The sequence below is a fragment of the Phoca vitulina genome, unplaced genomic scaffold, assembly GCF_004348235.1.
Source record: "Phoca vitulina isolate PV1807 unplaced genomic scaffold, GSC_HSeal_1.0 scaffold87, whole genome shotgun sequence".
NCBI classification, from domain to species: domain Eukaryota; kingdom Metazoa; phylum Chordata; class Mammalia; order Carnivora; family Phocidae; genus Phoca; species Phoca vitulina.
Genome location: NW_022589790.1, coordinates 1,628,551 through 1,770,473, shown reverse-complemented (window position 1 = coordinate 1,770,473; position 141,923 = coordinate 1,628,551). Strand labels below are relative to the sequence as shown.

At 45.2% G+C, this 141,923-nt stretch overlaps 6 protein-coding genes and 1 long non-coding RNA gene across 14 annotated transcripts; 4 read left to right on the top strand and 3 right to left on the bottom strand.

The window, feature by feature from the left end:
- Window positions 1-15,131: 15,131 nt before the first annotated feature.
- PROP1 (PROP paired-like homeobox 1) lies at window positions 15,132-17,727 on the bottom strand. The gene is made up of 3 exons (XM_032395709.1): window positions 17,619-17,727; window positions 16,213-16,445; window positions 15,132-15,470 (listed from the first exon to the last, which is right to left on the bottom strand). The coding sequence occupies exons 1-3, from the start codon at window positions 17,725-17,727 to the stop codon at window positions 15,132-15,134; spliced, it is 681 nt and encodes a 226-aa protein (XP_032251600.1).
- Window positions 17,728-28,875: 11,148 nt separating this feature from the next.
- Window positions 28,876-29,814, top strand: LOC116626445 (olfactory receptor 1361-like). Its single transcript, XM_032395768.1, has one exon. It carries the CDS (start codon window positions 28,876-28,878, stop codon window positions 29,812-29,814), a length of 939 nt encoding a protein of 312 aa, XP_032251659.1.
- A 9,078-nt stretch (window positions 29,815-38,892) lies between these two features.
- ZNF354B (zinc finger protein 354B) lies at window positions 38,893-56,903 on the top strand. Of its 2 annotated transcripts, XM_032395816.1 has the most exons (5): window positions 38,893-39,067; window positions 40,127-40,212; window positions 43,481-43,607; window positions 44,339-44,434; window positions 54,747-56,903. In XM_032395816.1, exons 2-5 carry the CDS (start codon window positions 40,180-40,182, stop codon window positions 56,324-56,326), a joined length of 1,836 nt encoding a protein of 611 aa, XP_032251707.1. In that variant the 5' UTR covers window positions 38,893-39,067; window positions 40,127-40,179; the 3' UTR covers window positions 56,327-56,903. The 2 variants fall into 2 exon arrangements, with proteins under 2 accessions (XP_032251707.1, XP_032251708.1); XM_032395817.1 differs by lacking the exon at window positions 38,893-39,067 and having other exon boundaries at window positions 39,299-40,212.
- Window positions 56,904-73,316: 16,413 nt separating this feature from the next.
- On the top strand, window positions 73,317-92,685 carry ZFP2 (ZFP2 zinc finger protein). Of its 5 annotated transcripts, none has more exons than XM_032395807.1 (4): window positions 73,317-73,400; window positions 75,617-75,713; window positions 89,413-89,454; window positions 89,957-92,685. In XM_032395807.1, the coding sequence occupies exon 4, from the start codon at window positions 90,031-90,033 to the stop codon at window positions 91,426-91,428; it is 1,398 nt and encodes a 465-aa protein (XP_032251698.1). In that variant the 5' UTR covers window positions 73,317-73,400; window positions 75,617-75,713; window positions 89,413-89,454; window positions 89,957-90,030; the 3' UTR covers window positions 91,429-92,685. The 5 variants fall into 5 exon arrangements, with proteins under 5 accessions (XP_032251698.1, XP_032251701.1, XP_032251700.1 ...); XM_032395809.1 differs by having other exon boundaries at window positions 73,343-73,572; XM_032395808.1 differs by having other exon boundaries at window positions 73,354-73,400; window positions 75,580-75,713.
- LOC116626472 lies at window positions 87,071-94,934 on the bottom strand. Its single transcript, XR_004298284.1, has 3 exons — window positions 94,792-94,934; window positions 93,447-93,792; window positions 87,071-87,559 (listed from the first exon to the last, which is right to left on the bottom strand). It is a non-coding gene; the product is annotated as an uncharacterized LOC116626472 (long non-coding RNA).
- Window positions 94,935-95,212: 278 nt separating this feature from the next.
- Window positions 95,213-125,070, top strand: ZNF454 (zinc finger protein 454). Of its 3 annotated transcripts, none has more exons than XR_004298282.1 (6): window positions 95,213-95,345; window positions 96,348-96,445; window positions 97,428-97,554; window positions 97,984-98,073; window positions 114,655-120,704; window positions 125,017-125,070. XR_004298282.1 is itself a non-coding variant. In XM_032395762.1 (5 exons), exons 2-5 carry the CDS (start codon window positions 96,413-96,415, stop codon window positions 115,968-115,970), a joined length of 1,566 nt encoding a protein of 521 aa, XP_032251653.1. In that variant the 5' UTR covers window positions 95,213-95,345; window positions 96,348-96,412; the 3' UTR covers window positions 115,971-120,799. The 3 variants fall into 3 exon arrangements, 1 of the variants encoding a protein (XP_032251653.1); XR_004298283.1 differs by lacking the exon at window positions 95,213-95,345 and adding an exon at window positions 95,362-95,538; XM_032395762.1 differs by lacking the exon at window positions 125,017-125,070 and having other exon boundaries at window positions 114,655-120,799.
- GRM6 (glutamate metabotropic receptor 6) lies at window positions 124,480-137,182 on the bottom strand. Its single transcript, XM_032395760.1, has 10 exons — window positions 136,670-137,182; window positions 134,082-134,298; window positions 133,700-133,835; window positions 132,855-133,009; window positions 131,669-131,809; window positions 131,364-131,564; window positions 129,963-130,108; window positions 129,237-129,860; window positions 126,266-126,577; window positions 124,480-125,303 (listed from the first exon to the last, which is right to left on the bottom strand). Exons 1-10 carry the CDS (start codon window positions 137,180-137,182, stop codon window positions 125,106-125,108), a joined length of 2,643 nt encoding a protein of 880 aa, XP_032251651.1. The 3' UTR covers window positions 124,480-125,105.
- Window positions 137,183-141,923: the final 4,741 nt, after the last annotated feature.

The following is a 141,923-nucleotide window of genomic DNA, read 5'->3' as shown; positions in this document are numbered from 1 at the left end:
TTTGGTTAAGGAAGTCCCCCCTCACCTCTATTTTGTTGACAATTTCTATGATTAACAGATGAGGAACTTTGTCAAATGCATTTTCTGTTTCTACTGAGATGATTATAGGGTCGCTTTTACTTGTTACTGTAATTAATTACATTGATTTTCAAATATTGAATCAGCCTTACCTTCTTGCATTGAGCTTTACTTTGTCATGATGTAGTATTCTTTTCATGTATTACTGGATTCAATTTCTAATATTTTATTGATTTTTGTACCTGTGTTCATGAGGGTTATTGGTCTGTAGTTTTCTGGTAATATCTTTTGTCTGATTATGCCGTTAGGGTGGTACTGTGTTCACCAAACGAATTGGGAAGTGATCCTCTTTTTCTACTTTCTGGAAGACACTATTTTGAATTGGCATTACTTTGTTTGGTGGAATTCAGCCTGTTTGGCCTAGAGTGTTTTATTTTTGAAGGTTTTAAACTATAAATCCATTTTAAAAAATAACATCTATTTCTTCTTGAGTGAGTTTTGATAGTTTGTGCCTTTCCATAAATTGGCCTGTCTCATCTAAGTTGTCAAAAAACATGGAGTTTTCATAGTATTCCCTTATAATCCTCTTCATGTCTGAGGGATCAATAGTCATGTCTCCTGTTTCATCACCGGTGTTGGTAATTTGTGTCTTCTCTCGTATTTTCTTGGTCAAACTGGCTAGAGGGTCATCAGTTTTATTGATCTTTTCAAAGAATCTGCTTTTGATTTCACTGCTTATTCTCTATTGCTTTTTTGTTTTCAATTTCATTAGCTACTGTTCTGATCTTTATTTCCTCTCTCTGCTTGCTTTAGTTTTCATCTGTTCCTCTAATTTCTTTCTTTTTTTTTTTTAAGATTCTATTTATTTATTTGAGAGAGAGATTGTGAACGAGAGAGCAAGAAGCAGGCTCCCCGTTGAGCAAGGACCCTGGGATCATGACCTGAGCCAAAGGCAGATGCTTAGCAGACTGAGCCACCCAGGCGCCCTGTTCCTCTAATTTCTTAAGGTAGAAATCAGGTTACTGATTTTAGAACTTACTTCTTTTCTAATAAAATCATTTAGTGCTAAACATTTCCCCCTAGGCATTGCTTTAGCTGCATTGCTCAGATTTGAACGTATTGGATTTTCATTTCCATTCAGTTCAAAATATTCTTTTAATTTCCCATAAGACCTTGTCTTTGACCCATATGTTACAAGTATGTTGTTAGATTTCCAAATGTTTGTATATTTTCCTTTCACCTTTCTCTTACTGATTTTTAGTTTAATTCCATTATAGTTTGAGAACATACATTTCTATAAATTCAACTTTTTTTTCAATTTTTTAAAGTTTATTTCCTACACCATGATGTATTTTGATCGATGTTCCATGTGCACTTGAGAAGAACCTGAATTCTACTACTGTTGGGTCGGAATGCTCTGTCAATGTCAATTAGGCCAATTTGATTGATGGTTCTGTTCAAGTCATCTATATTTTTACTAAGTTTCTGCCTACTTGTTCTTTCAGTTAGTAAGAGGAACGTTGATGTCCCAACCACAGGCGTGGATTCATCAATTTTTCTTTGCCGATCCATTTGTTTTGCTGCATGTAATTTGAAGTTTGGGTATGAAGGTTCATACACATTTAGGATTGTTATGTCTTCTTGGAGAATTAACCTCCTTTTCATTTGTAATATCCCACATTATCCCTGATAACATTGTTATTCTGAAATCCAATTTGAAATAAACATGATGACCTCAGCTTTTTTGGGGGGGTTACTGTTTCTCATGATATCTTTCCAATTTTTAAATTTTTATCCCAAAGTTTTTCAACCTCAGCACTAAGGACATTTTGGGATAAATAATTCTTTGTTGTGGGGGATTGTTCTGTCCATCATAGGATGTTTAGCAGCGTCCCTGGGCTCTCTACCCACCAGATGTCAGTAGCACCTCCTAGTTCTGAAAACCAAAAAACGCCTCCAAACATTGTCAACTGTACGCTGGTAAGCAAAGTTACCCTTCTCCCCCTTTATAACTACTGTTTTAACCTACCTATGTCTTTGTATTTAAAGCAGGTTTCTTGTAGACCCCATACAGTTGGGTCTTTTTCTTTTATCCAATCTGACAATCTGTCTTTTAACTGGTAACCTTTAGACCATTCATATTAATGGTGTTTATTGGTGTGATTGGATTAAAATCTATGTTATTGGTAGGTGGTTTTTTTTATTTGTTTTCTCTTCTTTTTTTCCTCTTCTCTTGCCTTTATGGATTTAGTTTTATTATTTCTCTTCACCTCCTCTTTTGACTTATTTATTCCTCCTTTTTTTAATATTTCACTTGTAGTGTAAGGACCTCATAAGTGTTTATTTCTGATTCCTCCCTTCCATCCCTTTGTCATTGTGTCAAACACCTCACTTTAAAATACGCTACAAATACATAATACGTTATTTTTGCTTTAAGCAGGTAGCTTTTAGAGTGATAAAAATAAGAAAAATATTTTACTTTGCCTTCATTTATTCTATTTCTAATGCTTATCATTTCTTTGTGTGGATCTAAATTTCCAACCTATATTAGTTTTTTGTTTGTTTTAAAGATTTTATTTATTTGTCAGAGAGAGTGCGCGCACACGTGAATACAAGCAGGGGGAGGGGCAGAGGGATAAGCAGGCTCCCTGGTGAGCAAGGAGCCTGATGCAGAACTCGATCCCAGGAGCTCGATCCCAGGACCCTGAGATCATGGCCTGAGCCAAAGGCAGACACTTAGTTAACTGACTGAGCCGCCCAGATGTCCCTGTTTTTGTTTTTGCCTGAATCACTTTCACATGTAGAGTAGGTCTACTGGCAATGAATTCTCTCAATTATTGCTTGTTGTAAAAATTATTTCTCCTTCACTTTTTTTTAAAAGATTTTATTTATTTATTTGACGGAGACACAGCGAGAGAGGGAACATAATCAGGGGGAGTGGGAGAGAGAGAAGTAGGCTTCCCGCGGAGCAGGGAGCCCAATGTGGGGCTCAATTCCAGGACCCTGGGATCAGGACCTGAGCTGAAGGCAGATGCTTAACGACTGAGCCACCCAGGTGCCCCTCTCCTTCACTTTTGAGGGACATTTTCATGAAGTAAAAATTCTGGATTGACAGCTTTGTTTTTCAGCACTGTAAAGATGATACTGTCATCTTCTTGCTTGTACATATTCTGATGAGAAGTTGCTGTACTTCTTATCCTCATTCATTTCTTGTTAATGTGTCATTTTCCCCTCTCTGCCTGCCTTCAAAGATTTTCTTCGTTTTCGTTTTTAGCAGTTTGAATATGATGAGTATATGTGATTTTGGTGGGGGGGGTAGTTCTATCCTTCTTGGAATTTGCTTTAGTCATAATTTATTTTGACAACTTTCTTAAGTTCAGAAATAAAAGAAATAAAACCAATAACCAAAGTAGTACTTAGTAGAAGTTTATTGTGTACACACCAAGACATTTTGCAAACTGGGAGCCCTCAAACTAAAATATGGAATGTGGCTCAGGGATATGTGGTTATAAAGCAGCTTAGATAGTGAGAAAGCAGTGACTGTTTATTCTTTACAGTGATTGGTTATAATAGAATTTTCTTAAGTGATAGGGAATTGGCCAGTGGTTGGTTTTGCTTATGATTTCCAGAGGCATTAGCAAGAAATGACCCGGGGCCAAGTTAGTCTTGAAAAATAGGCTAAATTAAGCTTTGCTTGTGTGCCTAAACTGGTTTTGTTGGCTCAGGAAAATTTTCCAGGTTGGTCTCTTTGTTTTTTATTTTAACAAAAGTATGGTAAGGCCAAACACAAATCAGAAGGAGAGAATGACCGTGAAATTATAAAATTATTGTACTCTAGTTTTTTGGGAAGAACGCAGCACTCCACACAGGGCTGCTCAGGGGAAGCTCTGGGGTCAGTCACAAGACAGAGGGAGAGGGAGGAAATGTGGGCTAGTGCCTTATTGTGGTTCCTTCCAGAAGGAGGCAAGGAGGGAGGGAGGGGTTTCCAGGATTGGCTAGCTATATTTAAAAGTAGTGCTCTTCGCTGTGAATTGTGCAAGACTGTTGAATCACAGATCTGTACCTCTGAAACAAATACTGCAATATATGTTAAGAAAAAAGAAGAAGAAGAAGAAGAAGATAGCAGGAGGGGAAGAATGAAGGGGGGGAAATCGGAGGGGGAGACAACCATGAGAGACGATGGACTCTGAAAAACAAACTGAGGGTTCTCGAGGGGAGGGGGGAGGGAGGATGGGTTAGCCTGGTGATGGGTATTAAAGAGGGCATGTTCTGCATGGAGCACTGGGTGTTATGCACAAACAATGAATCATGGAACACTACATCAAGAACTAATGATGTAATGTATGGTGATTAACATAACAATAAAAAATTTAAAAAAATAAAAATAAAAGTAGCGCTCTTGTGACCTCATGCTGGGCTAGGAATGTGGGGATGTTAGATGGTTATCTTCCGTCTCAAGTGGTTTACCTAAGGTAATTGACATCCATCTTGAAGATATTAATGCATCAAGTTACAGAAATGATAAAACATGATTAATACAGCGTGCACTGAGCTTGTGGGATTGATTGGTGGTTTGGTGTCTGTCACTAATGTAGAAAAATCTCAGCCATTATTTCTTCAAATATTATGTCTGCCCCATTTTCTCTTTCTTCTCTTTCTGGGATTCCAATTATGCATATGTTACACTGTTCCATATTTGTCCACAGCCCACTTTTTAAGGCTTGTTCTGATGAGCACCCAGTGAGGTTAATGGAAGAAAATGTCTCCAAGAGGGTGTGTACTTTTCCTTTTTTTTTTTTTTTTTTGGTAGATTCCAGGGGATTCATATCATCCTGTCAGGTTATACTCACTCTTCACTAATTTGTCAAGTATCCTAACTGAATTCTTCTTTCTCATGTCCAATGCCAGGCACTGGCTCTCGGATTTCAGGCTGGTGGGTTACTCTATGATCTCAGCTTCCAATGGGTTCAAACAAAGTAAAAAAATCTGATGTTAGAGCAGCTCCTTTTTATAGCAAGAATGAGAGCTGCACTTCTTCCAGCTCTCTACATCAGGTGGAAGTCAGAATTCTGCCCACTGACTTTTTAAAATTATTGTTTACTAACTGTTCTGTGCTATATTGTGTCCTACAAAAATTCCTAAACTGGAGTCCTCACTCCAGTACCTCACAATGAGACTTTATTTGGAGATAGGTATTTTCAAAAGTAATGAAGTCAAAATAAGGGCATTAAGGTGGGCCCTAATCCAATAGGACTGGTGCTCTTATAAAAAAGGGGAAATTTGGAGACAGACACACACATTGGGAGGACACCATATGAAGATAAAGGCAGAAATTGGGGTTGATGCTTCTATAAGCCAAGATGGCCAACAAACCGCCAGAAGCTAGGCAAGATGCATGGAACAGATTCTCCCTCACAGCTATCAGAAGGAACCAACCCTCCATCTTGGACTTCTATCCTCTGTAACTGTGAGACGATACGTTTCTGATTGTTTACGATCATCCAAAGTCCATAGTTCAGCTCAGGGTCTACTCTTGGTGGTGTACATTCTATGGCTTAGACAAATGTATGATGCCCTATAGTAGTTTCACTGCCCTAAGAGTCCTCTGTCCTCTGCCTCCTCATCCCTCCCTCCCCTGACAACCACTGATCTTTTCACTGTCTCCACAGTTTTGCCTTTACAAGAATGCCACATAGTTGGATCACAGAGACTTTTCAGACTGGCTTCTTTCACTTAGTGATATGCACTTAAGTTTCCTCTACGTCTTCTCATGACTTATAGGTCATTTCCATTTAGTACTAAATAATACTCCCTTGTTTGGATGTACCACAGTTTGTTTATCCATTTACCTCCTGAAGGATATCTTAATTGGCAATTATGAATGAAGCTGCTATAAACATCCATGTGCAGGCTTTTCTGCGGGCATAAGTTTTTTTTTTAATGTTTTAGATAATGTTTAGATAACATTTAGATACCTTATCTAAAATGTAAGTGGATATAAGTTTTCAACTCCTTTGGGTAAATACCAAGGAGCACGATCCTATGACAAGATTGTTTAGTTTTATAAGAAATTGCTGGTCTTCCAAAGTGGCTGTACCATTTTTCATTCTCACCAGCAGTGAATAAGATCTCCTATCGCTCCGCATCCTCCCCAGCATTTGGTGTTAGTGTTCTGGATTTTAGCTGCTCTAATAAGGAGTAGAGTGGTTTTAATTTGCATTTCCCTCATGACATATGATGTAGAGCAATTCCTGTTTGTAAGCCACTTAGCTTGGGCTACTTTGTGGTACAACAGTTCTAGCAAAAACGGGCACTTAATAGATGAATGTAGCTCAGATATCCAGGTTTATGACCTGAGAATATTTTTCTCTTTGACTTATAGAATCAACGGTTGATTTCTAAGGATTTCTGTGAAGAAGTAGTTGGACATGGTTACCTTTTTAAATGCATTGCATTTGTCCTCAGAAACACTAGCTTCTTGAATACGTTGAGAATGCCTTAACTAGGTCCCATGTGACTTCCCAGTGGGTGTTCATGGTTACTCTGGGAGTGCAGAGACCTTTAGCAAGTCAGCTTACATTCCCGAACTTCAGTTTCCTCATCTGACAAATGGGGATATAAATTCAAAGCCCACTGGAAGATGAAATAAGATAATATCATAAATGCTCTTTGAAGCTTGGAGCCCACAAATCTCAAGGTTTAAAATCCACCATGTTTACAGAATATCTGTATTCATGCCCTCAAAAGTCATTACAACCACTTTGTGAAGCAAATGTAACTATGACACACAAATTCTTTAATCCTCTCTTTCCTTGTTTTCAACAGGAAATCATGAATAAGAAAGAAGGAACAGATCCAGCAACCCCCGGGAGGTGGGTGGGCAAAATGAATGTCTAAAATCCACAAGGTTAATAAATAAGCAATTAAAGTTTAGATTGACTTTTTAACTGCCCCCCGCCCTTTACCCCCATGAAGAAAAAGAATAATCTCAGCAAGTCTGGATTGTCCAGACCTTTCACATTCTAAAGAAGGATTTGGCCCCATGCTCTGCTCCTGGGAAGTCACCTCTAAGTCCTTCGTTGGAGGTTCTCTCCTATCCTGCCTGATAAGAGTGTCTTTGCGTACTTGGAGGCCTTGGGTCACGCCAGTCAGTGATTTATGATGGGGTTTGAGCCAGGCGGTATGGCCTTGACCTCTGGAGGGGCTGGAGATTGAAGCTCAGGCACATCGTTGATAAGTCATGCCTATATAACTGACCTCCAGTTAAAGACCCTGGATACTAAGGTTCGGTGAGCTTCCCTGGTTGGCAACGCTTGTTGTCACATCAATGATAAGAGAACTGAGCACTGCCCACAACAACATTCGGAAAGGACAACTGTAAGTTGGCTTGTACCTGTTGGCCTCCTAGACATTGCCCGATGTGCTTTTTCCTGTGGCTGATTTTAATCCATATCCCTTTGCTATAGTAAACAGTAACCGTGAATAGAATGGCTTTCTTGCGTTCTGTGGGTCCTTCTAATGAATCACTGGGCCTGGGGTGGTCTTGGGGATCTCTAAACTGCATCCCCCCCATCATTGCTTACAGGCTGTATTTAGGACTCTTACATTCTTTGGGAACAGGAAAGACAGAAATGACATTTCTGCACAGATGGATGGATGGCTGACAGGTCTGATTACAAATGAAACAAAACATCCACGACTCCACTGAGAATGTAGAAACAAGGGAACAAACCTTCCACTCCCTATTCAGTAAGATTAATAAGGTCATGTCCTCTTTTTGGAAACATTACCACCTATAAAATTTTGTTATAATAGTGAAAAGCTTAGTAACGACCATATATATTCCAACAACAACAAAAACAGGATCATGCAAAGATCCAGGGTGTGTGGTGAAACAGAACTGATGAGGGACAGCTTACATTTCCAACCTAACTGTATTTAACAGTGGCCAATGAAAAGCAAGACTTGACAAGGTGAGATATGAACATCTAGGGTTCTAGCCTCTACAGTCACATGAAGCGTCACTACCATTATGTCACAAAATCAGACTGGAGTCCATCAGGTTGCCAAGTACAAGGCAGTTTGGAGAATTTCCTTTTAAATGAGATGGTTGTAAGCCCTATTACCCCCACTGTCTCTCTTGGGGCTCCCCCGCCCCTGCAGCTCTGTCCTCCAAGGAGGGGGCTTTAGCCCTGTGGATACCCCAACAACCAAAGGGAAGATATGGTCTGGAGCCCCATGTGGGGGGCCCTCAGCTCACTGGGCCTGGCCTTAGAGCAGGAAGCCTCTACAGCACCCCTCCTCCTCAGCACCTGGGGCCTGAGGTCACTAGCCCTGGTCTACCAAGGTTGGAGCACAGGGGAAGCCTGCCCTGCCCAGTCTGGAGGGGGTGGGGGTCTAGGACTGAGAGAGAGGGGCATGGCCCCCGGGCTATACCAGGAGTCCATAGCTGCTGGGAATCCTGGCACCTAGCTACTCCCTGCCTGTTCGGAGCTTTATCACACAGTCTCAAGGTCAGGGAGGAAGCAGCCCCCATAGGATTCTGGGGAGGGGGATGAGGTAAGGCTACAGCCTGTAAGCGGGACCTTACCATGTGCCACTGGGTACTAGACGGCAAGGAACAGCCAGGTGGTGTTCAGTGCCCCCCTCAGGGGAGGTGGCCTGGTGGTGGTGACAAACACTCAGGATGCCAAGCAGTGACCAATGCTCACAGCCTCCAAGAAGAACAGCCTGTTAAGAGTGAGGCGGAAAGGCCATCAACACTGAGGCAGGTGCCTGGGTCCCTTTCATGTGCCCTGCCCCACCTAGGCAAGTTATGGACCACACCTCAGGTGGCCTTCAGTCCCTCCCTCCCCTGCCTCCCTCCCTGCTGCCTATCCCCACCCCCTGCCCCGCCAGATCCAGAAGCTAGGAAGGGTTCCTGAGATCTGAGCACAGGAAGTAGACCCCTACCCAAAGGCAGCTGCCCCTATGAATAGGAGGCCAAGCGTCCCCCTCCCCCCCGCCCCGTCCCGAGCCCAGGGGGGGCCCTTCCCAGAACCAGACAGACAGGGAGCAAGGGCACTGCCTTCCTCCGCCTGCTGCACCGGACGCCCCAGGCCCAATCTTCCCCTAACGGCTATTTTTCTCCTTTCAGGGCACCACTGTCTACCTCCCAGGACACCCCGCACTCAAGGACACACAGCCTCGCAGCGGCCGGGGAGATTCCAGCGCAGACCCGGGGCTCGGTGAGTTGAAGGCTTTGCCGAGACAGGACGGCGGAGCGCGGAGCAGGTGCCGCTGCGAGGAGGGTTCTCTCGCGAGTCCGCGGCTGACACCCTCCGTCCCCCCTCCGCCCCCCTCCCTGGGCTGCGACAGTGAGGCAGGGATGGGAGCCTCCAGCTCGGCCAGGAAGTTGCCCTGGAAAGCGGGGACGAAGGGTTAGATCTTCAGGGTCGCTGCCGCTGGAGAAGAGCAGGCGACTTTCCCGCCGGGCGGCCAGTGTACCCAAAGGTCGGTGTCCAGAGCGGCTGGGTTCAAGCGCTTTGGCCAAGGGCTTCTGCGGGGGCCTGTCTTGAGCTGGTGCTGCCGTGACCCTCCCATTCCTTCCTCTACCCCCCTCCGTCCCCCGCCTCACCGGTGGCAGCACCTGCAGGTGCGCTCAGAGTGGGGACAAGGGGACAAGGTCCCCAAAGTGGGGGTGGGGTGGGAGTCCCCTTCCAGTGCCTTTTTTTTTTCTCGGTCTGAGGCTGGGCTCATATTGTCCTCCCCATCGTGGTATGTCCCAGCGTCTGGCAGGATTTCTTGGATTCAAGAGGACTCTCCCGCATCTGACCCCCATCTTGGCACTAAGGTGGGTGGCCAACAAATATTTGCAAAGAATTAGAGTTCTAGTTGCCGTATCTGAGGAGTCTTAACAAAAAAGCAGAAGTGTTTAGAACAGTGCAGGGGGAGTTGGTAGTGGGAGTCATGAGCACTGAGCAGTTAGTTGACTCTTCCCCACTGCTCTGAGGGTAGGTGGCTTGCTCAAGGGTCAGTTCTGTCTTCTGGAGATGGGCAAGGGGACCTGACTTCTTTGACCTTGGGGTCCCTGTCCCTGTGGCTGAAGGGCCTATGTGGTGGAGAGGCAGCTGTCTACACCCATGTGTACCCCCTTCACTTCCCTCACCTGGCCAACCTTAGGTCCCAGGCCCAAGTTCTTGAGGGGTCCATGTTCCCCTGACCCTGGGGCACATGGGCTCATCTCATCCTAGAAAATGCCAGAATCTCCCAGAGGTGTTTTGGCTGCTAGTTGGGATACCCTACACCAGCTCTCCAGCTCCCATTTGCTGGTACAAGGACACTAGGGCTCAGATGGACCCAGGAGTCCTGCAAATAAATTGATAAGGGCATGGTTTGAGTACTCTAAACCCCAAAGCCTTTGGCCATGTGGCCTCCTAGGCCTATTCAGACACTGCAGCCCCAAACACACACACACACACACACACTCACCCTCAGTGAGTCACCCTGTGGAGCTGATCCCTACCCTGATTCCACTTGGGCTTCTTAGTTGTGCATCCTTTAGATGCCCAGTGTTAAGGGGGTAAATCTCAGGGGCTGGTGGGAGGGAAGGGAGGAGGGACCTCCGTGGAGCAGGAACTTGGAAAATTCTGAAACTACCCAAATACAAAAGGGGCAAATTCTCAGAGCCCCTCTTGTTACTGGGACTTCGGGCTCACCTTTTGCACCTAACTCAGCAAAGAGAGAGTGGGGGTTTTAATTCCAAGGGTACTGGGAGAACTTGGAAAATAGTGAGAGGTCTGATAAGCCCCTGGGTGGGGGGACACCCACCTAGTACAATCTGAGAACCTGGCACCTGGCCCCTAGTGTGGGCCCAGCACTTGGAGGGCCCTCTCTGGTCCCCCTCCACCTGGTGAGAAGTTCTCATGGTCCCAGTCCCGGCCCCTTTTCCCAATTAGGTCTCATACCCAGATCCCCCAGTATGGTGATTCCCTGCCTGAATGGCACTGATCCCCTTTATAGGGTCTGCAAGATGTATTCCCCAGTTCCATCCTCCCAAAGGCAGGCTGAGCCTTGGTCCCCAGGGAGCCAAAGGGGGGCGCTGTTTGTGTGGGTGAGTGGTGTAGACGGCACCTTGACGTGCAGTCTGAGTACGCCCTCGAACTGGAGAGGTCTTTCGTGGTACAGGAAGGAGCAGGGGCTGGTAGAGATGTCAGGCAAGCATTGAGCAGGGGTCTGGTCTTCACTTGTCCTCTTGCCAATCTCGGGAGCCAGGCGTCCCCATTCTGAAGGAAAACTGAAAATGCGCCTGTAAAGTCTTCTCAAGACTTGCTGTCAGGGGTGACGCGCTGGCCATGTTTCGGGGACTGCGAACTCTGAGCCTGAGAGCTGCAGCCTGCAAGGCGGCCAGGTACGGTGTGCGCTGGCCAGACGGCCCACAGGCCAGAGATGCGCCAAACTCCCGCCGAGAAGGGGTGAAGCCTGCGGAAACGCACTGCCCCCGAGCTCCGAGCTCCAGGGTAAGGTGAGGCCGGTGGCGCCGGAAGCGGCCCGACCTGGCGTCCTGCCGGTTCCAGCCGGTCCCTCCCTGGCATGCTCCTGGCAATCGAGGGTTCTCACGGCCGCTGAATGTTTTACAACCTCTGCTTTCTTACGCCTGGTTGTTAAACTGCGATCGCCAGTCGCCCAGGTTGCGTAGACCGCACCTGCCGCCCGCAGGGGCCCACTTGGACCCCGGGTGCGCACTGCCTGTGCTCTCCCCGCGCGCTCCCAGGCCCCACCACGGGGGTCTTCGCGACCGAGCCTCGCAGTCCCCTCGCGGCGGCGCCGGGGACTCTGCGGTCCAGCCCCTGGGTCTTCGGCAGTGCATCACTCCGTGCCCTGGAGCCACGCGCCCGGCCAGGCAACCCCAGAACTTCCCCACGCCCCTTTTCATGCTCCAAGTGCTTCCGTTTTCTAAACTGGGATTTGGATCCTGCTGGGAATCTTCCCGAAAGACCAGGTATTTTGATTTCACAACGCAAAGATGAATCCCTGATCTTTTCTCCCTCGTGTAGCTGCATCTCCCCTCTGGTTGGCGGGGAGGTGGGAGGGGCTGTTACTGCTTGAAGGACAGTTCTTTTTCTTTTTTTTTAAGTTTATTAATTTATTTTTTAGGTAATCTCTACACCCAACATGGGGCTCGAACTCACAACCCTGAGATCAAGAGTCACATGCTCTACTGACTCAGCCAGCTGAGCTCGCCCTTTTCTTTTCTTTAATTCCCAATTGGGGCAGCTTCCAACCCTCTGCCAGTTTTAAGAGTATCTCTTCTACCAAGAAGGGAGGACAGGGAAAGGAGAAGAGTTGAGGTGCACCCTGCCCTTCCACCTGGGCTTTACAAGAAAACCTGCCAGGCCTCTGTGATGCCGTGTGAACCCCGAAGGCTCCATCCTGCCAGGTCATTCTCCCGCACTGGAGGCACCGGGGTTCCCAGGTGAGCAGAGAGAAGGGGCCCGTAGGGTGCAAACGTCCTCCAGAAACTGCCGGTCTTCAGTTTTTACTTAATATATATGCATCCTAATATGCATTTAAATTTTTATCACTTTTAGAATCATTTTGCACCATTAAAACTTTATATAAATGGTATGATATAGTGAAGGTACTTTTCTGGGGGAAAAAAAGGTTTTTTTGCTCAGCATAAGGCTTTTGTGGTCAATCCAGGCTAATATACATATAAATATACTGTCATATATGTTATATATATGCTACATTGAGTAGACTTTTACAGAGAGTATATATTATTTTTGTAATTTATAGAACTCCTATTAAGATTGGTTTTAGGTATATGCATGCATATACATATATATATGTGTATATATATATATATATATATATATAAAGAACTTTCCTGAATGACATAAGAAGAGTCTGGAAAAAATGACAGGACACATCTGTGTTTGGATAAGACGATTTAAGATTTTTTTTTTTTTTTTAAAGATTTTATTTATTTATTTATTTGAGAGAGAGAGAGAGAGAGAAACAGCATGAGAGGGGAGAGGGTCAGAGGGAGAAGCAGGCTCCCCGCTGAGCCGGGAGCCCGATGTGGGACTCGATCCCAGGACTCCGGGACCATGACCTGAGCCGAAGGCAGTCGCTTAACCAACTGAGCCACCCAGGCGCCCAAGACGATTTAAGATTTTAAAGATATCAATAATCCTTAAATTTTGCATAATTAAAACTCGATGGTGGTGGTAGTGCCAGAAGAGACAAGCTAATTGATGGAAAAGAACCAGGCATCTACAGCGGTCCTGTGTATAAAGGAGAACTTAGTGTGTGAAAAAGCAGGACTTTGCAAATCAATGTTACACCGGTAAGACTGGCTAGCAGGTTGAGAGGAAATTACATGACTATTTTGCATGACTGCGCATCCTAAAATAAAGTTCAGATGATTCAAGTGTAACATTTTGATCCAAATAGTGGAGAAAATGTGGGTGGAGCTGGTAAAAACAAGGGGAGAGGTCTCGGCTGGGGTTCCTCATCCAAACCACACAACACAGAGAATGAACAGGGTGAATACTTTCTCACGTTCTACCAATTCTACCTAACTGGTAGCATTCCAGGTGCTGAAAACAGAAGTTACACATGACAGGTACCTACAGCTTAATTCTCTCAGGAAAGCCTTGCTCAGAAAGGCTAGAACACAAGTAACAAAAATAGCCAAAAACAGCCGCAACACATCTAAATAGATATTTCTGTCCCTACTGCACAAAGTGCTCTCAATCACTAATAAAAAATGACTCTACCAATAAACAAATACACAGATACCTCCAAGAAGCAAGGCAGGAAACCTACAAATTGCCAATAAACATGAAACTATTTTACCTCTCACTAGCAACTGAGTAAATGAAAGCTTACAAATAAGCAACAAGGAGACATCGCTCTCAGTGGACAAGAGCATCAAAATGGTACAGGGCAACAAGGATGTGCTGAAGCCAACACTCGGGGGATTTTGGAGGCTGGTGTAATGTTTCTGGAAGGCAGCCTGGCCCAAGGAGATCACTCAATGGGAGGGCAAAGGTACAGCACAGAGGTTTTGACTCCAGACTTTTAAATATGTAAAATTCCATAAATAACATGAATACCCATCCCTAGGGGCTTGTTTACTCAGAATTTTTCTATGGGCCTACCAATAAGTGAGGTGGGCCTACATGTAAGTAAGTACATTATGAGTAAAATAAGTACATTATAAGCCATATGATATGTAAGTGGTACCACAACAAGGCTGCACCACGTTTCTGCCAGGAGGGCTCAGACCAAGGCACTTCACGGCAGGTTCTTTCCTGGGAATGACCTCTTGCGAGCCTTAAGACTCATGGCTGGCGTTTGGAAAAGTCAGCCCTGAATCAAATGGTTTCTTCTCTATCAGAAACCACATATGTTACGACATGCAGTCGATTTCAAAGTCATGTCGAAGACTCAGATCTTATTTATTGTTTGTAAGACATTGGAGAGCTGTTCTGTGATGATCAGATTTGCAGGGTCCTGTTGGCAATGGGAAAGGCTGGACTAAGGGAACCACTGAGGAGGATTAGTTAGAAGACGGGGGGCCGGAAAAGGCAAAGTGTCTGCTAGAATGGAAAAGAGAGAAAGAAATTCAAGATGTATTTCTAGAACATTAATGAACAAAAGTTAATGACTGATTTGGGTGGTGGGGTGGGTGACGGGGAAAGGATGAACAGGTGGACTTTGAATCAAAAGCCTTATTGAAATCAGCTAGAAACTGCTGGGTGAAGATCTTCAACTGTGATCTTAATCAACGAAGCCCCGAAAGTTCTATCATGTTCGGTCACTTCCATTCACCAGCAGCAACAATTACTCAAGTTGCTTCCATCAATATCCACCCTTCCACTGGACACCACCACTGAGGCTTTTTACCTCTATCTTCTAGAAGGTTCACCTCCCTAAATTCCCTCAACTAATCACCTCAGTGGGCCTTCTTCAGCAGGACCTCCCATTTCTAAATTCCCGATCTCTGAGCTGCCTCTCACCAAATTTCGACTTGACCCTTGGAAGGAAGGGAAGCCACCCAGCTTTCTGTGCATTTCACCAGGGCCACGGGCTGGGGGAATTACCTTATCAGCACCTGTACCACCTTAGTTCCAGGATTTTGGTGGCTCAAGGCTGAGGGGAAGCATGGTTGGGGGTGGGGGGCAGGGCAGATGGCCAGCGGGGGTTGGGTGCAAGGTGGGGTACCAGTCTTCAGGCTGGTGGGGTCGAGCAAAGGAACCGCCGGTGGAGGGCTGAGAGGGAAGGGCGTGGTTGTAGGGGTGAGGGAAGCAGGTCATGGGTGGAGGCGGTGTTGGGTAGGAGTAGGGGCAAGCAGGGGACTCGGGCAAGAAACCAGAGAAGGTGGCAGGAGACAGATGGGCCAGTGGCTGGAGCAGCGACCGCTCTTGCTTCCTCTGCTTAGCTCTGCGGTTCTGGAACCAGACCTGAGGAAGGGGGAGAACAGCCACGTCAGAGCCTCTCTCTCATATGGGGGCCCTGTCACGTCAGAGCCCCCTCCCCGTCGATGACAGAAGCTTCAGGTACCTAGCATAAGCCTCTCCCACACCGAAGAGGAAGGAAAGCTCTTCCCAGAGGCACAGCTGAGCTGGGCCTCCTCACAAAGCGAGACCCACACCGTCACCCCCAACCTGTGTCTAAATTTGTTCTACTGCAAATCTGGGGGAGTCCGAAATGTCAACTTCCCGCGAGAAAGAGCTCAATCATGACACAATGGCATTTTTCCCTCCACAGAGAACAGGAAACGTCCCCGAGGGTTATTAGAGATTAAGACCGTACATGAGTTTAACGGTTAGAGACGGGGCTGGATTTAGGGTAGGGTTTGCACCTAAGATTAACTACCTCGATGGTTCGGATGGACGGAGCATCAGGCTGGCTGGGTTTCAAGGCCATGGTTAGGGACAAGGCTACGTATGCATGCAAACAGTTAAGATCGTATTTCTGTTGGAATTCCCATCCCTGTTAAGGTTGCGGGTAGGGTGTCGAAACTCCAGTTAGACCAGGTTAGAGCGTGGGTTCAGTTCCAGGGACATCCCCGATGCAGATGAGGCTGTGTTCTGGGGGACGCTGAGGGGACAGCTGTAATGCCTAGGAGAATTTAGACCCCAGTAGTCCCAGAGCCAAATCTGCATCTCTTCCCAGAAGAGGTGGGGGGTCCTGGGGCATCACCTGGATTCTGGCCTCGCTGAGGCCTGTGTCGCGGGCCAGGCCTTCTCGGGCCCAAATGTCGGGGTACTGACTCCTCCCAAAGGCTGTCTCCAGCTGCTCCAACTGGGCCGGACTGAAGGTGGTACGGTGGCGGCGCCGGGAGTGGGGGCGACCCCTCTGTCCTCCGTCGGGGGAAAGCCTTGCTCTCCGCACTCCTGCCCCAGAGAGCTTCCTGTAGGGCCGAGGGCTCGTGTCTGAGGGTGGAGGGGAGGGCAGAGGTTGTGCGGAGTGGACCCACCTGTGCCCCCCATTCTCCTCAGCGCCCCGCTGCTGCTTACGCGCTCTGCCCCGACCAGAGACCCTTCGGCTCGCACCGGCCGGGAACGCAGCTCAGCGTCGCCCCGCCTCCCGTCGGAGGGCCCTAACCCGCGCTCTGCTCTCCACACGCGGTGCAGACCCACCTCACGCCCTGGGGCCCCGTCTGCCTCCCTTCACTGAATGCCCACGCCCACGGAACATGCCCGTGCACCGGGCGCCCCTCTCTGGGCACGTGGACTAGCCTCCCGGGTCTCACCCCTGGGGCTCCTCTGTCCGGGTCTCTACGACCCCCACCCCCACCCCCGTTCCCGGCTCTCCAGGCTCACGTCCAGCGCACGCCGTCTGGAGCCCGCTCCCGCCCTCCTAGGCCCTCCAGCTGCGCAGATGAAACATCCCTCCCTCTTCCGCTCAGGCCCGCCCTCCCCTCACACGCACTTCGCCTTCTCCCCTACCCCGGCCCTGGCCCTGGCCCGGCCGCCGGGCTGCAGGAACCTGAGCTCGTGGGAAAGGCTTGCCTCTCCTCCCCACAGGCTCACTAAGCCCCCACACTAATTAGTCTGAGAGCCAGCCGGGGAAGGGAGAACACGGAGCGAAAGGAAACACCTGGAAGGCACACACTGTGAAAAGGAGATGTCTGGAGCTGAGGCACCCATCCCCATGGGGACCAAGGGTGTGGCTCCCAGCCAGCGCTCCCTGTCCACCTGTGGGACACACATGCGTCGAGCCGCTGGTCACAGGGGATCCCAAGCCCTGGCCCCTGCAGCTGCCCACCTCCGAGGAGGCCGTGCGGTGGGCGACCTGGGAGCTCAGGAGCGCGGAGCTGGATTTCAGCTCCCCCCCACCCCCCCACCCCCCACCGCAGGTGCTGTTCAGCAGCCCGTCCATGCTCGGGTCCCATCTGCGGGTCCCGTCTGCGAAGCCCAGGACTTGTCCCTCCCCATGCTTTCTGAGATGCCCCAGGTTTTAGCATTCTCGGATTCTGCTTTTTATGCCCCCTCCTCACCTTCCTCGTGGGGAACCACTGCCCCCCCAGGAGCCTAAGCATGGAGCCCCCGCTCCTCACCGCCACCCCACCTGCTGCCTCAGAACCAGCCCAGAGATTCACTCACCCACCGTGGAGGTCAGAGTCCCAGGGGCGGGGTAGCTCTGGGGCCAGAGGCTGCTGCAAAGTCGCCCCTTCTTGTGCTTACCCTGCTCACTCCTGCCTTCCGCTTCCATGGCTAACAACAAAGACCTAAGACAGTCCCGTCTCCCGTGTCCCTGAGTCTCTGCTCCTGGGTCAGTCTTTCTCTGGTCTGTCGGTTCCCCTCCACGTCTCCTTCTCCCTCTGTTTATACCTCTGGCTCTATGCGTGGATGTAGATACAGATAGATGTCTTGGCCTTTCTCACTGTCCCTCCTTTTTTCTAAATTTTTTTCTAATTCCCCCTTCCTTTGCCTGAGTATCACTGCATTCTCTCTGCCTTGCCCGGACCCTGTTTCTCCATTCGTACCTCAACTTCCCGCTGCCTGCCCCCTGTCTCCCGCTCCCTGTCTCCGTGATGCCGTCCTATCCCTTTGCTCTCAGCTGCCTACTTTCCCAGCTTGCAATCCCACACCACCTCCTTCTCCCTGAGCCTTGGAGGAGTGACCTGCTCCTCGCCCCTGGGGGCCTGTCCAATCATTGCCTGGCCACCAGAGCCCCCTTCTTCAGGGGAGGATCACAAGCCGGATGAGGGAAGGTGCTCAGTTGGAGGGTCCAGGGACTGGGGCCAAGAGCTCGTATTCCCAGAGGACCAAGTTCTTTTGTCCTGTTAAATCCCCTCCTGGGAGCAGGCAGGATAAGAAGTAAATGCATTCCTCCTAAGACCCTTCCTCAGAACCCCACCTTGGGGAGAGGGGGTGCAAATGCAGGCCAGGAGCAGGGCCTGCCTGGCATCTCAGCATGTGGGTGATATCCAAGGACCTGTTTCCAGGAAACTAAAAAACTAAAAGACACCAGTGCATTCTGGCCCCTTCTAGATGCCCTGATTCTGAGAATATACTAGATGTACCCCCACCCCCACCCCCACAGGACAACCTGAACCACAGAATGAATGTCCAGCAGGACACTGCAGTTCTCAAGTATGGTCTGCTTTCTTCCCCCAAACATCACCTCCTCGTTCACTCAGACCCCCGGGGACTCCGTGACCTTCCAAGGTCACCCAGACATTCGGAAAACCCTGACCCTCAAAGAGCATTGGAATTCCAGGTGCATCCTGACCCCTTGGACTTGTGGACTCTGCAGGAGACTGAGAGTCCCACCACACCCTGACATTCCGATTCTTCAAGGAAAGCTTGTAGCACCCAGAAGGATACCCTGACACCCACAGTATTCTGCTTCTTGAGATTACTTAGACCCAAGAGGTCCATTCTGACACCTGTAGGACATCCTGACCCTTTAAAGACAACCTGATACCCCAGGACTCTAGGATTCTCTAGGACACACTGAAATCAGGATGTTCTGCCTCTACTAGAAGATACCCCTGACCCTGCCATGAGGTCTTAACCTCTCAGGACACACTGACCCAATGAGGACACCCTGCCCCTCTTGGGACAATCTGGATCCCTAGGTCATGCTAATCTTTCACACACAACCTTTAAAAGCACCCTGACAATTTAAGACCAAAAAAAAAAAAAAATCCTCTAGGATCTTGATGTTTCCAATACGGCCCACGATGAGCAGCACCAGCAGCACAGGGGAGCTTGTTATAAATGCAGAACTCAGCAGCCCCCCTTTGTCCTACTGAACCAGAATCTGCATTGTAACAAAAGCCCTGGGAGAAACGAATGTACATTTCTCTTCATCAGCTCAGGCTTCCGTAACAAAATACCCAAGGATGGGTGGCTTCCACAGTGGACAATTATTTCTCACAGTTCTGGAAGTGCAAAGTCCAAGGTCGAGGGGCCAGCTGATTCGGGTCCTGGTGAAGACTCTATTCCCAGGTTGTAGACAGACGCCTTCTGTGTCTTCACGTGGCAGAGACAGAACCACCTCTGATCTGTCTTCTTCTTCCTGTCCAGATACTAATCCCATCACTGGGGCCCTCCCCTCATGATCTCATCTAACCCTGATCAAAGGCCCCACCTCCAAATGCCATCACACAGGGGTTAGGGCTTCAACATATGAATGGAGGTGGGGAAGATGAAAACATTTAGTCCATAACTGTATTAAAGCTGAGCAGCATTGATCCAAGACACCCACCTTTCTCCCCCAACCCCAGTGTAGACTGTGATGTCCTGGAGCAACCCGAGCCCCAGGGCATCCTGACCTCCTAAGACCCAGTAACAAGTAGTCAGCTTGGATACAAGCAAACACTGAATTCCAAAACATCCTGCAGCCTCGAGATACCCTAACCCTACAAGGAAACTCTGCCGGGCCATCCAGGACAGCCTGATTGCCCCAGGATGCTCTGATATTATGAAGAAACTCTGACCCACTACCCCCGCTCTGCAAGGACGCTGAGACCCTGCCAGTTTGACTTGCCATTCCAGAATACCACAATCCCTCAGGGGCTGGGAGGCTTAGAGGCATCTGGTCTTCCAGGGGGCATGCTGATTCCAACCCCCAACCCTGACCATCAAGGAGGCCTGACACCCAGGATCCCCTCATGCTACAAGAAGGAGAATGGTGTAGAGGGGAGGAGGGTAAGTTCTGAAGCCAAACAACCCTGGGTTCAAATCCCAGCTATACCCCTTGCCATGCCATGTGATCCTGGGCTCATTTCTTAGTATCTCTGTTCCTCAGCTTTATCATCTGGGGATAATAATACAGTTGGTTCTCTTTATTTTTTTTTTTAATTTTTTTATTTATTCATTTGAGAGAGAGAAAGAGAGAGAAAGCACAAGCAGCGGGGAAGGTCAGAGGGAGAGGGAGAAGCAGACTCCTGGCTGAGCAGGGAGCCCGATGCGGGGCTCAATCCCAGGACCCTGGGATCATGACCTAAGTTAAAGGCAGATGCTTAACTGACTGAGCCACCCAGGCGCCCCTGATTCTCTTTCTTTGACGTAGTTGTGTTCCATAAAGTTACTACAAACACTGAGTTAGTGAATGTTGAACCATTGCTCCAAAAGACAGGTTCCTGTGAGCCCCTAGCCACAACATTTTCTTTTTTCTTTTAAATTCATTTATTTGAGAGAGAGAGAGGGAGAACCCACAGAACACACCAGAGAGAGAAACTTAAGTAGATTCCCTGCTGAGCACAGAGCCCAACACTAGGATGGATCTCACGACTGACAGCAGAGCCAAAACCTAGAGTCGGAGGCTTAACCCACTGAGCCACGCAGGCGCCCCAGGCCACAACATTTTCATCGACTGATCAATACATAACCTTGTTGTATGTGTTTCTGTTTAAAGATACCTTATTTTGGTATATACTGCTAACTTACTAACACTGACCTCAGGGCCAACAGCACTGTGGCTCACGCCTGAACAAGGGCTAGAGAGCACAGTATTTTCTCCCTAAAGCACATCGCGGCCTTCTGCGCTTAGCCCTTCAAGAACTTCGCTTGGAAGCCACATTACGCAGCAAAATTACCCAAAAAAGTACAAAAATGCGAGAAACGGCAGCACTTAAGAGACTGCAAAAAGACACCTGTTTATAGTATGGAAGTTAAAATAAGAAGGCAGAGCCGCGGCTTTGTTTGACCTCAGCTGGGAACGGAGCAGCTCAAAGTTTTCATCCCACTGCGCACGGCTGCAAATGACCACCCAGGGGCCAGAGTATTGCAAGAGAGTAGTGGCCTTGGGGTTTCAAATAAATTTTAGTGAGTAGGTGACTTCCCAAACACGGAATCCACAGATAGTGAGGATCACCTGTACCCACCTGGTGGAAGACGTGAGGATTGAGAGTTAATGAAAGAGAAGCATTTAGGACGTACCTTGAACGTAGTAAACACAGGCAAAAATGCTACTTTATTTCATTTATTATCCTTCTTCTTACTAGTACAGTCCCTGGGAGACTCTAGCCCTCAGAGTCATTCTGACCTTATCTGATTCCTGAATCCCTAGGGCACAGGGTTGAATTCAGTCCCTAGGATACATGAGCCCTCCAAGAAGTGTTGACTTCCACACCTTACAGTCAGCATGATGGCCTGAACTCACAATGTTCCTCAACCCTCTAGGGCACCCAGAACCTAGACCACGGACATGTACATATCCAGACAAAGGCACGGTGAGATTTGGAAAACTCTGACCCTATAAGGAATTCCCTGACCTGAAAGGATCCAGACACTGAAAGGCATCCTGCCCCCCAATCCATTCAGAAACCCCGGATGGCTCTTATTTTGCAAAGGGCACGCTGACATAGAAAAACCACTTAATCCCCAAGGCCCCCAACGCAGGAGATAAGAGAGAAAGGGGGAGAGGGAGGGAGGGAGGGAGGAAGAAAGAGAAAGGTCTTAAATCAATTACTAACCTTTATCTTAACGAACTAGACAAATGAATGTCTAGTTGCAAATGAAACCCAAAGTAAGAAGAAAAAAGAACGTAATAGAGATCAGATTGTTGACGAAGATTTTTCCCGGACAAAGCCTGAGTTGAGCTCCTTCTCTTAGGCCCACCCGTGTACTTCCTTGTAAACCCCAGTTTCAGCAAGAACCCTTCAAAGTCAGTTTAACCAGAATCTCCCACCCTTGATATCTGGTTACCCTCCATCCCTGGTAGGGTTCCTCAACTTCCACCCTCCCTCAAGTGAGGTGTGTTCACCCTGGGCTGTCTTCAGCAAAGAATCCTGTTCAGTCAGTCTAACTAGAATCTTCCACTATACCTGGTGTCCCTCTTAGCAACTTTCCATCCACTGCCCTTCACCTTGTTCCTTGACTATAAATTCCAACTTGCACATGCTATATTCTGAATTAAGCCTGGTTCTTATACTTAGGACTCCTTTCCCTTATTGCAATAATCCTGAATAAAATGTTTTTGATTCTGATTTTTCTTTGACAATTTAAATCAATGAAATAGAAAACACTTAGGTAATAGTGAAAATTAATAAAACTGAAGGCTGGTTCCCTAAGAAAATGAAAAACACTAGAATCTCTAGCAAAGCCGATCAGGACAAAGATAAGACAAATGACTAATACAAAGAATGACAGAGGTAAATCAGTACAGATTCTAAAGATAGTAAAAGGATAGTAAGAGAATATTAAGAACACCTTTATTCCAGTAAAGTTGATAAATCAGATGAAATGGACAACCTTATGAAAGGCAATCTATCAAAGCTAACCCAACAATAAATAGATAAATGAGGTAGCTCTATATATAACTAATAACTTAATTATAGTTTAAAAGAACTTCCCACAAAGAAGACTTCAGGCCCAGATGGCTACACTGGTGAATTCTATCAAACTTTTAAGAAATATATAATAAAACTGGACACAAGTTCTTTCAGAAAATTGAAAAGGTGTGAGTACCTTCCCAATTCATTTTATAAAACATTATAATGACAGGCCAATATTCTTTATGAATATAGATTCATTGGGGATCCTGGATAAAACTTCAGAAAATCAGTATCTCATCATATCTAAATGGGATAATACATATGACCAAACGGGCTTTACCCCAGGAATGCAAAGTTGGATTAACATTAGAAATTCAATACATACAATTCACTATATTAACAAACTAAAAAAGGAAAACCATCCCAATAGACATAGCAAATGCAACAGACAAAATTTAGCATACATTCATAATAAAACCACTGAGTAAAATAGGAACAGAAGATTTTCTCAACTTGATTAAAGTCACATATGAAAAACCTACAGCTAACATCATACTTAATGTTGAAAGGGAGACTACTTTCCCCTTAAAATTAGGAACAAGGGGTTCAGTAGGTTAACCGGTTGATTTAGGCTCAGGTCTTGACCTCAGGGTCCTGGGATCCAGCCCCACGTGGGGCTCTGTGCTCAGCAAGGAGTCTACTTCCCCTCTCTGTCTCCCTCTGCCCCTCCCCCTGCTCATGCTCAAGCTCTGTCTCTCTCTCTCTCTCAAATAAATTTTAACAAATTCGGGACAAGACAGGAATGTATATTCTTACCACTTCTATTCAATATTGTACTGGAGGTTCCAGCCAGTATAATGAGTCAATAAAAAGAAATAAAAATGTGATGTAATTGGCCATATGTATTTAATCTTCATCCCTAGTTCCTGACACAAGAGCTTCTAAAACCCTTGGGATTTCCTGAGTGATGGGGAGAGAGGACCATATTTTGTTATGTATAATAAGGCCCTCGGACCATACCTAAATGTATGCTAATGAAATGACTCTTGGTGGGCCCCTAGCTAGCTTCAGGACGGGGGCTGGTTGCCAGAGGAACCAACGAGGGGGTTAGTCAGTTATAACCTTTAGCCCCAGTCCCCCGCCTCCAGGGAGGGAGGAGACACTGGAGATTGAATTAATCACCAATGGCCCGTGATTTAACCAACATGCCAACATAATGAAACCTCCATCAAAATTCCTAAACTACAGGATTCAGAGAGCTTCAGAGAGCACCCAAGTGTTCAGAGGGTGGCACATGCCAGAGTCCACGGGGCCAGAAGCTCGTGTGCTCAGGGCCATCCCTATGGTGCCTCTCCATTTGGCTATTTGCATCTTTTATAATATCCTTTATAATAAACCAGTGATAGTAAAGTGTTTCCTTAAGTTCTGTGAGCCATCATAGCAAATTATCCAACCTGAGGAGGAGGTCATGGAACTCTCAATATGTAACCAAATTAGACAGAGTGTGGGTAACCTGGGGACCCACTACTTGTAACTGGCATCTGAGGTTTGGGCAGACTTGTAGGACCAAGCCCTTAACCTCTGGGATCTACGTGAGGTCACGAAAGTGTCAGAACTGAATTTAATTGTAGGACACCCAAGTGGTATCCTGAGAATTAGAGAATTAGTTGTCAGTGTGGGAGGAAAAGAAAAAAACAAAAAACACGACAAAACCCATACATTTGGGGTCAGAAGTGTTGTGAGCAGAAAATATCTTTATTAAAGGGCAACTGGATTAGAAAGAAAGGAGTAAAACTGCCTATGTGTGTGGACAAAATACTCAACCATGGAGAATTTCTGGTGGAATTATAAACAATCTACTAGAGCTAATTAGTGAGGTTAGCAAAGTTTTAGGATTCGAGAGCAAGATTTTTAAAAAATCATATAACAACAAACAGTAAGAAATTTAAATTAAAAAGCTAGTACCATTTACAGTAGCATAAAAATATGAAGTGTTTAGTGTTTAAAGCTGTCAAAAATGTGAGCAATCTGTCCACTGAAGACTAAAAATAACATTCATCAGAGAAATTAAAGAAAACCTTTTAAAATGAAGAAATATGCTATGCTCTTAGGTCAGGAGACTAAATGCTGTTAAGTAAGCTATCAATTCTTTCTTTTCTTTTTCTTTCTTTCCTTCCTTCCTCCCTCCCTCCCTTTTTTTTTTTTTTTGATAGAGAGAGCACGAGGTGGGCAGAGGGGCAGAAGGAGGAGAGGGAGAGAGAATCCCAAGCAGGCTCCACACTCCCTGATCTGGGGCTCAGTCTCACAACCCTGAGATGACCTGAGCCCAAATCAAGAATCGCAACCTCCACCCACTGAGCCAGCCAGCCACCCCAAGCTGTCAATTCTTAATTGATAAAATTCCATGCAATCTCAATCAAAACTTCACCAGGCTTTTCCATAGAAACTGGCAAACTGATATAATAATTTAGATAATAATGCAATCTGGTCATGGGAGAGTACTAGCTGCAGAGGGAAGCCAGAAAACTTTTAGGATAATGGAACCATTCCTTATCTTGATTGTGGTGGTGGTTACATGACTGCACATGACTATCAAAACTCATCAAAGTGTACCCTTAAATGGGTGCTGTTTATTGTCTATCAAATATAACTCAAAACCTGGAAGAATTAATTTTGGAGTAGGGGAAGAATAAAGGCATGAAAATTAACCAAATGAAAAAAATAGGCAATGATTAATTTCAGGAACATCCAGAAGTTGTGTAAGAAAAAAAAAAGTGGGGCGCCTGGGTGGCTCAATCAGTTAAGCGCCCGACTCTTGATTTCAGCTCAGATCAAGATCTCAGGGTCGTGAGCTCGAGCCCAGAGCCGGGCTCTGCACTCAGTGTGGAGTCTGCTTGTCCCTCTCCCTCTGCTCCTCTCTCTCGCCTTCTCTCTCTCAAATAAATAAATAAATTAATTAATTAATAATATCTTAAAAAAAAAGCTGTTACTCTTTTATGACTTATGCTCCTGGTTGACTTAATTACTGCTTTATCCATAATTAATAATGTCACTCTTATTCTCTCAATTTTTACCCAAACATCTCTGCCCAACTTTGTGTTCTTTTTTTCTTCTTTTTTAAAGGTGAGTTTTGAAAACACATCTTTTAAAAAGTTTGCGTTGTGTATGACATACAAATCCAAACTTAGAAACACACACCCAAGTTCCAATAGCCAGCAGATACCATTTAGATGACCACATACACACCCCATCCCCAGGACCCCTACCCGGTCTACAGGCGAGTGTCTCTAGGCGGTGTCTCTGGTTTCCTGTGCCGGGGACACAGTCACTATTACAGAGATTAAAACACAGATTTGAGGTTCTGTTCTTAATAATTACTTTCTTAGTACAAATTCACAAATCAAACTTTGTATTTGAGGGAAGAAAGAATGCGGGGTCCTGAAACCTTAAGGATTCTACGAGAGAGTCAGTGCAGGGGCAAAGTGTACAGAACAGAGCTGCTATGAGCGAATGTGGGCCAATTTCACCAGCTCCACGATTGTTCTTCAGGCCCACTTTGGGCACAGAGCAAGAGATGAAGTACATTCTGGGACACGGGCACAAGACAGACTTGAGGCAATTGGAAGCAGTAAGTCTGAGCACGAAGCTGAGTTGCTCTCCCACAGAAACAGCTGTGTCCAGAGAGAATAGGAACAAAGAGCGGTTAGCGTGTGTGCCCCCAGCGGAGCTATGGGGAATCCACCGTAGGGACACCCAACCTTGGCAACTACTGCTGCCCGGATCCCTAAGAAATCCCAATCGCCAGGGAACAAAGATCTGTTTATTTGCTCCCAATCTTCCAAGCCAGACCTGGGAAAGCCACATCGTCTACCTCTACTGAGAAAAGGTCCCTCAGTCCCCAGCCCTGGCAGAGACCCTCCCATCATCGAGGGTCGAGCAAGGAGCCAGTGGACACGGAGGTCCCACGACCGTGTCTCCATATCTCCCAGCAACAGAGAAGAGCCAGGTGAGAAGGGCAGGGTACCTCCAACAACAGACAGATTCACAAGGACACAAACACACAGATGTACCTCTGGAAAAGCAGACACACGAAATCCAGCTGCACCTAAGCAGGTGGGAAGGGGACACATGTGTTGGTTTGACCCGTACAAGCCTTTCTCGCTTCAGGGCGTGCTGCCCAGGGCAGGACAGAGCAAGCTCACTCCCAAGGTGGACAGAGAAAGCAGCGGTGGAGGACAAAGGAGAGAGCTAAGGTTAGTGGTGTCGGGGCCAGTGACTGTGGGCTCCTAAATATCCTGCCCAAGAGCCACCCCCTCCCCCCCACAGAGGCTCTTCGGGCAGCCATTCCAGACCCTCCTCTGCTGCCCCTACTCTCCACCCTCCCAGCAGTTCCTTCCCTAGGATTGTTCATTCACTGTTGTCTGTGACCACGGAATCGAGGTGTCCCAGAGGGAGGCTACTTGGATGCCCCTGTAAGTCTCAATGTAACACACACTCCCCACGCTGGGATAGAAACTCTCTCACAAGGAAGCATGGGATACTTTAACCTTGTTGTACTCAGTATTTGGCCTTCGTGGCTATCCAAAGGCGACTGCAAGAATCTCATTTGATATCCTGTTGTCCCTCTTTTATCTTCTCTTCTGTTTCCATTATGGGGAACCACGTCTTGACAGCCAGAACACTCACCTGTGCCGGCCAGCCACTGTCTTGTTTTCTTGATGCCATATCTCCCTCACCCCTCAACTTCTGCAGTCCACAGTACCCACGCTCCTTCTGGAGCTTCTTCGAGCTTCCGTCTAGTACTGTTTTAGCTACCTGTGATCTGGGAAATAGTCCAGGTAATAAACAACATCCAACCTCAGCACTTTTCCCTTGGATTTCCTGATTGAAATCTCACAGTGATAGGCACCTTGCTCTCTCCATTTTATGTGCATCTTACAACAAACTTCCTAGGAATATTCCCTACAAGGTCCTCTGGCCAAGCAGCGGAGGTCACATCACAAACCAGTTCCCTGCCTCTCTTTCCTCCCTTTGGCTCAGGCCTTTGTTATCTCGAGTAATGAACGCAATCCCTCTCCTTTACTTGACTCCCTCCCCCCTCCCCCACAATGATTTCTTAGTCCTGGGATTATGGGCTGGAGGTACCACATGAATTTGCTCTATACCAATCAGTAAATCCCTTTGGTCCAATAGCAAAAAGAATCTGACTATATTATTGAATACATATATGCTATAAATGACTACATCATTTTCAAAAATATACCTTTGTTGTTCTATCAGAAATTAGAGGAATGTTTCACACAGCACCCTGAACAGCACGCTTAGGTCAGCCTTCCCAACAGCTGTGATCTATGGTTAGGTCAACTTGGTAGCAGCTAAAATGTTAGAGACAAACCGCCAACCAGGTCTTTCAAAACCCACAAATTCTCCATAATCTGGGAAAATATAAATGCCACAGATAACATTTGTAGGTTCGTAATACAGCACTTAGTACAAAGCCTGCCACATGGTTAAGTTGTCCTAGTAAAGGGTAGGCTAATCAAATAATACCACACAGAAAAAAGCACTTCGCCCTATTTGGATATCTAACTTTTACTGTCTCATGAATTTGGAAATATCATTTAACTACCCTGAGCCTCAGCTGCTTTATCTGTTAAGTGAAATTAGGTATCTCAATTATTAGACTAGGTTAAATACTACACATGGAAGTATCAATATAGGACACTCAGTAAATAAGAGTGGAATAAATGAGACGAGAGCCATTGGTAATTAAGCACTCTTGAAATTGAGGGTTTTTCTGTAAAATGATTATTCATCTTTAGTTAATTTTCTCTTTTTTAAAGACTTTATTTATTTATTTGACAGAGAGACACAGCGAGAGAGGGAACACAAGCAGGGGGAGTGGGAGAGGGAGAAGCAGGCTTCCCGCCGAGCAGGGAGCCCGATGCGGGGCTCGATCCCAGGACCCTGAGATCATGACCTGAGCCGAAGGCAGATGCTTAACGACTGAGCCACCTAGGCTCCCCATCTTTAGTTAATTTTCAACCAAATGAATAAACTATTCCAAAATATATTTGCTCAAATGTTGACATATGATCTGACCCTGTGATGACGTGTTCTCCCCTGCACACATGGACGGAGACAACCAGACTACAGTCACAGAATTCCTTCTCCTGGGACTCTCTGGGCAGTCAGAGCAGGAAGACGTTCTCTTCGGGCTGTTCTTGGGAATGTACTTGGTTACCATCATCGGGAACTTGCTCATCATCTTGGCCATCAGCGGGGACAGTCATCTCCACACCGCCATGTACTTCTTCTTGGCTAACCTCTCCTGTGTCGACATCTGCTTTTCGTCAGTCACAACCCCTAAGATGCTGGTGAATCACATAGTGGGAAGCAAAGCTATCTCGTATGTGGAATGCATGACCCAGATCTACTTCTTCATCACTTTCATCAACATGGATGGGTTCCTCCTGAGTGTGATGGCCTATGACCGTTACGTAGCCATTTGTTGCCCACTCCACTACACCATGATCATGAAGCCCAAACTCTGTATCCTTCTGGTGGCGGCATCGTGGGTCATTACAAACCTACATGCTCTCCTGCACACTCTTCTCATGGTCCAACTCACGTTTTGTTTCAACAATACCATGTATCACTTTTTCTGTGACCCCTATGCCATTCTAAGGCTGTCTTGTTCTGATACCTTTATCAATGACCTGATGGTATTCACTGTGGGGGGACTGATATTTCTGACGCCGTTTACATGTATCATCCTTTCATACGCTTATATCCTCTCCAGTGTCCTGAAGCTGCCATCTGCCCATGGAATAAGGAGGGCCCTGTCCACATGTGGATCCCACCTCACTGTGGTCTCCCTCTTCTATGGGGCAATCCTGGGGGTCTATATGCGCCCTTCATCCTCCTACTCAGTCCAAGACACGGTGGCCACTGTCATCTTCACAGTGGTGACTCCCCTGGTCAATCCCTTCATCTACAGTCTGAGAAATCAGGACATGAAGGGAGCCTTAAGGAAACTAATCTTAGATTCTAGAATTAGAAAATTTTAGAGCTTAGAAGATTCTTGGATATCATATGTTGTTTCATTTTATAATCAGAGAACCTGAGTCCCAGATAGGTATATACTCACCCAGGCCTATTCCTCTAATTCATGATATGTGATCATGCTAAAACTTTCAATATGAGGCTGGTAGTTGCTCATAAGTCATAAAAGCATCAGTTTGTTATCTATAAAAAGGGCTGATTCTAAAACACTCATTTTAGATTAACATAACAATAAAAAAATTTAAAAAAAAATAAAAATAAAACACTCATTTTACATGCAACAAAAACTCAGGATAAGACATATTTGGATATTTTTGGATGGTTCCAGCAACCGCATGAGACAGTGCCCACCACAATAGTCTGGGAATTTCAGAGGACTTTAGAGCTGGCGCTACAAAGCATCAACTGCCCTCTTGGCCTCACATTAGAAGATACTAAAATTATTCCCAATTTACTGAGTCACAGAAAGGTTATTGTTACCAGGACTGTACAACTAGTAATTGTTGATTACGATATGGTCCTGTCTACTCTCAGGGTCATTAGTCATTACTGAGTTAGGTAATTTTCCCTCTATCCTAGGCTCAAGGCAATCCCTGGACCTCTCACAGATCAGAACCTTACCCCTACACTACTCCTCCCCCCCACTACCGTTCTATATTTTTGGTGCTATTCAGTGTGGGTGTTAGGAAGCTTTAGATAGTAGCTAGACTTCCTCATGCAACTTTTGGTATCCCTTCAACTTTAAATGGGCTAAGAGAAACAGGTTCCCTCGATGCTGAAGTGTCCAGAGTTACTCTATCACCTTAGGGACATGAAAATATGAATTACAGGATTTGGGTGGGGACCCAGGACTTCTGACTTGAAGTCTAGAGTTTGTTCTACTCCATGAGGCCAAGCGTCCAAGAGTCCTAGCTTCTCCTACTCTACACCTGAGGGCTAGGAACCCGTAAGTCAGTTCCCACCTCCTCTTTCCTGGTGTCCAGAGGTCACTCCCCTGATCTCCAGTGGCCAGTCTTCAGGCCCCTCTCTGGCCTTCTTGCCTCTTGCTTCTCTCCTTTCTCAATCTCCTCTGATCTCATGGTTAATCAGTACTCTTTATACTCACCATCAGCTCCTCTCTGACTTCATCCCAATACTGACCAACTCTTACCTTGACCACAGCAACAGGCTTATGGTGGATCTGCCTGCTTCCCGTGTCTCCTTGCACTTATCTATCCTGCATACAGGATCTGTTTAATCCTCCTAAATCACTGATTGCACCCTGTTAGCCAGTCCTTATATCAAATATTGAAGAAGCCAGAATAAATCCAAAGATTACTTTGGAATATAAGGCCTGACATGACTTGCCTCAAGCTGTCCCCACAATTTTGTCAACTCTCATATTCATCTGTTCCCTGACTTGTCTCTCCTAACTTTCTCTTTCCTTCATTCATTCTCTGCTGGAAGACTCCGTTTTTTTTTCCCCCTGATTTTTAAAGACTCTAATAATTGTGCGTTTCCCTTAACTTCACTGATCACATCCCATAGGCATATATCGAGCACATAACTGTGCTTCTCAGATGTAGTAAATGAAATCCCTAATGTATATTGGTGCCAGTGGAAACCTGACTACGGGTGATAAACCTCATGTATCTTCCTGAACTGTGAGTTTGATTTGAGAAGTTTAGCGCAATATCGGTGTTTGAGATATAATAACACAGACCAATGTTGGTGTTTAAGGTTATAAGACTCATTTAGACTCATCATATTCTTTGCATTACCCATATCTATCCACATGCACGTCTCACCTGGTTATTACATTACACACTTATTTCAAGAAAGTACCATAGATTATGCATGGGCATATCCCCTACAATGCTTAGTGGAGTTTTGTTCATCCCAAATAATCATGTGTTGACAAGTCATTGATAATGGGGTAGGCAAGTCTAATGGAAGACTGGAAAGTGAACATTCCTAGACACAAAAAATCAGAGCAGTAAAATGTTTACATCTAGGGAACTAGAGTACTGACAAATGTACTCCAGAACATGGAAAGATTTCACTGAATTCTGGGACCCAAATAGGCAGCAGGGTTGAATGGAAAATAGCCATGGTTTGGGATATAGTTTTATATTCCTCAGTCCCTCTCTCCCTCAATAATCAAAGGCTGGGTATGAGAAGGAGGATGAAGATAGAGGGAAGTCGATGAACATACTAGATGGTGCAGAGTCAAAGGGAAAATCACTCTCTATCCTCATGGTCCCCACCAATTCATCTTGGGGAGAAGTCGTCATTCACCATACAGCAAATTTGCCTTAAAGGAGAAAAGACTCTCTAAAATGTCAGCAGCATGGTATGAGCAGAAAGAGAAAATGCGTCCTTCTTGCTTGGACTGGCTATGGTATGAGAGGTTGTGTGCTGGTCAATTCTACCCTGGCTTCAGGTCTTCAATCCTCCTAATTCTGGGGACCACCTTCTCCTGAAATCTTCACTGGCTTTTTGCATTACTTTTCATGGGCCAACTATATAAGGGGACTGTAGGGGCGATAAGGAAAGGAGTTTATTCCAGGGGCCTGGGCAGAATCAGCTTTTGTTGTGGTTTCCTGCATGTGAGGCACTCATAGGACATGAACTCATGAACTCATAAATTAAAGCTCAGCATCATTTGCAGCCTCTAGTGCCCTCTTCCCTACTGAGGCAGGTGCAGGGCCAGGCTGGCAGAGTCCTCCCTGGGAGCAGCCAGGAAATCAGGACTGTGTCTGGGAATTCACCCTCCAGGGTCTGCTCTCTGCAGCTGGGGCCCCAACAGACACCATCCTTCTTCCTCATAGGCGACTTCCACCTCGCACTAATGAGCCACTAGGGGCCAGCTCTTCGCAAGCAATTGAAACAACTTGCAGAGAAAAGTTTGATTTTAGCTCATTGAATGTTGAAAGAGAGGCTCATTCCTCTTCCCAGCACATTTCCTCTGACACTGCTCTCCCCAGGGGAGCAGGGACCGCTCCATGTCATGGCCATTGCAGTGAGATGTCTTCCAGGTTCATGAAACCATCTCCCTCCAACTTGTGCTTCAAGTGTCTACTCCAAGGCCACGCCAGCCATGGAGTCTTCCAGGAGAGCCTGGTACTGTCTCTTAGGAGCTGAAGCCTTTCCCTGAGTATTGCAAGTCACCGTCCTGCCTGTAGGAACTTGTCGCCCTGTGCTTGAGGGCAGGAGCTAAGCTCCACATGGACTTTTGTCTCACAATGTCAGTCAGCCTTCAGCAGATGACTTTGTTCTGGCCACGAGCTTTTATCACATGAATATTAAAAACCAGTTCTCTAATTGATGAACTCTAACTCCTAATAAATCTGGTTATCTAGGTTAACCTTTCATGTGTGAGCCACAAGGAGGTAATCAAGTGTCTTGCCAAACCCATTTCAGCACTAAACTTCTCAAATCAAACTTACAGTTCAGGAAGATACATCAGGTTTATCACCCATAGTCAGGTTTCCACTGGCACCAATATACATTAGGGATTTCATTTACTACATCTGAGAAACAGGCCATCTTTTATTTGGTCGAAACTTCAGGCATATGTTGACAGTCAAAAACCACTGATTCAGGCTCATCTTGAATTTTTTTTTAAGATTTATTTATTTATTTTTTTAGAGAAAGAGTGAGTGAGAGCAGGGGGAAGGGCAAAGGGAGAGGGAGAGAGAAGCAAACTCCCCACTAAGGTGTGAAGCCAGACATGGGGCTTGATCTCGCAAGCCCGAGATCAAGAGTCGGACACTGAACCGACTGAGCCGCCCAGCCGCCCGGCTCGTCTTGATTTTTAAATGTGACACAAGTAATATTTAGGCACATCCCTGCCCCCGCATCGTGGAGATATTTGCCAAGAAGGATGTGATGTTATTTTTGTTCCTTTTTAGGTCTTTGAGTATGGACATATAAATCACTTTTGAGCCAAGTTATGTGAACATGATCCAGACTTCCCATAAATGATGTTCAAATACAATCTGCCAGTTAATACCTTTCAGAATATGGTAGAAAGAGTAGTTTCTTGAAGTTGTCAGCAGACATGACATGTAGTCTAAGAAAGTAAGGAAAAGCTAAAAAAAAGGATGAGGGCGCAACAAAGGGAAAGAGCAGCTAACAAGAAAGAGTTCTCAATGGCCAAAGCTAGAACAATTCACACAACAAAATAAATAAAGTAGTACTGGATCATAACCCAAAGTATAAGATAAATACATATGAATCCATACTGATGAAAACAAATGATTGAATAAACAAATAAGTGGGGTGGGGGATAAATTTTACTTACAGAAAAACTCCAAGTAATATATGTAGATACTTCTCCCACCCCTACCTGCCAAAAGGTGGAACTTAATCCTCTTCTCCCTCCTTCATGGTGGCTGGATTTAGGGACCTACTTCCAAGGGCGAGAATATGGAAAAGGAAAAATAATAACTTTAAAATAGAAAAACCTGGCAGATGATACTGCCTTAACCAAGTAATCAAGGTTAACATCATCACTGAAAGTCATGATGATATCAAGTGCTCCCTATATGATGTGATGAGAAGGGTCCTCCACCTCTGTGGGATTCTTCTCCCAAAGCCATGATAGCCTAATCATGAGAAAAGGTATAAAACCCAAAATTGAAAGTCACTGTAAAAAATACTCTTCAGATGTGTAAAGGTCATGAAAAGCAAGGAAAGACCGAGAAACTGGTACAGACCAGAGCACAAATAAATGAAATAGAGACTAAAGAAAAAACAATAGGAATGACCAATGAAACCAAGAGCTGATTCTTTGAAAAGATAAACAAAACTGATAAATCTTTAGCCAGAATCATGAAAGAAAAAGAGAGGACTCAAATAAAGAAAATCAGAAATGGAAGAGAAGTTGCAACCAACAAAACAGAAATACAAAGGATTATAAGAGAGTACTATAAAAAATTATATGCCAACAAATGTGCCAACCTAGAATGGATAAATTTCTAGAAACAGAAAATCTTCCAACACTGAATCAAGAAGAAATAGATCTGGGGCGCCTGGGTGGCTCAGTCGTTAAGCGTCTGCCTTCGGCTCAGGTCATGATCCCAGCGTCCTGGGATCGAGCCCCGCATCGGGCTCCCCGCTCCGCGGGAAGCCTGCTTCTCCCTCTCCCACTCCCCGTGCTTGTGTTCCCTCTCTCGCTGTGTCTCTCTCTGCCAAATAAATAAATAAAATCTTTAAAAAAAAAAAAAAAAGAAGAAATAGATCTATCTGAACAGACAATTACTAATAAAATTGAATCAATAATCAAAAAACTTCAAACAAACAAAAGTATAGGACATTTATTCTCTGAAACATTTAAAGAGTTAATATCTATCATTCTCAAGCTATTCCAAAAAAAACTGAAGAGGAAGGAACACTTCCAAATTCACTTTATGAGGCCAGCATTACCCTGATATCAAAACCAAAGACAACACACACAAAAAGGGAAATTACAGGCCAATATCCCTGATGAACACAGATGCAAAAATCCTCAACAAAATATTAGAACTGAATTCAACAATACATGAAAAGATGCTCAACATCACTAATTATCAGGGAAATACAAATCAAAACCACAACGAGATACCACCTCGAACCTGTCAGAATGGCTATTATCAAAAAGACAAGAAATAAAAGTGTTGGTGAGGATGTGGAGAAAAGGGAACCCTGTGCTCTGTTGGTGGGAATGTAAATCGGTGCAACCACTCTGGAAAACAGTACAGAGGTTCCTCAAAAAGTTAAAAGTATAAATACCAGGTAATCCAGCAATTCCACTCAAAGGGGAAAAGAACCCTCTAAATCAAAAAGTTATATGCACCCCCATGTTCATTTCAGTATTATTTACAATAGTGAAGAAATGGAAACAACTTCTGTGTCCAACAATAGATGAATGGATAAAGAAGATGTGGTATATGTATACAATAGAGTATTTCTCAGCCTTAAAAAATGTGTGGCAACATGGATGGACTTAGATGATATTATGTTAAGTGAAAGAAGTCAGACTACATTTATCACAATGATCACTTCCTTATATAAATGTTGAATAACTATGCTTGTACACGTCAACTACACTTCAGTAAAAAAAAGAAAAAAACAACCAATTAACTATGCACTCTTGGGGAAGTCTTCATGTATTCACAGTCATCTGCAAATCCTCAAAAAACTCATGAAGGGGTATACCGGTGGGTACAGAATGTTTACAGCAGCACGATGTTTTTTCAAAAGTTTTTTATTGTGGTAAAATACAAGTAACATAAAATTACCATCTTAACCACATCAGTGGTCTTAAATTCATTCATAGTGTTGTGCAACCGTCCCACCACCCATCTCCAGAACTCTTCATCTTGCAGAACTAAAACTCTATTCCTGGCAACCACCGTTTTACTTTCCGTAGAGTCACACACTATTTGTTTTTTTGTGACTGGCTTATTACAGCAGCACGTTTTCTTAAAAATTATTATTACTCGGATCTGAAAATGAAAAACAAAAACAACAAACCTTGAGATACGCTCAGTATCTAGCCTATTGTGAGACCTTTGATTAATGTGAGACAAAGGATTTTTAGTTTGTTTCCTGCTTCTCGTTCCTCTGTGTCTCTTTTCTGGCCTTCTCATGGGTTACTCCAACATTTTCAGAATTCCATCCTGATTTATGTAGTGTTTTAGAGTATATCACTCTGTATAGTTTTTTCGGTTGCTCTAGATACAACAGTATACGTACATGAATTAGCAGTCAGCCAAGTGCAGAAACCCTACTTCCATTTAGGACCCTTTGCCTCCCCACTTTTAAAATATAATTGTCTTAAGTATTCCCACTGTATAGATGGAGAATATCAAATGGTATTCTTTTTGCTTCAACCATCATGTCTGATGTAAGACACTTGTAAGTAGGATAGTCTATTTTATAATATCCCATTTTTCCCATTCTAATGTTCTTTTCTTTCAACAGTTTTAAGCCTTTGTTGTTATCATTTACTTTGTTCAGAGTATTTCCTTTGGTTTTTCCTTAAGGATAGGCTTGCTGACAATACTCTTAGTTATCTTTTGAGAATGTCTTTATTTCCCTTTTATTCCTAAATATGTTCACTGGATAGAGAATTCACTGCTGATAGTTCCTTTCATTCCACTTGAGAAAAATATGCAACTTCCTCTGGCTTCCATGGTTCAGATGGGGGCGGGAGGGTGGTTTCTCCACTGGTGTCTGGTTGAAGGAAGGTGGGTATTACCAACAAAGTTCTCTGTTTGGCCACACTTTTCCTGGTTTTACTAAGGGGAACAGGCTTAGAGCTTTTTTGTTCTGTGTCTGTTGGAGGTTCTGGCATGGAAGCTTCTGGAACACATTAGCTGAAAGATATGGGAGGTGAGGAGAAAAAGGGAATTTACTACCATGTTGCTCCTCCGCCCTCAAGTTCTCACAGTTTGTCTTCTTTTTTTCACATTTTGGAGTCTTCCTATGCTTGTTTATTGATGCCCAAGGTTTTTTAGTTGTAAGAGGGATGACCTAGGAGGAATGGTGGTCACGTGTTTTGGCTCAAAACCCCTGATATAGAGTTTTCCCCAACATTTTATTATGAAAAATTTCAAACACAAAGTAAAATTGAAAGAATTTTACAGTCAACACCCATTTACTATCACCTAGATTCTACTATTAATATGAAAAGGGGTCTACCTCTCAACTTGAGTGGATGTTTTCAGGGGTTTTTTCTTTATGTGTTATTATTGGATTATACGTTCTAATTGCCTTTCTGTATATTTCACATTTTGAAAAGAATGAAAAATATGACTATTTTTGTTTCATACACACAACTGTGTGTAAGCACATATAATAGCATATATGAATAGATGTAATCAGTGTTTATTACTCTTTCTTCATTCCACATACTATGTGTAAATTTCTTATAATTTTATTTTCACAATCAGGTAAACAACAAAACATTTTACTCTTTCCAAAAATTATGCATATGCAGTATTGAAAAATGACCAAAATTTTGAACATTTCAATAAAGTACATATACACGCTATTTATATCAGAAAATATCCAAATGGCTCAATAAATATGAGATCATATTTAATTTCACAAGTACTCAAAATTAGATATAAAAAGTTTGCCCTCTTGAATAAATAAAAACTAAAAAATTTAAGTAGCCAAAATGGGATGCACTGAAGTCATTCAAAACATTACTGGCGGAGAGTCTCTACTGGCAAATTCAAATGCTCAAGGTACATTCTCAAGTGGGGAAAACCCCAAACTAAGCCGCACCTGCTCTCTGCAAGCTTCCGTTTTGTTAGCAGGGGGCTGGCAGCGATGGAGATTAATGTGGAGTCCGAGGGGCTGTTCACGGATGTTCACCAAAACGTTAACCACTTCTGGGCCGTGGCATCGGGTGCATTTTTCTTTTACTTTTTCTCTATTTATAAAACCTTCTCAATGGGACGTGCTCGTTCGGAAGACGAGAGAACCACTGGCTCCCTCCGCGCCTGGAGCGCCCCTTCCCGGCCCCCGCGGCTCGGCTGCCGGGGGACCCACTCCCACTCGGGGACGCGCCCAGACCCACCACGCTGCTTCCCTTTCGTTTTCCCCATGACGCTTCCCTTCTAAAATGTTACGGAATTGCGTTCACGGCTTACTGTCCGCTCCCCGCCAACGCCCCCAAGAAGTTCTCGGAAGCAGCGACCTCTGTTTTGTTCACGGACCGATCTCCAACCACCTACGGCAGCGCTTCACGAGCCTCAATTCAGCAGGTGCTCGAGACGCTCCGGCTGAGTCACGGAAGGGGAAGTAGGTTTGCTCTCGGCGGTCGTCTGCTTGCCTTACCATCATTCATGCAGACGCACGGCCACAAGACACTGCCCTCGGCGACCCTGCGTTCCCGTCACCGGGACCCAGAAGCCAGAGTCCTCGCAGCCGAAGGGGTGCGACCACGAGCCAGGCAGCGGGAGCTGGGCACGCGACAGGCTCGCCCGGCCCCCGCCTCGCCGACGAGAGCGGAGAACTACACTTCCCAGAAGACTTAGGACCTCGCGTGGACTACATTCCCCAGGGGCATTAGCGGCCATCCCCAACTCGCCCCCCCGCCCCGCCTCTCTAGACAGGCAGCCGGCTTTTGCAGCCAGCGGCTCGGGGCCTGAGTTCAGCCCAGGCATCGCCCGGGTAGGGGTCCCGACCCCAGGCTGCTGTCCGCCGGGGCAGTGCCGGAGCCTCCGCCTGCGGAGCACGGCCGGGGAGGCGCAGCCCCCGGAACCCCGGGGCCTGGGCGAGGTGAGCGGCGGAGGGTCGGCGGAATGCGGGCCGGAGGGAGGACCGGGGCCTCGGGAGGAGGCGGCGCCGGGGCGCGGGGCACAGGCCCGAGGGGCGCGAGCGGGGCCTTTGTGGGCGCGCGCGGGGGGCCGAGGGCCGGCACCCCCGATGCGCCCGCCTGCCCCGCACCGCCGTCCCGCGGACGCGCCCCTGACCGCGGCAGGTCGGGCACTTGTCCCCGCCGGCCCAGGCCCCGGGCGCCCTCCTGCTCCCTCCGGACCCGTGCCCAGCGCGCTAGCTGCCGGGCCCCGCGCGCGTGTGGCTCTGCCACCGGCTGTCAGTGAACGGGAGGAACTGTTCCCGCCCCTCCCGGCGCCGCTGCCCTCCCGGGCTGCGGGCGCCCAGGTGTGTTTTCTGCCAGAAGTGAGTTGCCGGCCTCCCCCCACGGCAGAGCCCGGACTGGAATCCAGGTCTTCGGCTCCTGTGCCTGCTCCTCTGGACGGCAGCCCTCTGGCCGCCACGGGAGAGCTGCTGTCACCCCTTCCCGAAGCACTTTTCTCTGGCAGCCTGGAAGGAGATTCCTTGACAGGAGGGGGAGGACTGGGGGGGGCAGCTTGGGGTGGAGACAAGTTGTCCCCTGCGGGCAGTGAGGTCAGAGCAGGCGCTCTGGGCGCGCTACGGACCCCGGCGCAGCCTCGCGGCTGTGCGCCCCGGGCCGAGCGGCTCCGGCTGTGCGCTCAGTTTCCTGAGCTGTAACCGGGCGCGGACAATGGCAGCGGGGCGGCGGGACTGAGCGTGTGGGCGGCGCCTGGCCCGGGGAGGGTCAGTGAGTTATTGCGGCCGCTACTGCAGCTGGAGTCCTACGTCCTTTTTCTCTGAGCTGCACGGCCAAGAGGGGGTCCCGGACCCCTGGGGCTGGCCCTCGTCTCTGGGCCTGTCTAGCCCCAGCTCCTTCGGACTTCCCTGTCCGAGGGCTCGTGGCCTCGTTCTCGGGCGGTGTAAGGATTTCAGAGCTGGTGATTCTCAGGGGTGGAAAGCACAAGGGGCTTCTCCCTCCTGGCTCCCTATTTCCTCTTCCAGATCTGCCTTCTGGAGACCCCACCCGTCCTCGCAGAAGAGCCCAGAAAGAAGATATGGCTCTTGGACCGAGGGAAGCAAGGTCTCGAGTGAGTTCATTGCCATCTCAGGTCTTACAGATAGAGAGATAGATCGATTGATTGATTGATGGGTTGGTTGATTGACTTACTCGCTTACTTACCCTACCCTTAAACTGAAGTTCTCTACTCAATACAGTTTTCTCCAGGATTTGGAGACCTAGCCCTTTTCTCCTTGAAGAGTTGATCCACCCAGGTGGAGGGTGGATTCTGTAGGCAATGTTTGCCTCCTCCCTGCCAATCCATGTCTAGTCTACCTCATGGGGTAGGTGACAGGGTCAGGTGAGTTAGTGCATGGAAAGTGTTTAGATCAGGGCTGGGCACTAGCAGATGCCCAACATGGGGTGGTTGTGGGAGCTGGGTGATGTTACTGTAGTAATAATACCACTCATGCCGACAGATGGGAACGGCTGTACCGTGCTGCTAGGACTTGTCCTTGCATTGCTCATCTTCATCTGACAGTAACAGTTAATGCTGCTGGGGGTCGGCCTGAGGGCTTGGCCTTTGTTCTCACTCTCACGCCAGCACAGCAGTGATCATCCCGGTGTTACACATGAGCAAACTGAAGCTCAGAGACGTCCATTAACCTGAATTCCAACCCCAGTGTGTCTGGCTTCTGGGTCCAGGCTCGTCACTGCCCAGCCATTCCCCTGGTGCCTCTTTCAGAACCCAGGGCAGCCCCAGCCCCGGGTTCCCAGAGCTCTTCTCCGCTGTCATGTCTTTGGGCCCATGAATTGCGGTGGTGGTTGATCTTCGGGCTGGGGCCGGCCAGTGCATATCTGGGCTGCTTTTTTCTAAAGCTTTCCTCTTCCATTCCCACAGAGCCATGCTGCTCTCGTGCCCAGAATCTTCCCCATCCCTGCAGAGGAGCTAATGCATGCGGCATTCTCCCTAACCTCACCTGCTCCCCTATGTCCGTACTGCGTGGGCTTGCGTGTAAAGCTCAGTGACAGGCGTTTAAGACCAGAGAGAGAATATACTGAGTGCTGGGTTAACAGAAAACTAATCATTGTCCTGCCTCTGCCACTGATAAAGTATGTGACCTGGGGTCTTGGCTGCTCTGGACCTTCTCATCCTCATCTCTGAAGTGAGGATTGAGCCGGGAGATGGTGTATGGCCCTGTCCAGCTACACATTTTTCTTTCATTGATCCAATTATTTTGTGTGTTTATCTTGTCTGCCAGCTGGATTGTAAATTCTTTGAGAGCAAAAATTATCTCTTATATTCCTCCCCAATATGTAAATAATTTACTGTTTTTCTTACCAGAAAGATATTGTAGGGGCACCTGGGTGGCTCAGTTGGTTAAGCGACTGCCTTCGGCTCAGGTCATGATCCTGGAGTCCCAGGATCGAGTCCCGCAGCGGGCTCCCTACTCAGCAGGGAGTCTGCTTCTCCCTCTGATCCTCCCCCCTCTCATGCTCTCTCTCTCTGTCTCATTCTCTCTCTAAACTAAATAAATAAAATCTTTAAAAAAAAAAGATATTGTATAATCATGGTATAAATTTTAGAGTATAAAATATGTACATATATATGCATTGATGTATATATGTATGTGTGTGTATTTGTGTGTAGAGTTGACCCTTGAGCAACACAGGTTTGAACTGGGTAGGTCCACTTACACGTGGATTTTTTTCAATCAATACAGTACAGTACTGTAAATGTATTTCTCTTACAGGTTTTGTTTTTTTTTTTTTGGTTTATTTTTTGAGAGAGAGTGCAAGTAGATGAGGGGGGACAGAGAGAGAGAGAGAATGAATCTCAAGGAGATTCTGTGCTGAGTGCAGAGCATGATGTGGGGCTTGATCTCATGACCCTGAGATCATGATCAGAGTGGAAATCAAGAGTCAGATGCTTAACCGACTGAGCCACCAAGGCGCCCCCTTATGATTTTCTTAATAACATTTTCTTTTCTCTAGCTTACTTTAGTGTAAGAATATAGTATATAATACATATAACGTGCAAAATATGTGTTAATCAACTGTTTACATTATTGGGAAGGCTTCCAGTCAACAGTAGGCTATTAGTAGTTATGTTTTTGGGGAGTCAAAAGTTACATGTGGATTTTCGTCTGTGTGTGAGGTCAGTGCCCCTAACCCCCTCCTTGTGCAAGATTCAGCTGTATATTTTTTTCATATATTCAAAAGAAAGTAGAATCACCCTTAACCCCACCATCTGGAGATAATCACTGTCAATCATTTGTTGTGTACCCTTAGCATATACATATATATGCACACACATATATTTATACATATATATACATATATATGTAATTTTTTATCAGAATTGAGTACAAACTACACACTGATATATAACCTGCTTTTTGTATTTAACATTATCTTGGGTGTCTTTTTAACAAACATTGACCTAACCATCAGTTGTGTTGGTTGCATAGTATTTTATATTGAATATGATCATAGCTAACATCTGAAGCTTTGATATGACCCAGACATGGTATTAATTACACTGTATGGGTTATCTCATTTATTTAATAGCTCTATGTGGTAGGTTCTGAGAGGCATTTTTGCAGAATGGGTAAGAATGGAGCCTTGGTCATGTACCTGGATTGGAATCCCAGGTCTACCACTGACTAGCTATCGGACTTTAGGCAAATTTATCCTCTCCATGGCTGTTTTCTCTCATGTAAAATGAGGACACTGATGAATCTTCTCTTAGAGTTGTTGTGATTTTTAAATAAAGATTATATTAAAGATTAATAGAAAGTTCTAAGGATTGTACCTGGCCTGTGTAAAGCATTCAGTAGAAGAGAGAGATTTCAGTTTCCATTATTTCCGTCCTCCAGCTTCAGTGAGCATTCAGATAGTACCTTCCATTAGTGACCCTACCCTTCATCATCCGTGATGACTTAGCTTGTTTCTAATTTTTTGCTATTACTAAAACCATGATAAATACTCTGTGTGCATTTTTGTGTACTGTTCATTATAATAGAAATATAATTGGTGAGTTAAAGAATAAACATCTTTTAAAGCTTTTGATATGTATTATCAAATCACCATCAGCAAGATTATTCTAATTAACACTCCAGTGGTCTTAATTCCTCCCCACATCTCCTTATGGTAGTTAACACAGGGCCTGGTGAATACTTCATGCTGCTCAGTATGTATTTGTCACTGGCCGATGGGTCATTAAACAAATGACCTGACATCTTCAGAAACCAGAATGACATCAGAAGCCTTTCATGGCAGCCCGTGTACTCCCCCCTGCTACCTTCACTCTGTGTGGTGGGAGGTCCTGGGTGAGCCGGGATGGCTTGTCATTACAGGTGTCGGTGACCTTTGAGGATGTGGCTGTGCTCTTTACGCGGGATGAGTGGAGGAAGCTGGGTCCTTCTCAGAGAAACGTGTACCAGGAAGTGATGCTGGAGAACTACAGTAACCTGGTCTCACTGGGTAAGGGAATGTTCCCTGTAGATGAAAAGGTCAGACGTTAGCATAAGTCAGCACCTGCCTCCCTGCATAAAAGCCGTGGGTCGTCAGGAACTTTTAGCTGAATTTTGCCTTAGGATTGTACACATTGTAAATAAATAAGTGTTTAAAACTCCTTTCCCCCTATAGGCATGGATTTGTCCCATGCATGGGACAGTTAACATACTTGCATGTTAGAAATTCCCTCATAGTTCAGGCAACATTTTCCTGCTGATCTTGTTTGCTCAGCTCACAGCAGAGAGCATCCCTCAACCGTCTTCATTAACCTGCCGCCAGCCTTTCCCAGTTCTCCCTTCCTGCCTGACAAACGTTGTATACTCCACCTTTGAAAGGGAGTCAGAGAGCGCTTTCTCATTTTAAACAGGGCACTTGGTACACAGTCTCTCGATATGGGTACCTGTTTACAAATATTTAGTCTTTACATTAACGTATTCCCTCTCCTGTAGAAAGCCATGGATACTCTAGTAATCAAAGCTGCATGTTTATCATATTTCTCTAACCTACTACAGCTAATTACATAGCCACGCCCTACAGGTCCCTTGCTTTTCCCCTCACAAAGGCCCTCACATCGCGGGGGCACGGCTCGAGCACCCCACCGAAGCTCATTGTGTCGTCCCCCGAGTTTTCCGCTCAGATCCGTGATGCCTCTTTCGAGTCAAAGCAAAACCAAGTCTTTTCTTTTTGTCTCTGAGCAGGACTCCTGTTTTCCAAACCAAAAGTGATCTCCCTGTTGCAGCAAGGAGAAGATCCCTGGAGGGTAGAGAAAGAAAGTCCTGGAGGCCCCTCTCTAGGTGAGTGGGTGGGACCGAGGGGCCGGGAATGGGCTCAGGCAGCAGTCTGGGTGGTAAGTGGACGGTGCAGCTTGGAGATGTGGTTCGGGAAAGTTTCCCCTGGGCCTCTGTCCTCGGGAAGTGGCGGAGAGGGGACGCCCGGGCCCCAGACGCAAGCTTCCTCTTATTCTCTGGTAGTCACTTCCCAATGAATCTCTCAGGAGCTCTTCTTACTTGCTCCTGTTTTCAGAGGAGGGCTGCACATCGGGGATTCAGTCAGCAAATAGCGTACTTAAGGAATGGCAGGGAATCCTTCTGACCGAGGCTCAGGGTACGTGAGAGAAGGAGCCGAGGAAGGAAACGGTGTCAGAAAGCTAGCCGGGCCGCGGTACAGCGGGCTTTGACAAGACCCGACATGGGACCGTCCCATGGAAATAAGGAGTTTCAGCAGATGCTGGAGTTCTTGGTATTTCAGGAAAGTTGGCTTAACTGTGAAACAATGGAAAGGTCCTCCGATAAAGGCGTGGCGGGAGAAGCTGGGCGAGTCACCGCTCCGACCCCGAGGGCCACCGTCAGAAAGGAGGGCAGCTGGTGTGGACGGAGCTGGGGCGGGGCGGGGGGGTGGGGAACATCGTGCTGATGTGTCCCCGTTGCTGCTGAAGGGAGCGGACGTGGCTGTGCGGGTCTGGTGTGTGTGGAAGCGCAGATGGAAAGGCTGGGGACACACCTGAGCTGGTGCCAGGACCTCCACTGGGAATGGCATCGAGAAGGGGCGGGATGAAAGAGGGCTTCAGTTACCTGTAATCTTAGCATTTCATAGAGAATAGATTCGTGAAGTCCTTGTGCAGTTGGAGTTGAACACGCATGGTCACTTTGGAAGTCTTGTGGGGATAGATTTAAAGTGAGGGAAAACCCGAGGTGGAACCGTCCTGGAGACACTTGCAATAAGGTAGGTGAGACGTTTCCAGGGTCTGGACAAAGGCACGGGCAGTGGGGTCCAGGAGGGAAGAAGAGGGGCCCCTTTGTGAAGGGTGAAGGCCGAGTTCGCTGCGGGATGGGTCTCACTGGAGATGTGAGTGGAATGTTCGGGGAGAGATGCCGGCGGACAGTTGTATGAGGTCTGTGGGAACTCGGAAGGGAGGTCAGGGAGCCGTCGGTACAATGGTGGCATCTGACGCCTCAAGCTGACCAGGCGAGGACACAGAGCAGAGGACAGAATGCCAGGAAAGCTCACCATTTACGAGGTGGGTTAGGAAAGAAGACTGGCTGAGCCTGAGAAGTCATCAGAGGAGAGAAACGGGAGAGGCGGCTTACAGGGAAGTTGGGGATGGAGAGCTGCTGAAAGGGGGACGATCCGGGTTCAGACCCACACCCCCTGCTTTCCTGTCCCGTGATGGATGGTGCGTGAGCTCCATGCTGGGTCCTGGCGATGTGACACTGGACAGAAAGACACAGGTGCTGCTGATTGAAGGTCACAGTCAAGTGGGGAGACAGGTGATCGTGCACTGAGCGCATACGGGGTGGGGAATGACCCCACAGGAAAGATGCAGAGTGCGGGAGGGGCGGTGTGGGCAGAGGCTTCACCGAGGAGAGCGGGATCCGAGGCTGTGGAGCCTGAGTCCAGCCACAGGAAGGGGCCGTGTGAGTCCAGAGAGGGGAAGCCAGCATGTGCTGCCGGGAGCCAGGAGAGAGCAGCAGGGACCAGACCCCACTGAGCCGGGGCAGCCCAGGCACAGGATTTGGTCTGTGTCTGAGAGCCAGGCAGGGCACCTGGGGACTTGGAAGTAGCCTGACCATGGCCCCAGGTGTGAGAGCAGCCTGCAGGCCACGGGGGGCCTGTTGGTATGGAAGTGGAGGCTTGTCCCGGCTCTTGTCGGGTCCTGATGTGTCAGTGATGACCCTTCATCCCGTGGGCCCCACAGAGGAGCTGTAGGCCGGGCGGTCTCCTTCCCCAAGCCCCCAGGCCAGGGGAGCCTTCTTCCCACCAGACGTTGAGGTTTCTGCTGTGGGAACCACCCTTGTCTGTATGTCTGTCTTTTTAGCTCTGGTTTGGGAGAAAGACACGAAGTCTGGGAAGCTGGACGAGGCCGCCACAAAGTGCCCAGAGCAGGCGGGCATCAGGGAACCAGCCGAGGGTCGGCAGGGGCTTCCGGCCCACTGGTGGCTGTGGGCCGAGTCTGGCACGAAAGATCAGAGGAAGAGAAGGAAGGATCTTCCCCTTTCCCCACGCCTCGGGAGCCTCTCATCCATGAATGCATCTCTCTGAGTGAAGCGAGTCTTGGGTGGGTCAAGGGGAGTAGGAAGTGTGACTGGGGTCCAGAGCTATGCAGAGAGGCGCTGGGGCCATGGGGGAATGGGGCTGGAGTCCTCCACCAGCCTCCTCCTCGGGCTCCGGGAGACATCCCTGAGGGTGGACCACGGAGGGGGGCGGGGGGGGGCGTCTGAAGGAAGGACAGCACGGCTGAGCAGTATGTGCGTGTGTCTCTGGACGGGAGGCACCTCCTCTCCTTCCTCAGGGATGGCGGTCACCCGGGGCACCCCGGGAGTGCCGGCGGCATGTGCTTGTCTGTCCCGCACCCCTGGCGAGTCTCCATCTGCCTGGACTAACGTGGCCTCAGAACGGCTTCCCTCCCGAAGGTAGCTCGCTTCCCTGCGAGCACGGGTGAAGGACCAGGGGGTTCTGGAAGTATCTCAGGTTGTTAACTCTAGACCAGAACCGAAACCTGCCCCTTGCACAGCCAGTGACGGAAAAGCCTGTGCTCCCAGGGTGGATTCCTGGCACCTCTAGTGGCCTCTGAAAGTCCTTTTTTTTTTTTTTTTTTTTTTAATTATTTTTATTTCAGAACTATTCACAAATAGGAAAAACAAAGCAAAGAAAAACAAACGGTCATCCCCGGTATGTATGTTTAAAGTGAGAGATGGAAGGAGATGGCATGAAGAGTGTGCATCTCCTCTGAGTCCCTTGCTTAAGAAGTGAGCACAATTAAGGTGGTGCTTTTCCGGAAAAGTTGTAATGAGCTGATTAAACCAGCTTGTACATCATGAGTTGGCTTTATGCCCAAATGTGGAAATATTCCTGAAATCTAAAATTTAAAAATGCGGGGATGATCTGGGTGGACACTTAGCCTCCAATAAAAATGTGTTTTTCTTTCCCGTCATTTTCTCCTCCTTTGTCATCTCAATGCAAGAAGCCTGGTGGGCGGACTGGACCCGTGCCACGTGGTCAGCTGAGGGGTCACCTGGGGGCTGATCCCGTACAGAAGGCGAGGCATCTTTTTCTAACTGGCACAAAGGTGCTGCCCTTAGCAGCCCAGTGACCCAGCAGGTGGTGGTTTTAAAGAATGAATCTCTTAGGAGGTGAAAGCAGAGCCCGGGAACTCAGTAGGCCTCTCTAGTATGTTTGGTCAGTCTTGTCCTTGTCCCCTGCCACCCCCCCCCCAATCTTCCTGCTGGCCCTCCCTCCTGCCGCCAACCTCTGTTCCCGTAGCTGCCAGAATGCTCTATTAAAAGGTAAATCAGGTCATCTCACTCCCCTTCATAAAGCCTCTCCTGGCTTCCTTCTTCATGGCAGCAAAGAGATGGCTCCCAGGATCTTGAACATCCTTGGTGGGGGCCTGGGTGGCTGAGTCGGTTAAACGGTTGAGCATCTGACTCTTGATCTCAGCCCAGGTCTGACATTGAGCTCCACACTGAGCAGAGCCTACTTAACAAACAGAAACATCCTTGGGTTATAATGTTCACAGAGGCTTTACAAGGTTTATATACCTTTCATATCAAAAGCATAGAGGAAGGATTTACACATACAAATTTTCTCAAAGAAATGCTTTGAGAAAAAGGTACAGAGCCCTCTTTCCCGTTTGAGGTCCCGCCACACTGTTTTCCAGAACAGGTGTACTGTACCTTCCCACCAGCCAAGTATGTACGGAGGTTCTGATTTACCCACAGCATTGACAAAACTTTTTATTGTCCTCTAATCATTTTTATTATGGTAAAATACAAATCATGTAAAATTTAACCATTTTGACTGTTTTTTTTTTTTTTTAAAGATTTTTTATTTATATATTTGAGACAGAGAGAATGAGAGAGAGAGAGAGCGCATGAGAGGGGGAGGGTCAGAGGGAGAAGCAGGTTCCCTGCCGAGCAGGGAGCCCGATGTGGGAGTCGATCCAGGGACTCCAGGATCATGACCTGAGCCGAAGGCAGTCGCTTAACCAACTGAGCCACCCAGGCGCCCCATTTTGACTGTTTTTAAGTGTACAGTTTGGTGGCGTTAAGTTCATTCCTAGTGTTGTGCAACCATCCCCGCCATCCGGGTGCAGAAGTTCTTCATAATCCCTTCCCTTCCCTTCCCTACCCTTCCCTTCCCTTCCCTTCCCTACCCTTCCCTTCCCTTCCCTTCCCTTCCCTTCCCTTCCCTTCCCTCCTCCTTCCCTTCCCTTCCCTTCCCTCCTCCTTCCTCCTTCCGTGTTATATTAGTTTCAGGTGTACAATTTAATGATTCAACACTTCTGTGCATTACTCAGTGCTCATCATGGTAAGTGTACTCTTTAATTCCCATCAACTGTTTCACCCATCCCCCCACCCACCTCCCACCTGGTAACCATCAGTGTGCTCTCTACAGTTAAGTCTGTTTTTTGGTTTGTCTCTGTTTTTGATGGATAGCACGTTCTGTATGTATCCGTTAGATCTAGTTGGTTTATTGTGTTGTTCAAGTCCTTTATTTCTTCTTTTTGTCTGGTTGTTCTATTCCTTATTGAATGTAGGGTACTGAAGTCTCCAGCTATTATTGTAGAACTATTTCTCCCTTCAGTTTTTTTTACATTTAAATTTTTTATTGTTATGTTAATCCCCATACATTACATCATTAGTTTTAGATATAGTGTTCCATGATTCATTGTTTGTGCATAACACCCAGTGCTCCATGCAGAACGTGCCCTCCTCAATACCCATCACCAGGCTAACCCATCCTCCCACCCCCCATGTGTTTTGAGAATGTGTTACTAGGTACGTAAATGTTTATAATTGTAATGTCTTCTTGCTGAATTGAACCTTTTATGAATATACATCATCCTTCTTTGTCTCTTACAACCTGTTTTCTAAAGTTTATTTTGTCCGATACTAGTATAACCACTCCACCTCTCTTTTGGTACTTCTATTTGCATGAAGTTATCTTTCCATCTTCTCACTTTCAACCTATTTGTGTCTTTGGATCTAAAGTGAATCTCTTATTCAAACAAAAAACAGACTCAAATACAGAGAATAAACTGGTGGTTGAGGTGGGTGGGGAGAGGGGTGAAATAGATAAAGAGGATCAAGAGTATACCTATTTTATGAGCACTGAGTAATGTACAGAATTGTTGAATCATTATATTGTATACCTGAAACTAACATACACTGTATGTTAGTTATACTTCAATAAAAAGAAAAAAAAAGAAGTGAGTCTTTTATAGACAGCATATAGTTAGATTATGGGTTTTCCCCCATTCTGCCAATATCTGTATTTTGACTGAGAATTAGGCTAATGTTTTTATATTTGAGGTAATTACTGATATGAGGGACTTACTCTGCCATTTTGCCATTTGTTTCTATACACCTTATATCTTTTCATCTCTGATTTCCTGCATTACTGTCACCTTTTGTGTTTAGTTCATTTTTTGTAGTGAAACATTTTAATTCCCCTCCCATTTTATTATATATATTATATATATAAAATATATAATATATATAATAAGTATTATCTTTTTGGTTACCATTGGGATTATGTTTAACATCCTAAACTAATAACACTGATTTGAATTTATACTACCTTAAGTACAATAATGTACAAAATCTCTGCTTCTGTATACCTCCATCCTCATCCCCTTTCAGTTATGTCACAAATTGCATCATTATACATTGTGTACCTAATTTGCATTTGTCTTTTAAATCATCTGGAAAATATAAAGTGGAGTTAAAAGCCAAATTTACACTAATACTGGTTTTTATATTGACCATGCATTTACTCTTACCAGAGATCTTTATTTTGTATCACTTTTCCTTGCATCCTTTCATTTCGACTTGAAGGACTCTCTTTAGTAATTCTTGCAAGGCAGGTCTACTAGTAATAAACCCCCTCAGCATGGGAATGTCTTAATGTCTTAATTTCTTTATCATTTTTGAGGGATGGTTTACCAGATAGAGAATTCTCTTTTTAGAGTTTTTTTTTTTCTTTTAGGACCTTGACTATATCAGCTCGATACTTTCTGGCCTCCAAAGTTCCTGATGAGAAATCTGATAATCTTATTGAAGATCCCTTATATGTTATGAGTCTTGTTTCTCTCTTGCTGCTTTCAATATTCTCTTTTTGGCTTTGGGTTTTGACAGTTTGGTGATAATGTGTCTCAGTCTTGGTCTCTTTGACTTTATCCTTTTTGGAGTTCATTACACTTCATAAATTTGTAGATTCATATCTCACATCAAATTTGGGAAGTTTTCAGCCATTGTCTTCAAATGATCTCTGCCCCTTTTCCTTTTCCCTTTCAGGATTTCCACAATGCTATTTTGGTTCACTTGATGGTGTCCCACAGGTCTCTTAGGCTCTGTTCACTTTCTTCAGTATTTTTTGTTGTTGTTCTTCCTCAGACTCAGAATTTTAATGGCCTGTCTTCAAGTACACTGATTCTTCTGCTTGCTGAAATCTGATTTTTTAATCTCTCTAGTGAAATTTTCAGTTATTGCAGTTTTCAACTCCAGAATTTCATTTTGGTTTCTTTCTGTATTTTCTATCTCTTATTGATATTTTCATTTTTAAAATCATTTTCATGACCTTTACCCGTATCTTTCTTTAGCTCTCCTGAGCATCTTGAAAAGTGCTGTTTAAATGTTTTTGTGTAGTATGCCCACCATCTTCTCTTCCTCATAGATGTTTTTATCTATTTATTTTGTTGCTTTGACTGAGTCATATCTTTTATTTTAAGTGCCTTGTGATTTTTTTGTTGCAAACTAGACATTTGAATTTTATAATGTCATAAGTCTGGGAATTAGAATCTCCCCCTTCCCCAGAGTGATTTCCTTCTCATATATTTCCTTTTCACAAGGAGAAGGCTAGCTTAATTGTTTGATAAAGCCTCTTCCAGGCCTGAATCTCCTGACTATGACTTATCGTAGCGTCTGAACACTTTCATGTCATGGCAGCCAGGAGCATTAGAGAACAGCCTCGATTTTTAGCTGATAGAGAATCAGTTGAAATATTTATCAAATTTTAGTTTTAGGAAAAATTGGTTTGATTTCCAGCTTTATTACTATTAGGTATTTCAGTTTGGGTAAATCACTTAATCTTTGAGTCTAGTTTTCTCATGAAATGAAAATATTATGCTAAGCAATTCCCAAGTTTCCAGCTAGTCCTAGAGTTCTGTATTTCTACATAATTGAATTATTTTATCATGCTGTTGATGGGGAGTATGACTAATACTATTGAAGCTACTAATTTTATGTCCAGTTTTAAAGTCCATAATTGTTATCTTTGGAAAATATTATTTGACCTACAGTATGTCCAAATCAATTCAGTAAAATCACTTTATAACAGGGAAAAATGGTAGTTGTATATATGAATACATATATTTTTATATAGAACTGATTTTTTTATTGTTGTCAGGTGTCTTTGTGCCATGGACCAGCCTGAGATATAAACTAAAGGTTTTCTCATGTCTTTTCCAAGCCTTTATCTTTCCCTTGGCATGTATGGTGACTTTCTAAATTTCCCATGTATGTGGTTACTTTTGAATGTCCTTGTACTTAAATATGTGGTTCCCCAATGTGGGAAAAAGGTAAAATGTGAGCGTGAGAGGGTAGAGGGAAGACCGGCCCTGTCCCTTAAATCCCCTGGCAGCTGCTTCAGCCAGTGGGGCAACAAGGGCAGGTTGCTTTTGTATCTGCACCTCCATGCCCCCAAGAATACTCCTCCGTCAGAACCCAGATCTACAATTGAACAGCAAGGCTCTTGTCACCTGCTCCTGCGAGCAACCTAAGGACTGTCAGTACAGCTGCCTGCCCTGGGGCTGGGGGCTGGGGCACGGTGGCTGCCAGTGACTGAAATTACCTGTAATTTATCAACCAGGCTTTCCCCTAGAAGCTGCCAGCCTTCAGGTAGATTCTACAGTTTCAGAATTATTGGAGCAGCCAGATTCTGCCAGTTCAATTGTTGTCTAGGTGGGGAAACAGAATCCTGGAGCTTCCTACTCTGCTATCTTCCTTCATATCTACTTTTCCCTCTCTTAACTCACATTTATTTTACAAGTTTTGGCATTTTCCTTCTTCTTTCTCAAGTAATGTTGAAGATGAAGATTTGGATAGAAGTCTCACAGTTAGCTGGGTGGGGGATGGTCTAAGTGGGTGATGGGTGGGCACTTGTTATGATGAGCACTGGGTGTTATATGTAAGTGAAGAATCACGAAATTCTACTCCTGAAACCAATATCACACTATATGTTAACTGACTAGAATTTAAATAAAAATTTCAATAAACAAACAAACAAAGAAGTCTCACAGTTATGAAGTTATTTCTTATCATTTGGGGAAGTAATTTTGATAGTTTGCTTACTATCCACCTAACATTGTCTTTAGTTACCCAGAAGGCTATGGTATTTACTATTTAAACATAAGTTTTATCATTCTGTAAGTATTCTTATTTTCTACTTAGAAAGTATTTTTTTTTAAGTGAAAGTAGTTTTTAACTTTTCCTTTGTAATATTGATATGTTTAAATTCATGTGCAGAAACCTTTTAAAATTGCAAGTTTCTTATTAGATATGATCTTTAAGAGGAAAAAGATTAACCTACTCAATCTTATTGCAAGGACTGACAGAAAATGGAAGACTTAATTTTTAGTTTTATTATGAAAACTTTAAACATATATATATGTATATATATATTATATGCATATTTGAAACATTTTGGATTGTCACAGCTTGAGGAAGGGTGCGAGTGGTAGAAAGGGTAGGTGGTAATACACAGGGCAGCCCTACAGCAAAGAATTATCTGTCCTCAAATGCAAGCTGAGGTTAAAAAATCCTGACCTCTATACAGGACTTAAAATATCTTTACATATTTTCTTTAAAATATCTTTATATTTTTGTAACACTGAGTTGTTCTATCCAAGAATAGGAAAGGCTGTTCCATTGTTCAGGTGTACTTTAATGTCATTCAAGACTGTTTTAAAATTTTCCTCATATAAGTTTTTTTATGTTTCTTGTAAATTCATTCCTCCAATTCTTTGCTAGTGTCAATGAAGGTTATTGACTTTAGCATGTTAATTTCATATCCTGCTACATCACTGATCAAGTTTTATCATTGATTTTCTGGAGTTATGTAGACAGGGTATTATAACACCAGCAAATAGAGGTAGTTTTATTTCCTCATTTCCTCTTTACTCATCCTTGTGCATCTAATTGGTTTTTCTTATGTAACTGAATTGATTAAGACATCTAGTAGAATGTGAATAGAAGTGAAAATAATGGGCATCCTTGTCTTGTTCTTTTTTTTTTTAAGATTTTATTTTTAAGTAATCTCAACGTGGTGCTCAAACTCAAAAACCCAAGATCAAGAGTCACGCTCTACCTACTGAGCTAGCCAGGCACCCCTTGTTCTTGATCATAGTGGAAATGCCTCTAGTCTTTCTTCATTAAATAGGATACTGGTTTTAGGACTAAACTATATGTATTTTAGCATATTGAGGAAGTATCCCTCAATTCCTATTTTCTTGAATGTTTTTACTATCAGTGGTGCTGAATTTTTTTGAAGGTTTTCTCATTGTCTCTAAATATACTCATAAGTTCCCCCCTTAGGTACGTACATTATAATATACCTTAGTAAGTGGTATAATAAGGGGAATGGATTGTTGGAGCTGGATTCACCAAAGGGTACACAGAGCAATTAACACTGGAACTGAGTCTGAAGGCTACAGAGAAGTTTGGTGTGTAGAAAAAGGAGGAATGATATTCAACATTAGAAATAATTACATAAATGAGAACAATGTCATATAAATAATGTGTAAGTCTGTCATAGGCTTTGGATACCAGACTGCACTTAATTCATACCCTCCTAATCCTGTCTCCCCGTTCATTCTCCTGGTCACTCATACACTTTCGCCTTCCTTAAATTAGCTTCCTTTATTCTTTTAGTCACGCTGTCCTTCTGCCCTCTTCCATTATTGTTTTCTATGTGTTACTTTCCTATTTACTCCTCTTGCTAGTATCTATTAGAAAGCAAGCCCTTATTTAAATATCATTAATATTTATTCTTTCTACACATTAAGTCTCAGCCAATCATGTGAATCATTAGTGATTTTTTGTTTTCCAGGATGTAAGAGCAGTCCTAAAACTACAAAGTCAACTCAAACCCAAGATTCATCATTTCAGGGGCTAAGAAGGAAAAGACTCAAAAGGGATGAACCCTGGAATTTCATATCCGAAAAACCCTGCATATATGAAGACAGATTAAAGAAACAAAAGGACAAAAAAGAAAGTTTACAAATAATTTCAATCACCCATACAAAAATCCTCACTGTAGAAAGAAACCATAAAAATATTGACTTTGGCCAAAATTTCAGCCTGAAATCAGTCTTTGTTAAGCAACAGAGGGTTGCTAGAGAAAAAACACCCTCAAAATATGAAATACAAAGAAATAGTTTCAAGCAGAATTCAAACTTACTTAACCAACCAAAAATCAAAACAGCAGAGAAGCGGTATAAATGTAGCATATGTGAAAAAGCTTTCATTCACAATTCTTCCCTTCGTAAACATCAGAAAAACCACACTGGAGAGAAATTATTTAAATGTAGAGAATGTTTGAAAGCTTTCAGCCAAAGTTCAGCTCTCATTCAGCATCAAAGAACTCATACTGGAGAGAAACCCTACATCTGTAAAGAATGTGGGAAAGCTTTCAGTCATAGTGCATCCCTTTGTAAACACCTAAGAACCCACACTGTGGAGAAATCCTACAGATGTAAAGAATGTGGTAAATCCTTCAGCAGAAGGTCTGGCCTTTTTATACATCAAAAAATCCACGCTGGAGAAAATCCCCATAGATACAATCCAGGTAGGAAGGCATCCAGCACATCCCTTCCCGGATGTCAGAGAATTCATCTCAGAAAGAAGTCCTATTTATGTAATGAATGTGGCAACACCTTTAAGTCTAGCTCATCCCTTCGTTATCATCAGAGGATTCACACGGGAGAGAAACCTTTCAAGTGCAGTGAATGTGGGAGAGCCTTCAGTCAGAGTGCATCTCTTATCCAGCACGAAAGAATTCACACTGGAGAAAAGCCCTATCGGTGTAACGAATGTGGAAAAGGTTTCACTTCTATTTCAAGACTTAATAGACACCGGATAATTCATACCGGTGAGAAACTGTATAATTGTAATGAATGTGGCAAAGCCTTAAGTTCTCACTCGACGCTTATCATTCATGAAAGAATTCACACTGGAGAGAAACCGTGTAAATGTAAAGTGTGTGGGAAAGCCTTCCGACAGAGTTCAGCTCTCATTCAACATCAGAGGATGCATACCGGAGAAAGACCCTATAAATGCAACGAGTGTGGGAAAACATTCAGGTGTAACTCATCCCTTAGTAATCATCAGAGAATTCACACAGGAGAGAAACCGTATCGATGTCTGGAATGTGGGATATCTTTCGGCCAAAGTGCAGCTCTTATTCAGCATCAAAGGATTCATACAGGAGAAAAACCCTTTGAATGTAACACATGTGGGAAAACTTTTAGACAAAGCTCATCACTTATTGCCCATCAGAGAATTCATACTGGAGAGAAACCATATGAATGTAATGCATGTGGGAAACTATTCAGCCAGAGGTCATCCCTTACTAATCATTATAAAATCCACACTGAAGAGGATTCCTTGAAAGCAGATTTGCATGTGTGAAAGCCTTAAACCAAAGCTCAGCAGAGTATACATACTTGAGATTGATTTAATAAATGTCATGAACATGAGAAAACTTTTCAATTTTAATTTTGTTTCATCAGATATTAAATTCTAAGGATAAAAAGCTCTGACTATGTGATAAATATGTGGAAAACTTTCGTACCTGTCAGTCACTTTTTAAAATATCCTAAGACAAGGAAATCACAATTGTAATTTGATTGCAAAATCACAGTTTTGACCATTTGTAAGATAAAAGGTGGGGTTTTTCTATCTCTTTATACAGCATTATACACTATATGTGATATGTAAACATGAGAAAAATCTGGGTGTAGGAGTGCTGGATTTCTCCTTAGAAAGACACCAATTGTATAAGCCAGCAGCATATTTATTAGAACTAACATTTTAATAGCAAACAGAACTGATCTTAAAATATATGCATATGTAGACCAAATAATAGATTAAAAAAAAAAACAAACCTGCAAACTACCTCAGTCTCTGGAATTTGCCTTTTCCTAAGTTGTTGTCAAACTTTGTGCATGGTTTTCATTAAAAAAGAGAAAGAAAAAAATGTGTTCTCTTACTCCTTTATTCTTCTAGTCATTTCCAAACTACATCTAACAGTCTCCCAAAATTTTTTTGCACAATTTCTAATTTTGTTCTCAAAATTACTTTTCTTTGTTGCCTTGAAGTTATTTATTATTGAGCTGTACTTGCTGTGTTCTGAACAGCATGTTAATTTAAGTAGAAAAAATACAGTTTTTTGGCAGTCACTTCAAGGTTAAAGCTATTAATATTTTTTTTAGTTGGCTGCAAAAGAAATCCTAAGAAATAATTTAAAGAACATGTCACTGTGGCAAAGTCTTGAAAAGAAATCCATTTCATGAAATAAAAGCATGTTTTCCCTACTTGAGGTTTTCAAATTTTTTAAAAAAAAATTCAGACTGCAAAAGCAAATAAAGGAAATAATTCTAAGCCTTAGAAATGGTTTACTCAGTAAATGTTTGCTTAATCCTAGGGTTGAGCCAGGTACTATCCCGGGCACTGGAAATTGTACAGAAGAAACAGGTCCTAATCTTCAAGAAGTCAGGAATTGAGAGGATGGGGTTGAAGGGAATAGAGAGTAATTAAGCAAATTATCATAATGTGTTGAAGTTTTCACAGAGAAAGAGATGTTACAATGATACTGTGTTACAAAACATCTTGTAGAGATTTGCACAGGATTCAGAAAGAAGGGAATGGAGCCTAACCAAGGGAGCTTGACCAGATACAGTGTCCCAGAGACAGGGATGCCTGAGCCCGACGCTGGAAGAACAGGAATTCTCCAGAGCGTGAGATAAATACTTAAAAGAGAGGGAGCCACAAAGGTAAAGGTACAGGTGGGTGACAGCATGGCGCATTTGTAGAACATCTATTAAGAACATCTATTAAGTAATGAGAATGACAGATGTTGAAGCTTGAGAAGGAGGCAGAGACCCGATAACCAAAGGTCTTAACTGCCATTCTAAGGAGCTTGAATTGATTCTGAAATATGGCACTGATGAAAGATGATATGTAAGGGAAATTGCTCTGACAACGTACGGAGAATGAGTTTAGGAGGTTGAGGACAACGAGCAGCTGGAGCCTAGAAGTATGGGCTGTTACAGTAACTTGAATGATTGGTAAACGAGGCTCTAAACTCAGGCAGGGGCAGTGGAAGCGAAGAATATGTAACGGGTACTAATGCAGTAAAATATGGCATGGTTTTTACAATCAAATAACTGGAAGAGGTGAGTTAAGAAGGAAGGTAGGTTGACTCCCAGGCTTCTTCCTGGTTAACTGGATGGATGATGGTGCCATTCACTAAGCAGGAAATACAGGAGTGAACAAGTGTGATTTGGCACATGTTAAGTTGATCGTTCGGGTCCAAAAGGGAATTTTGAGTCAGTAGACTAGAATTAGGAGTAATTAAAATAGAGTTGGTAGTCAAAACCATAGTACGTGAAATTGGTCAGCAGAGTACAGATTAGAATGAGAAACAAAGGGGTCACAGATAAAACTCAGGAAAACATCAATACATAGGGAGTTGGTGAAAGAGGAGGAATTGAACTAGATGAAAAGGAATGGCTCTACAGCCAGAAGAGTGATGCCACTGAGCCCAAGGAGAAATGAATGTCAGATGGTCCAGTAGTGTTAGGTGCCACGAATCAAGTGAGGAGTAAGCTGGAATAGTAACCAGGAGAGTACTGGAGACAACTTCAGTGATTTACGGTGAATGGAAGCCAGATTGTTCTAGTTTGGATTGTTACTAGGAAGGTGAGAACTAGTGGGCTGTTTTAGACATGTTTCAAGAAGCTTAAAGGAAGAGAAGAAAAGAGGGCTGTATTTAGAGGGGAGAAAATGATTTCTATGTTAATGGGACAACTGTATACACATGCTGAGGGTGAGTTAAAGAAGAGATCATTAGGTGAGACAAATTTTCTGCGATGTTCTAAGGGAATTAGGGTTAGAGCACAGGTGAAGAAATTAACCTTACCTTAGGCTGGAGGGAAAAGCCTACAGAAAGATGGGAATGCAGATTAAGTTTCTGTTTGATTTGGAGGTGAAGAAATTTCCTCCTGCTGACCTTCTGTAAAGCAGGAGAAAGATGTCATTTTTTAGAGATGTTAATTATATTAGCAATTTTGGGGTCTTTGGGTGCCTAAAATATGTTAATGAGTTTCGATCTGTGATTTGCAGATGTTTTTAGAAAGTCATGGCTCTGAGTTCATTCTATATTCTCGTGTCAAAAGCTCCACTTTTATCACTTTTATATGTCTGGCACCTGTGTTACTTTTTTTTAAAGAAAAAATGTGCTTGTGAATTAGAGTTTAGAAACTGTTTAGGAAAGGGGGGGTGCCTGGATGGCTCAGTCGGTTAAGCGTCTGCCTTCGGCTCAGGTCACGATCCCGGGGTCCTGGGATCGAGCCCTGAGTTGGGCTCCCTGCTCAGTGGGGAGCTTGCTTCTCCCTCTCCTCCCCGCTTGTGCTCTCACTCTCTGTCTAATAAATAAAATCTTAAAAAACAAAAAAACTACTTAGGAAGGGGAAGAAAGAATGCTTTAAGAGTGATAAGCCTGAAGAGAGACTGGAAAAAAATGTTCAACAGGTGTGTGGAGGTAGATGGAAAGGCATTCACATCAGAGGCATCAGAAGAAAGTTTGTGCAATGATGAGGAATCATGAGAGGACAGGATGTGCTCACCGTACTACTGTAGGAAGTATTTTTTAAACTTCATTTTCCAATTATTTGTTACTAGTACATAGAAATACAACTGATTTTTATATATTGACCTTATATCCAGTAACCTTGATAAATTCACTTTTTTCCGATAGCTTATTTGTGTATTCTTTTGGATTTTCTGCATATCATCATCTGTAAATAATGGCTAACTTGTTTTTTCTTTTCTACTTGTAACAGCTTTTAAATTATTTTCTTACATTATAGTACTATATGGCACAAGCCAGTGCAATGTTGAATACAAATACTAACATTCAGTGTTTTACCATTTAATGTGTTACCTTTAATTTGTGGTTATCTGTTATCAGAATAAGGACATTCCCTTGAATTCCTAGTGTGCTGTGAGTTTTTTTTTTAAAATCACAAATGGTAGTATTTGGGGCGCCTGGGTGGCTCAGTCGTTAAGCGTCTGCCTTTGACTCAGGTCATGATCCCAGGGTCCTGGGATCGAGTCCCGCATCGGGCTCCCTGCTCCGCAGGAAGCCTGCTTCTCCCCCTCCCACTCCCCCTGCTTGTGTTCCCTCTCTTGCTGTCTCTCTCACTGTCAAATAAATAAATAAATAAATCTTTTTCTAAAAAAGGTAGTATTTTGTCATATTCATTTTCTGCATTGGATCAAAGTGACCATATTATTTTCTCTTCATACTTTATTTTTTAAAGATTTTATTTATTTATTTGACAGACAGAGACGTCGAGAGAAGGAACACAAGCAGGGGGAGATGGAGAGGGAGAAGCAGGCTTCCCACTGAGCAAGGAGCCCGATGCGGGGCTCCATCCCAGGACCCTGGGATCATGACCTGAGCCGAAGGCAGACGCTTAACGACTGAGCCACCCAGGCGCCCCTTCTCTTCATACTTTAATAGAGAAGTACATTGATTGAATTTTTATGTTAACCAACATCACATTCCTGAAATAAATCCTACTTGGTCATAATATATCATCATATATGTGTATGTGTGTGTAAGATCAGGTTTCTTCCTTAATAAATAGAAGTCTGAAGAATTGACCAAGACTGTATTCTAAGAATTCAGAGCAGAATTGTTATCATTCAGATCTGAAGAATGGATGGAATCATAATACCTGGAGAGGAAAGAAAAGGCAAGGACAAGTGTCCTATAGGAGCAAAAGACTCAGAGGGAGAGTGAATACAGCATCTGTAGGGACCAGCAGGGAAACTAGCCTTGCTGGTGTAGAGGGCTCCTGATAGGATAAAACAAAAAATAATACTGGAAATGAAAGCTAGAATTAGGTTATCAGAGACCCTGAGTGCTGTCTGAAACTGTAAGAGCTGGGGTATGATCCTTTAGATATTAAGTCACTATTTATATCTGAGGAGCAAATGGTCAATTTGAAGACTATGTTGTCTGATGGGACTGAAGGATGATTTGGTAATTTCTGGCTTGTGAAACTGGCTGAAAGACAGGTTCTCGGGAGTAGGCGTTGGGAGAGTCTGTGAAAAATGTTCTCAGTGCGCAGCACAAAGAGAGCAGAGGGTCGCTCCATTCTTGGTCCCGGACAGTTGTCCTGGTCTTACGTCAAATGCCACAGATGACAGAACGCTCAAAGCTGACCTTGTGACATTTTTCAAAATCAAGGTGCAGTTATACTTTCAAAATCAGAAGATGAATCCAGTTAGTATTGTAGGCCAGTATGTTTCAGGTTATAAATCAAGTGTGTCAGGAATACATTTTCTAAGAGCTATAAGAAAAAGTTTTTCATTTTGAGAGATAACTTCCTATTGGAAGACTGGACGAAGAGTCAAGAGACCTGCATATTTGTCTGCCCCCATTCTGCTTCAAGTTATATAGTCTCTGGCCTTTTCAACTCTACAAATTCCACTGTGTTGTTTCATCTACTGCATCTACTTTCTTTATGGTTCCTAATGGTGTAGATCAACTCAAAATTTTATATTTCTATCTTACGCACTTTTGTGTAGAAATGTTGAGATGAGCACAAAAAGAACTACAAAGAAATCCTATTTTCATCAATCAAATTGTTAGTAATACTATTAGCACATATTGTTGGATAAAATAATTAAATTATACATTATGAACTAAAAATTTCAACCTAAAAATGAATTGTTGTAGGAAGATGGAGTAGACAGATATAATTTTCCCTATTTTCCCCACTAAGTACACCTAAAAACTCATAAAAAGACTGAGAAGTGGAGAGAAGATAGGTCAGGTAGTTCGCGAACCTCAGGAAAAGAGGAATGATGTGATTGTGGGGTTTTTTGCCTCATATGCCCCAGACTTGGAGCTGAAGAAGCAGGAACCTAGACAGACACACAAAAATATTGCAAAGCCCCAACAAGAACCTGCTTTCTTTATAACCAAAGGGCCAAGAAAGGGGTACCCCTAGCAAGACAAAAAACTCTTAGACATTAACCACTCTACTCTAGCCAAACAACACAGAAAAAACTGGTCCTGTCACTACCCGCACCAGCAAAGGCTGAGTGGGGAGCCTAGATGTCCCCCCTGCTTGTGAGGCTGTAAAAAGAGCTCATAGAACCCTGCTGGGTGGTGTCCGAAAAGCCCAAGTGCTAGGACATGCATCCATGCTGGCTGGCAATGAACACCCCACTTTCTCAGCAATGACAGTGGAGACCAGGTGGGGCACCTGGACATTCCCCACTCCCACTCAGTATTAGTAAGAGAGCATCCCCTCCCCCTCCCTTCTGGGGTGGTATCAGAGGAGGCCTAGTGCAGAGCCGGAACTTTTACTACTGCCCAGCAGTAACGAGGCCACAATCCCACCTCATGGTGTCACTGGAGGCCAAAAGAGTAGGAACAAGGCACTCTAACCCCTCAGCCAGAATAATGTCAGTGAAGGCCTACTGCGGAACTAGAAATCCCACTACCAAGCAATAAAAAGGAGACCCTTACCTCCTTGGGTATTTGGTGGTGGGGGGGGCAGCAAATGGGGAAATAGGGCTTCTACCCTCCATGGCCATAATGAAGTAGCACCTCCGCTTCCTTTGCTAGAGCAGTATCAAAGCAAGCCAGGTGAAATAGAAGGTTCAAATAAGATCCAGAGTTTCACAGCAATATTCAAAATGTGCAGGATTCAACAAAAGACTCACCAAACCAAATCATGACCTGAGCCAAAATCAAGAGTTGGATGCTTAACTGACTGAGCCACCCAGGTGCCCCCTTTTCTGTCAGTTTTTGCTTAATGTTTTTAGTGCTCTGTTATTAGGTGCATTTATATTTTTAATTATTATACCTGCTTTTCTCATTAAGGGCTTTAATGCAGAATATATAAAGAACATTCACAAACAGTCCCCCCCCAAAAGATCTGACCCTTCACTTAAGAAGATACACAAACGTCGATTAAGCACATAAAAAGCTATTCAAAATTGATTGTTGGGGAAATGTAAATTATAACCACAATGAGACATCATCACATACACACACACACACACAGCCCAGAATGCCTAAAATTTAGAAGACTGACAATGCCAAGTGCAGACAAGAATATAGTACAATTAGAACAGTCACACATTACTGAGAGGAATGCAGAATGGTTCATCCCTTGAATTATTATATATTCTTAATGGAATGGCTTTTTCATCATTATAAAATGTCCTTCTTCATCTCTAGTAACATTTTTGGGGGGGGGGGAGAGAGACAGAGGGAGGAAACAAAATTTACTCACATAAATTTCCTATTTGAAAATTTATCCCCTGGAGATGTAATCATTGGAAATAAAATAACTTTTGGATTGTTCTTGTTGCACTTTATTTTTCAACGTTGGGGCACGATCTCACAACCCTGACATCTTGACCTGAGGCGAAATCAAGAGTTGAAGCCTTAACTGACTGAGCCATCCAGGTGCCTCAACATTTTTTGTTTAGAAGTCTATCTTGTCTTTTACTAGTATAGCTAGTCCAGCTTTATTGTGATTGCTCTTTGCATGAAATATATTTATTCATCCTTTTATTTTCTATCTATTTGTATCTTTGAATCTAATGTGTCTCCTGTAGACAGCATATGGTTCAATCTTTTTTTTTTAAATCTAGACTGACAATCTCACCTTTTTTTTTTTTAATTTATTTATTTGAGAGAGAGAGAGAGAGATCACGAGTAGGGGGGAAAGGTAGAAGGAAAAGCAGACTCCCCATTGAGCAGAGAGCCTGACATGGGACGTGATCCCAAGACCCTGAGATCACGACCTGAGCTGAAAGCAGATGCTTAACCGACTGAGCCACCCAGGCGCCCAATCTCACCTTTTGAATGTGTTGTATTCCATTCACATTTAAGGCTTTTATTGACATAGTTTTATTTACAACTGCATTTTAGCTTTTGTTTTCTGTATGTCTTATGTAGTTTTTGTTCCTCTATTCCTCTTTTACAGTAAGCGGAAATTTTACAAAATAACATTTTAATTTCTATGATTTTTTTCACTATAATTTTTTAAATTTTTTATTGTTATGTTTATCACCATACATTACATCGTTAGTTTTTGATGTAGTGTTCCATGATTCATTGTTTGTGCATAAGACCCAGTGCTCCATGCAGAATGTGCCCTCTTTAATACCCATCACCAGGCTAACCCATCCTCCCACCCCCCTCCCCTCTAGAACCCTCAGTTTGTTTTTCAGAGTCCATCGTCTCTCTTGGTTCATCTCCTCCTCCGATTTTTCCCCCTTCATTCTTCCCCTCCTGCTATCTTCTTCTTCTTCTTCTTCTTTTTTTTTTTAACATATAATGTATTATTTGTTTCACAGGTACAGGTCTGTGATTCAACAGTCTTGCACAATTCACAGTGCCCACCATAGCACATACCCTCCCCAATGTCTATCACCCAGCCACCCCATCCCTCCCACCCCTCACCACTCCAGCAACCCTCAGTTTGTTTCCTGAGATTAAGAATTCCTCATATCAGTGAGGTCATATGATACATGTCTTTCTCTGATTGACTTATTTCGCTCAGCATAACACCCTCCAGTTCCATCCACGTTGTTGCAAATGGCAAGATCTCACTCCTTTTGATGGCTGCATAATATTCCATTGTATATATATACCACATCTTCTTTTTTCAAAGAAATGGAACAAATAATCCTAAAATTTGTATGGAACCAGAAAAGACCTCGAATAGCCAGAGGAATGTTGAAAAAGAAAAGCAAAGCTGGCGGCATCGCAATTCCGGACTTCCAGCTCTACTACAAAGCTGTCATCATCAAGACAGTATGGTACTGGCACAAAAACAGACACATATTATTAGTGGAACAGAATAGAGAGCCCAGAAATGGACCCTCAACTCTATGGTCAACTAATCTTTGACAAAGCAGGAAAGAATGTCCAATGGAAAAAAGACAGTCTCTTCAACAAATGGTGTTGGGAAAATTGGACAGCCACATATAGAAGAATGAAACTGGACCATTTCCTTGCACCACACACAAAAATAGACTCAAAATGGTTGAAAGACCTAAATATGAGACAGGAGTCCATCAAAATCCTAAAGGAGAACACAGGCAGCGACCTCTTCGACCTCAGCTGCAGCAACTTCTTCCTAGAAACATCGCCAAAGGCAAGGGAAGCAAGGGCAAAAATGAACTATTGGGACTTCATCAAGATAAAAAGCGTTTGCAAAGCAAAGGAAACAGTCAACAAAACCAAAAGACAACCAACAGAATGGGAGAAGGTATTTGCAAACGACATATCAGATAAAGGGCTAGTACCCAAAATCTATAAAGAATTTCACTATAATTTTTAAAGTTGTTTCTTTAGTGTTTCCTCTAGGGCTTACCTTCTACATCTTAACTTACTAAACTCAGCTTCAGATTTATTTAACTTAGTTCCAGTGAGATATAGAAACATTACTCCTATATAACTATTCCCCTTCGCCCCTTTTTATGGTGTTATTGTTAGATATACTACATCTATAAATATTACAAACCCAACAAGTACATTGTTATAGTTATTATGTAATGTTATGACTTTTGAAGCTGAGAAAAGAAAGGAGAACAAGTAAATATTTATAGCTTTTTTTATATTAACCTCATTATTTACCATTTCTGGTTTTCTTCATTCCAGTAAATAAAAAGCTATTCAAAATTAATTATTGGGGAAATGCAAATTATAACCACGATGAGACACTATCTCGAGTAATATCCTTAGCCCCGAACAGCTTTGCTTCTATCTACCTTCTTTGTGCTGTACTGACAAATACATATTTCTAAATGTTAGGCCTGACAATACATTACCTGCATACTGCTTTATATTGTTACTTTGTAAATCAGTTAAGCAAAGGGTAAGAAATATGAATATATACTTTTATAATTACACAATTACCTTTTCCAGCATTCTGTTTTATCATGCCAATTTAAATTATCATCTGAAAAACTTCCTTTAATGTTTTGCAAGATGGGTTTGGTAGGAACAAATTTTATTTTTGTTTATCTGGGGTTGTCTTTATTTTTGTCTTCATTTTTAAAAGATAGCTTTGCTGAGGGTTGCCTGGGTGGCTCAGTCGGTTAAGCATCTGCCTTCGGCTCAGGTCATGATCCCAGGGTCCTGGGATCGAGCCCCGCATCGGGCTCCCTGCTCAGTGGGGAGCCTGCTTCCCCCTCTCCCACTCCCCATGCTTATTCATGTGTGCTCTCTCTCAAATAAATAAATAAAATCTTAAAAAAAAAGATAGCTTTGCTGAATATGTGATTCTTCTTTGACAGATTTTTTTTTCCTTTGAGCTCTTTGAATATGTTAGCCCACTGCTTTGTAGCCTCCATTGTTTCTGATAAGAAGACAGCTGTTATTCTTACTAAGTTTCCCTCCTAAGTGATGAGTGATTATTCTCCTGCTGTATTCAAGATTATCTCTTTGGTTTTGGCTCTTTGTATTTTTAATATAATGTATCTAATTGTGGATCTCTTTTAATTCATTTTACTTGGAGTTTGTTGACCTTCCTGACTCTGTGGGTTGTTGTTTTTCAATAAATTTTGGATATTTTCAGTCACTATTTCCTCAAAATATTTTTCTGCTCCCTTCTCTCCCCTGGTACTGCCACTAAACATATGTGGGTGTGCTTAACCATGACCTACATTTTCCCTGAGTCTCCTTTCATTTTTCTTTATTCTTTCTTCTCTCTCTTTCAGATTACATAATTTCTGTCCATCAATCTATTTTCAAGTTTGCTAATTCTTTCTTTAACTAGTTCAAATCTGTTAAGACCCTCTAGTAAATTTTTCATTTTGATTGTACCTTCCAGCTATTTTGAGGTCTTTTTCTGTTTAATCCAACATCTATTAACAGGCAGTTTCTGGGGCCTGCTTATTTCCCAATGTACATATGGGGCATCCTTTCCTGTCTCATATTTTTTGTTGGAAACTGGACATTGTACATAATGTGTGGCAATATGGTAGATAACATTGTGGCAAATCTGAGTACTTACCACTCCCACAAGATCTTTATTTCTATTTGCTGGTTTATTTTTTTAACTGGCTAGATTATTTTAGTGAACTCTACCCAACACAGTGTTAAACCTCTCATATTGCAATTCAATGGGTGCAACCCTGGCCTCTCAAACAGAAGTGGGATCCAGGTTTAAATGACTTTAAGTCCCATCTTTAAGTCCTAGATCTGGTTCAGAGTCAGAGCACCACTGTTGCTGGGGCCTGAGGTCTCCAAGCAGAAGTACAGAGAATGGGTATAGATGTGACCAGCCAGGACCCAAGGTTCCCAGTATCCATCCCAGTACTTGGGTGTCCTCAATATAGTTTTTTGTGGGAGGGACCCCAAACTGACCCTCAGGAACATAGAAACGGGCCAGGCCTGGAGCTGGTCCTGGGAAGTGGGACATGGCCATGTGCACAGGGAAGAGTTATATGGAACAGACACTTTCAGGGCTGGGTTAGGTGGCCCAGACCTCTGTCCCTGGATTACTGCCTCAAGACTTGCCTTCCATAGGGGCCATGGCCACTCTGAACAGGCTGGCAGCAGAATCCCATGGCGCCACTGCTTTGAGCCCAAGTTGTTGAGGAGGAACCAGGAAAGAGAGGCAGGGACAAGCTCAGAGTGTTAAATCCTTTCCAGTCTCATGCAGATAGGGCCATGGGCAGAAGCTGGTCTCATAATTCTCCACCCTGCTCAGGGCACAGTGTGGTGGGCCAGCCCACGCTGGTCACTTAAGGGCCATAAAGTCGAATATAGAAGAGACCTACCTGAGGAGATATGTTCCTCCCAGTTCTGGCCCAGCATCTGCTGCAGGGCTTCTCCATAAGGACAGGCCAGGGTTCACTTGTTGGCCGCATGTAGTCAGTCCAGGGTAAGTCCTGCAAACTCACCAGCATCTGGGGACATTGTTGCCAGCTCTTCTTCATGGCCCTGGGCTTGGGCACAAAGCAACTGTCCTTGTCAGGATGTGATTCTTGGGCGCCTGGGTGGCTCAGTCGTTAAGCGTCTGCCTTTGGCTCAGGTCATGATCCTGGGGTCCTGGGATCAAGCCCCGCATCGGGCTCCCTGCTCCGCAGGAAGCCTGCTTCTCCCTCTCCCACTCCCACTCCCCCTGCTTGTGTTCCCTCTCTCGCTGTGTCTCTGTCAAATAAATAAATAAAATCTTAAAAAAAAAAAAAAAAAAAAAAGGATGTGATTCTTCTTCCTTGACTCAAGATGAAACTCATTTCCAAGTATTCCCCATTCTTGTAGGAAACTCTGGATTTCCTGATCTCTCCAAGGACTGGCCTGGAAGGACCAGAGAAATGTGGATGCTCTTTGGCATGACTCACTCCTGATATGTGAGTGGTTTTCAGAGACTCTCCTTCTATGCTGATAAGGCCCATATATGCCTTTATGTCTGCTGGTGGGCGATGAGAAATCCTTAAATGGGAAGGTCAGGAACCAGCATCACTGGGCCAAGTAATGTCCAATCCCCATACTCATAAACCTGTCAGGAAGCATCTGTGTGTCTGGATATTATTCAAGTTCATGAATGAAAAAAATCTGAAAACTGACTGAACAAAAGGATTTTAACTAAGGAATTCCTGGCCTGGAACGGGGCTCTTCCTTTTTTAGGGAATGTGGTACCTGTCCTTGCAAGGGGCCTCATTTACCTTCCACTCACCAGGATTCTGTGGGCAAAGACAGGGCTCCAGGTACCCAGAGTCACGCCTATCATCCACGGAGTTGCCCTGTGGGCCAGGATAGGAACTTAGGGCTGGTGAAGGTCCTAAGGCTAGGGTGGGAAATATGGAGAAAAAGAAAAGTGGCTGTTAGATTATTGTGACCAGAAGGCTGCTCTTGTCCCAGAGTTTCTTTTTCTTCCTTTGCTGCCTTAAGATTTTTAATATTTCAGTTAACATAATGCCCTAGGTCTATCCATGCTGTCACAAATGACATGATCTCATCCTTCTTTATGGATGAGTAATAATCTATTGTGTTTATATACCACCTCTTCCTTATCCATTCATCTATCAGTGATGGACATTTAGGCTGTTTCCATATCTTGGCTCTTATAAATAATGCTGCAATAAACATAGGGGTGCACATATCTTTTCAAATTAGTGGTTTTGTTTTCTTTGGGTAAATACCCAGTAGTGGGAATATTGGATCATACGGTATTTCTGTTTTTAATTTTTGAGGAATTTCCATACTGTATTCCACAGTCGCTGCACCAATTTATATTCCCACCAAGAGTGCACAAAGGTTCCTTCAGTCAGATTGAGAAAGACAAATACCATATGATTTCACTTGTGTGTGGAATCTAAAAAAAAAAAACACATGAATAAGCAAACAAGCAGAATCAGACCAATAAATATAAATATAGAGAACAAACTGATGGAGGGGAGTGGAGAGATGGGCAAAATGGGTAAAGGGGAGTGGAAGATACTGTCTTCCAGTTATGGAATGAAAAGTCACTGGAATAAATAAATGGCACAGCATAAGGAATATACTCAATGATAAGGTAATAGGATTAAATGGTGACAGAAGGAGCTACCCTTGTGGTGAGCACGTGTGGTGAACAAGGGTAAAAACTTGTCAAATCACCGTGTTATACACCGAGACTAATGTAACATTATGTCAGCTATACTCGAGTTGAGAAAAAGAAAAAGATTTTTAATATCTCAGTGGAGTCACCTTTTTTAATTAATTTAAAAAATTTTTAAATTTAATAATAAAAGTTATTTTAACATGAGGCAATCTATTAATGTCTTACCTGCGAACCTGTTAAAATATGGGAAGTCACAGTATTGAAAATAATAATCTAATGTTCTAGGAAGTAAGCTAGAATCATGTCATTTTTTTTTTTTAAAGATTGTATTTATTTATTTGAGAGAAAGAGAGACAGAGACAGCACGAGCAGGAAGGGTGGGAGGGGCAGAGGCAGAGGGAGAAGCAGGCTCCCCACTGAGCAGGGAGCCCGATGCGGGGCTCGATCCCAAGACCCTGAGACCATGACCTGAGTCGAAGGCAGCCGCTCAACTGATTTTATTTATTTTATTTGAGATTTTATTTATTTATTTATTTTATTATTTTATTTGAGAGAGAGAGAACTTTTACTTATTTATTTATTTATTTGAGAGAGAGATTTTATTTATTTATTTGAGAGAGAGAGAATGAGCAGTGGGGAGGGGCAGAGGGAGAGGGAGGGAGAGAGAGAGAGAGCACAAGCAGGGGAGCAGCAGAGGGACAGGGAGAAGCAGACTCCCTGCTGAGGAGGAAGCCCAATGTGGGACTCGATCCCAGGACCTGGAGATCATGACCCAAGTGGAAGGCAGACACTTAACCAACTGAGCCACCCAGGTGCCCCTAGAATCATGTCATTTTATTTTTTTATTTTTTATTTATTTATTTTTTTTTTTTAAAGATTTTTTATTTATTTATTTGACAGAGAGAGAGGTAGCGAGAGCAGGAACACAAGCAGGGGGAGTGGCAGAGGGAGAAGCAGGCCTCCCGCCGAGCAGGGAGCCCGATGTGGGACTCGATCCCAGGACCCTGGGATCATGACCTGAGCCGAAGGCAGACGCTTAACGACTGAGCCACCCAGGCGCCCTAGAATCATGTCATTTTAAAGTAATAAAGAGTCCCAAGCTTCCCCTTCTGCCTGTGATGAAAGCCTAAGATCCAGACTTCCAGCACCAAATGAGTAAAGAGCCAGACGAACTATATGAAATGTAACAATAGGAGAACAGGACAGTGTCTGGAGGCAGGAACCAAACGACAGGAGCCCCAAGGCTGCCCCAGCTCAGAGCCTGCAGAGCTTCCAGGATGCAGTGAGGAGGGGATCCAGGCAGAGAGTGGGGGTCCCCCTGAGTTAAGGAAACAGGGATGATAATTTGAGGAGAGAAAGGCAGCCTCGGGTCCAAGCACCAAGGAGGTACTTGCTGCAATGAGGGGCAGTTGAAAAAAAATCAGAGGAGTCCAATGGGAGTTTGGTAAAAGAATCTGTTAGCATGACTGGCCCAATCTCTAAACAGTCCCTTTACCTAAATTTTTAAAGAAGTTTCTAGTCTTTTTAAAAATGTCTAATTGGGGTGCGCCTGGGTGGCTCAGTCAGCTAAGTTGCCAACTCTCGATTTCTGCTCAGGTCATGATCTCAGGGTCATGGGATCGAGCCCTGCATCAGGCTCTGCATGCTCAACAGGGAGTTGGAGCCTACTTGAGATTCTCTCCCTCTCCCTCTCCTTCTGCCCCTTCCCCTGCTTGTGTGCTCTCTAAAATAAATAAATAAATCTTAAAAAAAATATCTAATTGGCATTGTGAAATTATATGGCTTTTATGATACCAATTCTTTGAAATGTTTAAGACTACTTCATAGCCTAGCATGAGGTCATTTTTTTTTAAAAAGTGTAATAAAAATGTGTTTTCATTAATTTTTGAATGCAGTATTCTATATGTCTATTCATTAAATCAAAGTTGTTTATTTTGCTCTTCAGAAATTCTGTATCTTTAGTGACATTTTGGGGGGAGGGGTCAGCTTTTCTACCAGTTACTGATAAAGACGGGTTAAAAATACCTCTGTAATGGATTTGTCAATTCTCCTGTCAACTTTTGCTTTATATATTTTGAAGCTACATTGTTAAATATGTAAGATTTCATTAATATTTTTTCTTGGTGAATTAACTTTTTATTGATATGTAATTACCTTTCCTATTTCTAGTAATATTTTTTTCTTAATGTGTTATTTTTTATTTAACTAAATGTAGCCACATGAATTTTCTTTGGTTAATATTTGCCAGATGTATCTTTTCCCAACATTCTACTTTTAAGATGTGTGTATCCTTGTTTTAGCATATAGCTATGTTTCTAAAAATCTAGTCTTACAGTATTTTACTTTTAATTGGAAAGTTCAGTCCATGTGCATATCTAGTGATTACTGATAGACCTGGATTTATTGCTACCATCTCCTTATGTATCTTTAATTTGTCCAAATTTTTGTTTCTGGGTTTTTTGCATATGTGGTTTATTTTATTTTATTTTATTCTATTCTATTTTACTTTACTTTTTATTTTTTTGTCCTCCCTCTCCCCTACCCCATTCCCTCTGCCTACTTGTTTGAAAACTGCACACTCTATGTTGTGAGTTTTATCAAGGACCATTTCTCTATCAGAGCAACTATGATGAATATGTTCATGTAGTTTCTAATGTAAGAATGACCTGTAATGGTGGAGAAACTGGTTCAAGGTATTTGTCTTACTGTAGAGACATATTTTTACTTAGTTTGGTGCTATCTGGGTTACTTTAGCTTGATTAAATGAATTGTGAAAACTCATATTTTTCAATATTTTGCAATAGTTCACACAACTCTCAAGAGGAAATAAAGTTAGTTAAATGAATTAAGGCACTAGTTAAAAGTAGTAAAGAAATATTTTATTCAGTACTACTGCAATAGGGGAGAGAGGCTTCAGTAAAACTGAACTCAACTCCCAATACAGCAAAGACGGGCTGGGGATTTACAGGAACACAGTAAGGGGATCAGTGGATGGAAAATTACCAAAAGGAGACAGCAAGTTGGGGGATTCTTGTTAGAGGCAGGCCAAGGACGTACACATCAAGAGCAGGGGATACGGAAATTGATCGGATACCAAGAATGGGGTTTCTACCTAAACTGACTTGGCAGGACTCTTGCTAAAACCAGGGCACCGCAGGCCAGGATTGGGCCCAATGTGGCCTAGGAGAGAGAGGACTCAGAGGAAACTCAAGTTTGTGGTCCACTCTCTGTCACAACTATAGAAAGAGGCAGAGAAAATTAGCATTTATCTTGATAAAAACAAGTATCACAATCTACGCTACCATACTGATAAGTCCCGAATGTCACGTATTTCTCCAAGTTCCGGCGACAGACAAAGCTGAACCAACTCTGGCCACACGTTTAACTAGACGTTGCCGCCGCATTCTACACCGTGCGACACTGAGCACCTAGCGCAGCGCCCGACACCGAGCTAGCGGCGGGGGGACAGTAATCACCGTTCACGGAGGGCCCACTCCGTCCACGGCACGACTGTGCAGGGGACTCACCTCACAAGAGAAAAGTGAGGCTTACTTAAGGCGCTCTGCCCCTTCTCCCCTCCGCATGGGTTAAGCACCGACAGGCTCTAACGAGGAGGGGCTTCTCTGGGGTAGCCGGGGTAAGGTCGTCACCCGGTCCCCTCCCAGCTTCCCAAGACAACACCCGACAAACGAGGCGCAGCCATGCTGGAAGCCCCCACGGTTCTACGGTTGGGATCGCCCCGCCCTCCCGCGGGCTCGCGCCTGCGCACTCCGACTGCCGCGCCGCGCCGCGCCCCTGCAGCCTTGTGGGAAATGTAGTCTGGCGCCCAGGGCGTAGGCGCCGGGCAGGGCTGCGTCCGCACGGGTTGCTCCCGCTCCAGCCGGGAGAGGGTGAGTGCTGGGCCGCGGTAAGACGCACCGCATCGGGTTGGCGCCAGGCGAAGGCCCAGGCAGGAGGAGGCCCGGACGGCCGGGCGAGGCCCCTGAGGGGCGGGGCCAGCGGTGGATGGGCTGGGGGCCGCGTCCTCTCCGTCCCCGCGCGGCGCCGGGCCGCTCGCTCCAGGTGCGCCCTCTCTCGCCACGGGAGCCCGGCCGGGTGGGAACCCCGAGAGCTGAGGGCCGCCACCTGTCGGGAGCGGCGAGGGCGGGGGACGTGGTGCGGCGGCCCCGGGCCCGAGGGCTCTGGGAGTCGCTCAGATCCTGGGTTCCTCCCCGCCGCGGGCTTTCCCCGGGCCGCGCTTCGGAAGTCTCGGGGGGTGCTGCACCTGGTGCGCGGTCTCGGGGCTCCAGCACCTGCCCTTTGTGTCCGCCTCATCCGGCGGACGCGCCCTCTGTGATCTCCGATTCCGAGCGGCGCTGGCGTGGATTCCCCTTGATCCATCTAAGAATGGGGAGTTCGACCCCGTGCAGGTTTCTATTTCAGGACTCTTTTTTTTTTTTTAAGCAATTTTTTCTCCGCTTCCCCCAGCCCCCCAAAAAGAATAAGTTCACTATAGGAAAACTAGAAATTTCAGAGGAGCATTAAAAAAAAATTATCTTAAAACTGTCAAAATCTGCACGTCGGCGTATAAACAGAGAAAGGCTTTGTTTTTACACAAAGATGTGGACATTAGTGTCCTTTTCTCCATTTACTTTTAAAACTGAGCTTTGAAATACATTTGGAAAGGGTTTAAAGTGCACAAATATTAAGCTCCATGATTTTTTACAAATGTTTTTATCTGGTGTAAGTACCACTCGAACCAGGTAGAGAATAAACTTTTTAAAAAAACATTAATATTTGAAAAACAATTGTCATTTTAAAGAGCGTGAGAAAAAGTATGTCTGTGCCATATTCAATCCTCCCTTTAGGCCTTCACATTCCTTCTCAGGTTTGTTTTTTTTTTCCCCTCATGTTATATAAACCATATAGACCATTTGGCTACACACATCTTTGCATTCCTGTCTCATTCTTTAAGTCTCTTCAGATGAAATTTCTGGGTCATACTGTAAGACTTGATACCCTTCCATCTTACTCCAGAAAAGTAGTCGTTTATAAACATTTGCAATATAAGGGTGCCTAATGGACCCACACCAAGTCTGGGTGTTCCTATTCTCCAACTTCCTGTGAGGTGGAGCAATAGGGTTGTTTAAATGTATGTTTTGAACACTTATGAATATTTTATGCAATTTTGAGTTTTGTTTTTAAATTCTGTATCTGATACAGTGTTTTCTTACTAGGCAGAAATGTTACATTTTTACATGGTTAGACATGAAAACCATCCCTTCACGTTTGGGTGTTTGACATCACTGTTAGGGGGACTTCCATCCCATTACCACAAAAAACGTTCATCTGCAGTTTCTTCTAGTACTTTAATTGATTTAATGTGCAAATTTTTATTCTTTTCCAAATGGTAAGTCCTTGTTCCAAGTTACTAATTCATTCTTTTTTCACTGATGTGAAATGTCACTTTTTCATATCCTGAATTCTTACATACAAAATGTTTTCTGAATTGTTTGTGTTGGTAGGATTTTAATTTGTTCTACTGATCCTTTTCTCTGCTAGACTATAATCCATGAGGGCATGGAGAACTTGTTTATCTGTTTTGTTTATGGCTGTATTTACTCTCTCCCCTAGGAATGGTGCCAGGTACACAGTAGGTGGTCAGCATTGTATCTGGTGAATCAATGACTCAGCCTGTTCCATCACACTATGTTCTAATTATTGTAGCTTTATGATATCTGGTGGGCAGGTTCTCCCTCACCACTCTTCCCTTTCAAATGTTTTCTGGCTATTGTTAAATGACACAATTAACTTAAAATAAGATCTTTTCCATCATTATCTTTAAAATACTATTACTTAGGTATAACTTGGTTAGGAATGTGCTAAGTTTATAAATTAATTTCAAAGAAGTGACAACTTAGATATTGTGACAGCCTATCCAGGAATATGGTATGTCTCTCTGTTCATCCTTTATATATCTAAATAAGCTTAGCAAAATAAACTTCATGAATAAAAAATACAGTTTTCCTTAGGTAGGTACCATGCATTTCTTATTTGGTTGATCTGTGGGTATTTTATTTGTTGTTGCAGGAGTCTCATTTCTCATGGCTTCTTTTCCTTCCGTCAGCTCTGCCTCCTCTGGATCCTGCCCATCCCCTAGGAAGGACCGTGCAGGAAGGAAAGGGAAGGCAATGGCTATTGGGCCTCTGCCACTGGCAGCTCCGGTGAGCTCATATTTCTCACTGAACACTCTCCCTTACTCCTTAGCACTTATTCCTGTACCGTATGTGGGCTTCACTGCAGAGGATGGGGCTACTGAGATCTCGGAATGTTGGATATTTCCCATACAGCCCCCCTTACTGTCCCTCAGCTCTGTCCTCAGCAGCCTACTTCCTTATTCAGCTGGGAGCCCTGGCCTCCTGAACTTTTGGTGCCATTCAAGCATCATCAAAGGAATAAAAATCATATGAAAGATGATCTGGGTGCTTATAGGGTTTATGGACCCTCGGGGAACATAAGAGAGGTTATAGCTCTACAAGATACAGTCATGATGATTATATGTGAACATGATAATAAGAACAAGTATGGCCAGGTACTCAGATTGTCAGTGTTCCAAGACTTGTGGCAACCAGGAGAAGTAGGGTTAGATAGGGATAACTGGAGAAGATTTGCTATAATGGAGTTAAAGTGTCCCGAGTTTAAATCCTGACTCTAGCATTTATAGCTGCATTGTCTTGGGTAAGTAACCTGACTTCCTTGAAGTTCCTCATGGTGATAATAGAAATAAGAGCATTAACTGAGTGTTTGCCACCTACATGACATTAGTAAGCATTTCACATGGCTTATTTCGTTTAATAATACATACTTTATAGGTTTGTTGAAAGTTCAAGTGAAATAACATATGTAAAAAGTGCCGAGCATGGTTACTAGAATGTTAGAGGTACTCAGTAAGGCATTCTTAACATTATTCTAGCTTGGTATTTTAGTTTTAGAGGTGGAGCAAATGTAGCAGTGACTGGCGATGAGAGGGAATCAGATATAAAGTTTGGGGTCAAGTTCCAGGAAGGAGGAGTTTGTGCTTCTGGTTGGGTGGTAGGCATGGGGGTGGGGGATGAGGAGGAATTTTGATAAGGCATGTTCCAAGAAAGAAGCAGTGTCCATCAGCTAAAGAAATTCATGCAGTGTAAAAGTAGTGAGGAGCCCAGGGGTTTTTTGCCCTGAGAGATGGCTTGAAAACGGAACCTGCTAGGGGCGCCTGGGTGGCTCAGTTGGTTAAGTGTCTGCCTTGGGCTCAGGTCATGATCCCAGGGTCCTGGGATCAAGCCTGGTATTGGGCTCCTTGCTCAGTGGGGAGTCTACTTCTCCCTCTCCTTCTCTCAAATGAATGAATGAATGAATAAAATCTTTTTTAAAAAAAGAAAAGAAAATGGAATTTGCTAGTTTTTACTAGAACCTGGAGTTGTTGCTCCTCTGGAAAAAGAAGGTATCAGGGGGACTTGGCCCCAGGAGACCCTGAGTTTTGTTTTGTTTTTTAAGGTTAGGCTTATTTAACTTTGTCTGCTATCCCACGGGACTCGTCGTGTTTTCTCTATTCATAAGATCATGTATTAGGGTTCTCTCAGCTATGTCACTGGTTTATTTATCAACAGAACCAGTTTAAAGAAGGCTACATGAAGACAAGTACTAACTGTTGTGATTTCTGTTTGTACTACTTTCTCTCCTTAGTATTATCAGCTCAGTTATAAAAGGCAACATAACTCACAAAAATAGGTAGAAGAAAGAGGGAGTTTCCAGAAAAGAAGGTTTAAAGGGGGAGCATTCAGAAGATTTTGGTTGATGAAGGTTGTGGTTTGGCTATCAGGAGCCTTGATTTTATTTTATTTAGTTAAAGTAGTGTTAATTTTTTAAATCAGCTTTTTTCCCAGGTGTAATTTTACATAAGATAACCCATTTTAAGCATATAATTCATTGAGTTTTGACAAATTTATGCACTAACATAATCGCCACCCCAATCAAGCTATAGAACATTTTCCTTACCCCAGAAAGTGTCGTCACCCCCTTCCAGTCCACAACCCCCACCCCAGGCAATCACTGGTTTGATTTCTAAATACTTCAGTATGTGTTTCCTAAAAACAAGCTCTCGTTTTACATCACCAGAATACAATTACCAAATGAGGACACTTACGTGGACGCAGTACTGTTAGTTAACCTACAAACCTTACACATATTTTGCCACAAACTGGGTCCTTTATCTGGTGCAGGACCCAATCCGGATCACAGCTGGCATTCAGATGTCACGTCTCCTTAGCCTCCCTTAACCTGGAACAGTTCCTCAGTCTCTGTTTTGGATGACCTTGACACCTGGACCTGGGATGTATCAGTGAAGCATTAGAGCTGTTCCCCTTTTTCCATCTTTCCTTTTTAGGCTGGTCATGGGACTATGAATCGCCCAAGTAGGACTTGTGTTTGCCTTTAAATTATATCTTCTTTTTCTGAATATACATACTAGCTGTGTCATCATAAAAAAATTTTTTAAGACTATAATATATATTTGCAGGTCTTAAACCCTCAGAAATAAGCATGGACATACATTCTTCTGGCCTTTTAAATATCTGTTTACATCCTTGCCCAGTTTTATACTGTGTGGTTTGTATATAAAAGAAGCCTTTTATGCAGTGTGGACATTAATCCTTTGCCATAAATCACCAATATTATTTATTCTCTGTCATTTCTCTTAAATCTGTTTATAACCTCTTCTGCTACGTGTAAGTTTTGAAGTTTTATGCAGTTAACTTTCCTCTTCCTTTGTTTGGCTTTGGAATCATGCTATGAAAGGCCTTCTGTACCCTAAGATTATATAAATATTTTTCTACACTTTCTATTAGTTTTATTATTTTAAATTGACATCCTTGAACTATCTAGAATTTATCATATATAAGTGAGGTCGGAATCTAACTTCATTTAACAACGTGGTGTAGCATTTCATCATCCATCCGTTCACTAAGCAGGGACTGAGCACCTGCCTACCATGTGTTAGGCAGTATTCTGGACGCTGGGAAGATGGCGGTGAGACAGGCTAGGTTCCTTTCTCCTAGATCCTGTCTTACAGAAACCGGAGGCAGCAGAGAAGAAATAATTACTGAGGACATTGTTAGCTGCTGTGAAGGCCACACAGCAGGGTGGCCTGGTGGAGTGTGACATCTCTTTTAGCTGGGCAGAGCCAGAGTGGCACCCCAGAGGACATGGCATTCCAACCGATGTAGTCTCCTGAATAATCTGCTTCCCCATAGGTTGGAAATGCTCAGCAGGGAGCCCGATGCGGGACTCGATCCCGGGACTCCAGGATCATGACCTGAGCCGAAGGCAGTCGCTTAACCACCTGAGCCACGCAGGCACCCCTACTGTACCTTTCTTTTACATTTATCCTTATAGTTAAATTTTATTAACTATTATCAAGTTCCAACAGTAACAGTTAAAAAGTATGCAATTCCAATTTGAATTCCATTAAATCTATATCAATATGAGGAAGACTACCATCTTTTACAGTGTTTATTCTTCCTAATGAATAAAAAAACTACCCTTCATTTTATTCAGATCCTTCATAATGGCTTTTGTTAAGTTTGATCACAAGGATCTTGCATATTCATATTAAGTGTATTCTGAGGTGTTTCGTTTTTTGTTGCTATTGTGATTGTGATTTAAACACAATTGAGATTTAAAAAAAAAAAAACTGGATTGCTGGGGCGCCTGGGTGGCTCAGTCAGTTAAGCACCCAACTCTTGGTTTTGGCTCAGGTCATGATCTCAGTGTTGTGGGATTGAGCCCCATGTTGGGTTCCGTGCTCAGCAGGGAGTCTGCTTAAGATTCTCTCCCTCTGCATCTGCACCCTCCCCAACTCTCGCAGTCGTGCGTGTGCTCCCTCCCTCTCTCTCAAATAAGTAAATCTTAAAAAAATAAAATAAAAATCAGATTGCTAAGAATTATATCTGAAGACATTGTGTTGCTGTGGTGCCTCAAAGTCCATCACCGTCATACCTTCTTTATAAATTATACTTTGATCATTTAAAATATCCCAATTTATTCCATTTGATCCTCAACCTTTTCAAAGGATAACAATACCAAAAAACCCATGTCTTTAGGTTTAAGAAAACTTTTTGCACAAACGAGACAAACCCATGAAGCTGCTTATTTCAAACACCATGAGTTACCCTGTGCTTTTAATGTAGCGCTGGAGAGAAAAGACCATACTAAGTGGAAAGGCAAAAGGGAAAAACCTCTGAAGGGATAAACGACAAATATGTTTTATGGACAATAGAGATTAACAACAAATACGTTTTGTGAACAGTATCATTAAGTTTCACATTAGCCTTTGAAAGTGCTCTTCTGTACTTCTCTAAATCAGTCTTCAAGAGCCCTTTTATAGCTCAGGGGGCCACAGGATGTTTCATAATAGAGACAAGCTCTGCACTGAAGCCCACGAGGATCCAGGGAAGTGGGGAAGACTGGCATACAGCCCACAGGAGTCTGAATCTGGGCTTTTAATTTTGCTCAATATATTCTAACAAGGCAATTTATTGAAAAAACAAAGTGGATTAATTTTTGGAAAGAGAATATCCTATTTCTGCTACCTTTTTTCCCAAAGAAGGGGCTTATGCTTTGTTTCCACATACATTCTACCTTATCTGATATTCATATGTTCTCCTCGCAGTTTCTTCTTTTTTCTTTTCTCCTTGCTTTCTTTTTATTTACACTGGCCTGATATATCTTGTCTCTACCTGCCCTCCCCCCCTTACTTTTTAACATTCTGGTTTGTGCTTGTATATGCTAGATTTGAAACCAATTTTAGAGTTTTTGTCTTTTAGTAGAGAAAGTCAACTCATTCACATATGTTGTTATACAAGTATCATGTCTTTTTCTGATTATTTAAGGATTTATGTTTATTATGCTTTCTTGTTTCCTTTCTTTACATTTGTTAAACTGATTTTTCTTGGTTCCTTTTTTTCCTTTCATAAAATGGAAATTCAGCCATATAATTATGTCCTACTAGAAGCTACCTTTACATTTCTTGACAATATTTGTGATTTTTAACATTATGTTGATATGTTGATTAAATAAATATTAGCAAAAAATAATGAGGCAGAAAGAGAATGAACTCTGCCTCAGTGCTAACACTTTTTCTAGAAGTTCACAGCAAGCAGGATGTAAAATACACATATTTCTTGGGCGTGGGCTTCATCCCATCCCTGGTATCCAGGCGTTTTCTCTCCATTACGTTTCTCCCCTTTGCCCACTTATATAGCACAGCGCTCTCTGTCCTTAAATGAAAGCCTCTTCCATGGCTTTATCCCCATTTCCTTGTCCTTACTTCTTTCCATATCGTCCTCTCTTATCTTTTCCACATAAGGCTGAAGTAATTTCACAGCTGCTTCTGATTCCTTATCTTCCATTTAGCCTTTTACCCACTGTAAGCTGACTTCTGCCTTCATCACTCTGCTGAAATTAGCTCATTTTCCAACCAGCAGCTCTCCTTTCAGTCATCATTCTGTCTGACCCACTCCTTCCTCCTGGACCTTCAGTCCTGAATCTCCTTCCCTCCTCCCACCCCCCAGCCCACACTCACTTGCTCTGATGGGGGTTGGCTGCAAGGGTTCTTTTCTTGGCCTTTTCCTCTCACAACACCAGGAGATAGATGGCCTTGGGTTTGAGTCCCAGCTGTGTGATCGTGGAGAAGTTATTTAGCCATTCTGATCCTCAGATTCCTCCTCTGTAAAATGATGACTTTAGTGCTAACAATTTAGCAGGTTGTCATATGGATTAAATGAGGTGAGGTGTGTGACTCTCCTATTAGTGCAAAACTCAGTATAACTGTGAGCACTCAATCAGTGCTCCCTCCTTGTACTAGTCAGGCTTCTTCAAAGAAAGAGAACCCAGAGGCCTGAGATCCGGGACTGAGGGGTAAGTCCTGGTCCGAGTCTGAAGGCTCAAGAGCTAAGAGCACTGTCTGAGGGCTGCCGCAGCTCAAGCAGAGCCAGCATTATTTGTCCTTCCTCAGCCTTTTTGTTCTATTTGGGCCCTCAATGGATTGGATGATGCCTTCCCACATTGCTGCGGGCTGATCTTTTCTCGGTCTCCTGACTCACTGGGAGCACCCTCACAGAAACACCTAGAAATAGCAACACTATACCAGCTATCTGGGCATACCTTAGTCCAGTCAAGCTGACACATAAAATTAACCATCACACTCATTAAACAGATACTGAATACCTACTGTGTTTTACTTTCTAGTCTGAGGGCTAGAAGAACAATGCTGAAATGGGCTTGTAAATTCAAAATGCCACTCTCAGGTCAAGCTGGGTGTTTTCTTGGTCCTCTTAACCATATTCTGCATGTATCCTGTTTGTACGTGCTTTCCCTCCATTACCTGGGACTCCGCCTATATTGTAAAGCCTGAAATTCCATGTGCCGCCTTGACAACGCTGAGCCTCGCAGGGCTCCAAAGACCTGGCTGTGAGCTCCCCTGGTCTCCCTGCCCCAGCCCAGCAGGAAAAGCACCCTACTAGCTAGCCCTCCTATCAGCCAGACCGGGTGCAGCCCTCCCAGTCCTCAAGCTAATGGCTTTTGCCTCCCTCCCAGCCCATGAAATTGTTCAAACAAGCCGACTGCATCTTCCCATGGTAACCAAGGGTCCCCTCACTCTCGTCACTACAAAGCCTGCTTCCTGCAGCCCCTGCTGGTTTACCAGTGCAGTCCCTGAGTGGCCCTGCATGGTGGGTAGGCTTGCCCAGGCTATGAGAATATGTGACTGGTAAACTGCTGTCAGTCTCTTCTGTCTGGTGCTGGGTGTCGTGTGTTCAGTCATCTTGTGCTCTGTAAGGCGCGCGATCCCTCCTTCACCAATGGGGTAAATGGGAGGCCGTGAGTACAGTACCTACTCTTCTCCAGTGGTAATCTAGAGCAGCCTTCCCTATTACTCTCTAATAGCTCCTCTTCCTGTCCTTACATGTCAAAGCACTTTATTTACTCATTTATTTAATTATTTGAGAGAGAGCATATGATGGGGGGGGGAGGACGAGGCAGAGGGAGAGAGAGAAATCTTAAGCAGGCTCCATGCCCTCCACGCCCTCGGGACCTTGAGATCATGACCTGAGCCGAAATCAAGAGTCAGATGCTCAACCGACTGAGCCACCCAGGTGCCCCAAAGCACTTTCTATTATTACATTTATCTCTGATTATTTCATGATAATGTACATTTTTGTTTAGTTTCTTTAGGCAGATAAGACACTTTTCTCACACTGATCTCTTTATCCTTCCCTTTTAATGCTGCTTGTTTTTGTTTGTTTTCACTTCCCTCAGGAGGTTTTATTGGCATAATCCTCTGAGCAGGAATTTATAGTTTCAGGAGTCAGTGACATTCAGGGATGTGTCTATGGATTGCACTTGGGAGGAGTGGATTTGTCTAGATTCTGCTCAGAGGAACTTGTATGGGACAGTGATGCTGAAGAACTACAGGGACTTGGTTTCACAGGGTAAGGACCTCTCATTCTAACTCAAAACCTCCCTACTGACATCTTTCCCTACCTACTGACACCTTGTACAACCGCGGAAATTCAAGAATTCGCACTTGCTATCCTGATGTGATAGGTCATTGTTTTAGGGTGGTTGCTTGGTGTCCTCTCTGGACATGGAATGGAAAACAGAACCTTCCGAAGGCCTGACGGGGAAGGGACAAGGACAGGTACCGGGAGTGGTTGTTGTACTCAGTTCAGAACCCACATTTAGTGGCTCTCCTCCCGAGCAGGGCATCAGCTTTCCAAACCAAATGTGATTTCTCAGCTGGAACTCGAAGAACTGAGCTGGATGACAAAAGGACTTCCAGTGGGCCTCTCTCCAGGTACAGATCAGGCAGCAGGTACTTGTTACCTGAGTGTGTCCACTTGGGAGAAATCCCCGCGGACCCCCCTGGGTCTCCTGGAGAGACCTGCACCCCCCAACATATATTCTCTCAAAGGCCTCTGCATTACTCATGTCACCGCTCCTCCCTCTGTCTTGCAAAAGTCCTCACCATGGAGGGAAGTAATAGTGTAGGAGGATTAAATGAGTTACTACATTTGTAGCACTTATTAATTGCTGTGAATATCAGTAAATGTTACCAGTTATTATTGCTTTTCTGTCTTCACCTGTATTTTGAATCCCTGTCTTTCTGTCTTCCTCCACTTTATATTCTCTTTCCTGTTTCACGAGTCTCTCCTGTCGGCCATAACCTCTATCCATGGCTTTCTTTCCCTCATTCATTTAAACCTTTGTCAGCTTTCTTAAAGGAAACTAATGTTTTCTCCCTGAGTTGCAAACTTGTATACATGTTTTATAGTCTTCATTTAAAAACAAATGAAGAAGACTTTAGCCTTGTTATTTTCACTAGTAACCTCATGTTTTATGCATTCCCTTTCTCATTCCTAAACTTTCAGTCTTCATCCCATTCTACTCTAAGCATTTAATGCCTCTGAATCTTTGTTAACCAGTTTCTAATCCCCTAATCCCCCTCACAAATGAAATTTCTGTTAGAGGTTATTGCTGAATTTCCTCTGAAAAAATACACTTTACAGCCTTATATTTTCTACTCAATATGAAAGCACTGATCACCATTTCTTCTAACACATCTTTTAAATTAAAGAGATATTAGGCACATATTTTTATCTCTGAATAGTGTATGACTACCTAAGTATAAAGCAATAAAAGAAATCAGTAAAAGAACATATTGACAGGAAAAAAAGAATCTTACGAACATTGCTGCTAGTTTCTAGTAAGCTTTCTAAAGAACAGGATTTTACAAGAATCACTGGGTCAAAAGATGTATTTTTTATGGCTCTTGTAGACATTGCACAACTTTGGATATCTTTATGCCTTTTAATGGTAATTTATTAGGTATAAAATGATCCCTTAAGGTAGCTTTAATTGCCTTTACTATAGATTCTGTGGTTTGATTATTATTGCAATTTTTTTTTTAAAGATTTATTTATTTGAGAGAGCGAGAATGAGAGAGAGAGTACATGAGAGGGGGGAGGGTTAAAGGGAGAAGCACGCTCCTCGACGAGCAGGGAGCCCGATGCGGGACTCGATCCAGGGACTCCAGGATCATGACCTGAGCCAAAGGCAGTCGCTTAACCAACTGAGCCACCCAGGCGCCCTACTATTGCTATCTGTATTTATTCTTATGTAAATAATCTTTTTATTCAACAAACATTTTGTGAGCACTAGGCCCTGTTCCTAGCACTGTGGCTATAGCAATAAACAAGACGGGCAGTTTCCCCTTGGAGCTTATAGTCTAGTGGGGGAAAAATAAATTAATAAAGAAAGCAAGCATGGAGGGAGAAGGGAAAGGAAAGGAAGGGAATGAATAGTGTAGAGTCCTAGTGCTATGTGGAAAAAGCAAGCAGAATAAGGGAACTGGATCAGTTAACAGAAGCTTTATTTTAGAGGGAGTGATCAGAGAGGGCCTCTCCTTGAAGGTGGATGTTGAACAGATAATTCACAAAGTGATAGGCCATGTAGACCATTTTGGGTCCAGGGAACAGCAGGTGCAAAGACCCTGTGGTCGACTGCATGGTCTTGTTTGAAGGGAAGAGTGCCAGGAGATGTAAAGATTTCCTTAAATTTATTTCTTAAATAAATTCCTTAAAGGAATTTTTCTTTCTTAATATTTCTTAATATTATTTCTTAATAATATTTCTTAAATAAATTCCTTAAAGTCTTTCAGTCCTTCTCTGAAAAAAATTTATTTCTATTATATTTTTAAATTTCTATGAGCCTTCTTTTCATTCTGAGTGTTCCTTCTTTCTTAACAGCAATATTTTTTAATGCATGCATTAATTTATTTTGTCTGTATGAGAATATTTTTTGTTTGTTTTGTTTTTTGGTATATGTATGCAGCATTTTTTCCCTTATTCTCTAGATTATTTTAGTAGGTTTATATATGACTTTTTAATTATCCCACTGTCATTTTGGTGGGTTTTCTGGAGGCAGCAGAGGTGAACACATATATTCTTGATCCTGGGTTTTCCTCTATCTTCTTTACTGGTCTTCAGGCTTCTCCACTGGGCTAAATCTAAAGATTCTTCATTTGTTTATGATTGCAGTTCACATTATATTTGCCTTGTCTCTCTGAATGTCTGTCCAGCCACCAGTGTGGCTAACAATCAATGAACCCTTATCCTGGCCAGGCACATTGCTGTGCACGTTACAGGGTCCTTGTTTAATGAGATAGCAAAATAAAAAGCATCTGAAACCTCATCCAATCCTAGAAGAGCTATAGTTTTTGATCCTTAGTGCTCCGGTCCCAGCCCTTCAACACTTCACTGAGTACAGCTACCCGAACACTTTTATGTTTTCCAGGGAGACAGTCATGTGATCTGAGAAAAGTAAAATTTCCTCCCCTCTAAGTTGTCTAATGTACTGGTCACACTTTGGGAACAATATTAAATAGTAAGCATCCTTTCCTTGATTCTGTTGCTAGTGTGAATTCTAGAGTTTTATGTGTATGCTTGGTACACTGCTTATAATTTTGTTTTTGAGTCAGGATCCAACATTGGATATTATCAAATACTTCTGAAGCATCCCTTGGGTTGGTCACAGGTCCTTTTTCCCATGTCCCACTAATATATTAATAGATTCCTAATAGCGAGCATTCTGGAACTCCTGGATAAATCCTTTGTTCAAATCGACTATCTAAGTAGTATTTCAGGAATGGCATAGGAGTTCTATAATGTCTAAATCTTTCATATTTAAGAATGTGTTTTGGTTTTCTCTACACATGTATAGAGTACTGGCCATGTGCAATTCTTGAGTCACATTGGTCTTTCCTCAATCCCTTGTAGACATGGCTTCCCTGTTTTTGGCATCCCATGTACCCGGAGGGATCACTTCAGTCAGGTTTTAAAAAAATTGTTGGTAATCCATTTTTCATTTCCTGCAGCAAATCTCCAGAATTAACTTTTAAATTAGATCTCCAAATTCCATGAAGATATACTAAGTCTCTTTTCTTTAGTACATAGTGATGTTTCAACTTAAAATTGTTAATATTTTCCAAAATAGCAAATATTTTATTGTTCTCATTTTAAGAAATGTCATATATACAGAAGAATATCTAAAATACATATACTATTTAGCAAAAATCTACATATTCTAAGCTCTTTATAAGTATTAACTAATTTTTGTTCTTACATCAACACTTATACAATAGGTGCCATTTAACAGATGAGGAAACAGGAACACAGACAGGCCCAAGGTCACACAGCTAAGTGGAGCCAGGTAGCCTGGCTCCACAGTTGTCTTAACCATTATGCCATACTGCTTTTCTTTATAGTTCACGATGATAAAGATGAACAAATAATAAGGAAAGCAAACACCCAGACACTAGAACCCAGATTCGGAAACAGAACGTTGCTTGTATCTCTTTTTTTTTTTAAGATTTTATTTATTTATTTGACAGGGAGGGAACACAAGCAGGGGGAGTGGGAGAGGGAGAAGCAGGCTTCCCGCTGAGCAGGGAGCCCGATGCGGGGCTCGATCCCAGGACCCTGGGATCATGACCTGAGCTGAAGGCAGACGCTCAACGACTGAGCCACACAGGCGCCCCCGTTGCTTGTATCTTAGAAATGCTTTGTTTGAGCCTTCTCATTCACATCCTCTTACCCAAGACATAACCATTCTTCCCACATTTGTGATAATTCTCTTTCCTTGCTTTTCCTTACAGTATTGCCATCCATAAAGGAATCTCTAAACAATACACTTAGCCTGTTTTTAAACTTTATCTAAATGGCCTCTTACTATATATATTTTTGTGTGACTTTGCTTAAATTATTTATTAATTCTGATTATTCTACGTAGTTTTAGTTAATGTTCTCTGTTGGTTCGGGCTGCTATCACAGAACACCATAGACTTGGTAGCTCTAACATCAGACATCTATTTCTCATAGTTCTGGAGGCTGGAAGTCTGAGATGGGGGGGCCAGCATGGTTGGCTTCCTGGTGAGGGCTCTCCTCCTGCTTCATGGACAGCTGCCTTCACACTGCATCTGCACATGGTAGAGAGCAGAGAGAGGGGAAGCAAGCTCTGTCATCTGTCACTTCTTATAAGGGCTTTACCTTCATGACTTAATGACTTCCAAAGGTTCTCCCCCTAAAGTTATCTCATTGGGGATTACGCTTCAACACGTGAGTTTTGGGGAGACACAAACATGACATCCTTAACATTCACTGTTTTCAGTTATCCTGTTGTTATAAATATTTCACAACTTAGTTATCCATTCTGTTGTTGGTAGCAATTGGGTTGTTTCCAGTTTCTTGCTCTTGTGCACAATGTTACCTTTAAAATTATGAATTGTGGTGTACCTTTGCAAAGCAGATTCCCTAAGTGTATGTACCTACTAGTGGGTTTGCTAAATCACAGTCTGTGTGCCTGTTCTACATTACTAGGTGGTGGTAAACTTTTTCAAACACCGGAACCAAATTACATCTCCACCAGCAGTATGTGAAAGTTTGCATTACAGCACATCTTTCTAAAATCTGAAGCTATCAGTCTGCACTTTTTTATTTTTTTATTCAGGTGGATGTTACTCATTCGAGTTTTAATCTCCCTTCTCCTGGTTACTGCTGAGATTGGGTATCTTTGCTTGTTTACTCACCACCACCGTTTCCTTTTCTTAAGTGCCTATTCAAGTCTTTTGCCCATTTTTCTGGTGGGCTTAGTGTTCCACGACACTGTTTTCCAGATCTAGGTTCTAGTCCTCCTGTATGGGCTGTGTGTTGCAAAGATCTCCTTCCAGTATGTCACTGTTTTTGTTTACTTCCTTTTTGACGCCTTTTGATGACTGGAAGCATTTCATTATTCTCCCAGTGTTTATTTTCCAGGTGGTTTTTATGTTTTTTTCCTCATTCTCCTGTTTTTATTATTTTAAAATTTTATTTCTTGAACCTCTACATAGTTTCCAAATTTGTTACTTTCTGTGTATCATTTATCTTTGAATGAGGGCAGTTCTGTCTTGAGTTTATATTTGTCTAACAGTGTGAATGGCTCCTCCTTTGCCCTTTATGTTGTTTATTGGGTAGAGCTTTGGTTGCACAGTTGGATGTGATATAGTGACAGGACAGGAGGTAGCCTCCAGTTCATGTGTTACCTGTTGATATTCACACTCAATTGGATAGGTCCTTTCTGGGGTTACCTGGTGGCTTTAGAAGAGGAGCCTGTGTGGCTTTCCACTTTTTCTCTTTTTTTACATAAGCAGGTCAGGTTGCAAGGAGGTGGTCCGGTTAATGCATACCTCATGCTTCACAGTAAAGCCTCCTGCTCACAGGCCTTTGGTTTGTGGTTCAGTGTTGATCTTGGCTCTGGTAATTTTGATCAAGCTGACAGCTGATTCTCAGATTGTAGTTTTCTGTCCTCTGCCTCTCATTGCCCGGCCCCCACCCCCAGCCACTTTGTCTAGGATAAGAAGGGGGATCTGATAAAATAAAGTCAGAGTGGTCACAAGGTCCTTCCTTCAGCCCCATCTCAAGCAGCTCAACAGATCCTGCTTTGCCTCTCCCTGCCTATTACTTTAAAATTTTTTTTCTTGAACTTCTACATAGTTTCCAAATTTGTTACTTTCTGTGTATCATTTATCTTTGAATGAGGGCAGTTCACATCTCTAACGAATGGGTATTTCGTAGGAAATGGTAGGGCCCTGTAGGACCCTCTTACCTAAAGAGAATGAGAAACGTACAGCCTGTTGAAAGTTGGTGGTAGGGTGAACCTTTAGATTGTGTCATCCTCCCTTAAGTTTCAAGTAGGTTGTGGTATTTTATGTTCCAAACAAGCATATTCCTGAAGGGTAGTTTATATGCATTATCTTACTTAATCCTCATCAGATTATTTTTATCTTTATTTTAGGTCTGTGAAAACTAAAACCCAGAGAAACAACTAGTTAAGAGGGTAAGTTAACAGTCAGGGTTTAAACCCAAGTGTGTCTGATTCCAGAGCCAACAATCTTTCATGGTGTCACACTGTGGTGTTGTACAAAGATTTAGTGTCAGAATTAGAGGCAGCATTGCAGGGGAGAAGAAACTGCTGGTGGGAATACCAGGCTTTCTGATCTGCCTCCCCCGATCCCAGCTTGTCTGTATATTTTCCCTTCATTCCATCTTCATTATTCAGCCTTGTCCAAAGGTCAGTGATTTCAGTGTCCATCCCTCCTGCATACACAGGCTTACTCTTTTCTCTGCTTACTGCCTCCTCTAGTTCTCCTGTTATTTATGAACTGGTTCACTGTTCTTTCCCTCCCTTCTGGTTTTCTTCCTCATTGTAGGGACATCTTTGAAAGCTCTCACAAGTGCCCCACGGTTATTCTCAGTTTCTTTCTCTCATTCCCACCTTAGACAGTTTTTTGTCTTCCAGCACAGAAACCGATGTGTATTTGAATTTTTATATTTTTCAGACTGGGAGACAAGACTTGAAACCAAAGAATCAACTACAAAGCCCAGCATTACTGAATATTTATCCTATGGGGTAATGATGGAAAGGGAAGGTCTCTGGCCTTCTTCTTTAGGGGAAGCCTGGGAACCTGATAATTGGTTAGACGGGCAACAGAAAAACCAGGACAGACATCTGCGCCGAGCGGCCGTTACTCATAAGGAAACCCTCCCTGAGAGGAGGGCACGTGGAGGTCGTGAATTTGAAAGATGTTCCAGTCAGGGGTCAATCCTTGATATACAACAAAGTATTCCTGTGGGACAAAGGCCCCATAATCAGAATTCACATGGAGAAGACACTAAACAGAATTCTGAATTAATTAAAACTCAGAGTATGTTTGTAGGAAAGAAAATCTATGAATGTAATGAATGCGGGAAAACCTTCAGCCAGAGCTCATCTCTTCTTAAGCACCAGAGGATTCATACTGGGGAGAAACCCTATAAGTGTAATGTATGTGGGAAGCACTTCATTGAACGCTCCTCCCTTACTGTACATCAAAGAATTCATACTGGAGAGAAACCCTACAAATGTAACGAATGTGGGAAAACCTTCAGCCAGAGCATGAACCTTACTGTTCATCAAAGAACTCACACTGGAGAGAAACCCTATCAGTGTAAAGAGTGTGGAAAAGCTTTCCGTAAGAATTCATCCCTTATTCAACATGAAAGGATTCATACTGGAGAGAAACCATACAAATGTAACGAATGTGGGAAAGCTTTTACCCAAAGCATGAATCTTACAGTTCATCAGAGAACTCACACAGGAGAAAAACCCTATGAGTGCAATGAATGTGGGAAAGCCTTTAGTCAGAGCATGCACCTTATTGTACATCAGAGAAGTCATACTGGAGAAAAACCCTATGAGTGTAGTGAATGTGGAAAAGCCTTTAGTAAAAGCTCAACCCTAACTCTGCATCAACGAAATCACACTGGAGAAAAACCCTACAAATGTAACAAATGTGGGAAATCCTTTAGCCAAAGTACATACCTTATAGAACACCAGAGACTTCACTCTGGAGTAAAACCTTTTGAATGTAATCAGTGTGGAAAAGCTTTCAGCAAGAATTCATCTCTTACTCAACATCGGAGAATTCATACTGGAGAGAAACCTTATGAATGTATGGTATGTGGAAAACATTTCACTGGGCGATCTTCCCTTACTGTACATCAGGTTATTCATACTGGAGAGAAACCTTATGAATGCAACGAATGTGGAAAGGCCTTCAGCCAGAGTGCATACCTTATTGAACATCAAAGAATTCATACTGGTGAAAAACCCTATGAATGTGATCAGTGTGGAAAAGCCTTCATTAAAAATTCATCCCTTATAGTGCATCAGAGAACTCATACAGGAGAGAAACCCTATCAGTGTAACGAATGTGGGAAAGCCTTCAGTCGGAGTACAAACCTTACACGACATCAGAGAACTCATACCTGAGTTTTTTCATTGAACCCTTCACCAGGATTAACTCTTCGGTGATAATCAGATAAGTCATGTAACATAGAAACCTAATAAATGTAATGATTGTAGGAATCTTTTAGTTGAAGTTGAAGTTTCTCTATCAGATAATACCACCACAAAGAAACCATATAAAATAGAGAGATCTTAATTCAGAATGTAAAACATTCCTTTACACCAGAAGGTTTAAATAGCTAATGTTCTAAACAATGACGATTCATGCTGAAGGTAAGTTCTATTGTATCTTACTGTAGATCTTCTTTGGATATCAGAGACTTCACACTGGAGAGAAAAGGTGAGAGTGCTAAACTGGACAGCCCAAAGACTTGGTATGTAGTCCTGATCTGCCACTAACTTGGACAAGTCACCTATTTTCACCAGGTCACAGTGTCCTTATTTGGTAAATGAGGGATTTTGAATTTAGAAGGTCTCCAGGATCCCTATTAGCTCTAAAATGCTATAAACCTATAAATATAACAAATACTGGGAACCAGTGAGAGCTGAGAGGAAACAGCAACCAAAATGAAAATGAAACGCAAAAGGAAAAATTAGAAGATGGTGGCACAAAAGTAAAAGAATTTCACATAAGGTAAGAATAGTTAGTATTTTCATATGCCATGGAGGGTTAAAGTAAGATAATTAAAAATGGCCTTTGGTTTTGGTTACTGATAACCTCTGTTAAATATTAGTGGGTTGAAGAGTGAGTTAAAGGCTGAAAAGGACTCATTCGCTTGCCTGAGAAAGGAGACACTGAGAAAGATAACTAGAGGGAGACCAGCATGGAGAGCGGGTGTATCTATCAGAAGAGCTTTATGGCTACAAATACTGGAAAGCCCAGTTAACAAGGCTTACAAGCAAGCAGGGATTTTTTTTTTCCTCACATAACAAATCTGGAGGTGGGTGGCATCGTTTCAAAGACAAAATTAATTCAATGTCTTTAGTTCCATGGCTTTTCCACCACGGTCACATGATGGCTGCTCTGCTTCAGGTAAAGTATGTGCATTCAAGGTAGGAAGAATGGGGGTGGGAAGCACCAGCACATCTGTGCCTTTTATCAAGAAAGGTTGTCCCAGAAGCCCCTCAGCAAACTTCAGCTTACATCTCACTGACCACAGCTGCGTTATATGGAGGCCAGTAGCAAAGGAGGCTGAAAAAATAAATACTCTTCCAGCCTCTAAAGTGGAGGTAGGCAAAACAAAGGAGGTTTGAGCAAGGTGTTGATCTGGCCAATGAACAGTCTGGCATGAGTGTGTTTATATGACCACTGAAAAGAAAGGTGTGGAGAGTCAAAGGTGCAGCATGGCGGGGACGGGCGGCTCAAAGTGGGAGAACGGGACTGGGGCAGAGGTAGAAACTATAGGAACCTTTTTCATTTTTTTTTAAAGATTTTATTTATTTATTTGACAGAGAGCACAAGTAGGGGGAGCGGCAGGCAAAGGGAGAAGCAGGCTCCCCACTGCATAGGAAGCCTGATGCGGGACTCTATCCCAGCACCCTGGGATCATGACCTGAGCCGAAGGCAGCTGTTTAACCGACTGAGCCACCCAAGCACCCCTATAGGAACATTTTTCAAAGGAAGGAAATTTTTCATTGGGAGAGGTGGGAATCAGTAAGTGATGGGTACAGAAGATGTTTGTGGGTGGCAATGGAAGAGGCTCCCCATAGACGCTGGGTCCCCAGGCAGGTCAGGCTCTTTGGGCTATGTGACCCCTAAGCTCTCACTCTTGGGAGCTGGAACAAAGACGGAAGGGGAATGGAACAACCATATCCTCGGAAACTTAGATCTTTAATATTTGTCCCTTATACCTAGTTTCCTCCTTTGCCTTCACATATTTTTTTCTAGAGGAGGCAGAGAGAAGAGATGGATAGAAAGTAGATGAAAATGATAAAGCAAAATAAAGGGTCAGAAGGATGGCACCGGACAAGGGGGAGAGGAAGAATGAAACATACTGAAGCCTAAGAAGATGCAATAACTCAAAATTTGGTGACATACTAACCTTTAGAGGAGGCAGCTGGAGAAACGGGTCATTAACATGGAGGTCGCACTACTTTTTCAGGAGTTTTGGAAGCCTTAGGCCCTTGTATGTCAGTTCTCGGTCATTCTGGGCAACAAGTAAGGAGGGCAGTCTCTGCAGCTCTCCTCCATCACCAGGGCCAGGACTCCGGGTTCCACTTACTAGACACGAAGCCTCGGGCAGGACACTCAGCATCTCGGTGCTTCACTTCTCTTGTTAGTAGTGCAAACCGCACAGCTTCGGATTACAGTAGGTCCCCATGTAAAGTGCTTATAAAAGTGCCCAACACATAGTGCTCCATAAACAGATTTTCACCATCCGCATATACCTGAAAACAAAGTGACATCCAGACTGCTTAGCACGGCGTCCAGAAACTGTCTTAGACTCCCTAGGCCCTCCGAGCCAGTGCCGCGTACACACCAAGGCTGCACGGGTGCGGGAGGCTGTCCCTCCGGCCCCCCACCAGCCGACCCGCCAGCCCGTCCAAGTGTGCTCGGCCCCGCCCCTCCCGCGCAGACGCCTTCGGTGGCGCCCAGCACGCGCGGAGCGAAGCCGACGGTCCCCTTCAGGCCTCCCGTGCGGCTCCCGCCGGCTGCCCGTGCCCTCTCCAGTCCCTCCGGGCTCAGCGAGCACACACTTCTGTCTCGGGAGCTCGCCGGCCCTCCCCGCGTGTTCACACGGTTCCCTCCCTCGCCGGAGTCAGTCCCCGCTCACGCGTCCCCCCTCAAAAGGGAGTTTCCAAAACGCGACTCAACGCCCCCCACGCCCCCCGCCACAGGTTTCCCGACACCGCCTACGTGCAGGTTCCACCGGTCCCTCCCCAGCCCCCAGGACCGCGCCGGACACACCGAGGCTCCCAAGCTGTCAGGAGGACGGAATCGTCCGTAAAACCCCGCACGGGAGGCCGCCGTGGCTCCTGAGTCCCTGACACCACCTCCTACGCTGACAGCTCCCTGACAAACCTCAGGTCACATTTTTGACTTTTTTTTTTTCCCCCTAATTCACCACCGACAAAGTTAAAACCTCCTCTTTCCTCCCCGAGCTCGCGAAAACGTGTGTTCTAAGGCACCTCATCGTCCCCGGCGCGATTTTCCACAGGCCCCCCCGTTCCCGCCCGCCCCGCGGAAACGAACACCTGCCCGCGCTCCCGGCTCGCTCCCTCCCCTCGGCGAGCACCGAGCCCAGGCCGCCCCACCTCGGCGCTTCTCCCGGGCCCCGCCGCCGCCCCGCGCCCGGGCCACACCGCCACAACGGGTTGCGCCCGCCGCCTTCTCAAGTCGTCCCCGCGCGGTCCTCCGTCAGGAAGGCGCCTGCTGCGGCTTCTCACCTCTCACTCCGTCCTCGGGGACCGCCCCCGATCCGCTCCCCACGGCGACCGACAGACTTCACGCCGTCGTCAACTTCTCGCTGGTCTTTACCTTTCCCGGGCGTTAGTTCAAGGCTGAGGCTGACTCCGAGTCTGACTGGAACGGAACGAAAGCCGCACGCGCGGGTTAGCGCACCGGGGAGAGCTGACTAAGGGGAACCGCGACGAGCGTGCCGTGGCCTCTGGGAAATGTAGTTTCAGCACGCAAAGCACCCAGGAGTCGTGTTGAAGGGCGAGGCCCTGTCTGCGCAGGCGCACGGTATCACCTTCTCGGCCCTGCGCACGGGCTGGCGCTCGCCGCCGCTTCGGCCGCTGGGAAGTGGAGTCTTGGGAAGCCGAAGGGTTGCAGCCCTCGGACTCGCGGGTATTCGGCTCCGCGGCGCCCCCGGCAACGCGCAAGCGCAGTTCCGACCCGGGCTGCCGACTCCCGCTCATTGTGTTCCGCCTGCGATGTGGCGGTTGCGGTTCCTCGCCGCGGCCAGAGGCTCCTTGAAGGGCAATCCGGTGGTGACCAGGCACGGTGGCCAGAGCCGCGTCGGGAGAGCGGGAGCGGCCGTGGGGTGGTCGGGCCGGGGGGCAAGGGCGGGGGGAAAGAAGGCCGAGGAGGTACAGGTCGTAGTCTGTTCTGGAGGACGCTGATCGGATGCCCCAAACTTCCCGGGACGTATGGCTGAGGTTTGATTGAAGAGGAAAGGGGAGGACGGCCAGGTGCGGGCTTTTGGTTTTAGGGTCGGAATGTGCGAGAGCATGTGCAGGAGGATGCGGTCCGGGCCTCTGCGAGCCGACTCCGGGAAGCCGGTGGACGCTCCGGGGGTGATGCTCCGGGCTGTCTCAGAGCCCCGTCTGCGGACCTCGCCGAGGCCGGGGCAGCCGCAGCCGCAGCTCCCGCGGGGACCGGGCAGGGGGCCGGAGGGTGGCTTCTAGGAATGAGACTCCCAGCCCCCTCCCCGCCACCCAGCCACACAAATGCACTGCCTCTCGCCCTCCTCTGGCTCTTTGTCACCCACACTGGGCCACTGGGGGAGAGGCCTGAGGTCGGAGGAGGGCTTGGCCTGAGAGGCCTTGACAGTGAGTATCCAGCCCTCTTGGCTTGCCTTTGGAGGAGAAAGAAGACCATCCTTCCCCACTTCTTCCACTCCCCTCCCAGGCAGGGGGGAAAGTTCTGTCAGGGTAACTAAAGGGCAAAGGCCAGAGGGTGGGTAGAAAGCCTGAGATCTGGGACTGAAGGGTGCTTTCTGCAAGGAGAAGCCAATGTATTTAAGATACAGAAGGGAAGATGTGGTGGATTTGATCCAGATGCTGGGGAAAGTGTGGGGCTGGGAATGGCTGCATGCCGAGGGATTCGCTTTACAGTGGAGGCCAGCAGAACTATCCTCAGAGAGGAGAGAGAATTGGGAGCAAATAGGGACTAAGAATCTACTGCTTCGGGGTATTGGAGGACTCCCGGGACGTGAGTGCTCCCAGCCTCAGTCTGGACTGTCCTGTGATCTCTTTTAACCCAGTTCTCCTCATAACAGGTGTGTAGAAGTTTCTAGCCTAAGTCCTGCTCTGCCAGTCCCTGAAAGGGCTTATCAGAGAAGGAATGGCCGTCAGGCACCTGCCAACCATGGTCCAGGTGAGTGGGGAGTTGCTGCAGGGTTCCCCGCCCCCAATTTGCCTTATAAAAGTTTTGAATGTAGAGGTTTGAAAAGGGTGCGCTTGTTTTTTCACCCTGACCAAGAGCTGGTCTCTTAATCCAGTCTCAGTTGGAGGCCTGACCCCGTTGCTCCTATATGTACATGTATAAAGAGAGAGATATATATGTGTATATGTTTATATATGTATATATATATTGGCTTTCTTCTCTGGGCTTCTCCTTAACTCTTCTCAGGGCACACCAGCTTCTTGGCTTCTCAGCCAAGAGTTTCCAGGGAAGGCACTAGTTGTGATCAGAGGGGACAAGGTCATATTGTTCAGAATGACTATTCCTGTGCGAACCATGTATGTGTGTTGGGGGTGAGCAGGTGAGCAGCTGAAGACAAGCAGGAGTTGCTAAGCAACAAGTAATAGGTGCTGGGCCATGTTCTCCAAGACGTGCCAGGAAGACAAGAGAGATGTGGAAACAGTCCCTAGCTTCTTGGAGTTAACAGTCCAGTGGGGGGAATCCGAAAGCAAATGAGAACTCACAATAAAGTGGGACGGTGCTTTGCTGGGCCTGCACAGGAGTTGAGGAAGGCTCTGCCCAGGAGGAAATGTGGAGGCTGAGGCCTAGGTAGGATTTGGTCATGGGGTGGGGTGGAGGCAGGGCTGGGCAGATTGAGGGAGATGGGAGAAAATGTCCAGGGCAAAATGAACAGCAAGTATGAAGTCTCAGTGCTGAGGAAGCATATCTTCTCCACAATACGTGTTTCTTCAAGACAGGAAGTAAGGTCTGATAAAAATTCGGCCCCTAGGACACCCTGAGGAAATGCTTACATTGTCACAGAATACCGTCCTGCTCTATGCTAACAGTCCCGCACCTCTCAGCCGGCTTCTGGGGACTGCCAGGCTCAGCACTTCCCAGAGAGCCATGGGAGGGGGTCGCCGCAGGTCACCAGGGATGGGATTTGCTGTTACAGGAATCAGTGACCTTCAAGGACGTGGTCGTGCTCTTCACCCGGGACGAGTGGGCACAGCTAAGCCCTACTCAGAGGGCCCTTTACAGGGATGTGATGCTGGAGAACTACAGCAACCTGGTCTCACTGGGTAAGCGGGGGGCCTCCGAAGGCTGATCTTCACATCTGGGGATCCCTTTGGGACCCTTATAAACTCTTAAACTGGTTCCACACAGAAGACTGGGCTGGGAGTGGGCTGATGGAGGATGTTCTCTTCAGGGCTGCTGCATGCCTACCCCTGGTGTCCTGGGGACGTGACCCCTTTGGAGTCTAAGTGCAGATGCTTCGAAGGCGATGAGGTTGAATTCTTTCTCCGTTTCAGCCCTTCAGGGAGAAGGACATGGGAACAGATGGTTGGTGTCAGGCCCCAACTGTCTGTTCTTCCTTCTGGGGACTCGCCTGTCCCCTGGCCTTCCTATCGGGTCACCTTTCCCAGGAAGTCCCGAGGACCAGGTCTCCTCCTTACAATGATTTTATCGCTGGTATGAACAGATGTGGTCCATTTTCCCCTCAAAAACAGGACTCTTAGGACCTCAACCAGAGCTGTTTTCCCAGCTGGGAAAAGGAGAAGAATGGATGCTGGAGGATGCATCGGGAAGCTTCTGTCTTGGTAAGAGCCCTGCGTGTGGGAGGCACCTGGAGGGACCCCACAAACACTCCAGGCCCATGGACTGCGAAACGTCATCTTTTCCCTTCTCATTCACTGCAATATCTGGTTGCCACACTGGTCCCCCTGTGCATGTGGGCTCTCTTCTCCATGAATTTTCTTCTCCCTTCTTTGGCGTAGATTAATAGTCTCCAGTTGGGAAAAGGCCTCCGGTGTAATTCGGGCCTCTCCCACCAGCCCATGTCTCTTTTAGCATCTAACAGTGCAGTCTCTGCTCACGGTTCTCAGTGGTGAGGAACCGTGCCAGGTTACACACAGCAGGGTGTGATGGGCCGGCTAACCATCTGCCTTCTGAGGCAGCCCTTCTGGCTAAACATTGCACACTTCTTCAACCGCCTTCGTATTTGTTCATCTGTATGTACATATATTCGGCCAGCATTTAATTATTCTCTGCCTATTGTCAGCACCACACTGGGCTGGAAGCACCATGAGAATGTGGCCAGGTTTATACTTTGCCGGGTTGCTCACTTGGCACCTGCTGGGTGGCATAGACTTGTAGCCTGAGGATACAGAGAACATGACAGTTTGGTGGTGGTTACTTGTCTCAAGGAGCCCTGTGGGTCTGGTAGCTTAAGAGCAGGAGTAGGGGTGCCCCTCCCCTTGCTCCTGAATATTGTAGGGAGCGTATTGCTTTATCCAAGATGTGACGACATTTCCCTTTGGGCTGGCATTTTGTAGGCTGGAAAGTATTTTTTTAAAACCTTTTGGTACTGATTTTTCACCCAGCAAAACAGGCAGGGATTTATGGACCCAATCTGTTATGGAATTTAAATGTCTTAACTCTAAAACTCAGTTATCCAAAAAAATATCTTCTAACTTACTGCAGTAGCATTCTGAATTTGTATGTTCTATTATACCCAAGCTAAGGCATTTTTAGTATTTCATTCTGTATTATGCAAGCAGTGTTCTAACAAAAGAAGGGGGGGGGCAATTAAGCAAGAGAAATTCATCCACTGTCCTGCCGCTCTAGCATAACATCATCCATTCTTCCATTACTCATCATTACCACTAGTTCTTTCTTGCACTTGGGTGGGGGGAATATGAAGATGGAGGAGTTTTATGCCTAGAAGCAGTTTGATAGTCAGGTGTAGGTAATGACATGAAAAACCAGGTGGTCAGGGTTCAGGCCCTCCCAGGTGCCTTTCCCGACCCTCAGGGTCCAGCACCTCCTATTTCCAAGTTGCCTGGACACCCCAAACCTTGAGCCGATTCTTGAGGGATGATAAGTGGTCAGCACTGATCAGGCATGGGAAGAAGTCTTATTTTACACTTCCCAGTGAAGTTTTATAGCTGTTCCTCTCATTATCTATGGAAGATATATTTTTACTTTTGAACAGAACCATCTTCTCTTTTTTTTTTTTTTAGCCAGAATTGCTGCTATGGAGAAATGGTAGTCATTTCCAAATGCTTATCGCCCTCTTGTCACTCTCTCATTATTACTATTCTTAAAGCACTCATTAGATCATTTTTAGTTTTGGTTTTTTTCTTATTTCTGTTTCACTTCATAATGACTGACTGGGACTTCAAAAACCCATCTAGAACTTCTCCATTGTTGCACCAGCTACCCTTGGTTTAGAACAGACATTTATTTTCAGTGGTAGGAAGAAAAAGTCCTTCTGATAGGTTTCTCTTCTCTGGGCCCCGCGCTAGCGGAGGGAGAAAAGAGTTGGCATTTGAGCCCCTGGGGACCATCACCGTGCTGGGTGTTTTCCCAGGGAATTTAGGCGAATTGCCCCATTCAGTCCTTACAACCTGTGAGGCAAGTCACATCAACCCCACTTACAGAAAACCAGGCCTCAGCATGGTTAACCCATTTGGAAAGATTTAATGTTGCTATTTCCTGGCAAGTCAGGATTGGGGTGAAGCCAGCATTGAAACCCTTCTGACCCTCAAACTCATTTTCTCCCCTCCTGCAAAATAGCTTCAGTCACCTAGAAATTGTTTACTCAGTGAACCTACAGATAACCACCTGGTCCCTTAATTTAGGTCGTGTGCTAATGACTTTTTATAGTTCTTCCATATTTATTAATCTGTTGAGGTTTCTTTCTGTTACATTGGTTGTGCATTTTACCAATTAGCTTTAAACTGTTGGTGGTTTTATTTTATTGTTTTTTTGTTTTTTGGGGTTTTGTTTGTTTGTTTGTTTGAGCCTTGAAGTGTATTCGTTTACAACTGGGCATAGCATTCATCTAAAAATTTAACACTTTATAGTGTGTCTTCTTCCTCATTTCCAACCTTATCTGCTGTTTCCCACCCCCCCTCTTAAATTTGTTGGGAATTTTTTTCAGAGATCCAGCTCTTATTTACATCTCTTACAGGTTGTAATTTTATTTCTATGCTTGTGGTCATTTCCTTGTTTTACTTTAAAATAAATGTATTTTGATGGCTGTACGTTCTGTATACGAAAGAGAATCCGTGGTATCTTGTGACAGTTACGAAGAGTAGGGCAACAGCACCCGTGCCCCACTGTCCGGCGGAAGAAACAAAACTTGGGGCGCGCGGGGAGCGGTGTGTGCGCCGCGTCACTGCCCCCGGCCCAGCCCGGCCGCTGGCTTGAGTGGTACCCGCAGCCCCACGCTGCTCGTCGTGGGCTTTCCACGTTTCTCTGTAGCTCGGAGCAGTCCTGCTCAGCTGTGCACGCTTTCACGTTTGACCCATGTCGTGTACAGCAGACCCGTTCCACGGGTTGCACTTCTCAAGCCCTTGTTGAGGTGCGTGGCCCTGCACTTAGACACCCCCAACGGCGATAGCGCAGGTTTTCCGTTCTGTTGCTGCTGGGCCTGTAGGTGGTTTGCGCACTTTGCTGACTGCATATTCTTATGCACGTTTCCTCGGACACATGGGCCTTCTGCGGGAGTCTTTTTTAGGCGTCTTCATAGGCGTAGAAACACTGGCTTTAAGGGTAGATGCTTCTTCAGCTCTGCTAGGTTTTCCCAGATTACTGATAGTTGATGCAAGTTCTTGTTACTTCACGTTCTTGCCAAAATTGGGAACTGTTAGACTTTTTCCCAGTCCCATTCCTGCGAGACGGTATCTCCCTGTGCTTTTAAATTATATTTCCTTGTTTCCTAGTGAAATTGAACATCTTTTCATGTGTTGCTAATTTGTGTTCTGTGACTTACATGTTCATATTCTTTGCCCATTTTTCTATTATAGTTTATCTTTGTCTTATTCATTTGTAAAAAGTCCTATGTATTCAGGAATCCAGTATTTTAGCGGTTAATATGTGTGTCACCCTATAGCTTCTCCTTTCTCTTTACTAACAGAAATTCTTAATGAAGTAAAATGTATCAGTCTTTTGCTTTAATGGTCTTTATCTTCATACTTTTTGTGTCATGTTGAAATGGTCCTTTCTACCCTTAGATCCATGAGGGAAGGACTTGGTCTTGCTTGTTCTTCTTTCCTCAGCGCACCAGGTCCCAGTGTGTATTTGTTGAATGGAAGCATGAATTTCTAATAGTACTTAACTTTTGTCTTTTTTTTTCTATAAAATCTTGTCAGAGGTTTGCTTTTTAATAGACTTTTTTTTTTTTTGAGTAGCCTAATATGGGGCTTGAACCCGCAACCCCGATATTAAGACCCAAGCTGAGATCAAGAGTCGACGCTTAACTGACTGAGCCACCCAGGTGCCCCTTTAATAGACTTTTTAATGAATATTTGACTCTGCTGATCCTTTCTATTTTACCTTGATCTAGGTCATTGATTTTTTTTTTTGCCCCTTATTTCGTACCTCTGACTTTCTTAGAGTTTATTCTGTTCTTCTTATATTTGGTATTAAGTTTTATCACACTAATACATGCCTTTCATGAAACTATAGTGTTTAATACAAAAAAACGAGTGGCCTCTTTGTCCCCCCTTTTCCCCATTCTCCCCTCTGGAGAGATAGCCACTTTTCTTTTAGCTGATTATTTGATGTGTTTGCTTCCAAATAATGATGTTTTTGCTATCTCTAACCTAAGAGGTCCCTCTGACCTCTTTGCAGTTAATCCCCTCCCCCATCCCTAGCCCAGGCAACCCTGATCTGCCAGGATTTCATAGGATTGGACACGTAGCCTTCTGTGTCTGACTTCTGTCACTTAGCACAGTATCTCTGAGACTCTTCCTTGCCGTTTCACGTGTCAGAAACTCTTTGCTGTTGCTGAGTTAGCACCCTGTCATATGGCAATAGCTCTGTTCAGTTGTCGTTAATGAGCATTTAGGCTATCTTCAGGTTTTGGCTAAAGCTGCTATGAACATTCCAGTACAAGGCTTCTTCATGGGGATGTATTTTAGTTCATATGCTCTTTGCAGACATACGGTTTCAGTAAGGTATGTGCCTAGAAGCAGGAATCCCATGTTGTGTACTAGTTTTGTGTTTAAACTGGGAAACTGTTTTCAGTGGACGTGAAATCCAGGTGCTCCTTACTGTACTGGGTAGGACTCCAGCACCACGCTGAGCAGCAGCTGTGTGAGGGGCCATCCCTCCTTGTCCCCTGTCTTGGGAAAGCACTCGATCTTTCACAATTCAGTATGTCAGGTGTAGATTATTTTGTAGATGCCTTTCTGATGCCAGGTTGAAGAAGCTGACACATCTGATGAGAGTTTTATCATGACTGGATATTGCATTTTTTTCAAATGCTTTTCTGAATCATTATGATGCTGCTATGGTTGATCAATTACATTGATTAGTTTTAAAATATCAAATGAGATTTGCATTCCCAGAAAACCCCAACTTAGTTTTGATTTATTGTTTTCAAAATATTGCTGGATTAAATTGGCTAACATTTTGTTAAGGATTTTTGCATCTGTATTCCTGATAGATTAGTCTGATCTGTTCCTCGCAATATCTTTGTTTTTGGTATCAGAGTAACATTAGCCTCATAAAATGAATTTGGACATTTCCCCTTCCCTATTATTTTTCGGGAAAATCTGTTTAGAATTGGTGTTATTTCTTCGTTAAATGCTTGGTCAACTCAGTGAAGTTTCCTAGGCCAGGAATTTTCCTCATGGGAAGGTATTAAACTGCAAATTCAGTTTCCACAGCTTCTCTTCAGTGGGCCACAAATGTTAGCTGCCTCAGCCTCCCCGAATACTGAGCCCTGTCACTTCAAGTCACTGAGCCTCCTGGGCTGTTTTGGTCCCTGTGCTGTGACCTGGACACTGTCCTCACGGGCTAAATCCCTAGGCCTTCCCTTGTCTGTTTCCTTTCTTCCAAGGATCTCCATCTTTCCCTGTCATTTGTCCATTGCCTAAAAAGTTGTTTGTTTTTCTCTCTCTCTCTTTTCTTCCCCCCTGGTTTTCTAATTGTTTAACAGCGGGAATTCTCAGAGTTTCAAATCCTGCCATCATTTTTTAATTTCCAAGAACTCTTGTTCCTCTGGATGTTGCTTTATTTGTACGCTGGTATTCACATTTTATAGTTAAAATTTTTTACCTCTAAAGATAAATGATTTTTGAAAACATTTTCTTCTCCCTTCATAAGCTCTGTGTCCTCGAATTTTTCTCTTTGATTATTTTGGTATCTCTTTCCTGTTAGAAGCTTTCCTCCGCTATCTGGTAGTCCCCGATTGTCTACCCAGGTAAACGGTGGGAGGATCAAGGTCCTTTTTGGAAACTCTTCGTGGTTGAGCGGGGCTTGAGTCTCTAATACCGCTCTCCTGCCACCAGCTGGCTGGTGTCTTCAGTCCAGAGCACCTTCGATTTACTCCCTCCAAGAGAAAAGGCCTCCAGTCTTCTCCCAAGTTGGGAGAGGGAGTCCCTGAGCTCCTCTGAGTTGGGGAAGGGATGTGGGGGCCTAAAGGCTTTTGTAAACTGACCTTAAACCAGTGCTCCATAATCCACTCCCCACTTCCGCATGTACGTGATGGTGCCAGTTCCTGAAACTCTAGGTGATTTGGAAGTAAATCGAGTTAGTTTCTGATCCCTCCCTAGGGGTGACCTTTTGAGTACATTGTAAAAGGGGCTTGGATCACACCACTTGCATGCCTTGCATGAAACCCTGGAGTTACATAGTTTAAGACCATACTTTGTTTTTTGTAACGTGGGACAGTGCAGCTAGGGGTATTGCTTCTTAATTCAGCCCACCCTGAAGTGACCTGGAGGCCCCAGGGAGAGCAGATCCTGCCGGCTTAGATCTTCAGTGGGGGTCCAGTCTCTCCTGACCTCAGTTCATCTTCAGTGTGGGGAAACCGGGGTGCATTTGACTCCCCTCTTGATTAGATGAGTGTTCTCCTGGAACACTAAACATTCAGAAGACAAATATTCTCTTAAATGTAGATGATGATGTGATTTTATTATCACAATCAAGAAAAGGCTTTAATAGATAAAACTATCCAGCAGCTGCTAGAAAAGAAAGCCAACAATTGGTTATTTTTGTTGAGCCACAGTATCCTTTTTGAAAGCCATCTGCCGGATTTTTTTTAAGTAAAAATGTTTTGTAGTAATGTGTAAAACTCAACAAATTTTTGCAGTGTAAATATTGTATAACTGGTACCTGTGACAAGAAATAGAATGTTACCAGCATGTCAGAAACCTCCCATCCCCTCTCTTTCTTTTGTTCTGAAGATATCTACTACCCTGACCATATACTTGTTTTGCCTGTTTTTAAAGGTTATATAAATGGAATCATACAGTATCTACTCTTCTGTGCATACAGTATGTTTGAGATTCATCCATGTCTGGCAATAGTTCGATCATTCTCACCGATTTACAATATTTCACTCTGTAAACCTACCAACATTTCTACTTTCTACTGTTGCTAGACACTTGATTCATTTCTAGCTTGGAGGTATTATGAAGTGTACTGCTTTAAACGTGCCTATACGTCTGTTAGAAAATATAAATGTACATTTCTCTTGGGCATGTAGCTAGGAGTACTATGTTCATGAGTATGCAAGCTTTAGTTGACACTGCCAAGTAGTTTTCCAAAGTGGGTATACCGGGCGCCTGGGTGGCTCAGTTGTTGAGCAACTGCCTTCGGCTCAGGTCATGGTCCCAGGGTCCTGGGATCGAGTCCCATATCGGGCTCTCTGCTCCGCAGGAGGCCTGCTTCTCCCTCTCCCACTCCCCCTGCTTGTGTTCCCTCTCTCACTGTGTCTCTCTCTGTCAAATAAATAAATAAAATCTTTAAAAAAAACAAAAAAAAAAAACAAAGTGGGTGTACCAGCAGTATGTGAGGGTTCCATATTCTCCTATAGACCTAGTATTACCATTTAAATTTTTCTCCCACCACTCTAGAGGGTTTATGGAGTATCTGATTATATCTTAACTTATGACTGATGAAATTGATCATCTTTACTTGTAATCTCTTTAATATCCTCTTTTTTTTTTTTTTGAAGATTTATTTATTGTAGAGAGAGAGAGAGCACAAGCGGAAGGGGCAGAGGGAGAGGGAGAGAATCTCAAGCAGACTCCGCACTGAGTGCAGGGCCCAACTTGGGGCTTGATCTCACAACCCTGAGATCATGACCTGAGCCAACACCAAGAGTCAGACACTTAACCAACTGCGCCACTCAGGCGCCCCTAATATCCTCTTTTGTAAAGTACCTGTAAGTCTTTCCATTATTTTCTATATAGTTGTCTGATCTTTTCTTATTGATTGATAGGATTGCATATTTGGGATTTGAGTTCTCAAGTGTCATGTATATGTATGTGTATTGCAAATGTTGTTTCCCACTCTGAATAATAGTGTCATTTGATAAATAAGTTCTAAATTTTTAATATAGTCCAGTTAATCAGGGTGTGGGTTTTTGTGGTTTTGTTTTGTTTTGTCTTTTTGCCCCTTGTGGTTAATGCTTCTTGTGTCCTACATAAGACGTTTAAGGCCATGAACATCTTTGTTTTCCTGTAGCAGCTTTATTCTTTTGTCTTTCGTACTTTGGTCTGAAATCAACATGGAAGATTTATCGTTCATTGTTTTCCATATGGGTATCCAGTTGACCCAGGATGGTTTGCTGAAAAGACGGTCTTTCTCCTCACTGTATTGCAGTATCTCCTTTGTCATATGGCGACTACGTGTGCATGAGTCTGATTCTGGATTCTGTAATCTCTTGCATTGGTCTGTTGGAATATAGGACTGTTCCTAGACTCTATTCTGTTTCATTCTTTTTGTCTAATCTTGTGTCAATACAATACTGTTTTAATTACTCTAACATTATAACTAGTCTCACAATTGATGATATAAGTCTTCCAACTTTATTCTTTTCTTTGCTTTTAGAATTTTTGAATTGACTATTCAGTTTCCACAAAATTTCTGCTGGGATTTTAATAAGAATTGGCCTGAGTCTGGAGCTCAAATGGGGAGAATTGGTAGTGTTCCATTCTGTGAACATGTTATATCCCTATATTTGGTTAGGTTTTCTTTATAATTTCTCTGAAATTTTTTGTCATTTTATGTGTATGGTTCTTGCACATCTTTCATTATATTTATTTCTGAGTATTTTTTGTTTTTGATACAATTATAAAATCTTCTGAAAGTTTTCTTTTCCAATTATTTGTTGCTGATATATAGATAGACTATTGGTTTTTATATATTGATCTTATGTCCGGCAACTTTACTAAGTTCCCTTATTAATTCTAATAGATTGTAGATCATTTTGTTGTTTTATATGAATATAATCATATTATCTGAGAATAATGATATTTTTTTTCTTTCTTTACTTGCACCAGTTAAGACTTCTAGTACAACTTTAAATAGAAATTGTAATAACAGGGCGCCTGGCTGACTCAGTCAAAGAGCATGTGACTCTTGATCTCAGGGTCATGAGTTTGAGCCCCACTTTGGGTGTAAAGATTACTTAAACTTAAAAAAAAAAAAAAGAAATTGTGATAACAGACATTTTTTTTCACTGTAGTCTCAGGGGAATGTTTTCAGTATTTTGCAATTAACTGTGATGTTTTGTGTAGATTTTTTGTAGGTACTTTTATCAGATTAAGGAAGTTATGTTCTACTTCTACTTTACTGAGTTTTTATCATGACTGGGTATTAAATTGGGTCAGATGCCTTTTCAGCATCTATTGAAAGAATGATACCATTTTTCTCCTGTATTTTGTTAATATGGTGAATGACACTGGGTGATTGAAATGTGAAGACAACGTTGAATTTCAACTTATTTGTGATCCATTATCCTTTTTTTTTTTTAAGATTTTATTTATTTACTTGACAGAGAGAGACAGCGAGAGAGGGAACACAAGCAGGGGGAGTGGGAGAGGGAGAAGCCGGCTTCCCACTGAGCAGGGAGCCCAATGCGGGGCTTGATCCCAGGACCCTGGGACCATGACCTGAGCCGAAGGCAGGTGCTTAATGTCTGAGCCACCCAGGTGCCCCTCCATTATCCTTTTTTATATCACTTTTTTATATTCCTTTTGCTGAATATTTTTTTTAGGAATTTTGCATTTGTGTTGAAGAGAAAGAATGGTCTGCGATTCTTTTTTTTTAAATTGTCCTCATCAGATCTGGCAGGTTGTGCTAACTTCATAAAACCGATTAGAAACATTTGTTCTCTTCAGTTCTCTGAAAGAGCTTGTGTAAGATTGGTGTTATTTCTCCTTTAAATGTTTAGACAAATTCACTAGTGAAGCCAGCTCTGCCTGGCAATTTCGTTGTGAGAAGTTTCTATGTATTTATTTTTTAAAGATTTATTTATCTGAGAGAAAGAGAGAGAGAGTGAGCACAAGCTGGGGGAGGGGCAGAGGGAGAGGGAGAGAGAGAATCCTTAAGCAGACTGCCCACTGAGCAAAGAGCCCAATACGGGGCTTGATCCCAGGACCCTGAGATTATGACCTGAGCTGAAATCAAAAGTCAGCCACTTAACCTACTGAGCCACCCCAAGCACCCCTGTGAGAAGGTTTTAAAATGAAATTCAATTTATTTATTAGATGTAGGACCATTCAAATTTTCTGTTTCTTTTTTTGTACATTTCTAGGAATCTGAGCCTTTTGTCTAAGTGCCCAAACTTATTAGCATAAAGTTTCCTTATTATGTTATTGTTCTTATAAGTCTCTGTGGAATCTGTCCTGATGTCATCTTTATCATTATTGATATTAGTAATTGATATTAGCAATTAATTAGTAATATTAGTAATCATTATTGATAATTAGTCATTAGTGATAATTAGTAATTAGTAAGGCACACACATAATTATTGTGTGCCTTCTCTCTTCTTGATTAGTGTTGCTAGAAGTCTATCAGTTTTTATTAAGTTATTGATTTGTTGTCTTTATTATTTCTTTCCTTCTCCTTTGTGTTTCATTTGCTATTTTTCTAATTTCTTGAGATGTACATTTCCTTCTACACATGACTATAGCTGCATCAGTTTCATTTCATCTTTTTATTATCATTTAAATTATTTTCTAATTTTTGTTGTGATTTTTTTTCTTTCCTCTTATCAGTTATTTAGAAATGTATTGCTTAATTTAGAAATATCTGTGGATTTTTTAAGTATCTTTTTGGTATTTTGGTGTTCATTTCCAGCTTAATTCTACTGAGTTCAGAGAACATATTCTGAATGCTCTCAGTCTTGTGCAATGCATTCATTTACAGTTCAATATAAGGTCAGTTTTGGTAAATGTTCTGTATGCACTAATAATACGTACTCTGTCATTGTTGGGTATGCTATTTTCAAGTCTATTAATTGAGATTTGTTTATCAGATTGTTGAGATCATCTCCATTCTTTCTTTTTTTTTTTTTTTAAGATTTTTTTATTTATTTGAGAGACAGAATGGGAGAGAAAGAGAGCATGAGAGGGGGGAGGGTCAGAGGAAGAAGCAGACTCCCCGCTGAGCAGGGAGCCTGATGCGGGAATCGATCGTGGGACTCCAGGATCATGACCTGAGCTGAAGGCAGTCACTTAACCAACTGAGCCACCCAGGCGCCCAGATCATCTCCATTCTTAACGGTTTGATTTCTGAGTTATTGAGAGTGGTGTGTGAACATACATTACTAGGATTGTTAAGATCTCTCTATTTTTGCTTTTCATTTTCTCAGTTTCTACTTTATACATTGTGAAGTTAAGTGCAAATGTAGATTTGTAATATGTTCCTGGAGAATTGTCCCTTCTGTCAATATGAAATATCTGAAAGTCTATTTTTTCTAATATTGTAAGATTTGTCTGATATATACATCAGCTTTCTTGTGGTTAGTGCTTGCATGATAAATCCTTTTCATTCTTTTCTATATTTCTATGTCTATGTTTTGGTATTTCTCTTCTAATAAGCATTTAGTTGGATTTTTTTTTTAAGATTTTATTTATTTATTTATTTGAGAGAGAGAGAAATAGCATGAGAGGGGAGAGGGTCAGAGGGAGAAGCAGGCTCCCCGCTGAGCTGGGAGCCCGATGTGGGACTTGATCCCAGGACTTTGGGATCATGACCTGAGCTGAAAGCAGTCGCTTAACCAACTGAGCCATCCAGGTGCCCTAGTTGGATTTTTTTTTAATCCAGTCTTACAATCTTAGTTTTTTAATAGGATATTTAAACCAGTTACTAATATGTATGGGAGGGGCGCCTGGGTGGCTCAGTTGGTTAAGTGGCTGCCTTCGGCTCAGGTCATGATCCTAGGGTCTTGGGATCGAGCCCCATGTCCGGCTCCCTGCTCAGCGGGGATTCTGCTTCTCCCTCTCCATCTGCCTGCCACTCTGCCTGCTTATGCTCTCTCTCTCTGTCAAATAAATAAATAAAATCTTTTAAAAAAATAATAATAATATGTATGGGATTGGATATCTGTTATCTTCACATTTATTTTGTGTTTTACTCACCTGCTTTAAATTATCTTTTGTCTTTCATTTTGCCTTCTCTTGCTTTATTTTCATCCTAATGCTTGTTAATTCTTCTTTAACTATTAGACTTTATTGCTAGTACCTTAAAATATTAACTCCTTTTTCTCCCATCTTTCGTGTTATTTTTTTGTAATTAATTAATTTTTTTTGATGTAGTGTTCCATGATTGATTGTTTGCTTACAACACCCAGTGCTCCATTCAGTGTGTGCCCTCTTTAATACCCATCACCAGGCTAACCCATCCCCCACCCCCCTCCCTCTAAAACCCTGTTTGTTTCTCAGAGTCCACAGTCTCTCATGGTTCGTCTCCCCCTCCGATTTCCCCCCCTTCATTTTTCCCTTCCTACTATCTTCTTTTTTTTTTTTTTTAACATATAATGTATTATTTGTTTCAGAGGTACAGGTCTGTGATTCAACAGTCTTACACAATTCACAGCACTCACCATAGCACATACCCTCCCCAATGTCTATCACCCAGCCACCCCATCCCTCCCACCCCCCACCACTCCAGCAACCCTCAGGTTGTTTCCTGAGATTAAGAATTCCTCCTATCAGTGAGGTCATATGATACATGTCTTTCTCTGATTGACTTATTTCGCTCAGCATGATACCCTCTAGTTCCATCCACGTCGTTGCAAATGGCAAGATTTTGGGGTTTTTTGATGGCTGCGTGATATTCCATTGTATATATATACCACATCTTCTTTATCCATTCATCTCTTTCGTGTTATTTTTGCTATGTATATTTAATTACATATATATTTTCAACCTCTCAAGACATAATTATTGTGTGCAATAATACTTACATGTATTAACATATTTACTTTTCCTATTGCTTTTCATTCCTTCTTACATTTCCATGTTTCCACCTGGGATTTTCTTATGCCTAGACATACTTGTTACCGTTTTTTTTAAATATGGGTCTGCTGGTGACACAGTCTCTTGTTTTTATTTGTATAGAAACACCCATTTCATATTCATTTTTTAAGGATATTTTCTTTCTATTGAATTCTGTTTGGCAATTATGTTCTTTCAACACTTCCTGATGTTTCATTTTTTTCTGGCTTCCATTGATTTTGTTGAAAAGATGGCTGTCAGTCTTATTTTTTTCTTCTTTAAAAGTAATGTATTTGTTTTCCTCTCCAGTAACTGTCAAGATTAAACTTAGGTTTTCAGTAGTTTTGTGTTTAGATGGATTTTCTTTGTATTTATCCTGCTTGGAATCTCTAGTGCTTCTCAAATTCATTTTTCAGCCTTTATATTTTTCAGATAGTATTTTTGTCCCATTTGTTTCCTTCTTCCATTCTAGAACTCGTCACACATATGTTCAGTCTCTTCATCATGTCTTCTATGTTTCTTTTTAATTTTTTTCAGCAAGTTTTACCATAGATGTTTTCTGCTTGTGTATTTTTCCAGTGCACTATTGCTCCCTTCTGCTATGTCCAATATACTATTAAATCTATCTGCTCAGTTCTTAATTTCAATTATTCTTTTCTAGAATTTTCATTTGTTTCATTGGTTCCAATCTTCTGTTGAAATTCTCATTCTTATTTGTTTTATTGAACATACTAATCACGGTTATCTCAAAACCCATGTTTGATAACTTTGGTATCTGATACCAGGTTCTGTGGGTCTTTGTGTATTATCTGTTTTTTCTCTTGACTTAATTTCTTAGTACTCCGGTAAATTTTGATTGAATCCTGATACTGTATTTGAAGAAGTGAAGAGGCTCTGGGTGATGTTATATTCCTCCAGAGAAGATTTACCTTTTCTTCTGGCAGATAGTGAGTGTACAGGAACCACCTTAATCCAACCAGGGACGTGTTAGCTGGAGATTGGGTTGTGGTGTTTATAAAGCTTTGCTTATCTCTTGTTTGCCCTGCTACTAGGTTGTAGCCCTCCAGGAGTGCCTACTGAGAGCTTTACATGTTTACTGTGACCACTACCCCCTTCTTTGGAAGATCCTGATCTCAGTTTTTGGCACCATATTTTCTTAAGATTAGAAAAGTTTGAAATTCTGCTTAGCTTTGGTCTCTTGCCCTGAGAAGTTTTAGAATTCAGCAAATTCTATAAGGAAAAAAACCAGTAAGTATTGGGATTACCTTTCTATATTTCCCTTCTCTCTCAAATATTAGACTATCAGATTGGCCTCGAGTGACATCTGATGCCTTTAGACAGAATTTTTGTTTATCGTTTAAGATTTTCCAGTTGTTTTCTGCAGGAATGTCTGCCACAGCCTACTTTACCAGGTCCAGAAGTGAAAGCCAGCCCTTAAGGTGTTAAGATTTGGCAATCCTGGTATTTAACTGACCATTTTTGTTTTGAGCAACATTATTGTGAGCTCACCAGGATTTTAGCTTTAAAATGCACCTGTTTAACTGTCTTTTCCAGATAAGTAAAGGAATTAGTTTAGTTTAGTTTGGTTTTGTTGATTATAGCTCTTTGTAGATTTTCTGGAGTGTGTAGGAAAAAAAACTGATGAGGAGGCTTGTTCTTGATAGGATTTTCCAGGCATCTTTGATCACTGCAAAGTAGTGTCTAGCTCTTATCATTTCATTTCTTAGTACAAAGTCTTAAATAGACTGAACATCACAGGCAGATATTCACAAGTACATAGGAGAAACTAGCTTGCAGTCCAGAACTGTGCTTGTTCATGCAGACAGACCTCACTCCGTTGTGCTGTGCAGATGTGTGTTTCTTACAAGTCGAAGGTTGGTGGTTATCCGGCGCCAAGCACATCTGTTGGCGCCGTTTTCCCACAGTGTTGGCTCACTTCATGTCTCTGGGTCACATTCTGGTAATTCTGGCAATAAAATTGAAAACCTCTGGAAAGGATGCACTATTCTAGATACCATCAAGAACATTCACAATTTATGGTCACAGGTCAAAAAATCAATATTAATAGGAGTTTGGAAGTTGATTGCAATGCTCATGGATGACTTGGAGGGGTGCAAGCCTTCAGTGGAGGAAGTCACTGCAGGTGTGGTAGAAAGAGCAAGAGAACTAGCCTTAGAAGTGGAGCCTGAAGATGGGACTGAACTGCTGCAAGCTCGTAAGACAACTTGAATGGATGAGGAGTTGCTTCCTACAGATGAGCAAAGAGAGTGGTTTCTTGGCATGGACTCTACTGCTGAGGATGCTGTGAAGGTTGTTGACATGACAACACAATATTTAGAATATGACATAAAGTTAGTTGATAAAACTGAGGCAGGGTTTGAGAGATTGACTCCAATTTTGAAAGAAGTTCTACTGTGGGTAAAATGCTATCAACAACACCTCATGCCACAGAGAAATCATTCCTGAAAGAGAAGAGTCCATCGATGCAGCAGACTTCATTGTTGTCTTATTTTAAGAAATTGCCATAGTCACCCCAGCCTTCAGCAACCGTCATTCAGCAGCCATCAACACTGAGGCAGGACCCTCCACTAGCAAAAAGATTTTGCGGAAAGCTCAAATGCTGGTTAGCATTTTTCAGCAATAAAGTACTGTATAATTATGGTACATAGAGTGTTTTTCTAGACATAAAGCTGTGCTACTTAATAGACTACAGCATAGTGTAAACTTTTACATGCACTGGGAAACCAAAAAATTCGTTCGACCTCCCTTTATTGCAAAATTCACTGTATTGTGGCAGTCTGGAGCTGAACCTGCAGTATCTCTGAGGTCTGCCTGTACCGTGAAACCAAGTGAGACAATTGTTGAGTAAGGACAGAATTTGTCTGTGGGGAGAGAAGTGATTCTGTCAGATAACGCATGGGACCGTGGCTCGTATCCCAGTAGCAGAGTCCCATTTCCAGTGACTAGTATACTGCTTTCCCCAGTCAGGGCCTCACTCTGTAAGATGTACTGCGTATATCCAGGCAGATTTGCTGCTTTGTTCCTCGTTTTCTGTCCTCACATACCTCATGGTACATTTTCCTCATATAGATGTTACATTATTCATATAGGTTTAAAGACTTTACTTCCTCACCAGTAGTAGGAGGTCCTAATTTTATTAGCAGATATGAGTGTTTCACACAACCTTTATAGTGGCCTTTTTATTAGCCATCTGAATGCTAAAATGAGTCTATAAAACATAAAAATGTTGCTTTTAGTAGTTACAGGAATTGAATTGCTTCTCTACCAAGTGTTGACCTCTAGTTTCCCTGGTTTCCTAGGCCTAGGTTATCTAGGTTATTTTAAAGACCATACCACTGGGGCACCTGGGTGGCTCAGTCGTTGAGCATCTGCCTTAAGCTCAGGTCATGATCCCAGAGTCCTGGGATCGAGCCCTGCATTGGGCTTTCTGCTCTGCGGGACGCCTGCTTCTCCCTCTCCCACTCCCCCTGCTTGTGTTCCCTCTCTCGCTGTGTCTCTCTCTGTCAAATAAATAAATAAAAAATCTTTAAAAAAAAATAAAGATCATACCACTAAAATAGACAAGGTACTTTTTTTTTTTAATCCATTAGCATAGTAGGGTCTGCGTAGGCTTTTTGAGGCTTAGAAAGTCAGGTAACTTCTCTGTAATCACAAAGAAAATGAATATTGTACTCAGGATCCCAACCCAGGCCTGTGACTTCTGAACTCAAGCTCCCAAGCTGTCCTGCTTCAAACATCTTACATTAAATCAACCCCTACCTGCCACGTCCTCTGTTCACCTCTCTTCCCCTTTCCTGTCCTATCTTCCCTTCAAGACGCCTTCAAAACTGCAGCCTCTTTGTCAGCATTATAAACAGGCTTATCTTCTTACCCCAAGTAGATAAAACATACGATTATGTTTGATGTCTTTCAGACTGGATGACTATGCCTGTGAGTAAGAACTCTCCTCTCAAGGCGGATATTCCTGACGGAGACTTGGATCAGTGGATGATAAAGAAAGGATTCGCTAGAGATAGTCACTGGAAATACGATGGCCTGTTGGAATGGCAGCATGGAGGCCAGGGGGTACTTGCTCACCAGAAAACCCCCTCTGTGCTCAGCACCCAGGCCAGGGATGAACCTGGGAAGCACTGCGCTGTGAGCTCATCTGTTGTTCAGAGTCAGGGATTTCAATCTAGCAAAAAAGCCTTCGAGTGTAGTGAGTGTGGAAAAGTCTTCACTAAGAGTTCAACCCTTAATAAACATCAGAAAGTTCATACTGAAAAACTGAATGCAAATCGGAAAACTGTTATTAAAGAGAAACGATATGAATGTAGAGAATGTGGGAAAGCCTTTCACCAGAGTACACACCTCATCCACCACCAAAGAATTCACACTGGCGAGAAACCGTACGAATGTAAGGAATGTGGCAAGGCCTTCTCCGTGAGCTCCTCACTCACTTACCATCAGAAAATTCACACTGGAGAGAAACCTTTCGAATGCAATCTATGTGGGAAAGCTTTTATCCGAAACATACACCTTGCCCACCATCATAGAATACACACTGGAGAGAAACCTTTTAAATGTAACATATGTGACAAAGCCTTTGTGTGCAGGGCACATCTTACCAAACACCAGAATATTCATAGTGGAGAGAAACCCTATAAATGTAATGAATGTGGGAAAGCCTTTAATCAGAGTACAAGTTTTCTTCAGCATCAAAGAATTCACACTGGAGAGAAGCCCTTTGAATGTAACGAATGTGGAAAGGCCTTCAGGGTGAACTCTTCCCTTACTGAGCATCAGAGGATTCATACTGGAGAGAAACCTTATAAGTGTAGTGAATGTGGGAAAGCTTTCAGGGATAATTCATCCTTCGCTCGACATCGGAAAATCCATACTGGAGAGAAACCTTACAGATGTGGTTTGTGTGAGAAAGCGTTCAGGGATCAGTCAGCCCTAGCCCAGCATCAGAGAATTCATACTGGGGAAAAACCTTATACATGTAATATGTGTGAGAAAGCCTTCAGTGACCATTCAGCCCTCACTCAACATAAGAGAATCCACACCAGGGAAAAACCTTACAAATGTAAAATCTGCGGGAAAGCCTTTATTCGAAGCACACACCTTACTCAACATCAGAGGATTCACACAGGAGAGAAGCCCTATAAATGTAATAAATGCGGGAAAGCTTTCAACCAGACTGCAAACCTCATTCAGCATCAGAGACATCATGTTGGAGAAAAGTGATAGGATTATAGTTTATATGGCAGAGCTTTGAGACTGAGTATGTTAATTATTGAATGTAAGAGAATCCATTCCAGAGAATAGCCATGAAAGCCTACCCGAAGATGGAATTTTTATTTACGGAGAATCCAGCTTCACGGTATTGTGGGTTTGAGAATTTAAGAATGGCATGCCCTCCTAGTTCAGAACTGCCTCAACTGAATACCAGTAATGTTTAATTAGTCTGAATTATCAAATATCATAACCAAAATGAAGCTTCATTAACAACATAGAAATTAGATTATCAAATTTACATTTTGACTGTTAAGAGAAATTATAAAATTGTAAAAGACCAGGTTGAGAAGCAAAGGAACAAAAAAGAAAATGGTCTATAAGCATTTCACTCACTTCTTTTATATAAGAGGGTTTCTACTTTTCAGTGGAACCCTTTGTTCTCACCCACCCACTTTCCCGGTGTAAGGAAAGTGCAGTCACCATGCATTGGCCCCAGAGTTACTTAAATTATTTTTCCCACCTTCTGCTTCAAACCATCTTCTCAGATTTCCCTGACTTAGGTGTCCACTGGCTGCTTACCCATATTCTCCTTCTGGGACAACTCATTTGAATGGTGTGTCCCTCTTGATTTAGCACCTCCTAACTGGTGACATCGTGTCACTTATCATCACCCCATTTGGCCTTGGGGAATGTGGTGATCTGGCCTCATAAACAGTCCATGATTCTGGGATATCACACCCAGACCCAGCATTCAGAACTCGGGAGCCCTGGGAGGCAGAGGTCAATCAAACTTCTTGAGTTCCCCAGTTTCTCTGGGCCTCACCTTGACTCTGACACTGGGATGGTACCTTAAAGTAGGGGCTTAGTTTGTGTAGACATTACCTCCAATTGTTCCTTGCTGTACTTACCCCACACACAGCAGTCAGGGGACTGCTCAGCTTCAGATGTGACAATCCAACCACCTAGCAGTGTTCTAGGCCCCCTCCGCTTCTGTGACTTGCCATTTCCTAACATGCAGCTGACACAAGTTAGAGCCCCAAAGCCACTTCTCAAAGGCCCTGACCCCCTCTCTTGCCCTTGGCTGTCAGTCCTCTGTGTCCACTGCACTAGAGTATATATTCATTACCCCCAGAATATTAACTGCTGCATCCTGGTCCCTGACCTTCTGTCCAATTTTCTGAAGGTCTAGACTGTGTTCACAGGACAAACAGCTTGGAGTTTATGCTTTGGCATTTGAAAGTGGGCATTTCCTCTTCTCCATCTGGGTATTCTACTATTTAGAGACTGTCCCATTCTGACAGTGGTGAGCTATCTGTAGAGTAATTCCATGGGTGAAGAAGTTGAGAGCATCATGACATTCTCTGGCAGGGCATTGTCCATGCCCAAAAGTTTTAGTGATACTCTATTCCTGCAGGTACAGTTCCTTCTCCATCTTTGGTTCCTCACTACTCTCAGTAGAAATCACAGAGATAAAATAACGTGTGCCTCCACACACACAGCCGCTGGTAGCGCTGTCCCCTTCCCCACCACAAAGGATGGGGAGCCCACACTGCAAACTGGAACACACCACATCATGAAGACGGAAGAGCAAGTCAACCGTTGTTCTGGGAGACAGAGTGGCAAGTTCTTAGTATGTGGAAGTGCAGAAGAGGATAGCCTGTATCCTGGTGGAATCAGTAGACTCCAGGTTGAACACAGACTTGGAAGCTTCCAGCCGCTCTAAAGCCTAAGTTCTCTAAATTCAGCTTCCATCGAATAAAGGCCGCCAGTGTGGGCAGGCATCTCCTGTGGGGGGGATCAGCAGCTCATACTTTCTCCCCTGCTAAGCTGCAGGTGAAGCAGTATTTCAAGGGGTGACTTGGAGCTCTTTGTACGCTGGGCCCACACGTGTTCATCTGCAGCCTCAGAGGGCTGGAGACCCCAGATTCCACAAGAAACCCAAAAACTCACTCGCTGCTACAGATCCCTGCCTTCAGTACTAGCCATAGGGCCTGCCTGCTCCTAAACCTTGAATCCCTGTGGAACACTGCTCAGCTGAGTTCACTGTTCATTTTGTTTGTATTTAATGAGAGCTGATGCCACGGGTCCTGTGCCTGCAGTTGAGCCGGGGCCAAGACCGGCTGCCCTCTGAGAGCCTCCTCCATCCCGGGGACGGCTCCAGCATCTGTTCCTGCACCACAGTCCGTGCAGCCTGGAGGCCCTCAGTCTGGGTTTGCTCCCTGCCCTATCAGCGCACGCATGACTACGCCATCGCAGGATAATGATTGAGCCAGTCTCCCCACCCCCTCGCCGGGACTAGAGAGAAAGAGGAGCCAGAGAAGCAGACCTAGACCCCACCTCCCACATCTGACACATCAGAGCTCCCCTGGCCTACTGTGGAATCGCCCAGTAGGCAAACCCAGTGGAAGGGCCAATTCCGCTCTGCCTGGGGGAAGGGTTTGAGAAGAGGATTAGCACCGTAAACTTTGTTAAAAATCATCCTTGTCTGTGGGCTCCCATGAATACCCCTGAAACTGCCAGCTCTTGGGGGAAAAGTAATTGCTCCAGTTTCCCCTTTCACATTCCTCCAATGCTCTCTTGTCAGGTCGCCCCATCTCCAGGTGATACTCTGGGCGCCTGGGTTCTCCCCGCCGACTGAGCTTGCCTCACTGCCAGCAGTGTCTGCCCAAGATGTTGCCTTCCTCCACATTCAGCAACAGCTTTTAGAATGGCACCTTGACCCTCAGCGGACTAGGGCTTCCCGGTTACAGTGCCTGAGCCTCAGAGTCTTGGAATAAAACAGCCCTAAATTGCATGCATCTTTGGTTGAGAAAACAACTTAATTCCCTTGAACATGAATTTAGTCTAAGTGCATAGCCTCCAGCCGTTTGACTCCTCTTCCCTCTGCACTTTGCCCTCCCCTCCCTTTAACTGGATTAACCAGCAAGGCGATGTGGACAGGAAACACTCCCATCCTACTCTAGCCTGCAGTTGGGAGAGGTCCCAGCTTCTAGCCCCACCTCAACTCCTGCTAAATATATTTTTGGTAGTATTTTTACCTTTAGTATTTTTATACCAGTTTGTGAAGGGAAAAAGAAAATACAAGGTTTGATTGTTTCCCATCACTCATGAACTTCTCCGTTGTGCTAATGACCATTCTCTGCCAGTGCCAGGATTTGGTTGCTTGGGCATGTTCTTCATCCTGTGTATTACCCTGTCTGCCACTCATCACTGTTCTTAAAAACTGCTGCCATAGAATGATCCATCAGTGTGTCTTTCTGAAAATAAATGAGAAAAGTACAGTGTTCTAAGAGGTACAAACTGCATTTGTGTTACCTGGTTATCTCTTAAGACATGGCCAAAAGTAATGCTTCCAGGTGTTTTTATCTTTATATGGCCAGTCTGGTCCTAGCTGCCCACAATGAGCACCCAAACCTACCTGGCCCCAGAAACCATAGTTCAGGCTGTGGAATACAAAGAGTTGTGTCCCCAGTTGCTGGGGACAGCAGCTAGTATGTGAGGACATCCTTCAGACCAGGTACTGTTGTAAGCACTCTGCACATAATAACTCATTTAATCCTCACAATTATGTGAGACTGTCCCATCCCCACTTGAAAGTTGAACAGAGAGGTTTAAAAGTATTTTGGAAGTTGCACAGCTGGTAACATGCATGATTTGAGGATGTGACCCAGTCATTGTAGCTCTAGGGCACACATGCCTCCCTGCTGCACTCACCCCCCTCCTTCATGGACACATTCTAGGTCACCCTGGAAAGGCCGCTTGGCTCCAGACACTGGAGTGGGGCTGATGTGGCTATTGATGGGTGGAGGGCTATTGTAGCAAGTCCCCAGCCTTGTAGCTATCTTCCAAGCATGGTTTTCCATACCCACTTCCTTCACAAAAAGACCTTTCCTTGGCCCTGGGTTGGCAAGGTGGAAAGGGTTCAGGTGCTCCTCTAGCCTGAGAGTACAAGAACCATGGGTTCACAACTATCAGCCCTGGGATGTCTCGTGGGCACAGCCTGATAACCATGGCGGGTCCAGAACGCAGGCCAAATGAGAGTAATTACTAGGAGTGCCCTTCTGGAGGTATTCCAAAAGCAGAAAGCCAAAGCTAGTAGCTAGAGAAACAGCAATAACCATTAATCGTTTCTGCCAAGCATAGTACATACACAGCTGGTACGCGTACATCTAGGTACTGCTTTCATGGAACTTAAATACAGAAGACAGGTATTGCAAAATGAAACACAAATAATTAGCAAAATAATTGTAGTTTGTGGGATGCATGTTTACACAGATGGGGTACCACGAAAGAGAGTGTGAGAGACCCAGCTGTAGATAGCGTGGTTGCATCGGACTTCTCTAGAATTAACAACAGACACAAAGCTGTTGAGTTCAGTGAGACAGGGAAAGAGGTTTGGATGCACAAGGCAGGAACTAGCAGGGGCTAGTTAAGTGCCATTAAAAAGGTGCGGGTGGAGCCCAGGGTGAGGACTTGCGTTAGCAGGATGAGGTTCCACAGGAAGAGGCAGGACCACAGCCCAATCAGCCACTGCAGTGAGCTTGGCACAAGTGATTGCCAGGTGTCAGGTTTTGTGCTTTAAACTTCTAAGCTTCAAGTTGTTGCTATTGATGAATAAATTTTACCAGAGCATAAATATTGGGAAGTTTTCCAATTAGTTTGTTCTTTCCCAATTAATTTTCTTTGCAGTGAATAAGAAATCCCAAAATTGGAAGAACTTAAATACGGGAACTTAAAAATCACGTAAGTTTCAATTGCTAATTTATTTCAGCAATATACTTCAACCAAGGTACAGCATTGCTCACTGTTACCTAATGTTATCATTTCTAGTCATTGTGATGGGGGGGAAATGGGGTTATAAATATTTACAGGCGAGGATACACCAGATTCCCCTTGGTGCATTGCCTCAGGCTCCTCACCAATCTTTCTGGTCCCCTCTGGACCACCTCCCACTCCAGCCACCAGTGACTTTGTCCACCCCACAGATCCAGTCACGGCACTCACCTGTGTAAACCCTTCCATGGTTCCCCTTGGCCAACCATGGGAAGCAAAGCCTTTCAAGACCCTTCACAGCCAGACCCATGTAGAATTCATATTTTTATGAGGGAAATACAGCACACATTTCTCTAGAGAGCAGTTTTGAAGAAGGAATGCTTTTTTTTTTTTAAAGATTTTATTTATTTATTTATTTATTTATTTGAGAGAGAAACAGCATGAGAGGGGAGAGGGTCAGAGGGAGAAGCAGGCTCCCTGCTGAGCCGGGAGCCCGATGCGGGACTCGATCCCAGGACTCCGGGACCATGACCTGAGCCGAAGGCAGTCGCCCAACCAACTGAGCCACCCAGGCGCCCAAGAAGGAATGCTATTTGAGGGGTCTGAGATGGGGTCTTGGGATCGGTCGGCTGTGGGGTTTGTGTAATGAGTGGGGTCTGCATGGATAGTGACTGGTAGGACTGGGAGGGTGGATGTTGGGAAATGGGGTCAGTGATGTGGGCATCTGCAGGGATCAAAGAGACTCTGGCTGTCAGCGACTGTGGGAGAGGCTAATCATCTTGTCCAAGGTCACTTACTAATGTGGCAGAGCTGGTATTGATCTCAAGAAGTCTTAACCTTGACACTGTACAATTTCTAGATACAAAAGCTGACTGGAGGAAGTCTACAGTGTCTGGGGCAAGACAAAGTCTGTGGGCCCTGGAAATTTCCCTGTCTGGCAGATCAGGATGGGAAAAAAAATAACTCAGAAGTTGATAGTATGGGTAAGTTCAACATTCAAGAGCCCTGGTAGAATAAGCTAATAATATTTCATCTGCCAGGTTGTATCAGTGAACAGCATGTGGGGCCGGACCCATGTGTCCTTCCTATTTCTGTTTCTGAGTCTGCAGGCAAATATGAGAATGAATCGCAGCCAGATACAGGTGCCGGAAGAGGGCAGGGCCCATAGCAGCATCCCTATGAGGGTGGGGAGCTGGTGCCCCGGAATGATGATTTTGATACTGGTGTGTGGGATGGAGGGGAAAGACACAGGAAGCAAAGACTAGTTAGTATCCCACCAGAGTAATCCACAAGTGAAGCAACGAGGCTCACAGTGTCCAGAACCAGTCCCTTCACTAATCTGCCTCTCCACACCCTCGACTGCCTTTCATCCAAGCCTCCCCTCAGTGTCTCCGCGTTCAGAGCTGCACCCCATCTTGGTTCCTGCCCTTTGCTCTTGAAAGGTCACCTCTGAAACTCCCAGCCTCCTATGGCTGTCAGCACTCTGTCCACACGGCAGCAGGCTTCCCCCCTCAAAGCCCAGGAAATGGAAAACATTTACACTTGGGAATTTTTCATATTTAGAAAAAAGGTGTCAATAAAACAGTATTTCTGAAGAGGTTTCCTTCTATAAAATGACGGTGGAAAGATTCACCTGGAATTGTGTACTTTATTCCAGTTTAGAAGGAGTCTTGCAAATTGGCGACTACATAAAAAAGCAGCAGAAAATGCAAGTCAAACTTCTGGAAAAATGTATATTTATTCAACAAGAAGTCACTGAGTGAGAGACAATGAAAGTAATGAATTTGGGGAAAATTTCCAAAGAGCACAAAATGTAGTAAATGTAACAAAGCTATAGTAAATATAATAGATGTGTTGAAAAATTCACACTAGTGAAAAGATATGAGCACATAGTTAATATGAGAGAGGCCCTCCTTATACAACTCTCCACACATTGGACACAGATGATACCCTTGCGAATAGGTGAATAAAAGTTTATACCAAAATGTAATCTTCCTCTGCTTTAGAGAACTCATACTGGAGAGAAACACTGTGATCGTAATGTGGGAAAGCCTCCAATCCAGAGCCCCATTTTCACTGGAACACAGAATTCATATTGGGAAGAAATCATTCATGGGCAATGAATGTGAGAAAGCCAACAAGCACAGCCCAGTTCTTATTCAGCATAAAAGAAACCACACAGGCAGAATGCCTTATAAATTTCACAAATTTGAAAAAAAAAAAAAAAGCCTTTATTCAGGGGTTCAAACTGACTGAACCTCAGAGAAGGCAAAACTATGCTTGTAAATAGCATGGGAAGACCTTCAGGAAGTTGTCAACCCCACACTGAACATCAAATGATCCTTGGTACACACCGATCACAGAAAAGCCTTCTCCTGGGAGTCCAAACTTTGCATACATTAGAGAACTCATAAAGGAGAGAAACCTCCTAAGTGTGCTACACATGATAACATGTTTACTAATAGAGGATTCCCCACTGCACACAAAATGGCGCACCTGCTGTGGAAATCATTACAAGTGGACTGAATATGAGACGCCCATAAGAAGGAACCAGAACCTGCCTGTGGCAAAGCATTCACATCAGAGAGACTGGTATGAACGAATGTGGGTAGTGTGTGAAAGTCTTCAGTAGGAAGCCAGGACTCTAAGGCAGAAACCTCACACTGGGGAGAAATCCTCTAAATGTAGAAAAGTTATACTAAGAAATCCTCCAAACTCTAAGTCACAGAGTTCAAAGTGGGGAAAACCACAAATATGTAAAATATGTGGGAAAGTTTTTAACTAGAAGTCAACACTTATTGCACAACAGGGAATTCATCCTGGGAGAAACACCAAGAAAACAACAACAACAACAAAAACACAAGAACACCTTCCTTCTGATATCAGAGCTCACCGGCTCTCTGAGAGTTCATATAGGAGAAAAACCCTATCAAAGCACTAATGTGGAAAAGCCTTCAGCAAGAAAACACCTCATCACATTATACATAAGAAAACCCACACAGGAAAGAAGTCCTATGAAATAAATGAATTTTGGAAAGCACTGAGCGATAGATAAAACTTCATAATTCACACTGTGGAGAAACCAGAGAAATGCAAAAAATGTGAGGAAGGAGCATCTGTACACCAAAAATGTTATTCTGAGAAGCTCTATTAACTTAAGGAACACAGAAACACCTGGTCCCAGGGTCAAAATCTATTTATGCAGCAGAGGAAGAGGAAAGAGTCTTTTATGTATGAAGTGTGGTTGACCCTCAGAATCAGTTCTGGACATTAGATACTAGAGAATTCAAACTGATAAATGAAAAGAGCCAATTTAACAAATGTAAATTGTACCACAGGGAAATACAATTCCATAACTGAAACCAAGCTTTTTGGGGGAAAAAAAACCTGAAAAATAAATGTCCATGCATCTGAAGTCCAAGTATCTTCCTCCCCATGCTTCACGTTTGCCTTTCAAAGGGGACCTCTCAGTAAATGTTGCGAGAGGAAAGTTTTGATGTTCATCCTAAGATATCTACTTGGAATTAATCATCACCATGGATACAACCTGAAACTCCTGACCATAATCCCTCATGGGCATCAGAAGAGGGCAACTGTCACCCTGTTGCTTTATTCTCACACCACTAACACCACACGAGTGTTTGGGGGTCATTTAAGGGAGTATGCACAGGAAAGGCAAAAAGCTATGGTCTACGTGTGACATGCCCCAGACCCCAGGGGCGAAGGTCCCAAGAAAAAGACCTCAACACAAGTAACCCCATGGGGTACATCCCAGTTCCTCTGCTGGTTCCCACGTCCTGTCCCAGGTCCATCCTTGCTCACAGGGCTCTCTCACCCAAGGTTCTATCCCTCAGTGCCAAGCCTGAGTTACTCAGGCCAGAAGACAGAACCCCAGGTCTCTTGTGGAAACTGCCCCTCCCCGAATCCAGCCCTGTATTTCTAGAGTGAGATCTACACATTCTTGCATCCTGCCCAATCCCCACGTTCTGATGGCTATTTGGGTAGAAATCTCACTCACGCTGGGCCACGTCCAGGGGCTTCATCACACTCTCTGAACTCAGACCAGGGGTGTAAGTTCAGTCCCTCCCTAGAGTAGGATCCTCTCGGTAGCTGTTTCCCACCATGAGTAGAAAGTCTGGTCTGCAGGGGGTATGCATGATGCCAACAGGCATGGAAAAGCAGGGATGAAGTGTGGTGTGTGGGTGCAGGTCTTTCTGGAGGCCAGCCCCATCCTGGTGGTCATGGGCTTCAGGGACTCTCTCCTTCTGATTGTTCACTGCAGACCTGGACTTTCCACAGCTTCCACCGTGAAGCAAGAGAAAGGAAAGAGCAGAAGGGAGGGAGCAACCATCCCCACTCCTTCCCCACTCGCTACTTGGGGGCCTCTGTGTCCTCGCCCTTGGGTGCAGCTGCCACTGTCGAGGTCGTCTTGAGGCTCCGCTTCCGCTTCTGCACGTTCTGCTCCGGGTGGAACAGGATGACGTAGGTTTTGGGCACATAGAGCATGCCGAGGGACACTGATGCACTCAGGCTCAAGGACACAGTCAGTGTGGTGGTTTGGATGTAGATCTGAGCCATGGAGGAAGGAACTGGGTGGGACTCGGCCCTGTTCTCTCCCACCCTCCACCCCCACATGAGTCTGTGTTCATCGGGTGAATGGAAAGGGCAACCATATAAGCAAAGGCCCTGTGGCATGAAGAAGTGATGGTCATGGTGTGGCTCTGATGTAGGCAGGAAGGAGGATGAATAATTCAGGTCCAAGTGGACAAGTGACCAAGGGAAGTGAAGGGCTCATTCACAGCGAGTGACACCTGGGGAAGTGGTCCGTATGCCTAAAAAGCGCTAGAGCATGTTAATGAATGGTGAATGTTTTCAAATGTACAAATGAGTGAACACATTGAATAAAAGAGCAAGTGGGCAAACATATGAAGGCCAGGGGTGAATAAACATGTTCTACTATAAACACAAATAAATCACTGAATTATGAGCAAGCAAATAGACTGACAGATTAATGGACTGATGGGTATAAAGTATATAAAGGAGTAACTGAATAAAAATAAGTTAATGGAGGGGCACTTGGGTGGCTCAGTCAGTTAAGCATCTGATTCTTGGTTTCAGCTCAGGTCATAATCTCGGGTCATGGGATTGAGCCCCATGCTGGGCTCCATGCTCAGCATGGAATCTGTTCGAGATTCTCCCTCACCCTCTCTCTCTGCCTCTTCCCTGGCTCACATGCTCTCTCTCTCTCTCTCTCTCTCTCTAAAATAAATAAATAAATCTTTAAAAAAAAAATCCAAGTTAATGGATGGTTAGAAGCACGGATGAACACATGAATGAATGAAGGAAAATGGGACTGACTGAAGCAGCAAAGGGAGACTGACAAACAAGTGAATGAGTTTTTAAGTACATGAATGAATTAACCAACAAGCAATCATTCATGTGGGTGGCCCAGCTCCTGGGACAATTGAGCCCTTCCTCGGACAGGCAGGAAACAAAGGAGGCAGTGGAACCAACGGGGGACCCCAGATTACCTTTTCAGCTGACTGGGCGGTGCCAAAGAAGATAGGCACAAAAGCCAGCCAGATGATGCAGGTGGTGTACATGGTGAAACCGATGGGCTTGGCCTCGTTGAAGGTCTCAGGCACGCCACGGGCTTTGATGGCATATACCGTGCACGTGACCATGAGCAGGAGGCTGTAGCCCAGGCAGCCGATGAGGGACAGGTCCGACATGTCGCACTTGAGCACCCCTCTGGCCTGCTCTGGGTCCACTGTCCGTTGCTCTTCATAGTCGATCACGCTGTGTGGGGGCTGGGCCCCCAGCCATGCCATCACTCCCACCACCTGCAGGAGCCAACACTGGATCAGGGACATACCCAGCCTGGCCACCCACCAATGTCTCTGGCAGGTTAGGGTCGCCTTGAGGCTCCTGGCCTACTGAGTGGGATGCTCAGGACTGAGAGCCCCCATGGAGCGGGGCGGGCCATCCAGGAGGGGACTGCCCATGCAAAGGCTGGTGGACAGTGGAGGCACGTGCTGGCAATGTCAGGGCTGGCTGGGTAACAGGCCCCTGGATGTCCTCCTCCTGTATTCTACCCCCCAGGTAGGCAGGACCATCTCCATTCTGTAGATGTGAAAACACTAGCTTAACCCCGTCTAGCAACATGGCAAACCTCATTCCTGAGGACCCCTTCCTTCTCCAGATCCAGAGAACTTTTGAACATAATGTAATGAAATCATGTGGGAATGCAGAGTGAAGCTCAGAATGAGGCACGAAATAGAGAGTAGTAAGGATGTGAGCTGATGCCGGGTGGCCCGGGAGGTTATCAAAATCAAACACAGGGACGCCTGGGTGGCTCAGTCGGTTAAGCGTCTGCCTTAGGCTCAGGTCATGATCCCAGGGTCCTGGAATCAAGTCCCGCATCGGGCTCCTTGCTCATCAGGGAGCCTGGCTCTCCCTCTGCCTGCAGCTCTCCCTGCTTGTGCACTCTCTCTCTCTCTCTCTCTGACAAATAAATAAATAAAATCTTAAAAAAAAAAAAAAGTCAAACGCAAGCACTAACAGGGAGGAGAAGGAGTAGCAATTCCCTCACAGTGACAGGAGACATGACCTTGAGCCAAGGGAAGCTGGGGAGCAGGAACTTAGACACCTGTATGAAGGCAGGACCCTGGAAGGGCTGTCCCGTTCGTTTGTGCAGGTTGTTCACTGTACAAGACTGCCTGGTGTGTGTGTGTGTGTGTGTGTGTGTGTGTGTGTGTGTGTTGTGGGGCAGGTAGGGCTGAAATTTAGCCAACACTTCAGTGCCATGCTATGTACCTAGAGTGGGGCTGTGTGATCCTGGAGGAAGGAATGTTTTTTAATAATTTGTACACCCAGAAGAAGAACCTTTTTGTGATTCTCCAGAGGCAGTAGCTCCATGGACAAGGGACTAATAACACCCCACCCAACGTCCAGGAAGGCAGTCTGGAGGCGCCTCTTAGAACAAGCTTCTAGGTAGGGAAAAAAGTTGCCTATGAGAAACCTATCCAAGGTCTGAGGTACACCGGAATAGCAACCAAAATGGACTCCACCAATTTCACAACCCCTGTAATTGATAAGGAACTAGCATCTAGTACCTGTTAAAAACAAAAACCAAAAAACAAAAAAAAGACACCTCCTACAAAATAATAGAAAATGAGCAAAGCACAGGAATAGGCACATCACAGAAGAGGAAACTTCAAAGGCCAGCTGCACTCATAACTAAGTAGATGCAAATTAAAACAATGAGATGCCATTTCGTGTGCACCATATTGATAAATAACCTAGTAAAACTGCAGGTGTGCCTCTTTGCAGGAGCCTGGGATTTCTGGAAGGGAAGGTATAATGTGCGGAGTCCACAGATGAGCCAGGAAGTACTGACTGTAGTCTAAGTACCTCTGTCCTGGGGGCAGGGGCACCTCAGGGGTTTCGGGCAGGGAAGCAGGGAGGTAAGAGGTCGGGATGCACTGGGCATTGGCGTTCTGGCCCTCACAGGGATAGCTTGGGCCCTGCTCTCTGCGGGAAGATGGCAACACCTTTCAGTTGTGGAGAATCGCATGGACCAAGGCCTGCAGGTGGGAATGAACGTGGCATACACAGAGCTAGGTAGGGGGAAGGGTTTGCCTGGAGTGTAGAGTGTGCCATGTCCAAAGCAGGCTGAGCGAAGGCCCTCCACGTAGCCCTGAGAACTGGCCTGGCTCTACGGTGCCGCAATGTCGCCCACACCTGAGCACTGAAAACATCCAGTGCTTCCCAGATCATGAGAATAATTTCCAGTGCTATAATGTTACTACCTTAGAGAAACCCCTGAAGGAACTCTGCTTTTGCTGTACACATGTCATGAAATCCTGGCCATTTATGGAGCTGGACACCCCACTCCACAGTAGAGTTGCTGGAGCCGTGCCTCTCATCCAGGTTACCCCAGTGACTGGGCAGCAGGAACTCCCTTTATGGAAACTGATTCTTTTTCTGCTTGAGAAAAATTGTCAGATAGCTCTCTGCCTTATTATTATTATTATTATTTTTAAGATTTTACCTATTCATTGGACAGAGAGAGGGAGAGCACAAGCAGGGGGAGTGGCAGGCAGACAGAGAGGGAGAAGTAGGCTCCCCACCGAGCAGGGAGCCCTACGCAGGGCTCGATACCAGGACCCCGGGACCACCACCTGAGCCGAAGGCAGACACTCAACCGACTGAGCCACCCAGATGCCCCTCTTTGCCTTATTTTTATATGGGAGCCAAATTGTGGAAGAACCTGTTCCGTGTAGGAAAATAATCTCATTTTTTTTTTACAGAAATGGAGCTGGATACTGGCACTCCCCATCTTACTGACCCAGTTCCCTCCAGGATGGAGCAGGATGCAGGGGGGGAGGGAGGAGGAGTTCCGCTTATAGAACAGTGGGGCCCTGTCTCCTGCAGCCTTTTTTTTTTTTTTTCCCGCCCCCACCCCCACCCCCAGCGTGGCCCTGGGAGCCCGAGGCCCACCTGCACCGAGGTGAGGCTGAAGGTGATGGCGAGCTGCGAGGTGGGGCTGATGAAGGGCGGGGGCGTGACGGAGCGCTTCCCCTGCTCGAAGATGCGGTAGATGCGGTTGGTCTTGGTGAGCAGGGCCGAGTAGCTGAGCGTGGTGCCCAGGCCGAGGAAGAGCCGGCGGGCCGCGCACACGGCCGCCCCGGGCTCGGCCACCATGAGGAAGGTGATGGCGTAGATGAGGAAGATGCCGGTGAGCAGCACGTAGCTGAGCTCGCGGCCCGAGGCCCGGACGATGGGCGTGTTGTTGTGGCGCACGAAGGTGGCCACCACGGTGGTGGTGGCCATGCTGCCCAGCAGGGCCAGCAGCAGGGGCGGCGCGGCCCAGGGCGAGGACCAGCTGAGGCGCACGACGGGCGTGGGCCGGCAGCCCGTGTGGTTGCGCGTGGGCCGCATGTCCCCGGGGCAGGCCTCGCACGTGAACTCGTCCGCCTGGAAGCGGTACCCGTCGCACGGCTCGCAGTGCCAGCAGCAGGGCACGCCCTTCACCATCTTCTTCCGCTCACCCGGCCCGCAGGGGAGGCTGCACTGGGACGCGGGCACCTCGCGGGGCTCCCCCGACCACTGGAGCGCTTCCACCTGCGGCACGGGAGACGCGCGGGGCTGGCACCTGCATCCGGGGGGGCCGGTGCGGCCCGCGCGCCCCCGCCACCCCGAGCTCGCGTGTCCGCGCCCACTCACGTCCAGCCTGAGGGTCTCTGCCCACTGGCCCACCGCCCTGTAGCCGCCGCTGCCCGCGCTGCCGTTGGCCGCCTGGTACTGGAAGATGTCGTATCTCCCCGGCGCGTCCCCGTTCTCGTTGAACATCACGGGGGTCCCCGCGCTGCCTGGACCGAGAGCCCGGCACCCTCAGCTGGTTGTCCAGCCCCTCCCGGAGAGGCCCAGGGCCCGGCCAGGATAAAGGAAGAGTATAACGGGCAGGCGCAAAGACGCTCAGTGTCCTCACACCCATTAGGATGGCCACTGTGACCACCCCCCGAAAGAACAAGCCTCGGGAGCATGTGGTGGAACTGGAACCCCGAGGCATTGCTGGTGGGGATGGAAAATGGTGCCGTCACTGTGGAAAACAGTGTGGCACGTCCTCCAAAAACTGAGCGTAGGATTACCACCTGACCCCGCAACCCCACTTCCAGGCCTATGCCCCAAAGAAGAGACTCAGCTCCAGGACTCTCAGAGATGAGTCACCCATGTTCACGGCAGCATCATTCCTGGTAGCCAAAAGGTGGATGCAATGGGGGTTGAATGGATAAACAAAATGTTGCCTATTCCTTCGTGCAAGGTTATTCTCCAGCCTTAAAAAGGAAAGACATTCTGACATGGGCCACAGCATGGGTGAAGGTTGAGGACGTTATACTGAGGGAAATGAGCCAGGAACAAAAGGACAAATACTGCATGATCCCTCTCGTAGCAGGTACGTAGAGTAGGCAAAATCTTAGGGACAGAAAGTAGGATGGAAGTTGCCAGAAGCTGCAGGAGGGGGCATGGGGAGTTAGTGTTTAATGGAGACAGAATTTCAGTCTCGGAAGATAAAACAAGTTCTGGAGAACGGTTGCACAGAGTGCACACACTAAACCGTACCCCTGAAAATGAAGATGGTAGACATGACGCTCCGTGTATGTTACCGCAATTTAAAAAGAAAAGGAAAGGGCTTAGCCGGCCAAGAGAGACGGTGGGTTCAGACTTGTACAAAGAACAATCAGCCTTATTTCTTTTAGAGGCTTGTTCTACCAGCTCATAAAGCTGGTCTGGGGTGATGTTAAGCTGTGCTATTTAGCAGAGAGCTTGGCAGAGAGAAGGTGCTCAATATTTGGTGGGAGAACAGTTTTTAATTTTACAAAGGATCGTCACTGAACAAGAAGTGTATCTCTCCGCACAAACCACGAGTGTGGCTTGAGTCCACTCAGGCCTTTTCCAGACCTTATTCTGAGCCCTGCCTGTGTGCCAGGCCCTCTGCTGGTACCAGGGGACACGATCCCATTCTGCCTCTCCCATCCCTTTGATCCTGAGTCACCCCAGGTCTGGCACAGAGATCCATCCCAGGCACGTCCCTTCCCCGTGGGAGCGGATCTGGCTCCCACTCACCATTGAAGCGGACAGCTCGAATATACTGCAGCAGCATCCGCCCATCGGTGGTCTCCATCGCGGGGCACAGGCCAGTGAGCCCGGGGCAGAGCGCCTGGTGCATGCTGTGGAGGGCGTGGGCAATGGCGTACACAGCGTCGATCACAAACTGCACCTTCCCCTCCTGTTCGTAGGTCGAGTCCCGGCCGATGCGTTCCTCGCCTGTCCTAGGGATGCCCAGAGGAAGTGTGCCCGGCCCTCCCGGCTGCCCCGCCCGGCCTCCCATCTTCTCCCTCATCTCCCGTGCCACCCTGGGCAGCTCTCACCTGTGCACTTGCGGGTGGCGTCATCTGACTGGGTACCTGAGCTGGTCAGCTTGCAGTTAAAATTCTCCTCCCAGAACTCGGCAAACCAGATGTTCCGACGGTTGTTCTCCAGGGAGCGGGTCATGAAGTACTGGTCAAATCCTGACAGGGAGGAAAGAGGACGGCAACCATCTGAATGACTCTTCTGTGTCCCTTCACCACTTGCTCACTGTGCAGCTAGGACTGGCCACGTGACCAGCTTCTGGCCCATGATTTCAAAGCCGCCTCGGGGCCTCAGGGTAAAATGTGCATCCTGTTGTAAACTCAGAGCCTTGCCACATTGAAGACTCGTATGCTGCTCCTTCTTTCCTGGTTAGGATGCTGCGGTAAAGATTTAATGGGTGGAGCTTCAGCAGCCACTTTGTGAATAAGATACCTGAGTCACGAAGGCACAGAGCAACCACCGAGAATGGTGGAACAGAAGCGGGGACAGAGCTCGGGACTTTGAGAACATCATTAACTCACTGTCCCAGACCTGAAGTGGCCTATTTTCAGATGTCTTAATCTGTTGATGAAATGCCTTTATTGCTAAAATCACTCTCATTCTAATTTGTCAAATGCAACCAAGTGCACTCTAAAGGAAAGAAAGAGTGTGAGGGTGGGTGGGAGGCTGGGAGCCCCTGAAAGTCAGGGTTCTCGTCTTTACAAGGTTTAGCTTCATAGAATAGCCCTGAAGCACCTCGTCAAGGCATCTTCAGTTCAGGTTTTGGGAAAACAATCAATCCTGTTGTAAAGGATGGTGGAGGAAGGGAGGGGAGGCAGGCTTCATGATTTGATCAACAAGACAATAGGTCCCCATCCTCAGTTTTGCTCCCTCTTCCCCCACCGTCAAATTAGTGTGTCTTTTGCAGAACCAGGAATACCAGGAAGATAGACACTGAATTAAAACAAAAACAAAAACAGAAAAGACACAACTAACTCTTGACCCTGTACAGTGGGGTGGGCTTTTCCTCCTTTGCCAAATCAAACACTGCTTGGAGGGATGTATTCACAGAATCTCAGAATCCTAGAATTCGGGAATCCCGGAAGGGACATGGAGCAGGATACAATTTTACAGAAGGGGAAAATGCACACCCCCAAGAGGGGATCGTGGGGAAGGACAAGCAGGGGCCTGGGACGTGGTGGGGGTGGGCATCCCTGCACTCACCATCTATGGAAGCTCTTTTGGGCAGGATGGTGATGGCCCCCACAGCCACGTCCTCCAGGTTCAGGATGGGAGAGATCTTGGCTCCCCAGCTGTCTGAGCCGACCCATAAGAAGTGACCTGTCAGGTTGGCCTGGCTTGCGGCCTCCAGGACCCTCCTGGTAGGAACAGGGCGAGGGGTGAGGAAGGGCCTGAGATCCTCCTCCAACTTACCTCTGGCCACTTCCTGTTCTTCTCTCTCCTTCTATCCCGTTCCAAACCACCCATCAGACCCTCGTTTATCAGGAAAAGTGGGGCAAAGGGGGTTTTGGACACTTGCCCCGGGCTTCTCAGGTAGTAAAGGTTCCAGCCAGGCTCTGGCCCCAGGCCTGCCCTCCTGTTCGGTGCGCTGCAGCCCACTTCACATGCCTGGAAGAAGGGCCTCCCTTCTCTTGCAGAGGCTCCTGCTGGTTCGGAGCCACACAGGCCTCAGGCCAGGGTCCATGGCCACCTGCTGATACCCCCTGAATTGCCCCCGGGCCTCCTTCTCTGACAGCTCATTTTCGGCACTTAGATCTGCCCCCGGGTCTCTCCCCCACTGTGAATGATAAGAACAGACAGCTATTCCTGTGTGTTCCCCTTGTCTAGTCCTGGAGCGTCTCCACCCAGGCTGGGCCCAGTTCATTTCTGGCTGCACCAGACAGACAGATGGCAGCTGGAAAAGTGTGTAAGGGCAGAAGGGGGGGTCAAGAAGAGGGAGGAGGAGGAAGGGAGGATGTGCATGGCTGGGGGATGTGTAAGAAGAGGGGGCAGGGCCTTCAAGGAGAGCCTCTGATAACTACGGTGATTGAATGTGCCCACTGTCCCACCTGATGTCATCTTCATTGGCAAAGATGATGATGCCCCGGGCGTTGGGCGTCTCCATGAGCCTCTTGATCACCTTATTGAATTCTCCTGGCTTCGGTTCCCTGGGAATCTTGATGGACTGGGCAATGCAGACCCCCCCTGGGTGTCGGGGATGCCAGAGTCACCTCTTGTTCTACCCAAGCACCCACCCACCAGGGCCGCCCATACTGTGGCAGGGGCTGAGTGCTCCAAAGGAAAGGGGCGCCTGCCCACAGGGGCACCATCCAGGCTCCCCACCATGGACCCAGTCAGTGCCCCATCTCCTGGCTTTGGCCCTGCCCGATGGCCCCTGGTTCAGCCCTCTATAGGCTCCTTGATGCCTTGGACCCCCCGCTCCCAGCTCACCAGCCTCCCGGGAGATCTGCACAAAGGCCTCAACCCCGCTCTCGCCATAGTTGCCCTCGGAGGCCAGCGTGGACACATAGTTCCATCCCAGTGCCCTCACGATGTCCACCATGGCCTGGGCCTGGTAGGAGTCCGGTGGCACCACTCGGGAGAAGAAGTCGTAGCGCGTGGAGTCGCTGAGCTCAGGAGCTGTGGAGGCGTAGCTGATCTGGGGTATCTGGAATAGGGAAGGACACCTGGGCTACGGATGGAGGGCCAGTGACCCCCGGGGGAGGGAGGGCAGCGGGGATCCAGGACACAGGTCGGGGCACGGAAGTCTGGGATGAGGGCACCAGGGGCCAATGTGGGAGAGCCGGGTGGAGAGGCCCAAGGGTGTGGGGAGCGCTCTGTATTTGAGAGGTGACCTGACGGAACGTGGGAGGTACGAGGGTCTAGGGGAGAGGGCAAGGCCCCGTATACACAGGTGCCCGGTGTGTCCAGGCAAAGGGGAAGTAGGGCCTCAAGTCCAGCCCGCAGCAATCCAGCTGCTGGGCACACGCTGCATTGGCAAGGGGAATGGGACTCCTTGTCAGCCCCAGGGGACAACCTATTCTCCTAATTCACACAAAGGGACAAGTCTGTGTAGGGAAGCGGCAGCCCCAGGCAGGGTCAGGGCAGGCAGGGGAGCTGGGAAGGGGTTATTTGATTCAGAGCTGTTTCTGGCCTAATGGAGGGGCCCGCATGGACCTGGGTTTGTCTGTGTGCCCAGTTCCATGGGATGATGGGCTGAGCTGATCCTGGAGAAGGGGGGGTGGGGAAGAGCAAGTATGAAAGGAGAGTGGAGAGTGGTAGCAGGAGGCTGAGGAAGTCAGGGAGAAGGAGGCTAGCAGAGAAGAGGGATGAGGTGGGAGCTGGTGTGAAGGGCAGAAGAGAGGGAATGTTCCGGAAGGAGTGGGCTGAGTTGGTCTAGGGGAGACGGATGTCTGAAGCAAGGCAGAAAGAAAGCGTGGAGTGTGGAGACATGATGGGAAGAGCAAGAGGGAGAGAGAAGGAAAGAGGGAAGGAGGAAGGGGGAAGAGAGACAGGGAGATAGAGAAAAACAAGAACCACAAAGAAGGAGGGAAGGTCAGAGAAAGGCCCAGAGCAGTTAACGGACACTGCATCTACTGCGGGCACTCTAGACGCTAAAGTTTGATCTTCAGAACCACCTTCCTGTACAGGTTGAAGCTCCTCCGGGAAGTTCATCTAAAATGCCGATCACAGTGAGGCACACACATATGGAGGTGAACTCGGAAACCCTCAGCTCTGCTCCTAGACCAGCAACTGCAAAAAGGCCCCCCAGGGAGCCAAATCTGGCCCCTGGTTGCCTTTCATGCACCAGTGTCTTCATTTTTCTAAATTTTTGGATTGGCAGCCAGTGTCTAAAATGTGGGAGTGGGGCACCACCCCAGTCTTGGGCTGAGCGGGCAGCAGTGGGCCCTGGACTCGCGGGATCCTGCTTCACTCATCTATACCCCAAACCTGGCCCCTGAAGGCCCCTGAGTTTGAGATCTCTGCACTCAGTCTAGAGGGGCAGACACAGGGAAAGGGACAGAAACCAGAGCTCCAGGCAGGACAGGGGACAGAGATACAAATACACACTGACATGGGCAGGCGTGTGAGACAGAGACTACCCCCCCCCAACACACACATAAGCTCTCCCTGTCCCAACTAGAAGGTGTGTCTGTATGACAAGCTGTTATTCAGTGGGAACCGGGGTGGGGGGAATTACATGGATGCACATGATGGAGGGGGGCCCAGATAAAACCCCTACCCAGCATGGTAGAAACAGAGGCCACGCCTGGGAGAATCAGAGAAACTCTCAAGGAACGGAAGTCCCCTCCCCTAGCCAGATGGAAGCAAAGCCTTCCTCTCTTCACAGAAAGATCGAAGGACAGAAATGCCCCCTCCCCCCACCGAACCCCAGTGAATGACTACTACAGAAAACCCCCAAACTCTAATGCCAAAGGCCCCCCAATTCCTGATTCCTATGCCCCTCCCCCAGTCACTGTCTCCCAGGGTTCAAGGAAGGGGCTGCCCTGCATTTAAGACGGTTTCCTAAAGATGAGGGAATTACCCTCTCCCCACCCCAGCAGTCTGGGCTATGTCCTAGTTGCCCCACCAGAAGGAGGGCCCTGGTTCCAGGAAAAACTTGCACCTCATTACCCAGAGATCTCCCAAGGGCCCGGGGCGAGACCACCACACAGGGTGGGTGCAGTGTGTGTCCCAAACGAGGACAACCAAGCAAGCGCTAAACTAGAGGCTGCCCTGTTCTGGTCAGTCGGCCCCCAGGTCTGGGAGGGGGCCGCCTTGACCGTGCAGAGGGTAGGTTTCCTTAATTCTCACAACGGGCCGTGTGCGCAGATGGCCGCTCTCGCAGGGCCCCAGAGCAGACAAGGAAGGGTGCACCGGTTGGGTTGATGTGGCCCAGGCTTGCATCTGGCGCACGGGACAGGGTTTCTCTGAGGCAGCGGTTCCTCTTTGCGAATGTGAGGACTTCTGCCAGGAGACCAGACATCAGCCACCCCGAGGCCGAGGACGGGACGGGGACGGGGAGACAGTGGCCTCACCGCAAACAGGCGCAGCACGTTGGCGACCATGATGGAGACGGAGCTGGCCGAGGCGCCGACCACAGCCACGACGCGCTCGGGGGGCGCGGTGCGCAGCGGGGGGACGCCGCCGGGGCAGCGCACGGCGCCCTCGTCGCTGTCGCCGCGGCGGCGGATCAGCGCCTGCACGAAGCTCAGCGCCTGCTCCAGCGCGTACGTGTCCCGCGAGCAGGTGTCGAGCAGCCGCGCGCCCAGGCGCACGCCGGGCAGCAGCTCGGGGTCGGCGTTCACGCGGTCCAGCGCGTACAGCATGGCCTCCAGCCGGTGCACGCCCTGCTCCTTCTTGAGCTGCCCGCACGCCCGGCCCGCCGCGCCCCGCGCGTGCACCGGGAACAGGCCGCCCAGCGTGAGGCCGCCCGCCAGGCGCACCGAGCCCGCCGCGCCCGCCGCGCCCGCCAGAGCCAGCACCAGGGCCAGCGCCAGCACCGGCACCGGCACCCGCAGCGGCTCGCGGGCGCTCCGGGGCCGGGCCATCCGCCGTCCCGCTGCGGGAGGAGGGCAGGGCCTGGAGGGGAACAGACGCGGGAACGCTCTGAGCGCCTGGCGGAGGGAGAACCCCGGGTCGCGAGGAAGGGAAGGCGCCCCGGGTCCCGCGGAGAAGGGGAGGCGCGCGGTAAGTGTTGGCTGAGCCGGTTGGGGCAGAGGCGGGGTGTCGGTTGGCCCTGCCCTCCCCAGCCTCCACCGCGCCCACACACCCTCTGGATCTTACCACTCAGGTCCCCCTGCCCGACCACCGTCTCCACCGCGCCGGCCTGCCTCTCCCGGACAGCCCCGCGCCCCTCGTGCTCAGCGCACAGCCAAACGCAAACGCACTCCCTAGCCACGCTCACCTGCGCCAGCCGCTGTCCGTCAGGACCGGGCTGTGACAGATGGGCAGGGCCCAGAGAGGATTTAGGGATTCTGGGGACGGGATGAGAGGCCGCCCTGAGGGTGGAGACCCCTCCTGAACATGGGGTGTGCGCAGAAGGGGCGCTCTCTCCATCTCCTTTCCCTCCCTCTTAGGAGAGGAGGGAGCCCTACTCCCCTGGGGCTGTTTCTTTCCTCTCTGGGTGTGTGTCTGACCCCAACTCTCTCTGGCTGTCTCTGACACCCACACTGTCCTTCTCTGTCTCTTGGTTTATTTCTCTATCTCTGTCTCTGCCCCCTGCCCGTCTCTGTCTCTTCTCTTTCTGTCTCTGTCAATTTCTCTTTCTCTCTTTGTCCCTCTCTTCCTCTCTTTCCTAGCCACCAGGGCCTTGGTTCCAGCTACCCAAGGCGCTCCCCAGCTTTGTCCTTGCAAAACCCTGCAGTAACCCCGGGGAATGGAGGGAGAAAGAGCTCAGGCTGAATGAGCCGAGTACATCTGAGCAGCAGGAGGGAGAACAGGGCTGGCCACGAAGGAAGCACCAGCAAGCAGACCTTTAATCTTAGCAAGGACTCTGCTTAATACACACACAACAACCCTACAAAGAGGAGCCATTTACCATGAGCCTCGTTTGGCAGATGGGAAAATAGAGACCTCGAGGAATGAAGTGACTCATCTAAGGTCACACAGTTGGCGTGGGTCAGCATCAGCATTTGCGCTCAGGCTGGATGAAACCGGTCGCCCACACGGCCTTCGATGGAGGAGGCTGGAGGGACAGGGCCAGCTCACCCTGCAGCTTCTGCCCCGACCTCTCGCATCTGATGATGGAACCCTAAAGAACTGTTCTTCTAGTCATTGGGAAAGCCTTCCTGGGCTCTGGGGTCTGAAGCAGTGACTTCCATAGTGTGAAGCTCTGGACTTGAGTTTCCCCATCTCATCACTGAGGGCTACAGTGTGGGGGCTTTAGCCACAATATGCTTTTACCACCATTCCTGTCTGAGGCCCCAGATTTGGTTCTCTGATGCAAAGAGAGAGAGAGAGCAAAGGGCATCAGGAGACAGGTGGGGAGCTCCCAGCCCCAGGGATTTGCAGGCTCATCCCACAGGGGCTTGAGCCGGCTTGGGCTCCATTAGGCAGGGCAGATTAGGGTGGCCGCAGGGATTTGGGCAAAACTGGCAGAGGGAATGAGCAGAAGCCATGTCACACTTCTCTCCTCCCCCACCACATCCAAGGGCCCCGCCAGTCTTGCTCCCAGAGCTGTCCAGGCACCTCTCTCTGGCAGAGGCTGGGAGCCAGGAGAACGGGGTCCAGCTCTACCCATTTTACAACTTGGGAAGGATGGAGCACTTAGCTGGTGCTAGGCCCCAAGCCTGACATTACAGAGATCCATACAAACTGGATGTTGGAGGTGGATGGGCTGGGCTCACACAGCCCCCCACGGCCCTCCCCTGCTCAGAATGGATCAGATGAGGCCACCGCTGCCCATGTCACAAAGCAGGTTCCAGAATCCCACTGGCTCCTGAATGCAAGACAGACCATCGGCAGGCACCTGGGGCAGAGCCCAAACAATGGTGCAGAGGGAGGGGGGAGGGTCTGTGACCAGGCTGCCGGAGGTGGAAGGGAAGGGAAGTGGGTGGGCTCCAGGCATGGGGAAGGACTGGCTCTGAGCGTGAGGAAGAGGAAGGTGTCGTGGCTGGGGCACCTGGGAGGAAGAGGGAGCATTCCTTGAGAACGTCCAGACCAGGACCAGGGCAGAGAAGGTCCGTGGAGGGCAGAAATCAAGAGCTCAGTTTGGGACACAGGAAAGCCAAGAATCTCATTCAAATGGTTGGATTCATGAGTCTGGAATTGAGGGAAGAGGTCAGGGTGGAAGATGAAGCTGGGATGGCATCAGCAAGTGTGTGGTATTTAAAGTCATGGATGGATGAGCTCACCCAGGCAGAGGATGGGGACAGAGGGTGAGGATGGAGCCCCAGGCTCCCCAACAGTAGGAGGTAAAATAGAAGAGAGGAGGCTGGGATGGGGGGCCAAGGAGGTGAGGAGGGATGGAAAATTGGGCGGCACAGAGGCCAAGAAACAGGGACCGACGAAGAAAGGAAAATTCATTATAATTAATTCAGCCCCATGCAGTGGTAAAGGGGTCCTTGTTCACCTTAAACAGACAACACAGCCTAGCCAGAGAGGTACTCCCCCAAGTGATTCCCCCAAGTCCACACAGCACAGCAGACCAGGGGCTGCTCACACAACCCATCATAAAATGGGTTTTCAACAACTTTTACTTCTGAGTCCATAATTTCAGCTCCAGCTAGTTCAACTGTCAAGACTAAATGAAATTTAAGGCTCGGGGCTGCTACTCTTGGTATGTTTTCACATTTCTAACCCCAAAGCTGGAAGGTTAAATATATCTATATTTTTAGACTAGCCTCCCGACTGAACTACCAGATGATTTTTATTGCAAAATTCATTTAAAACTGTGTTCTCGGGGTTCCCTTAATGTTTAGCTTCAAAGCTGCTGATCCCTGGATTGGGTTACACACAGTCCACCTTCATGTTTGTTCAAAGAGAGTGGGGGACATGGTTTGTGAGAGAAATGGCATGGTCTGCAGCACGAGGAGGTTGAGACACCTGGTTGTATCCGAGGACATCCCCCAGCCCTCCCTGAATGTCCTGTGTGGGCAGACATGAGGCACGTGTACCTTCAGAAGCCTCCCGTTCCGTTGCTGCCCTGCCAGGCCTGGCCCTCTGCACCTGACCCCCTCAAAAATCCCTCTGCGCAAATGCTCATGGCGGCATTATGCATAACACACAAAAGTTAGAAACAACCCAAGCGTCCACCAGTGGATGACTGAAAGAAACGATTAAGATAGGTTCACGTGATGGAATGTTACTCGGTTGTAAAAGGAGTGAAATACTGACACAGGCTACAATGGGGATAAACTTCAAAGACGTTACGCTAAATGAAAGGAGTTAGCCCCCAAAGGGGACATACTACATAAACGCATTTACGTGAACTATACAAGATAGGTAAATTCAGAGAGACAGTAGATTTGTGGTTGCCACGGCTGGGTGGGGGGAAGGATTGGGGAGTAACTGCTTAAGGGACAAAGAGTTTTCTTTGGGGATGAGTCAGATGTTTTGAAATGATATAGAGGTGGCGGTGGTCCAACACTGTGAATGACCTGTGACTACCATCAATGGAAAACAACCCAATCCAGACAAGGCTGCTAATGGCTCATACCCTTGAAGGTCACCAGATTAAGAGCAACTTGCTGAGGGCAAAGGGAATATAAAATGGGTAGTGGAAGAAGGTAGTTATAAATACCAGCTACGACCATGTGACCAGTTAACACAAACAAGGATTGTGATTATCATGAGTTCATTTTTTGTGATATGAGTATGTTTATATGTTTTGTTTTCTTTCTTCTCTTATTCCTTTTTTTTTTTAAGATTTTATTTATTTATTTGACAGAGAGAGGACAAGAGCAGGAACACAAGCAGGGGGGAGTGTAGGAGGGAGAAGCAGGCTCCCCGCTGAGCAGGGAGCCCAATATGGGGCTCGATCCCAGGACCCTGGGATCATGCATGACCTGAGCCGAAGGCAGACGCTTAACCAACTGAGCCACCCAGGCGCCCCACTTCTCTTATTCCCTTATCATGTAACAGAAGATTTGTTGACTTTATATCATAATATTTAAGTATTTTTTTTTACTTTATATCATTGTATTGAAGTTACAGATATCAGGGAGAAAAGTGAACATCACTTAAGGACTTCACCTCCTCTTCTGGGGGAGAGATTAGTACATTTTTGGTTGTACTCAGGATGGTTGTATCATGTTAGGTGGAAGTATAATCTTGTTATTACCTTCATTTGAAGATTAAGTATGGTTTAAGGAGACCCAAATGGGTGTTGACAAGGGGTGGATTTGTGATGGTTAATTTTATATGTCATGTGGCTGGGTCAAACATTATTCTGGATGTTTCTGTAAGGGCATTTTTTGGATGAGATTCAAACTGGTGGACTTTCAGTAAAGCACATTCTCCTCCATAATGTGGGTGGCCCTCATCCCATCAACTGAAGGTTTGAATAGAACAAAAGGCTGGTCTCACCGAAGCAAGAGGGAATTCTACCAGCAGACAGCCTTCACGCTTGGTCTCCAGCCTGCTGACCCACTCTACAGATTTTGAACCTGCCAGTCTGTGTAACTCTGTGAGCCATTCCTTAAAGTAAATCTCTCTCAATCTTTCTCTGTACACCACACACATACACACAGATTTCTGGTTTTTGTGAAGACCCTGACTAATACAATATGTTTTCAGTTTCCTTGGGCATATACCTAAGAGCAGAAGTGTTGGATCATATGATAATTCCAT

Excerpts from the sequence above, each read along its gene's own strand:
- ZNF454 (XM_032395762.1), top strand. The coding sequence starts at position 96,413 with ATGGCCGTCAGGCACCTGCCAACCATGGTCCAG. Across the intron at positions 97,555-97,983 it reads CAGCAACCTGGTCTCACTGG|GACTCTTAGGACCTCAACCA; the intron begins GTAAGCGGGGGG and ends CCTCAAAAACAG. Across the intron at positions 98,074-114,654 it reads ATCGGGAAGCTTCTGTCTTG|ACTGGATGACTATGCCTGTG; the intron begins GTAAGAGCCCTG and ends GATGTCTTTCAG.
- GRM6 (XM_032395760.1), bottom strand. The coding sequence starts at position 137,182 with ATGGCCCGGCCCCGGAGCGCCCGCGAGCCGCTGCGGGTGCCGGTGCCG. Across the intron at positions 133,836-134,081 it reads GCAGATCTCCCGGGAGGCTG|GGGGGGTCTGCATTGCCCAG; the intron begins GTGAGCTGGGAG and ends CCCGACACCCAG. Across the intron at positions 130,109-131,363 it reads TCGAGCTGTCCGCTTCAATG|GCAGCGCGGGGACCCCCGTG; the intron begins GTGAGTGGGAGC and ends CTCTCGGTCCAG.
- ZFP2 (XM_032395810.1), top strand. The coding sequence starts at position 90,031 with ATGATGGAAAGGGAAGGTCTCTGGCCTTCTTCTTTAGGGGAAGCCTGG.
- LOC116626445 (XM_032395768.1), top strand. The coding sequence starts at position 28,876 with ATGGACGGAGACAACCAGACTACAGTCACAGAATTCCTTCTCCTGGGA.
- PROP1 (XM_032395709.1), bottom strand. The coding sequence starts at position 17,727 with ATGGAAGCGGAAGGCAGGAGTGAGCAGGGTAAGCACAAGAAGGGGCGA. Across the intron at positions 16,446-17,618 it reads GACTCTGACCTCCACGGTGG|ACACGAGCCCTCGGCCCTAC; the intron begins GTGAGTGAATCT and ends CTCCACCCTCAG. Across the intron at positions 15,471-16,212 it reads TCAGCGAGGCCAGAATCCAG|GTCTGGTTCCAGAACCGCAG; the intron begins GTGATGCCCCAG and ends CCCCTTCCTCAG.
- ZNF354B (XM_032395816.1), top strand. The coding sequence starts at position 40,180 with ATGGCTCTTGGACCGAGGGAAGCAAGGTCTCGA. Across the intron at positions 43,608-44,338 it reads CAGTAACCTGGTCTCACTGG|GACTCCTGTTTTCCAAACCA; the intron begins GTAAGGGAATGT and ends GTCTCTGAGCAG. Across the intron at positions 44,435-54,746 it reads TCCTGGAGGCCCCTCTCTAG|GATGTAAGAGCAGTCCTAAA; the intron begins GTGAGTGGGTGG and ends TTTGTTTTCCAG.